Source organism: Antechinus flavipes, chromosome 1, assembly GCF_016432865.1.
Source record: "Antechinus flavipes isolate AdamAnt ecotype Samford, QLD, Australia chromosome 1, AdamAnt_v2, whole genome shotgun sequence".
Classification (NCBI taxonomy): Eukaryota; Metazoa; Chordata; class Mammalia; order Dasyuromorphia; family Dasyuridae; genus Antechinus; species Antechinus flavipes.
The window spans coordinates 600,456,553-600,600,731 of NC_067398.1; the positions used below are offsets into that span (position 1 = coordinate 600,456,553).

General features: G+C 34.1%; 1 protein-coding gene across 1 annotated transcript; it reads right to left on the minus strand.

Moving 5' to 3' along the window:
• Window positions 1-52,783: 52,783 nt before the first annotated feature.
• LOC127547611 (actin, cytoskeletal 4-like) lies at window positions 52,784-118,767 on the minus strand. Its single transcript, XM_051974528.1, has 2 exons — window positions 118,522-118,767; window positions 52,784-53,374 (listed from the first exon to the last, which is right to left on the minus strand). The coding sequence occupies exons 1-2, from the start codon at window positions 118,765-118,767 to the stop codon at window positions 52,784-52,786; spliced, it is 837 nt and encodes a 278-aa protein (XP_051830488.1).
• Between the last annotated feature and the right edge of the window lie 25,412 nt (window positions 118,768-144,179).

A 144,179-nucleotide genomic window follows, 5' to 3' on the forward strand; every position in this document is an offset into this window, starting at 1 on the left:
ACCTTTGTTCTTCTTTACATATACTTCCAGCTCACCTCATTTGTCATCTCTCCTTTTTTTTTTCCTCTTTAACACTTAGTCACAAAGATATCTCCTCACAATCCCCTTCTGTCTTGCCTTTACTTTATGTGTCACATAGAGAAAATCTGAGGCAGTCTTTCCCATTTCCTGTCAAACACATCCCTGTCAGTAGTTCTCATGTTTATTCTTGTGCCGGAGCCTATCATGAATAAACTATTCACCCACAGGAAAAAATCGATTTTTCCAGAGCATTAGGGCTTCTTTTGCTACTTAGTGAGTGAGGTATAGCTATTGTCTACCATTGTACTGAAAGACATTGTTCATCTCATATAAACTAGACATCTATTCAAGATAGTTTCAGCTTATTCAAATCTTCATTATTTGTCTACACTAAAATGTGATGTACTCAAGGAAATGAAGAGAAAGTAGTGACCTTTATCCAAGGGTTTCTCAAAGGACATTAAACAAAATAAGACAAGTTATCTCCCTCTCCTTCAAACATGACAAAATGGAAATTGTATTCTCAGCCCAGAATTTTTAGTTTTTTTCAAATAACATGGGCTTTAGATATTAGCATGCCCATCTTATATTACCACTAATATCTAAGGAGGTCTCATTACATGCAATGTGTCATCATAAACTGCACCCAGTTTAAAAAGGACTTGAAACTAACCCTTCCTATTGTACATAAATTCATTGTTTCAACATAGTCAAACATGACCTTGTTTAAACAACCTCTTGCTGAAATTTCTGAACAGTATTACTTTTCCTTCATAAGGGAAAAAGAAACTACTTGTGAAAAATGATTATAGTCAATGAAGAAGCCTGGGGCTAACTGCAGATGAAAATTGGGGAAAATGCCTTTCCCATTCTTTAGCCATTAAGATATTTTACCTGAAAATAGACAGTGAAATGGCAATGCTTTTCTCTGACCACTAACAGAAAAGACAATTGTGAGTAGCATATCTCAAAATCCCATTTTAAACTCAAACTTTAATCATTCACAGGTGGGAAGGTAAAAAGAAGAGTAAAAGAGGATATTGCTGGCTATTCACATTTTATTAAATAACATTTTTATAGGTTATCTATAGGTTATCCAAATATATACATTTATAATAAAAAATCTTAAAAAATTTACAGAACAGCAAGGTTTTTGTTAAATATAATATAGTGAAGATGAATGAAGAATAAACAACTACCTCTGTGAATATAGCTGCCCCGTTTGGAGCCCAGAATGCTCTGCCATAGATCAGACACAATTAGACTCTGAAAATTTGGGTTACTACTTTAACTGTGTATCTTGAATTTCTTCTAAGCTAATTCTACTTTGATCATAGAGCACAGTACCTTCTCTGATGAGGGCAGGTAATACTGGGCACTCCTGTGCCAGTGTCTCCCATGTCATACAATATATTTCAAAGTTCTTAAGAGGAACCTTGAGAGTGTCCTTGTATCACAATTTTTTTTTTTTTCCTGACCACCTTGTGAACATTTGCTCTGTGTGAGTTCTCTACAAAATAGTCTTTTTTTTTTTTTTTTTTTTTTTTTTGCAAGCATACTTGTGCTATTCGAATGATATGGCCAGTCCAATAGAGCTGTACTCTGTGCAGTAGAGTTTGAATGCTTGATAGTTTAGTTTAGGAAAGGACTTCATTGTCTAGTATTTTGTCCTGTCAGATGATCTTCAGAATCTTCCTAAGACTCAATGGAATTTTTTGTTTTTCAATTGCTTCCAAGATATCTTAAGGTTTACTAGCTAGATTTTTTCCCTTAAGAACTATGCCTTAAATCCAAATCATTCTGGCTGTCATTGATAGGCCAACAATCAATCTCAAGCCAATCCTGGTTTGGGCCCTGATCAAGTCACGGGATATGTAAACAGCAATTGTTTCTGTTTTGAGCAGAAACCTCGAATGTCTTCCTCTCCCAGACTGATTTCTTTTTAATTAGGTAAAAGAGGCCATTCTTTCCTTCAAGTACTACCTAGCCTTAATCACTGAGTAGATATTTCCTCTGTCAAAATGAGACCTCTTAAAGACCCTTAGCTTAAAAAGGTCAAGGTCTCCCACTGCATCAAGGCCTATCTCTAGTCATCCTGATCTATCTTGTCACTGAAATCAGAACCTCCAGAAGAGAAAGTGAGGCTGGTGACTTAGCTCAGCTCACCCTCATTTAAATCCAGTTCACTTGCATGTAATGGCATCATCTCCCTGATGTCATGTTCCCCATCAAGGAAAAAAAGAACAAATAATAATTATGTAAAAAGCAATGGGTCTGGCTTAGTCAGAACTCAGACTTTGATCCTATTTATTGATTTCATTAACTAGGAGAATTTTCTAAATTTCTTCATCTGAAAAAAAAAAAAAATGGAGCTGCCAAGGTAGTGGAATAATAAGAAATTGCTTTAAGTCTCTTATGATCACCTCTGCGCAACCTTAAAATAGAGCTCCAAGACAGATCCTGAAACAGCAGAAACAGCGTGAAGAAAGGACAAAACAATTTTTTTAGACTAGGAAACTTGGAATATTGTCAGGGATATGTGTGTAATAAATGAGACAGAACAGGAAATTTTCTAGGAAACCAGCAGGAGATCCTGAGTCCCAGGTAGTGGTAGTGCAGGAAACTAGAGTACTAATACTAGTACTCCTTGTGTTAGTTAGCATAGCTGGCAAACTTCACCTCTGCAAACCTCTACATGGTTGGTGTAGCACTGAGCAAACAAGCATCCACCAGTGATCAGCCATCCACAGACTTCAGCAAAGAAGTAGATAGCAAATCTATTGGTTTCTAAGCAAGCAGGCTGTTGCCACCACAAACTCCATCCTGCTTCAGTCTTTCCCTAAGCAAACAGGCAATCTCCAGAGGTCGGACTCTGATGTGTTTCAGTACAGCTTTAGAGAAACACCCCTCTGGATCTCAACACATGCCAGAAACCATCACTAGGACCGTCTCAGTATGGGTCAAATTAGTATCAGCCACCCCCCTATCTTAGCCCCTTATCATAATATCAGACACAAGGGTCCCCTGTGGCCTTTAGGAAACCACTAATGAAGCACCAGGTAAACAGCCAGGGGCCTCTACTCACTAGAACAAAAATCCTAAGACAATATTTCTCCTCAAAGAAAAAAAAAGGAAAAAAAGGCCAAAAAAATGACCAAAAAACAAGGACAACAAAATTCTGACCATAGAATGTTATTAAGGGAACAGGGAAAAAACCAAGAGACAAACTCAGAAGACAGCAACAATGCCAAAACATCTATTGACAAAACTCCAAAGAGAAATGGGAATAATCTCAAGTCCAAATATATGGAAGATCTCAAAAAAGGAGTGTAAAACAATATGAAAGGTAGAAAAAATTGGGGAAAGAAATGAGAGTGATAAAAGAGCACCATGGGAGAAAAAGAGTCAATAGTTTGGAGAATGCTTTAAAAATAGAATTGGCCAAAAGGAAAAAGAGATACAAAAATCTACTGAAAAAACCAACTCCTTAAAGAATATAGCCAAAAAGTACAATTAAGGAAAACACCTTAAAAGTTAAAATGTGACAAGTAGAAGCTAATGATTTTATGAGAAGTCAAAAATCAATCAAATTCAAGAGAATGAAAAAAAAATGAAAACTATATTATGGAAAAAATAACTGACTTGGAAAATAGAAGTAGGAAAGACAGGATTAGAAAGCCATAAGCTAAAGGAGGACTTGGGCAGCATTTTTAAAAGAAATTATCAAGGAAATGAGAAAGCAAGATAGGCATTGAAAAGACCAGCTGATCATTTCAGGAAAGAAATCCCAAGTAAAAACTTCAAGGAACATTATAGCCAAGTTTCAGAACTAATACATCAATGGAAGAGCACTAAAAGTAGCCACAAAGAAACAACTGAAATATTAGGGAGTCACAATGATGATTACACAGGACTTGACTGCTATAATAATAAATGATTGGAGATCATGAAATAAGATATTCTAGAAGGGAAAAAGACACAAGACTACAAACGAATTACTTACTCAGCAAAATTAGGCATAACACATCAAGGGAAAAATGGTCATTCAATGAAATGACTTCAAACTTTCATAAAGAGAAGACCAAAACTAAATTGAAATTTTGATCTCCACTATCAAGACCCAAAGAGAAACATAAACTTGAAAAAAGGGAAAAGAAAATAACAAGGATTCAATAGAGCTAAAATGTTTATAACCCAAAAAGAGAAAATGATATAACTTCTGGGAAAATAAGAAAATAAGCAGAGAAACCAGCACATTTCACATTGTAGACTAAGTTAAGGTCAAAATGAGTACATAATTTAAAAATAAATGATAATTTTATAAGCACATTAAGAGACCATAGGATGGTTTACCTGTCAGATCTATGGAGAAGGGAAAAATTTATGACCAAACGAGATAAAGAACACTATAAAATGCAAAAGAGATATTATATCCTATTATTATATTAATTATTTATATTACATATTATTTTTATTTATCAGATTCATTCATTCATTATATTTAACAAATTTATTGTTAAATGGCATTCATTATATTATATATGCATAATATATAATATAATAATATAGATATTATTAAATAAATTAGAGTTTGCATAAAAAAGCCAATGCAACTAAGATTTGAAGAAAAACAGAAAAATTTGAAGCAATTTTTACCATCAGTGCTTCTCATAAAGACCTCTTTTCTCAACTAACTAGAGAACTGAGTCAACATAAAAATACATACCATTGTGGTATTGATGTGGTCAATTTAAATGAACAAGCAATTTTCAGATGAAGAAATTAAAGCTCTCTCTTGTCAGATGAAAAAAAAAATGCTCTCATCACTATTGATTAGAGAAATGAAAATTAAAACAACTCTGAAATACGACCTCATATCTATCAGAGTGCCTAATATTATAGAAAAGGAAAATGATAAGTTTTGGAGAATGTCTGGGAAAACTGAAACAATACACCATTGTCCGTGGAGTTGTGAACTAATTCAACTATTCTAGATAGCAATTTGGAACTGGGCTCAAAGGACAACCAAACTGTGTATACCCTTTGATTCAGCAATATAACTATTAGGTCTGTGTACTAAAAAGATCACATATAAATAACTTATATGTGGAAATATATTTATAACAGCTCCTTATGTAGTGGCAAAGAATTGGTAACTGAAAGAATACTCATCAGTTGGGGAACAGCTGAACAAGATGTGATTTATAAATTTAATGGAATACTGTCTGATCATAAGAAATGATGAGCAAGCAGATTTCAGAAAAACCTGGAGAGACTTGCACCAACTGATGCTGAATAAATTGAATAGAACCAGGAGAACACTGTATACAGTAATAGCAAAATTATGTGGTGATCAAATATGACAGAGTTAGTTCTTAGCAATATAGTGTTCCAAAGCAATTCTAAAAGACTCATGATGGAAAATGCTGTCCACATGCAGAGAAAGAATTAAGGAGTATGAATACAAATTAAAACACTATTTTCACTTTTTTGGGGAGGTTGTTTTTTTATTTCTCCTGGGTTTTCCCTTTTATTCTGATTCTTCTTTCAAATATAACATGGAGAAATATGATTAATATAATTATATTTTTATAATTAAAAAAAACTGTCAAATAATACTCAAAAGGCTTTCTGCTGTGACTTCTTAACTTTTTCAATGTTACAGATCCCTTTGGTAGTCTGGTCAAGCCTGTGGAATTTTTCTAAGATTAGTATTTTTGAATAATTTAAGGAAATACTAAATTTTGGTTTGAGATTAGAGACGTTAAAGATGTTATTTTTCTCATACATCTGGGTGGGTGGGTGAGGACTATTTTATATGCTTTCAGAAAGCTCATTGTTAAACATTTACAAGCATACCCTTGCTTATGGATAATGGTGAGAGTCACTATGTGACCATACTTATTTGTGGTTAAACTGGAACAAAGAATTAGGCTATGGGAATGAAAGAGGGTGAGGAATTGTGTGGGTAGGGAATTAGAAGCGGCATCAGTGAGAATACTAAAATGTCTTAGTACAAAAGCAGAAGATGGAAAGAAAAGGAAAATGCCAATCCAGGCGATATATTTAAGAGAAAAAGGAGAATAATCTGGATAAGGGACTTGTCCCAAAATGCCTTCAGAAAGCTTAAAGAATATGAACTTCTATTCTAATATTATCCCTGATTACAAAATGTATTCATCTGCATGACAATTTTCCAAATATTAAATATAAATGAACAATAGGCAGTACTGTTTTGTCCTAGGATAATTTCTTTCTGAATTTGATCAAAAAGAAAATGAGAATAATAAAAATGATAATAACTGGCATTTAGTGGACTTTTAAGTTTTGCAAGGTGTTTTACATTTATAAAATAATTGTTATATCAATCCTATAGGTATTGCTTCCCCAATTTTGTGGATAAAGAAGGTGAGGCAAAAAGGAGTTGACAGTTTTCCACAATCACAAAAATAGTAAGCATTGGATGTTAGATTAAAATCCAAGGCCTTCCAGACTCCAAATATCACTCTTTCTATTTCTTTACTGAAGCTCATTGCAAGTCAGTACCAATATGACTAGAAGGTTAAGGGCTTTTCCAAATGAAATCTTATCAAGAATCCCTTTGACACTATAAGCTTTTACAATATCATTTTGATGTAGAAAATTTAGATGGAAAATTAAGGTCCTTCTTGGAGTGAAGGAAACCAGAATTATAATGTCAATACTGTACAGCTCCTTATTTTGAAATAACAGACAGATTAAAATCCTGCATCAAAACACAAAGAAAATAAAAAGAGAACTGTGTGACAGGTCACAAGAAAATGAGTGAAGAATTTCTTTGTTTCCTTGGTTGCTTCAAAAGTAAGGTTTCTAAATGACTTTGGGAAGGTAAATAATAGATATTTCATGTGCCTGAGAACCATTGATAAGATAAGAGGGGAGGTTCTCCTAATGTCCGTTCAATAAGCTTCAAAATAATCAGAATAGAGACTTCAGAGACCCAAGTGATCAACATATTAAATCCCTTAAATTTACAAATGAAAAAACAAAGGTCCCAAGATATTAATCAAATTGCCCAACATTTTATAGGGAATAAGTAGTAGAACTTTGAATTGAGCCTAAATCCTCTGACACCAGATTCAGAACACTGCTTTTTCTTCAAAGATGATTTATTCCAATCTTCAAAAAGGTCAATTTATCCCCTTAAAGAATTCAGCCTTGTGGTAAGGGCTAAGAGATTATCCTACTGAGATTTACAAGAAAAGAGGGCATGTAATACTTAGCTCTCTGTCTTGTTTCTTCCTTCAGATGGAGGAAATCTCTCAGAATTTCAAATACCTAAAAAAAAATTGTTTCAGAATCATCTCAGACATTGTCTATCACCAATTTTAAATCAATTTAATCAACTTTTACGTACTCCTATTTGCAAAGCACTCATAGCAAATGCTGGACTAAATAGAAAAAATAAAGAGGACTTGTCCTCTTAAGTTTAATTAATGACTACCACCCACATCTGGTGACTATCTTTATGTAGATTTAACCTGGCAATTATGTTTTTGGTGCATTAGCTCCTGGCTCCTTAGCAGTCCCATCTATTAAAAACTCAGGAAAGAAAGTTCTTTCTACCAAAGCATTTAGTATTGTCACATGGTTCAACCATAAAGAAAATTAGTTTATCAGTGGAAAAAGTATTAAGGTATATTAACATCTGCTTTACTGATGCACCCTAAGAACCCTGGGGCTATTCCATTTGTCCTGTAGTTAAAACTTCCTTCATGTATTGTCTCTCCCTATTACTGTCTACCTTTTCTATTTGTGTTCCTAGCACTTAGCACTATACTTTGACTATAGTGAACACTTAACAAAAATGTCATTCATTCACAATGCAAGTTGGGGTCCTTCCTGGAAATAAAAGGGGAAGCTTGTGAAGAAGCTCTCCAATTTATCAGAAGAAATGAAATATTCATTAAAAAAAAAGAAAAAGAAAAAAAAAAGTAAAATTCAAGTTAAGGCAGAGGAAAGAATTTGAAGACCAAAGGGAAATCTTGCCCTCAATCAGGAGGTTGGGAATTTGAATGAATGGAACATGAAGGAAAAGTAAAGAATGGCACTTGGAGCTAAGAAATCCATATGAGTCTTTTCCAGGAGAGGAGGAAGTTGAAGTTATTGAATTTGAAGCAATTGTTTGTCCTTCAAGAAATGAAGATGTAACTACATAGTTGCTGCTGAAGAGGGCACCCCCGAACTTGGAAAATCCTGGAAGGAGAAAAATCTTCAATTCTGCCTCAATAAGAAATTTTGCCCCATGTCTTCTTTCTTAAATGAATTTAAGTTCCAACTACTTGAGGGATGAATGATATGGGAAAGATTCCTATCTTTGAATCCCAACCCCACCTAGTTAATGTAATTACCCTTTAACTCACAAATCCTGGTCCCTTTGAATTTCAATAGAAGATCACAACCTGTCCCAGCCCCACCTGGATCTGAGCCAACTTTGAGGCTACACCCAAAAGCCCCACGAGCTAAATCTCCCCTTATAAAAGGGACATGCTGGGACTCCCTCTTTGCAGAGATTCCAAGCATGCTAGCCATGTGAGGACCCTCTGTCTACTGGACCCTCTGTCTGGTGCCCTCCTTATCTCTACCTTCACTTATACTTTAACCTTGCTTATCCAATAATAAATCTCTTTTATCAATCTAGCTCTCAGGCCAATAAATGCCTTTATTGGGGACTCCTGCCCCTACTAGACCTCATTTACCGCCATATCCTTGCACCGAATCCAAGGGGGGTTTGCAGGGGAGCTTTGCTTGACTCTCTGTACCCAAAACTCGCCACTAGACCTCAACTAAATCCTAATTTCATTTAAGTACCTCAAAGCTAGACCTCAACACTGCCAGGATGAGCTCTCTGAAAAATTGTGTGTTCAATGACGTCTTGCTAAGGAGGACTTAAGAAGACAGTAATAGCACAGTCTACAATTAGCCTTGAGCCAAGATCCAGGATGTGATGGAGAATCTCCCAAGACACATATAATGCCAGAAGAAATCTAGTATAACATGGTCATGGGAAGGTATATTTGTTGGAGGGGTGGTACCTGTTGGTTGATCAACAGAATCCCCCAATCCATTTACTGAAATTATATAGCATTTAGCCTTTGACTATCTCATTTGTATATGAAAAGATTCAGTCACTCAGCTGAGAATTGGCAGATATTGGACTTGTCCTCAATTAGAGATGGATTTGGTAAATGTTTAAAAGTGAGAAACCTAACTCTTACAGCATTCTGCAGAAAAAGCTAAGAAGACAGTCTGGAATCAATCTCTAGGATAAGAACTTTTCTTTATTCTGGAATATATATTCTGTTTGGGTTCCCTCCTCCCCAAAAGTACATTGATAATATACTTGTCTAGGATTTCATCTAAGAGTGATGGAGAAGACCACTGCTGATCATAAGAGCCATGTATTCTTGATCCCAAGGGATCAAGTGGGCTCACTGGAGCAACTCATATAGAAAATATGTGACATGATTCAACAAGCAACATGTGGATATCAGATGAAAACATTAAGGGACCTTATGTATCTGAATATATAAATTGCCTTGACAATACACATTCCTTATTCCTTATTCATACACTTCTCTAACCATAACATCTTTCTATGTCCACTCTTCCTGTTGATGCTGAGTACATTTATGGGAGAATAAGAATCAGCTTAGAATGTGTTCCATATCTATTTTATTTTTCATCCCATCAGTAAATAATTTTGCTTTAAACTAACTGAATTATGGCTAACTATATTGATAGAGACTAATAGGCCAGAATTTGTGGCATACATACTCACAGAATACCTTCACTATGAAACAGTCATCCTTCAGAGAACTTACCCTTGGAACATATGTATTAATTGATGAGGATATTCCAAAAGAACACTTTACTGGAATACATTATGAAAATAAGCAAAAAGCAGAAGATTTTGTGGGGATAGATGGAGTTTCTGTCACTACTGTTTATTGATCAGAAATGTTTAAGTTAAGAAAAGCCAACAACAAATACAGTTCTCATAGAGTTTACAATAATCCATACTACTAGTCTCTTACATTGCTATTAGAATATGGAAAGCACATTTTATCCCATCTCTTTTCGAATATTGTATATTTTAATTAAGAAAAAAAATCGGCCACCTGCTACTGTGTTTCCCCAATAATAAGACCTATCCTGAAAATAAGCCCTCCCCTTACTGTGTAAGATTCCTCTAAAATAAGCCCTCCCCCGAAAATAAGCCCTATTGAGATTGCTACTGTAGTGAAGGTGATCCCCTGCGCTACACGCTACATTATGGTACCCTCTGTATGCACCGTCGTCCTCCTCCCTCCCCCCACCCCCCACCCCGGGTGAAACGCATGCCGTGCTCTGAGCTGCATCCAATCAGAGCTGCAGCAGTGAGCACGTCATCCTGTTCTTCCCCAGTAATTTGCTTGCTGGCGCCATTGGAAGTGCCGCGGAGGAGAGCTGAGGCAGGATAACATAAAAAGCGGGTATGTAAGCAGGTTACCTGGACAAGACGTGTTCATTTAAAGAGAGCTATATTGTTGGACATGACAGATTGGGTCCACTTCTTCTGAAGGAAATAGAGGCGCAAGACATCCAGGACAGAATTCAGGGTATGGACACTTATGACGATGTTGTTGAAGAAGATGACATGATCATTATTGAATAAAGGTACTTTTTTTTGTTCACATTTACCTGTTTATTAAAATTGCTGTCAATGTTCATTAAAATAAGACCTCCCCTGAAAATAAGCCCTCTGGTGCTTTTCTTTTTTTTCTTTTTTTTTTTTTTTAATTTTTTTATTTAATAATTACATTATATTGACACTCGTTTCTGTTCCGATTTTTTCCCCCTCCCTCCCTCCACCCCCTCCCCTAGATGGCAAGCAGTCCTTTATATGTTGGATATGTTGCAGTATATCCTAGATACAATATATGTTTGCAGAACCGAACAGTTCTCTTGTTGCGTAGGGAGAATTGGATTCAGAAGGTATAAATAATCCGGGAAGAAAAACAAAAATGCAGATACTTCACATTTGTTTCCCAGTGTTCTTTCTTTGGGTGTAGCTGCTTTTGTCCGTCATTTATCAATTGAAACTCAGGTCTCTTTGTCAAAGAAATCCACTTCCATCAAAATATGTCCTCATACAATATCGTTGTCGAAGTGTATAATGATCTCCTGGTTCTGCTCATTTCACTTAGCATCAGTTCATGTAAGTCTCGCCAGTCCTCTCTGTATTCATCCTGCTGGTCATTTCTTACAGAACAATAATATTCCATAACATTCATATACCACAATTTACCCAGCCATTCTCCAATTGATGGGCATCCATTCATTTTCCAGTTTTTAGCCACTACAAACAGGGCTGCTACAAACATTTTGGCACATACAGGTCCCTTTCCCTTCTTTAGTATTTCTTTGGGATATAAGCCCAATAGAAACACTGCTGGATCAAAGGGTATGCACAATTTGATAATTTTTTGGGCATAATTCCAGATTGCTCTCCAGAATGGTTGGATTCGTTCACAACTCCACCAACAATGCATTAGTGTCCCAGTTTTCCCGCATCCCCTCCAACATTCATCATTATTTTTTCCTGTCATCTTAGCCAATCTGACAGGTGTGTAGTGGTATCTCAGAGTTGTCTTAATTTGCATTTCTCTGATCAATAATGATTTGGAACACTCTTTCATATGAGTGGTAATACTTTCAATCTCATCCTCTGAAAATTGTCTGTTCATATCCTTTGACCATTTATCAATTGGAGAATGGCTTGATTTCTTATAAATTTGAGTCAGTTCTCTATATATTTTGGAAATGAGGCCTTTATCAGAACCTTTAACTGTGAAAATGTTTTCCCAGTTTGTTGCTTCCCTTCTAATCTTGTTTGCATTAGTTTTATTTGTACACAGGCTTTTTAATTTGATGTAATCGAAATTTTCTATTCTGTGATCAGTAATGGTCTCTAGTTCATCTTTGGTCACAAATTTCTTTCTCCTCCACAAGTCTGAGAGATAAACTATTCTATGTTCCTCTAATTTATTTATAGTCTCGTTCTTTATGCCTAGGTCATAGACCCATTTTGATCTTATCTTGGTATATGGTGTTAAGTGTGGGTCCATGCCTAATTTCTGCCATACTAATTTCCAATTGTCCCAGCAGTTTTTATCAAATAATGAATTCTTTTCCCAGAAGTTAGGGGCTTTGGGTTTGTCAAACACTAGATTGCTATAATTGACTATTCTGTCTTGTGAGCCTAGCCTTTTCCACTGATCCACTAATCTATTTCTTAGCCAATACCAAATGGTTTTGGTGACTGCTGCTTTATAATATAATTTTAGATCAGGTACAGCTAGGCCACCTTCATTTGATTTTTTTTTCATTAATTCCCTTGAGATTCTCGACTTTTTATTGTTCCATATGAATTTTGTTGTTATTTTTTCTAGATCAATAAAATATTTTCTTGGAAGTCTGATTGGTATAGCACTAAATAAATAGATTATTTTAGGGAGTATTGTCATCTTTATTATGTTCGCTCGGCCGATCCAAGAGCACTTAATATTTTTCCAATTATTTAAGTCTGACTTTATTTGTGTGGAGACTTTTTTATAATTTTGCTCATATAATTCCTGACTTTCCTTTGGTAGATAGATTCCCAAATATTTTATGGTATCAACAGTTATTCTGAATGGAATTTCTCTTTGTATCTCTTGCTGTTGGGTTTTGTTGGTGATGTATAAAAATGCTGAGGATTTATGGGGATTTATTTTGTAGCCAGCTACTTTGCTAAAATTATGAATTATTTCCAATAGCTTTTTGGTAGAATCTCTGGGGTTCTCTAGGTATACCATCATATCATCTGCAAAGAGTGATAGTTTGGTTTCCTCATTGCCTACTCTAATTCCTTTTATATCTTTCTCGACTCTTATTGCCGAGGCTAGTGTTTCTAATACGATATTAAATAATAATGGTGATAGAGGGCAACCTTGCTTCACTCCAGATCTTACTGGGAAAGGTTCCAGTTTTTCCCCATTGCATATGATGCTTACTGATGGTTTTAAATATATGCTCCTGACTATTTTAAGGAAAAGTCCATTTATTCCTATGCTCTCAAGTGTTTTTATTAGGAATGGATGTTGGATTTTATCAAATGCTTTTTCTGCATCTATTGAGATGATCATGTGGTTTTTGTTTGTTTGGTTATTGATATAGTCAATTATGCTAATAGTTTTCCTAATATTGAACCAGCCCTGCATTCCTGGTATAAATCCTACTTGGTCATAGTGTATTATCCTGGTGACAATTTTCTGTAATCTTTTTGCTAATATTTTATTTAAGATTTTAGCATCAATATTCATTAGGGAGATTGGTCTATAATTTTCTTTCTCTGTTTTCAGCCTACCTGGTTTAGGTATCAGTACCATATCTGTGTCATAAAAGGAGTTTGGTAGGACTCCTTCAATCCCTATTTTTTCAAATAGTTTATATAACATTGGAGTTAATTGTTCTTTAAATGTTTGGTAGAATTCACATGTAAATCCATCTGGTCCTGGGGATTTTTTCTTAGGGAGTTGATTGATAGTTTGTTCTATTTCTTTTTCTGAGATGGGACTGTTTAGGATATTTACTTCTTCCTCTGTTAGTTTGGGCAAGCTGTATTTTTGGAGGTATTTTTCTATTTCATTTAAGTTGTCGAATTTATTGGCATAAAGTTGGGCAAAGTAACTCCTAATTATTGCTCTAATTTCCTCTTCGTTAGTGGTGAGTTCTCCCTTTTCATTTTTAAGACTAACAATTTGATTTTCCTCTTTCCTTTTTTTAATCAGATTTACTAAGGGTTTGTCTATTTTGTTGGTTTTTTCATAGAACCAACTCTTAGTTTTATTAATCAATGCAATAGTTTTTTTACTTTTAATTTTATTGATCTCACCTTTTACTTTTAGAATTTCAAGTTTAGTGTTTGACTGGGGGTTTTTAATTTGTTCCTTTTCTAGCATTTTTAATTGCAAACCCAATTCATTGACCTTCTCTTTCTCTATTTTATACAAATAGGCCTCTAGAGATATGAAATTTCCCCTTATTACCGCTTTGGCTGCATCCCATACATTTTGGTATGATGTCTCATTATTATCATTTTCTTGGGTGAAGTTATTAATTATGTCTATGATTTGCTGTTTCACCCAATCATTCTTTAGTATGAGATTATTTAGTTTCCAATTATTTTTTGGTCTACTTCCCCTGCTTTTTTGTTGAATGTAATTTTCATTGCATCGTGGTCTGAAAAGGATGCATTTACTATTTCTGCCTTACTACATTTGAGTTTGAGGTTTTTATGTCCTAATATATGGTCAATTTTGTATAGGTTCCATGAACTGCTGAAAAGAAGGTGTATTCCTTTCTGTCTCCATTACATTTTCTCCAGAGATCTATCATATCTAACTTTTCTAGTATTCTATTTACCTCTTTGACTTCTTTCTTATTTATTTTGTGGTTTGATTTATCTAATTCTGAGAGTGCAAGGTTAAGATCTCCCACTATTATAGTTTTACTGTCTATTTCTTCTTGCAGCTCTCTTAGTTTCTCTTTTAAGAATTTAGATGCTACCCCACTTGGTGCATATATGTTTAATATAGATAGTGCTTCATTATCCATGCTACCCTTTAGCAAGATATAGTGTCCTTCCTTATCTCTTTTAATTAGGTCAATTTTTGCTTTAGCTTGATCTGAGATCAGGATGGCTACCCCTGCTTTTTTGACTTCACCTGAAGCATAGTAGATTTTGCTCCAACCTTTTACCTTTAACCTGCATGTATCTCCCCGCTTCAGGTGTGTTTCCTGTAAACAACATATTGTAGGATTCTGGCTTTTAATCCATTCTGCTAACCGCTTCCTCTTTATGGGGGAGTTTACCCCGTTCACGTTTATGGTTAGAATGACCAATTCTGTATTACTTGCCATCTTGTTAACCCCGGTTTATGCTTTCCTCCCTTCTTTCCCCTTTCCCCCCCTTCCAAGTATTAAGCTTGTGAGCACCCCTTGCTTCTCACAGCCCTCCCTTTTTAGTGTCCCTCCCCCCGCCTTTGAGTTCCTCCCCCTATCTTACCCCTTTCCCTCCCAGTTCCCGTATTCCCTTCCGCTTAGCTTATTCCTTCCCTTTCCACTTTTCTCTTCTCACTTTTCAATGAGATGGGAGAAGTTTCACCATAGATTGAATATGTCTTAAGATTTTTCACTTAAAGCCAATTCTGAAGGCAGTAAGATACCCACTATATTCATCCCCCTCCATTCTTTCTCTCAGATATAATAGGTTTCCTATGCCTCTTCATGAGATGTACTACCCCCACTTTACCCTTTTTCTGGTACAATGTCCTTTCCACATCAATTTCTAGAACAAGGTATACATGTATTCTTTATACATCTATATAGTCAAAATATAGTTCCCAAGATTAATCTTTACCTTTTTAGATTTCTCTTGAGTTCTATATTTGTAGATCAAACTTTTTGTTAAGTTCTGGTTTTTTCATCAGAAATAGATGAAATTCGCTTACTTCGTTGAATGTCCATCTTCTTCCCTGGAAAAAGATGCTCATTCTCGCTGGGTAAGTTATTTTTGGTTGCATACCAAGTTCCTTAGCCTTTCGGAATATCATATTCCAGGCCCTTCGATCTTTTAATGTGGATGCTGCCAGATCCTGGGTGATCCTTATTGTGGCTCCTTGATACTTGAATTGGGTTTTTCTAGCCGCTTGCAATATTTTTTCTTTCATCTGAGGGTTCTGGCATTTGGCCACTATATTCCTTGGTGTTTTGATTTTAGGATCCCTTTCAGTGGGTGATCGATGAATCCTTTCAATGTTTATTTTTTCCTCTGTTCCTATGACTTCTGGGCAGTTCTCTTTGATAATTTCCTGGAAGACAGTGTCCAGGCTCTTTTTTTCATCATGTTTTTCTGGGAGTCCAATGATTCTCAGATTGTCTCTCCTGGATCTGTTTTCCAGGTCTGTTGTCTTCCCCAGAAGGTATTTCACATTTTTCTCCATTGTTTGATTTTTTTGGATTTGCTTGACTGATTCTTCTTGTCTCCTCGAGTCATTCAATTCCACTTGTTCAATTCTGATTTTCAGTGAAGTATTCTCTTCACTCACTTTTTTAAAATCTTTCTCTAATTGTCCAATTGAGTTCTTTTGTTCTGTGGAATTTTTTTCCATTTCGCCAATTTTGTTTTTTAGAGAGCTGTTTTCTGTTTCCAGTTCACTAATCCTATTTTTCAAGGATTTTACTTCTTTATCCACTCTCTCTTTAACTGACTTCTCCAGGCTCTTTTGCCAAGCCTCCCTCTCCTTTTCCCAAGCTTCTCTCTCCTTTTGCCAAGCCTCACTCTGCTTTCCCCATTTTTCTTCTAGCTCCCTTGTGAGAGCCTTTTTAATCACTTCTATGAGGTTCATCTGTGCTGAGGAACAGATGATCTCCTCCTTTGGGGATTCACCTGGGGACTGTCTGTTTTTAGTCTCCTCAGGATTTAGAGTCTGCTCTCTATCTGTATAGAAGCTGTCAAGGGTTAAAGTCCTCTTCAGCTTCTTGCTCATTCTGTCTAATAATCAGAGACAAACTACCAAATAAAAACAGAAAAACTGGAGTATTTCTTTGGGGGGGGGGGGGGGGACACTGGGTGTGTTATCGAGCTTCCTCTACAGACTGCAGGGGGCAGCAGTGAGGCACTAGCAGGACTGTGCTGTGCCTGCGCTCTGAGATCCCAGAGCGTGCTGAGTCACTGAGGGGGGGGAAGGGGGGGGCGGCCAGGTCCTGAGAGACTCCAGCTGTTTGGGGTTGTATTCTTCAGCCCTGGTGTTTTTAGCTTCTCTGCTGGGCTGCTGATTTGCTGCAGGTTCCAAACCTGTAGCGAAGCTCTCCCCGCAGAGACGGCTGTGATCACTCCCCACCCCCTCTCCAGTCTGCTCCCGTGCTCTCACTGCCACTGCCCTCAGCCTGTGCCCGATCTAAAACTGCCCCAGCCCTCCAGTAAAGACAGACCTTTCTTGGCGGATCTCAAGGATGGCTTCTCTTGGTAACTATTTGTGGGGGTTTTTTTCAGTCAAGCATTGATTCAGAGGCTTGTAATGAAATGGATAGTGAGAAAAAGCGTGGAGCTTATGCAGCTGTGAGCCTCCTCTCTGCCATCTTAACCGGAAGTCCCTCTGGTGCTTTTCTGTCCAAAAAAAATTAATAAGACAGTGTCTTATTATCAGGGAAACATGGTATGACAATTTTCTATTACATTATTGCATTTATTGCTTATCTTGTTCTTCTTAGATCTGCTTCAAATTATATGTCTCCCTATATTTCACTGGATTTGTTGTAGCACAATAAAATTCCATTGTAGTTATTTATCATTATCTGTTTATCTGTTTTTTTTTTTTTTTTTTTTTTTTTTTTTGTTAATACATACAAAAATATCGACTAGCATTGTGGATGTACATGTGAAAGGAAATACAGAAATAGATTGTTGGGGTGAAAATGAAAGCAAACAGAAATAATATACGATGTAGTCCTTGGATAATAGGCTTTGTGCTGAAAAAAAAATTAACAATTGGCTTCCCAAAGGGGAAAATGTACTCATTCAGTTTTATCTGCATTAGCATTTCCTCCATTCTTAAATCTAACATTCAAAAAACCAAAACAAAACAATGAATCAAATCCAGGTTTGTATCATTTGCCAATTTCTTAGATCAAAATTCTCACATAAAATTTAACCATCAATTCTCATGAGATTATTTGAGCTGGTTCCTTTATATATACCCTAGAGAATATACTATGGTCCATGCAGGTTGAAAAAAGAAATGGATAAGAAGTTCAAGAAACAATGAATCTCTAATGTAGAATAGTAAGAGAGGACATCAGTTATCTAGACAACTGTTGGAAATCTGTATTGCTTGGGGCAAAATACCTAGTAATTTATTGACTTTGCTTTAATGATAATTTCATTCTTTTAAACATGGCAGAACCAATACATAAAACTACTTTCTGTATCAAGTTTTCACTAACATGTAAAAACAGGCTGATGAAGTGGAAACAATGGAAAGCTTTCAATTAAATCTAATTCTGTAGGATACCTGCAAGGTACTGTGCTAGGAATTGAGAATAAAAAATGAAAAGAAAAAAATCAGACTTTATAATTTCCAGAGGGAGAAAATACAATTTTTACACAGGTAAGGGTGATGCCTATGAATGTTACATGGAAAAAGAAGTGAGCAGTAAACATGAGAGGTTCAGGAAAGCTATCTTGGAAGAAGCCTTTGATATGAACCTTGAAGAAAACTTAGGATTCTAAGAGGCAAAGATGAAGAAGGGGCACATTGGAGCTATATGAGTCAATATAGGCAAAAACAAAAAAAGGCAGAAGATAGCATACACAATTCTCAAAACAGCAAACAATACCATTCTATCGCCAAATTTTTTGATATATGAGGAGAGGAAATGTGGTAAAAGGAAGAGACCAAATACTTATTAAATGCCTACTATATGCTAAACACTTTCCAAATATAATCTAGATTGATTCTCACAACAGCCATAGGAGAAAGATGCTCTGCATTTTACAGAGGAGGAAACTGAGAGTATATAAGTGACTCCTTCAGTCATATAGCTAAGTAAGTGTTTGAGGCTGGACTTAAAGTCTGTTGTTCCTGATTTCAGACCTTGCTTTCTATTGACAGCATCATCTGTATTCACACTTTTATAATGGATAAGAAAGTGGATTTGGAGTATAGAAGACTGGGTTCAAATCCTGCTTCAGAATGATAATAAGCCATACAACCCCAAACACATCCCTCAGGCTTTCTGTGCTGCAATTTCCTCATCTATTAAAAACAAGGGTTAGACTTGATGGTCTTTTCATACCCTTCTTGCTTGGAATCCATAATCCTATGTAATTAGTTTCAAGCATATGGTTTAGGAAAAGCAGAATTTCAAGGTTCAGAGAAAAAAATTAGTAGGATTCTCTGGAATAAAAATCTAGAGGAGATGTCGATGCAGGGTGTGTGGAATGCTTACAAGAATGAAATGAGAAGAAATTGTGATGAAAGAGAGAAAAAAAGTGAGTTGTCTAAAGACCACAAAATGGATTCAGAGGGAACTCATTAATTAGCTTAAATTTTAGAGAAGACAGAAACAAGGTAAACAATATATATTAAGAAGAGAGAGACAGAGACAGAGAGAGGGAAGGAAGATGGATGGAGAGAGGGAGAGAAAAAAAGAGATAGAGAGTGAGACAGGGAAAAGGAGAGAGAAGAGAGACAAAGAGAAACAAATCCTCCCAGTTACAATTTTGTTTCTGTTTTTTTTTTTTTTTTTTTTCTTTTCTGGCAAGAAAAATCTTTGCACTGAAAAAGACAGACTAGAAATGATTAACAGACCTAAAACAAGTAAGGTGATGGTAAGAGAACATCCATTGCCCTTGGTGAATTTAAGCCTCCAGGCATAGATGAACTATACCCTTGAGTACTAAAATAAGTCAGATGTGATTACTGAGCCACTGCCAGGAATGTTTGAAAGATTGTGGAAAAAAGAGGTGTCACAACATCAGAAGACAAATGTTGTCCCAATTCCCCCCCCCCAAAAAAAAAAAAAAAAAACAAAGGATATGAGAAAGAACAAAACTTACAAGCTAGCTTACGCCAATTTCAGTGGCCTTTGGATGCTCATAGAGAATAAGACATACGCCATAGATTAAAAAAGGATAAATATCCCAATTTTCAAAAACAAAAAAATGGGGGGAGGGAGATAATTATGTCTGTATACTATAGACTTAAACATTTGACTTCAAATAGGTAAAGCAGAGAAATATGGGCTATTTCTGTTTTAAAAATGAAGTAGAGCTAGATTGTTAAGAGGATTAAACAAGGTAAGGATTTTTAATATTATTCTAGTAGCAAAAATAAGGAGGGAAGTAACTTGGTTAGATTGATACTCTAGGAGATTATTTTGGCACGTCTGCAGAATAGATTGGAAAGGGAGGGGAGAAACTTAAACTTAAAACAATTTGTATATTTAGCATATTATCGTGGTACCCTAGGAAAAGTGAAAAGAAAACTGAAGTAAGGAGTGTTGTAGAAGTAGGGAAGAAGAGATGTGAAAGATATCATGGAAGGTTACAGGCTATGTCAGGTGAGGTAGGGTTAAGAGAAAAACAAATGACTTTGAGGTAATAAACATGGTTGACTGGATGAATCTCCAACAACAATAGTAAAGTTTTAAGAAGGGTGAGATTTAGGAAATGATGAGTTCCGTATTGAACATAATGAGTTTGATATGCCTTAGAATGGATAGTCTGTTATTTTTGCAGAATTAAAGCTAATGGGTGTTTATGGGTATGTCTTTATAATGTGTCTTTCTATATATGTGTAAATTTTGCTATATGTCTATATGTATCTATATATGTATCTATCTATATATGTAGCTACATAGAGATAACCTAGGCCCCTCTTATCTTTCCAATCTTCTTATAGCTTACTACCTGACATGTATTTTTTTGATTCAGTTACCTTGGCCTCTTGGATTCTCCACAAAACACTGTCATCTCCAAACTTTTTTTTTTTTTTTTTTTTGTTATCCCCAATGCCTGTAATGTTTTCTCTCTTCCATTCCAACTACTGACCTCACTGATTTCTTTTAAATTTCTAACTGAAATCCTATCTTTTCCTGGAAGCCTTTTACAACTCTCCTTATTTCTGATGCCATCCCTCTTAATTGTTATTTATCTTGTCTATAACTTGCTTTGTATATGTTTGCTTTATTGTTGTCTCCTTCCTTAGATTATTAGCTCTTTGAAATCAGGAACAGTCTTTTGTGTCCTTTTGAATCCCTAGTGCTTAGCATATCACCTGACACAGTGGTGATTAATGTTTATTGATTGATGAATTGCTGAAAAGATATTTAAGCGAGAATGTAAAGAGGAAAAGGGAAGCAGCCTAGAGGAGAACCTTGGGAATGTTCATGGTTATATTTTCTTAACACTTATGATTTCTTATCATGATTTATATTCATGTGTCCCCATGTGTGTCAACACACACACATGATCAGGGCTGGGCCAATAATTTCAATGAGGTAGAGAACTCCTATATGAGGAAACTATCTACCAATATAAGTTTGCAGCTTCAAACTTAAAAGTCCTAGAGAATTTCCTGGGGGAACTAAGAGAGTAAGAGACTGGTTTATTGTCAAATTTATTTGTTGAATGTACAGATCTTGAACCCTAATTTTAATGATTCAGTGGGCATCTATCTCTTTGTCATTCTATCTAGAAACTTATAGATAAAAACATATAGATGAATATATACACATGTATATTCTGTTATTTATATTTACCATTTACAATTCATTGATTGTAATATCTATTGTGATTTGTTAACATGGACTTTAGTACATTACATTATCATTCTTTAATGGCTAATAGAGTGATGGCAGTGTGTAGAATTATGCCTTCTGTGAAATGCATGCTATTTTTATTTTTATGTGGTTTGAAATATTACAGGATGAAAGGGAATTAAACAAAACCTCTTGATGTATGCTTTTCTTCTCATAATTGTGGTAAGCTCAGGAACTTTAATATAAGATGAAATATAGCTATTTTGTATAGAAAATACTGAGAAAAAAAAGTAATAGTTTATGCCTTTGACCTCACTTTATCCCTGTATTCAATTCTCACAATGCTCTCTTTGCTAGTCACTAGATTAATGGAATTTTTCCTTATGTTGTTTATAATGTGAAATATTAATACATGTTTAATCTATGCTTTTACTCCATGCTTTTTATATTAAATCCAATTGAATAGTTAAAAAAAAAAAAAAAAGTGTGTATATTCTTAATGTTTTTATATGTATTACAAAAACCCAGGCTTCCAGTCTCTCCTGGGGTATTTTGTTTGATGCTGCTGGTTGTGTGGCAGGGAGGGAGAACTTTCTCTGTGACAGAAAGAATGCTGATGTGATGCTATTGTTGGGGTGTAGAAGCAGAACCCAGAAAATATTGGGGTTCTGGGATAGTGTTACAAGGTATCTCAAAACAATTTGTAGGTTTAGACCATCTCTAAATTAATAGACAGATTTTATTATTATGTTATTGACTAGTGGGCTAAGTTCCAAAAAGGGAGTTAGTGAAGAAGTAGGGAACAAATAGTGCTTTAATAGAAAAATGGATTGTTTAGATTAGGCATTTCACTACTCTTGCTCATAAACTACTTATTTGCTAAATTTTTGGCTTAGAAATTATTTGGATCTTCACTTCATTATTGTTCTGACCATTAAAATGTAAACTAAGATAAGATATCTACTAGCATCCTTTACAGAACCAGTACATAAACTAAATGAATACAATAGGCATGTTTGTTTGTTTGTTTTTAAGTCAATATTCCAGGCATTAAATATAAACTGGATTAGAATAATCTAAAGGCAAAAATAGAGCATTTCTAAGACAAAACAAGACAAAACATAAACTAGGGCAATTTACAGGTAAAAATATAGTATTCCTAAGACAAGACAGTTTAAAGATTATAAGCACATCACTATGAACTTAAGAAAGGGTCAGAACTTGTGCCAGAACTTTTGGAGAAATGTACCATCATTAATAATTTTTAAGAGAAGTGTGTAGAAAGATTTTGGAAATTGCACCCATAGAAAAATTTGGCTCCTTGATATATCTCATTTCCAGTTTGCCTCCCTAGAAACTTTAGAGATGTTTTTGGGCAAGATCACATTCTTTTCTACTTTGGACTGGGAAGTTATCTTTACTCCTTTCTACCATTTACTCTTATACATTTATATTCAAATTTATATAATTTCTCCAATTTCTGTTTAGCAAAATAATAATGTAATACACATAGACAATATCAATTTATAGTTTTCTAATTTAATATGTGAATGTTATGCCACAGTTCTCTTTAACTGTCCTGACTCAGTTTCCCTGTCTCAGTTTCCTTAACTGTTCTGTCTCTGACCCAGTAAAACTAAGGATTATTCGCTCTCGGGTTATGAATTAGCAAGATAAAAGAGTAGATCTCCTGACTCTTTTAGGGATTTACAATATCCCTTAAAATATTCCAAGATTAACCCATGATATCTTTACTTCTTTGTCTCTGGAATTTTTAGGTTTTATGGCTTCCCCTCCCTGATAAAAAAACTTTCCCTCCCTTTCTCTTCTTTGTCTCCAAAAAGGTATTTAAGAAGTTGGGGTTCTTCCATTCAGGGCTGGAGAATGGCATCTGGCAGCTGTATGCTGGACGCTGCATTTTTTGGGTCCTCCAGCCCTGGGACCAATATGGATTCCTTGGTCCCAGTATACTTATCTCTGTCTGACTGGATAATCTGAGACGAGAGTCCTGTCCAGTCAATCTTACTCTCCCATTAATAAAATATTAAAACTCTCTAATCTCTCTCCTGCCTCAGTTTCTCCGGCATTACATGGTCTGCAGAAATCCCTTTCTCTTTTAGCTTGATACTACTGGTTTAGGAATAAGAAACACCTTGGTTCAAGTTTTATATCAGGGATAACCACTTGTGATTTAAGAGCTCAGGGAAACAATATTGGACTCAGAAAGGGGTGAAATTAAAAGTCTGTTTTATTACACATCTGCAGAAATGGCATGTCTGTTATAGAATAGGCACACACCAGGAAAGAGAGGATCAATTATTATATCCCTATTCCTGGCCACAAAGTCCTTTCCCTGTTTCCTCATTTGCTGGGTACTCCAGGAGGTACAACTTCCCACTCTGTCTATGACATACTTATCCTAGATATGTTCCCCTTCCCACCACAGATATTGTATGACCATTAACATGAGCCTTAGCTCCTCCTGAGGAAAAGTTAACATTTATGAGATAATTGCACATGAACACTTCAAGCAAAGCTTAACTTCTACCAACTTTATTATCCCGTAGCCTTGAACAGGATAGAACCATTTACTTCTATTATCTTTCTGATCTTTCTACTAATTGCTACTTTGAATTTATGGAGACAAATACTTCATTATATTTCTTTTTGTAAGAGGAAAAAAGGAATAAAATTTAGCTCTCTGACTTCCCAATTTGCTATACAATGATCCATATTGCATTCTGCTTCTCTCCATTGTCCCATCTCCCATAACACACTGAAACTTTTATAAAAGTACCAATAAGAATAGAATTTATATAATTCATTAAAGTGCTTTTACAAATATTTCATTTGGTCCTTATAGCAACCCTAGGAGATAGGTATTCTTATACCCCTATTTTACAGATGAGTAAACTGAGGCAGACAGAGGCAGTGACTTGGCCATGGTAATATAACCAGTAAGGTAGAATTTGCACTCAGATCTTCCTGAATCCAGATCCAATATTCTGTACTGGAATCACCTTAGCTGCCTAATAATTAGCATTTACATAGCTCTTTTAAGATTTGCAAAGATCTTTACATATGCTAATTAATTTGACCTTCACCAGAGCTCTTGAAGGCAGTTGTTATGCTCTTTATTTTAAGGTGAGGAAGAAGCAAAGAATGAGATTAAATAGTCTTTTCAGGGTCTTTTAACTTTGGAGTGAGTGTCTGAGACAAGATTCAAACTCGAGATGTTGTGATTCTAAGTCCTGTATTCTATCTGAATGAGATGGGGTGAGATCTTTCAACACAGTTGTGAAAATAGAGTAAGGCTTCATCTACTTCAGAATTTGAGTAGGCCTGAAGGACTTTTGAGCATTGAGTCAAGGGCATACTTCCTGCTTTCTTCCCATGATATCATTTTCTCCCCATTTCAGTCAAATATGGGCAACTATGTATTTATTGATCAAATTCAATTTCTTGGGTAGGTCCTGCATTTAGAATGTAAGATCCTCAGCCAATGAGGATGAGTGTCAGTAGTGGGAGGGGGTATTTGCATTAGGGATTGAAAGTGTTGACCCTGCCCCCAATGGTGCTTACTCCCTTGATTGTCTGCTTGGAAGGGTGGGATGCACGATTCTCCCTAGAATGTATAATAAATTTTGCTTTGCTCCTAGAGATCTCTCCAGCTTTTTTTATTAAATGGTGACCCCTCACCATTTCTGAACCACACATATCCATTTTTCTAGCTAGTTGCTAATGAGTAAATATGTTAAATGCAATAATATTGCAAAAAAAAAAAAAAAAACCTAAAATTAATTTTTACAATATAAATTTTCAACTTCATAATTTTCAGAATTGGCATGTATTTTATTCTTAGCCAGTTTCTTCCAGTTAAAATTTCTTAGAAATTTTTCCTATTGATATAAACTCTTTTTATCTCCCCTTAATAATTTCTCTTCTATCTTATGTATATGCTACAGTTTAATTTTGGGTAATTTTCCTATTTATTAAAAAAGAAATGTTTTTAGGCACTATAAAAATTTTTGATTTTTATTTGTATTTTTTATTAAATCTTGGTGTGATGGGCAATGTGTCACAGAATAGGGGGAAAATTAAATTTTACTAAGGAAGCTTAACACTGAAATGGTACAGCAGACAATTATAATTCATTATATTTTTACTTACATTTTCTTTTATTTTGTACATTATACTTACATAATATTGTAGTGTGTATTGAGTACATAATAATAATGTACTATTAGTAGATTTCTTAAGGGCAAGGGTTTTGCCATTTTTCAATTTTGTATTTTTAATGCCCAGCCCAGTGCCTTACAATAGTTAAAACCTTGATAATTCTGAATTTGCTCATGAATTCTTTAGGTAAGGACATTACTTTTTTTGGCTTTTTGCCAAGAAGAATAATTATATACAGATTGCTTGAGGAGAAGATGTATGAAAATATACATCATCTTTACTAGTTGGAGAAAGCTTTGTTAAAAAAAAAAAAATGGAATTTGTAACAGTCTTTGAAAGAAATGTGGTTTGTTACACAAGGTAAAAATTCTATCTTATTTGGCCTACAGTGTTTTTCTGTCTGCTGCTCTTAATGCAAAGAAACACTGTTTAAAATGAAAGTAATTAAGATGATATCAAATGCCAGTCAAACCATGGATATTGGTACCTTATGATTAACATCCACATTGTCTTCATTTAGTACTCATGAGGAGGAAGGGAAGAAAACAAGCACTTGAGCTAGAACCCTATAAAATACCAATTTGAAATACACATCTTCATATCTTATAAAGGCAATGTGATATAACTGATAAAGAGCTGACCTACTATAGCAAGTCCTAGGCTCATATATTGTTTCTAATACAATCTGATTGTGTTACTCTGGCAAGTTATTTAACCTCTCAGAGCAACTCTCTAAGGCTAGAAGTTGATAAGCAGGTTCTAATCAAACTGGGTAAGTAAATTCTTAACCAGGAACTCCTTGCACCAGTGAAAACTCAAATCTAGTTTTAAAAAAATTCTAATTTTTTTTAGTATTAGGAAAATGTGAGGAAGTTATGAAATGTACAAAAGAGAATATGAGTTGATAATATGGTAAGAGAAGACACGGTGGTAGCCAAAGTGCTCCTCAGGCAATCTTTAGCAGGTTGAATTGATGACTATGATGAAAATGGCCTGCATAGGAAGAGTGGTAGTGTATTGTATCATGGGAAGGAAATACCAAGTTAATGAGACATAATTCTATTTGAACATATTAATGATGAGGTATGGATTGTGGCAGGAATATGGGTTGGTCTTCTAGTTCTCCACAACACCAAGTTAGGGCAGGTTCACAGCAAGAAATGCTACACAAAAGGCTGTGATAAGAAAAGGCACTTTATTAAAGAGAGAGACACCAAGATGTTCACTTGGTGGGCAAGGTCAAAGAATTGCCAAGAGACATTTTCTCAGGGCTTACTCTTATACAGAAACAAAACAATTTGGGTTTTGCATCCAAAAGGAACATACTTGAAATAGGATGTTGGAAAAGAGTCTTTCCCAGGGAATGTAAGTTTTGCATCCAAAAGGTGCATAATATGTGGGAAGAGAGTCTTTCCCAGGGAATGTAGATGCTCTTCTGGGCGAGGCTGTATTAAACTCATCATTAATATGCGAGTTAATATGTGTTGGAATCTTTACAAATTGTTAAGTCATTAGAGTTTATAGAGACAATAATTATATAATTTAGCATGGTTCAGTATCCTTGATCTAATCTTACAAGGAAATGTTTTGGGCCAAAACCTGAAACAGATATACATGGTATACATAAATCCATCAATATGGGAGTTATTACACATAATTTACATAAGCACATAACAATATAACACAGGCTAGTAGTAATGTGACAAATAATATGAATCAACATGAGAATTTATATATGTCTATGAATCCTAGAAATAGTCCAAAAGGAATCCATTGTCCATTAATTCATGTGCCAGGAATCCAATAGTTCCTGTAAACTCTGAAGTACTGCAATAATCTCATCAACAATTTTTCATCTCAAGGAATCCAATGAGTCTTGCTGGTTTTTCAAGCACTAAAACAGTCTCATCTAGTGTTAGGAAATCCAATGATTCCTGAAGATTTTAAAAGTTCTTTTAACAGTCTTATTGTCAGCCATGCTCTTTCAGTGTCAGATGTTTCTTAAATCTCCTTTGTTTTGAGGTTTTTCTCTTTTTCTGTTTCTCTTTGATGGACAAGGCAAATACGGCTCATTGGCACCCATCTGATTCCTTCTCCTCCTGTAGAGATACAAGCAAACTCTCTTCCCCAAGCAGTTAACCTCTCTAATTCCCTTCTATTTACCACTTTCTGGAACTCTCCACATCACCTGGCAATTATCTAAAGATAATGGAGCTGTTTGCCCTGGACACTGCCTTATTGTGTTAAAAGGCCTTTATTCTCCCCAACTGTAATCCTGATTGCTTTTCTGTTGGTTGATGACATCAGAGTCCTGAATTTCTAAAGTCTCTCTGGGTGTAACCTCAGCTGCTATCATGCCCCACCTATCTTATGATTAATACCTTGGAGCTGGGCCCTGCCTCTCATTTCTCTGGGTCACTCTACATAATATGGAATATCCAATTTTCCCCTAAAACCTTCTTGATGAATAAGAATTAGACACATAGACCACTAGGTCTATTAGTTAGATTACTGAATTGAAAACTTTATGTGTTTCAAGGGTTTCCTAGATACAGACTATAATCCCAAGGAGTTTAAATACTTTAGGAACATCTGAAATGGAACCTTAAGTAATTGTGAAAATTTAAGTGTATAAGTTCACTCTAGAATGTATGGTCCATTAAAAAAAAACAATTTTCTAGGACAAAAGCTTAAAACAGCAGAATTTTGCCAGGGTTATAGATATGGAACAAAATATTAAATATTAATAGAATAAAGACCAAAAAGAGACAAGCCAAGTTTAAAATAATCTTAAGAATGATTATTAATAGTTTATTTTATATACTAGGAATGTGCTTGATAATAATTCTTCAAGGAAAATGTGATGCCTTAATGTAAAGATCAATTGATTGGAATTCAGGAGTTAAAGACTAAGTTATAGGGACATATTTAGAAGTAAAAGGGCTTTTAGGAGTCATTTAATCCAACTCCTTCACTTTATAGATGAGAAAACATCACATGGGGAGGTTAATTGATTTGCCTATAGTCATGCAGCTTGCAGGTGTCTGAAATGGGATTAAAATCAGTATTACTGACTCTATCTAATGCTCTATTCATCCAATTCATTTTGTTGCCTCTCACTGTTCCTGTTCTTCTGGGGACTATCTCTACAATCATAGTGAAGTTGGTAACTTCAGTCTGGACATCAGTTTCATCATTTGTAAAGTAATATTTTCAACCTTTATCACACCATTGTGAAGAGCTACTAAGATAATGCATATAAGGAGCTATATGACTCTAAGTTATTTTTCAAGAACTTTAAAACATTAATAAGAATTTATTAATCATTTATGTCTGTTCTATTAATACCCTAAGTTACTTTAGCAAAATCTAAAGCACTAGATAGCAGCTAAGCCAAAAATAAATGAATCTTACTCCCACTACCTTGTTCTAATCACAAAAGAATTTTTTCATCTAAATCAAGATTTATCTTCTTTCTTAGGATAAAAATATTTTTGAAATTATGTGATATTCAGAATGTCTTCTTTCTTAATATTCATGCTTCGTGTTTCCATTAAAATGTTATTTTAGACTCTTTTAAAAAAAACTCTGCCTTGATAATTTAAAATTCATTGGTAGTTTCTCAATATCACCTTACCTAAAATGGTTCAATATATTGTAGTATATAGGAAGCAGGAAAAAAAAATGCTATTAAAATGTCTATATGAAGGTTTGTTTTCAATGTATTAATAGTATTTTTAAAAGAAAATTTCAAGATGATTCTACAATGTCCAATTTGCTTGTATAAACTGCAATAAAGCAATTTATTGTACAATGTTTCTAAAAGCTCAGATGAAAGTCAGACAGTTCCTCCAAATGGATTCAATTTAATTTAGCTAAACAGCAAATGCATATCTGGCAGCGTTGAAAAACACTGGATTTTAAGCAGTTTATGTTGATCAATCCAAAGAATTAATGAATACCAGCAACTTAAATTCCTGAATAGAAAGTAGGATATAAAGCATTATATAAAACTTTACTCCTGGGCATAGATCACCATCTTCAATATAACCCATAAATATGAGTTCTGCAAAGAAGTGATACAGGATATTTGGAAAATCCTGACAACTCAGATAAGCTTTCATGAAAGAAGAAAATAAGTTGACCGTTAAATGATTATTAAAATATAGTTAGTTATATATACTATTCAGAAGGAAAAGGTCTCTGATCAAAGTACTAATTGTATCAAACATCTATTAAAGAATCAAATTCAGAGAGATAACATAGAGCCTAGTTTTATATCATGTGCAAACAAGAACTCATAAGGTAAAATTTGTTGTTAAATGATAATGTAGATTATCTTACCCTCAATCTTCTTCTAAATTTATGATCTTGAGGTCATAGGTCTAGAACTGTGAAACATAACAAATCTCTTCATTTTACAGATTTGACAACGGAGGCCTTGAATGCTTAAGTTATTTATTCAAAATCCTTAGCTCGTAAATGGTAGAAATAAGATTTGATCCAGATTCTCTAACTTTAAAATGAACACTATTTCCACTGTATCAATCTAAAAAAGAATTGTTTTCTAATGTAAAAATGACAAGAATATTGGAGGGAAGTTATCACTCCATTTTTGAATTTATAATATAAAAGGAATCTCACAGGGATTTTAGATTTGGGGAGAATGGATTCCAAAGCTTTCAGAGATTAGAGGGAAAAATCAAATCAAAATATTCTATAGAGGAACCCAGTGTGATAGAAACTGAGAAAGTCTCAATCAATTTCTCTGGAGTGATATTTTACTTTCATTCTGCATGAACACTCACACACACACTTCCAATAAAGAGGAAAAAAAAAAGAAAACAGATGTGGATGATAAGGTAATCAGTTGATAAATTGATTTTAAAAAGAGGTAGTGTGACATGGTTAACAGAGCTGGTCTGGGAGCCAAGGAAATCTTAGTTCAAGTCCCAATTCTGACATAAACTGTTAAAGTGACTCTGTGTAAGTCATTTAAACTCTCAGTGCTCTAGGGAAAATCTCTAAATCTGTAAATTGCTGGGTAGGTGTAGACAAGCTTTAATAGAGGAAATTCCAGAACAGGAACTTATTATACTGATGAAATAACAGGTCCAATCAAAGTCTCTATATCTCAGTAGAAAATGTGGAAGTAGGAAGATGGGGCAGACAGATCATTTTATTAAAAAAAAGAGAGAGAGAGAGAAACAAGAGAGCTAAAGTTCAAATTGTGCCTTGTTTCTTTACTTTGGGAAGGAGGGATTAACTGTTTAAAAAATTTCCTTCTTTTTTGAGGGGTACAACTAAATTAGTTGGAAAATGTGTAGTTTGTGTTGAGAATCATCAGTAAAGCATACAAGAAGTTAAGCGATTTCTCACATGTAGGTTCTTTTTTTCCCTCCTTAGTAAACTGTCTCCAAATTCTATCCTAAAATTTCTATTTTATACAACCACAGGAATGCAAAAACAAAACAAAACAAAACAAAAACCAAAGGAATTTAACAGTAATATGTTCCCATACCCTTATCATATAAAGATTCACACACTTTTCCCTTTAGCTAATATAATCATTTAACCAGCAAGGGAGTAAGTGTTACAAGTCTACCTCTTGTTAAGGGGGAACAAAAAACATTCTACTAATGAAATAGAATAGCAAAGCAACAAACAAGATTTTATTCTGCAGTTGCAGGAGAGACTGAGGCCAGAATAAAGACAGCTTCTTCATCCAAGATTCACAGATGAGGTTTTATATATCTCAAAGAGAAAAAAAAAAAAAGTACCACAAATTAACAGCTTATAGGAAAAAAAAATGATCCAGAATATAACAAAACTAAAAGGACATCAAAGAAAATATCTTAATTTCATCTAGTATAGATCCATAAAATCGATTCTCCTTGACTCTAGAGGAGATATTTCTTATAGTTCTATTGGAGTCAAGCGACTTTGGAAGTAATGCTTTCACACTTCAACAATATGTTACTACCACACAATCCTCTCTATACTGTGAATCTTGTCTAGTGTTGACTCCTTGACCTTAGTTAAAATGGTAAAAACATGCCTTTGTTCCTGTTTTTTTTTTTTTTACCAAAGCCTAACTCTAAATGGAAAAACAAAAAACAAAAAACAAAAAACAAAAAACAAAAAACAAACAAACAAAAAAAACAATGAAACATAGATGCAGAAGAGTAACATCTAGGCTACATTTTTGTTTTCTTTGTAAATCCCTACCTAAAAACCTAGATAAGTATATTTGGGCAGGTCTTTAGACCCTATGAATAATTCAGCAAGACTGTCTCCTGCTGCTGAATATAATGACACATTGACTGATGAGAAACCTAGAAGTCTTATCTAATCAATCTTCTCCAACATTTCACTTTAAGGCATCCTTAGCGGTCTGATCCATCCTTACAGCTGACCATTTTTTTTTTTTTTTTTTGAGGGTGAGGAAAGAAAATGCTGACAGCTCTGATAATGTCCCTATCTGTGAATTTCTCAAAATCAGCTCATTAAAATGTAGACCCGACATGGTAAATACCAGTTTACCATGGGAAGCTGCATGTCCCACATAAATGGCATGTTAAATTTAAGAACAGCAAATGTTTTGATGAATCTACAAGTACTTCAAAACATTTTTAGAAGATGTCAAGTAGTAGCAAAGAGTTTTTCCCTAAAAAAATCAATCTGGAAGAGTCTAAGGCCATGTGGTAACTGTTCATGGGGAAAAATAATAATTCTCTTTGATAGAGTTTGAGGAGCAGAGGTAGGAACATAGCTTGTTGTATAGAGAATTGGTCTAAATTCAGGGAAATCTCAGTTTAAATCTGGCCTCATATACTTAGTAATTGCAGAATTCTGGGCAAATTATTTAAAACTCTCAGTATTCTCAACTGCAAAATGGCAATAATATTAATACCTTCCTTCCAGGGTTGGTGTTTGTTAAGTTCAAATGAGATTATATTTTTAACACAGTACAATTCCTGGCATATATTAGACCCTTGCTATATCTTTGTATCCTTCTTTCTATCCTTCCTTCTGGTAGACAGTAGCTGTTTATCTGAAAAAAAGTATAGCAGCTGTTAATATATTTTAGATTTGATTCTGGCCAACACATAACTATTTTTTGTTTGTTTTGTTATTTTTAATAATGATGAAATGGAGAGGAAAAAGAATTCTGTTTCTTACAAAGCAAGTGCAGTATCTAGGCCTTACTTAAAGGCATTGACTGAGGGAAAAATTTTTACCTTCTAAAGTAGCTTCCAAGCAGAATAGCTTTAATTGTTAAATGAGTAGTTTTATAGTTTTCTCTTATTGGTCCTACTCTTTGAATCAAAACAGAGAATCTCTAATCCTATTGCCAGGTGAAAGATGGTCAAATATTTGAAGAGAGGTATCATATACTCTCTTAGTCTTTTCTTTCCAGCCTAAAATACTTGACTTTCTTCAGCTGATTTTCACACACTCTGAAGCCAAAATGCTTCCCCATCCTGGTTGTCTTCATGTATATGCTATGTAGCTTTTGAATATCTTTAAAAATGTAAGGGTCTGTCCATTTTGGCAAATAGGTAAATAGTAAAGATCAAGGACAGAAATAATGAGAGACTTTGAATCACTGTTTTGAAAAAATCAGGAAAGCATTAGATACAATGGACTTGCCAGAAGGTTATAGATTGCCTTAGTGCTTCAATTCCTAGCCTCTTAAATTTATGAGAATGCAATGAACTGAACCATTTTTATGTATTTTTCTTCCAGTTGGTATGTGATATTTTTGCCAGTAGAAACTGTTTCACTTTTCTATTTGTATACTAACAGCTTATCATAGTGCTTAGCATATATTAAGTACTTAATATGTGCTTTTCCATTCTATTCCATAAGATTGCCACAACTTTCCCTCTGACACTATTTTGTATTTCACTACTTTGCCTTCATTCTATATATGCTTGTGTAATATATACATATACATATACATATACATATATATATATGTATATAGAGAACTGAATCTAAAGCCAAGAAGACAACATCAAATGTGGCCTCAGACACTGACTGTGTGACCCTGGACAGGGCACTTAACTCTATTTGCCTTAATATCTTTATTTGTAAAATGAATTTGAGAAGGACATGGTAAAACATTCCAGTATCTTTACCAAGAAAACTCCAAATACACAACTGAAATTACTGAACAACACTAAAATTTAATACTATTATGAGTAGTAATTGTTTAAATTTGTATTTTTATTGGTAATATGTATTCACCCTGGCCAAAACTGAATTCACTTTCATCTTGTTCATTTTGCTATCACTGTTGAGGATATTCACAATCATTCAGACTCAGAATCTTGATATCAGCCTTTAACACCTAACTTTTTCTCTCTGATCCCCCATATCCAATCTATTGCCAAGTCCTGTTGATTATGTTTTCATAGTATGTCATAGATAAACTTTTTACTCTTCCCTGACACTGCCATTACTTGGTATAGGCTCTCATCTCTTCACACCTAGCCTATGGCAATAGCATACTGATTAGTCTCCCTACCTTAAATCTTTCCCCTGGCAGTTCATCTTCCATTGAACAATCGAATAATCTTCCTAAAGCACAGGTCTAACCATGTTAGCCCCTATTCAGTAAATTCCAGTGACTCCCTATTAGCTCTAGGATTTCTGTAATCTTTTTGTTAATATTTTATTTAAGATTTTAGCATCAGTATTCATTAGGGAGATTGGTCTATGATTTTCTTTCTCTGTTTTCAACCTATGTGGTTTAGGTATTAGAACCATGTCTGTGTTGTAAAAGGAATTTGGTAGGGCTCCTTCATTCCCTATTTTTTCAAATAGTTTATATAGCATTGGAGTTAATTGTTCTTTAAATATTTGGTAGAATTCACATGTAAATCCATCTGGTCCTGGGGATTTTTTCTTAGGGAGTTAGTTAATAGTTTGTTCTATTTCTTTTTCTAAAATGGGACTGTTCAGAATATTAATTTCTTTCTCTGTTAATCTGGGCAAGCTATATTTTTGAGGGTATTCTTTCATTCTTTCATTTTGTTTGAGTTGTTGAATTTATGGGCATAAAGTTGGGCAAAGTAACTCCTAATTATTGCTCTAATTTCCTCTTTGTTAGTGGCAAATTCTCCCTTTTCATTTTTAAGACTAAGAATTTGATTTTCCTCTTTCCTTTTTTTAATCAGATTTACTAAGGGTTTGTCTATTTTGTTGGTTTTTTCATAGAACCAACTCTTAGTTTTTTAAATTAATTCAATAGTTTTTTTTTTTTTTTTTTTACTTTCAGTTTTATTGATCTCTCCTTTTATTTTTAGAATTTCAAGTTTAGTGTTTGACCGGGGGTTTTTAATTTGTTCCTTTTCTAGCATTTTTAGTTGCAAGCCCAATTCATTGACCTTCTCTTTCTCTATTTTATGCAAGTAGGCCTCTAGAGATATGAAATTTCTTCTTATTACCACTTTGGCTGCATCCTACGCATTTTGGTATGATGTCTCATTATTGTCATTTACTTGGGTGAAGTTATTAATTATATCTATGATTTGCTATTTCACCCAATCATTCTTTAGTATGAGATTATTTAGTTTCCAATTACTTTTTGGTCTACTTTCCCCTGGCTTTTTGTTGAATGTAATTTTCACTGCATTGTGGTCTGAAAAGGACGCGTTTACTATTTCTGCCTTGCTACATTTGAGTTTGAGGTTTTTATGTTCTAATATATGATCAATATTTGTATAGGTTCCATGAACTGCTGAGAAGAAAGTATATTCCTTTCAGTCTCTATTCAGTTTTCTCCAGAGATCTATCATATTTAACTTTTCTAGTAGTCTATTTACTTCTTTGACTTCTTCCTTATTTATTTTGTGGTTTGTTTTATCTAAGTCGGAGAGTGCAAGGCTGAGCTCTCCCACTATTACAGTTTTGCTGTCTATTTCTTCTTGAGCTCTCTTAATTTCTCTTTTAAGAATTTAGATGCTATACCACTTGGTGCATATATGTTTAATATTGATATTGCTTCATTATCTATGCTACCCTTTAGCAAGATAAAGTGCCCTTCTTTATCTTTTAATTAGATCAATTTTTGCTTTTGCTTGATCTGAGATCAGGATGGCTACCCCTGCTTTTTTGACTTCACCTGAAGCATAGTAGATTCTTCTCCACCCTTTTACCTTTACTCTGCATGTATCTCCCTTCTTCAGGTGTGTTTCCTGTAAAGAATATATTGTAAGGTTCTGGCTTTTAATCCATTCTGCTAACCACTTCCTCTTTATGGGGGAGTTTACCCCGTTCACATTTATGGTTAAAAATACCAATTCTGTATTTCTTGCCATCTTGTTAACCCCTGTTTATGCTTTTCTCCCTTCTTTCCCCCTTATCCCCTTCCCAGTATTAAACTTGTGAGCACCACTTGCTTCTCACAGCCCTCCCTTTTTAGTATCCCTCCCTCACCTTAGAGTTCCTCCCCATCTTACTCCTTTCCCTCACAGATTCTGTATTCCCTTCTGCTTAGCTTATTCCTTCCCTTTTTCACTTTTCCCTTCCTACTTTTCAATGAGGTGGGAGAAGTTTCACCATAAATTGAATATGTCTAAAATTTTTCTCTTTAAGCCAATTCTGATGGCAGTAAGATACCCACTATATTCATCCCCCTCCATTCTTTCTCTCAGATAAAATAGGGTTCCTTTGCTTCTTCATGAGATGTAACACCCCCACTTTACCCTTTTTCTGGTACAATGTCCTTTCCATCTCTAGTTTCTAGGACAAGATATACATGTATTCTTTATACATCTTTATAGCAGGAATATAGTTCCCAAGATTTCTTTTTACCTTTTTAGGTTTCTCTTGAGCTCTATATTTGTAGATCAAACTTTTTTAAACTTCTGGTTTTTTCATCAAAAATAGGTAAAATTTGCTTATTTCATTGAATGTCCATCTTCTTCCCTGAAAAAAGATGTTCATTCTGGCGGGGTAAGTTATTTTTGGTTGCATACCGAGTTCTTTAGCCTTTCAGAACACCATATTCCAGGCCCTTCGATCCTTTAATGTGGATGCTGCTAGATCCTGGGTGATCCTTATTGTGGCTCCTCGTTACTTGAATTGGGTTTTTCTAGCCTCTTGAAGTATTTTTTCCTTCATCTGAGGGTTCTGGCATTTGTCCCCTATATTTCTTGGTGTTTTGATTTTAGGATCCCTTTCAGTAGGTGATCGATGAATTCTTTAAATATCTATTTTACCCTCTGTTTCTATGACTTCTGGGCAGTTCTCCTTGATAATTTCCTGGAAAATAGTGTCCCGGCTCTTTTTTTCATCATGCTTTTCTGGGAGTCCAATGATTCTCAGATTGTCTCTTCTGGATCTATTTTCCAGGTCTGTTGTCTTCCCCAGAAGGTATTTCACATTCTTTTCCATTGTTTGATTTTTTTTTTGGATTTGCTTGACTGATTCTTGTTGTCTCCTCAAGTTATTCAATTCCATTTGTTCAATTCTGATTTTCAATGAAGTATTTTCTTCACTTACTTTTTAAAAATCTTTTTCTAATTGTCCAATTGAGTTCTTTTGTTCTATAGAAGTTTTTTCCATTTCGCCAATTTTATTTTTTAGAGAGCTATTTTCAGTTTCCAGTTCACTCATCCTATTTTTCAAGGATTTGATTTCTTTATCCACTCTCTCTTTAAATGAGTGGGATGACTTCTCCAGGCTCTTTTGCCAAGCCTCCCTCTCCTTTTCCCATTTTTCTTCTAGCTCTCTTGTGAGAGCCTTTTTAATTTCTTCTATGAGATTCATCTGTGCTGAGGAAGAGATGATTTCCTCCTTTGGGGATTCAGATGGAGACAGTCTGTTTTTAGTCTCCTCAGGGTTTAGAGTCTGCTCTCTATCTGTATAGAAGCTGTCAAGGGTTAAAGTTCTCTTCAATTTTTTGCTCATTTTGTCAAAGAATCAAAGACAAACTAGCAAAGAAAAAAAAGAAAAAAAAAACCCTAAATGGAGTCTGCTTTTTTGGGGGGTGGGGCTGGGTGGTGTTACTGAGCTTCTTCTACAGACTGTGGGGCAGCAGCGAGGCACTAGCAGGACTGTGCTGCGCCTGCGCTCTGAGACTCCAAGAGCCTGCTGAGACACTGTGGGGGAGGGGTGGCCAGGTCCCAAGAGACTCCAGCTGTTTGGGGTTGTATTCTTCACTCCCCCCCCCCGCCCCCCGGTGTTTTTAGCTTCTCTTCTGGGCTGCTGGCTTGCTGCCAGGGCAAAGTATCCAATCCTGTAGCGAAGCTCTCCCCGCTAAGACGGCTGAGATCACACCCCATCCTGCTCCTGTCTGCTAGGCTGTGAGCTGCTCCCATGCTCTCACTGCCGCTGCTGCCCTCAGCCTGCGCCCGATCTAAAACTGTCCCTGCCCTCGAGCAAAAACAGACCTTTCCTGGGGAATTTCAAGGATGTCTTCTCTTGGTAATTATTTGTGTTTTTTTTTTTTTCAGTCAAGCATTAATTCAGAAACTTGTAATGAAATGAATTCTGAGAGAAAACGTGGAGCCTACGCAGTTGTGTGCCTTCTCTCTGCCATCTTGTCCAGAAGTCCCAGCTCTAAGATTTACCATAAAATGATCTTTTTTTTTTAAAGCCCTTCACAATCTAGCCCCTTACTAATTTTTCATTCTTCTTATAACTTATCCTGTTTCTTGTACTTATGTGATCCTCATTGCTATTCATTACACAAGAACCTCCATCTCCAGACTCTTTACATTTTTATAGACTATGCCTTAAACCTGGAATTCTCTTCTTTATTACCTCCATGTCTTGGTTCCCTTTGACTTTATTCAACTTTTAGCTAAACTCTCATCTTTAGAAGAATATTTTCTGGTCTCCATTAATTCTACTCTTTTTGGTTTGTGATTATATCCAATTTAGCATGTAGAAATTTCAATTATATCTATATTTTCGCATATTGTCTCCCCATTAGGTTGTGAAATTCTTGGAAGCAGGGAATGTTTTTGCCTTTCTCTCCCCAGAACTTAGCACAATTCCTAGCACATAGTAGTTGCTTGATAAATACTTTTTGATTTTTGTTAGATTGAAAACAAAACAATGAAAAATATTTACCTTTGTTTTGTTTTGTTTTGAATGGTAAAATTGTGAATTCCAAAGATATTTATTGATTAGTAGGTCAAATGGTTATAGCCAGAAAAGATGAAAAATTGGCAAATGTAATGTGGTCATCATAAGTTAGATTCTTGTCCTTCCTTGAAGAAATTCAGCCCTAAACCAGGAAAAAGACAGGCTGTATCTCTCTGTACTGTCACTTACTGACTGAGAGTAAAGAAAATCTCAAAGTCCAGTTGAGTAAACAAATGAAGAAGGATCTGCCAAGTACATATTGAGTTTCTTCCTTTTCTGAGGAACTACACCACTATATCATAGCTAAGTGCTTTGTCTAACAATTGGAAACTATACCTTCACTGAGGAACAAGTCCAGTTGAATGACTAAACTAATCTTAAACACCATGCTGTATGGTGACCTAGCCAAAGGTCATAAAAATTACCTTACAACTGAAGTAGCAGACACTTTTCTGGTGAGCTGGAATTTGTAAGGCAAGCTAGGCAAGCTAGAGGGAAAGGAGTGATTACCAAATTTTTTTTTAAAGGAGCATATCTATGTATAAACCCATATGTATATATATATATATATATATATATATATATATATATATATATATATATATACACACACACACACACACATATATATATGTATACACACACACATATGTATACCCATATATGGGTACATATATGTATCCATATAACAAATTATATTTGTTATAACATAAAAGTTTGATTTTTTAAAATTTTAAACATGAAGACTAACTTTATCATAAATAATAAGCAAAAGAGTTCATTGGTGCATGTATTGATTGTTATTCTTTGTTTTTGAAACAAAATGATATCATTATGTTAAAGTCAAGTTACAATATGTCTGATTGGCTGATCAAATCAATAAGAGCTTGGAATGCTCTGTAAAAATAGTCCATATGAAAAATTGAAACGGATTCTGTAATTTTGTGAATCTTACTTTTCTTTTGAGCTTCTTCAATTATTTTGCTCATAGAGTATAGCATCTTCCCTGATAATTTCACTCCATGCTGGGCACAATGAAATGATTATGTATAATGAATTATCTTCAGGAGAAATACTTAATAAGCTTATAATCAATAAATATTTTAGGTACACCATCAACCAATAAGCATTATTTGGCCATTCTTCTATGTGCCGATCAGTATGATAAGTATTTAAGGCTATAAAGAAAGGCAAAAACATGATTCCCTGACCTGAAGAAGCTAATATTCTTATAGAGAAAAAAAAGTGTTTACATACAGACTAGATGTAGATGTTAATAGACGTGTGTGTGTGTGTGTGTGTGTGTGTGTGTGTGTGTGGATGGGTGTATGAGTTTGTGTAAGTGTAAAATGGGAGGTAATGTCAGAAGAAAGGCATTGGCAGAGGGGAAAAAGGAGATTTAGTAGTAAGGAAAGACCTCCTGCAGAAGATAGTATCTGAGCTAAATTTTGAAGGAATACAACAAAACTAGTAAAAGTGATAAGGGAGAAAGAACTTAGTTGGAATAAAGAAAATCCAATGAAAACTCAGAGATGAGAGATAATATCTTAAGTGAATAATAACAATACCAACAATAGCAAAAATAATATTGCTGAAACTGGAAAATGCTGGAGAGATTAAAGAATAAGTCTGGAAAGGTAATCTAGTAAAGGGCTTTAAAAGTCCAGCATGATTATATATTTTATCTAGGAAGTAATAGGGAGATGCTGGAGTAAAAAAATGACATGATCAGACATGCCTTTTAGGTACAAAATGCTGACACTTCAGTGAAGGATGGAGTATAATGCATAGAGACTTCAAACTGGAGGATCAATCAAAAATTTGTTACAATAGTACAAGCTTGAGATGTTCAGGGTCTGTACCAAGGTGACAGCTATAAAAGTGGAAATAAGATATACTGAAACAGTACTACATAAGAAGAAATGACTAGAGAGCAATGGGTTGAATATGAGAATTTAGTACAAGAGAAATATTGAAGAGGACATTGATATTGTAAACTTGACTGACTGAGAGGTCATGTCCTCAATAAAGACGTTTCAAAGAAGGAAAAAGTGGTGTGAGAAAGAAGATAACGAGTTCTACAAAACCAAATAAAATTTTACAACCAAATAAAATCAACAAGCATTTAGTCAATGCTTTTTTTTTAATAATAGTTTTTTTTTTAATTTTCAAAATATATGCAAAGACACTTTTAAAAATTAATCCTTGAAAAACTTTGTGTTTCAAATTTCTTTCTCTCTTCCTTCCCTCCAGCTCCTCCACTAGACAGCTAGTAATCCAATAAAGGTTAAACATGTGCATTTCTTCTATACATTTCCATGATTATCATGCTGCACAATTAAAATCATATTAAAAAGGGCAAAAAGGAGAAAGAAAACAAAGAGGAAACAACAAAAAAAGGTGAAAATACTATGTTGTGATGTACATTCAGTCCCCATTCTTTCTGGATACATGTGGTTCTCTCCATCACCAATAATCACCTGACTCACTTTGCTGTTGAAAAGAACCACATCCATGAGAAATGATCATCACATAATCTTACTGCTGTGTATAATGTTCTCTTGATTGTACTCACTTTAGTTAGCATCAGTTCATGTTAAGTCTTTCCAGGCCATCCTGCTGATCATTTCTTATAGAACAACAATATTCCATAACATTCATATACCATAACTTATTCAGCCACTCTCTGTTGGGCATCCATCCATTTTCTAGTTTTATGCTACTATAAAAAAGGCTGCTACAAACATTTTTGCAATATGGGTTCTTTTCCCTTTTTTATGATTTCTTTGGGATACCGGCTCAGTAGAGATACTGCTGAGTCAAAGGGTATGTACAGTTTGATAGCTCTTTGGGCATAGTTCCATGCTGCCCTCCAGAATGGTTAGATCAGTTCACAAATCTACCAGCAACATATTAACACCCCAGTTTCTCCACATCCCCTCCAACATTTATCATTATCTTTTCCTGTCATCTTATTCAATCTGAGAAGTATATAGTAATAATTCAGAGTTGTCTTAATTTGCCTTTTCTGATCACCAGTGATTTAGAGTATTTTTTCATGTGATTAAAATGTTTTTAATTTCTTTATCTGAAAATTATCTATTCATATTTTGTCCATTTATTAATTGAAAAATGGCTTGTGTTCTTATAAATTTGAAACAATTCTCTCTATGTTTTAGATATAAGCCCTTTATCAGAACCCTTGAATGTGAAAAATTTCCCCAGTTTTCTGCTTCCCTTCTAATCCTGTCTGCATTTATTTTGTTTTTACAAAATCTTTTTCACTTAATATATTCTAAATTATCCATTTCACATTTCATAAGGTACTCTTGTTCTTCTTTGGCCACAAATTCCTTCCTTCACCACAGATCTGAGAGGTAGACTATCCTTTGCTTTGCTAATTTGCTTATGGTATCAATTTTATGTCTAAATCACAAACTTATTTCAACATTAATTGCCTGTTTTAATGTAGGACATTGTATTGGTTGCTGAATAGATTTGAAATTTCAAAAATCTCCTATCAGATACAAACATAAATAGTTTGAATACACAGTATTTTATTAGAGTTCATTAGTGCTACCAAATTGTTATGTCAAGCCAAAGTTCATTTCCTGTTGAAAAAAATAATGGAACTTCTTTTAAGTCAGGATAATATTTGGGCTAGCTTTTTAAAAAGAAATATAGGAATTCATCGAGATAAAATGAGAACAGAAGACAAATAAGGTGGAATGACAGCAAAGCAAAGAACAGAAAATCTGACAACAAATAAAGGGATTTTATAATGAGCTATAGAACTTCATGGCTCCTGTTAGGATAGCAAGTTATCTTTATTAAATTGTGTATCACTTTACATTCTTTAAAAGTGTAAGCAAGTGGTGCCTCAGTGCCACCTGGCATTTTCTGCCTAGGCACAGCTGTAGTACTAGAAGATTAAGCACCAACAGTTTAAAAAATAGAGTTTTATGTTCATACTAATGTACTAACAGAGACTCAAAAGTCAATAACTGTTTGACATTCTAGAAAGTGTCCCCATAATTCCAGTAAGTTCAAGCTACAGAACAGATTTTATTGCTAGGCAATGAAGTGATTCAGCAGTATTAGCCTATTATGGAAGAAGAACATGGCAGAAATTGAGAGCCTTCAAAAGACTTTAAACCCTTGTTTTGTGTTTTTGGAATAGTCTGGGTTACAGAATAGAAATAATTCTTATCTGGAAAGAGGAAACGAGTTCAAACTTTTCTCCTTAGATACCAACTACCTGTGTGACCATGGACAAATCACTGGAGTACAGAGCCCAAACTCAGGAAGCTTGAGTTCATATCTGGCCTCAGACACATACTAGTTGTCTTGCTCAAGTCACTTAATCTCCGTTTGCCTTAAACCACTGGAAAAGAAAATCTCAAACCATTCTAATATTTTTGCCAAGAAAATTCTCTGGTCTATGGGATCACAAAGAGTTGGAAACAACTAAAAGACTCAATGACAACAAAGTATTGATTTAGATAGAGAAGAATAATATATGTATATATATATATATATATATATATATATATATATATATATTTATCCCATGTATGTATGTATGTATATGTATACGTATATAAATATATACGTATACATATACATACATACGTATACATATACATACATACATACATACATACATACATACATACATATAAAACTCAGGACTTCCTGACTTTGAGCCCCTCACTCCATTCAACTAGCTGCCTCACCTCTTTCTATTAGGGTCATAACAATGCTGTATATGCTGTACTGGATCTGCAGTTGATTAGTGGAGTCTCATTCAAAATTCAAGGTGTGTTAGGTTGCCCAATTCATTTTTACTTTTATACTTTATTTTTATATTTCACTGTTGCATGTTTTATTGGTGTAGGAAATCCTACTGAGGAAATTTCTTCTTCCGAAGTAGATCAATACCTGCTCTGAAAATTACAAACTTACAAAAGAGTTACTTAGGGGGACTACACAGTCAATATGTGTCAAATGTAGAATAAGCCCTAGATCTTTCTAACTCTGAGACTATGAAAAGTTTATGTTAGGCAGTCACACAGTTTCTGGGTTAAATATATTTTCTATGCAAACTTTTGCAGGAGCAAAATGACCACCCATAATGATGACTAACAACAATTGCATTAGTCATTCTGAAAAAAAAAAATTGAACTTATTTTTGAAGTGAATATTGTAATAATATAGTTGTCATTTATGCCTTTTTCAAAACATGAAAAAAAAAAACTCTTGATCTACTACTTATAGAAATCTGCCTTTTTTTAAAAAGTCAAGTAATGTTTCTGTCAGTTTTGAAAAACCTAGGGTACAATAGTTAGCAATTCAGAAAACATTCCAAAAAGCTTTCACCCCAGAGAGAATTTACAAGTTCCATATATTGTACATGTATTTGGGATCCATTTAAAGTTGATCTGATGACAAAAGAAATCCCTAAAATGTTAGATGCTAACAAGACTTGATGATGAAGACAACAACAATAACAATATATGCCTTTCTTCAATTTACAATGCAAGATGTGATATCAGAGCAGGATTTGATGGTTTAACAAAAAATCTAAGTAGGTTAGTGATTTTTCATCTTGAAGTATCAGTCTCTGCACAATCTTTTTTTTTTTTTTTTTTTTTTTTTTATCCATCCTCTAAGAATTGTTTCTCTTTGTGTCTTCAGGATTCTCTTCTTGAGAGCTTCCCATTTTTTCTAAGCTAACTTTTTTCAATATAATTTTATTTCATTTTAATCTTCTAAATTATAAGACAGGGGAAAGAGAACTGTCTCTAAAATCTCCAATTCTTAGGTTCAAATCTTATCTTTGTTGATTGCTGTCTGACTTTTAACAAGTAACTTAACTTACCTGGAACTCAGTTTCATCATTTGTTAAATGAGTGGACTGTACTAAATGTTTCTGAGATTCAGTCAAACTCAAGATCTATGTTACTATGACCTATTATTTTAAGTTATTGTAACTATTTAAATCTATTCTTCCAAACTATCGGAAGAATATTAGATTATGTCCAGCTTTCCTTGCTTTCTCTATCACAAACCAGAAAGTATACTTAATCTTTTTCTTCAAAGGTTCTCATCATATTTATCCCAGCCATTCTCTATTCATAGCTGTAAGCCTTCATTTATAATACAGCATCTTTCCTGAAGTGGGAAATGTCTGCTGATCTATAGGATACAGCCTCAGAATCTACTTTTAGCTATTTTGTGGTGCAAGTCCCATCCAGTTGTTACCAGCTGACTGGTATCTCTTAGGAATTTTGCCATTCATTTAAAGGCAAAACTCTCAGAGGTCCTCAAACTAGGGCCCGTGGGCCAGATGTGGCAGCTGAGGATGATTATCCCCCTCACTCAGGCTATGAAGTTTCTTTATTTAAAGGCCCACAAAACAAAGTTTTTGTTTTTACTATAGTCCAGCCCTCCAACAGTCTGAGGGACAGTGAACTGGGCCGCTATTTAAAAAATTTGAGGGGCCCTGGAATATTTTGTATTGTTTCTTATATATTTCTATTAAAATTGCCTAGGTCTCCTTTAAGTAATAAGGGATGAATTCCACTTAGTAAAAAAACTATGAAAAGGTGTTTATCAGGCCCTAAAATTTACAGGGCACATTAACTCAGCAATAAGACAACAAAGATTAGGATAGAGTTAATATACCTTGTGATATTCATTCTACTTGCTTTGAGCAAACCAAATTACTAAATTCAGGACAAAAATGTTAATTTCAAGATATTGACTTTCTTAAAGCTATTTTGCTGTCTAAAATATTTTTATATATGTCTAGGTACAAACTAGGGCAGGAAAACAATGTCAAATTTATAGCCAGAAGAATTGAAGTTCCAGTTCCAGTTTTACCTGTTTTCTATATTGACCTTGAGCAAATCACATTGCCTTATCCCTATATTGAGAAACATATAGACTAAATGGACGTTATTTTCTTTCTTTTTCTTGACTTCTGTTTCTTTTCCTTCTAAAGTTATCTTCTTGCTAAAAATATAAAATCTTATGCACAAAAGCTTTGGATTAAGTAGTATGACAATCTCTGCTTTCTTGAATATTATATTTCTTCTTCCTCACTATAAGAAGAATATTTCAAATAAAAGCCTGATCTCCCTTAATATAAAACTAAATATGGCATAGGTTAGTTGGGAGCCATTGCAATTATTTCCTGATATCTGCCTTTTCCTTTCTTAGTCATGAGTCTTAATACATAATATCAGGTTTGAATGGAAGAACCATGCCATTTCAAAAGCTCAGACAATAACTTACTGGGAATCCAGAACGTTTTCCTAGATATCAAAAACATTGAAGCAAAAAAGAGTTATGTTTTAAAGGTATAAAATAGCATATACTAATAGATATTTATCTTATCCAGATCATATTTTCCATATGTTGTACATTGATCTATCTTTTTCATCTGTGAAACTAAATTGCCAAGATCAGAGGTATAGGATTATTCAGATTAGAGTAAAGTTTTAAAGTTTTCAATATATATTTTTTCTGATTCCTGTATAGAAGACTTATTAAACTTTAGTGAATTAATTTTGTGGACCTTTTTGCCAATACTTTAAAAAAGTATTGGCAAAGTTAGATCACAAGCATAATATGAGATATGTTTGTGTGTGTGCATGTAATATACATTCAATGGAGATATATAGCTAGATCTATTGATTTAGATATGTACATAAATATAAACATATGTCTGTTAAAAATATTTGTTGAAATGAAGTGATTCAGGCCAATTCCAATAGACTTGTGATAGAGACAACCATCTGCGACTAGACAGAGGACTATGGGGACTGAATGTGGATTACAACATAGTATTTTCACCTTTGTTATTGTTTGCTTAGTTATTTTTTCCTTATTGACCTGATTTTTCTTGTGCAACATGATAAACATGGAAATGTATTTAGAAGAATTGCATATGTTCAACCTCTATTGGATTTCTTGCTGTCTAGAGAAGTTAGGGAAGGAAGCAGAAAAATTTGAAACACAAGGTTTTGCGAAGGTGAATATTGAAAACTATCTTGCATGTATTTTGAAAAATTAAAAAAGCTCATAAAAATATTTGTTGAATTGAATGAATTGCAAGTATCCTGTGAAGTTATATTGCCTTTATTTAAAACTGCAATAGACCAGGTCTCTAATTCCCAACTAAAATCCCATCTTCTACAGAAAGCATTAGCCAACCCCTCTTAATTTTAATGCCTCACCTCTTTTGATTATTTCATATATATATATATATATATCTTGCCTTGTATATATTTGCTTACATGTTGTCTTTCCTATTAACTTGTAAATTCCTTAAGAGTAAAGAAAGTCTTTGGCCTCTTTTTATTATCTCTTTATTTCTAGCACATAGCATAATGAATAGATCATAGTAAGCTCTTAATAAAAGTGTATTGATTAATTGTTTGTTCTGTGGTTCAGTTTCAGGAGTATAATGAAATGATAAAAAAAAAAGAAGCTAATTTAATCATATTGTGGAAAGGATATTCAGTAAGGATACAGCATAAATTTAATTGAACAGAGCCTCTCTGTCTCTGCTTTGGTCATGCTGGCCTATTGATCAAATGCTTGTTTAAATCCTAAGGGAGAAACTAGTCATTGCTTATGTATTAACTTTTATACTTGAATATTCAGGAAGTTACATCAATGGTTTGAGTCATATTCTGATAAATGAACTAAATCTCATTAAAATAAATAACTTTTAAAGAAAAACAAATCTAGCCAACATGGAGTAGATATTGCTCCCATGACAAAGCATTATGAATCCTCTTTTCATTTATTTATAAATAAGTATAACTTATGATCTTGGTTATTATATTTATTGTTAAATAAAATAAGGCATCATAAAGAAAAGTACCGAAGTAGGAGAGTTTACAGACTCTCTTTAGAGTCAAATAAAGTATGTGATGTATTTGGTTTCCTGAAGTCCCTCAAAATAGTAAGAAATATAATTTCATGGTATACTTGGTCATCAATTCAACAAAGATTTATAAGGCCTACTACATGTAAAGAACTGAATTTTTATCTCATCTTTTAGTGTTTGTACCATATAACCAAAAAGCCACTATCAAACCAATTATGACTTAGCTATACATCACATGATGGTGATGATGATGATGATAATTCTTATAGTCATGTAAGTCATGAAGACTTGCAAAGTATTTCAAATAAATTATTTTATTTGATCCTCATAATTCCATGAGATAGATATTTCAGTTATAATTATCCCCAGTATGATTCTGTCAGTTACAAGTTGGGTAATTAAACCTGAGAGAGATTAAGTGGCTTGCCCAAAGTCAAACAAGTAGAAAGTCAAACACCAAGAGCCAGATATGAAACTAGATTCTTCCTTCTATGACTAGTGGAGTTTCCAACCCATCAACTGCCTTCCACATAGATTAGATTTCATTCCTCTATCAACTACATGATTACTGAAAAAAAAATATTTAAAAAAGTCTAAAAATAAGACCCACAATTATTGAGACAGAAATCATAGTACTTAGAGAGATACAAAATTAAATAGATATTTACCATGTTATGTTCCTGTATTCTGTATAAACAAATACCTGCAAATTAAAGTATCATATTTAAGTGTACTTAGGTGAGCTTGGGAAAGGAACCCTATTTTTGTACAATGAGGAATCATTCCTTCGTTTATCTACTTTGAAAAGTGGGGGTTTAATATATTACATTTTCTTGCAGGAAGTTCTAATTGTAAGAATATTATTTATTTCATATCCATTTATTCCAAAAATTACTTAAGAAACTTCTCTAGTGCAGAGGAAGAGAAATTCAAATAATGACTATTAATTAAATACTGAGATATGTTCATAGTATTGATCAGCCTTCTGTGTGACTTGATATTTGTAATCTCTAAATAGAGTAAAAAACATCGTCTTCTTATACCCATCCCAATTTTCTTAAATTCAACTTAACATAACCTTCACTCATTCGAAGATGTCTGAAACAGAAATAGCAAATATTGGTTGCAAATAGTTATTTTGTTACAATGCTGGAGTGTATGTCCCACTTTCTTTAGGCATTAAAAGGAGAGGAACTCCATATGAGATCAAGCGGGTGTGATGAAATATTTATTCACATATTACATGCTATATGTTTCCATAGTTAGTCCCTCTTGATCATTTATTACATGTTCTCATCAGAGAGTATTGGATAGGCATGTAAGTATAGGAATGAAAAACTACTGGATTTAAACTCCACTTCTGATATTTATATTGATTCAGTGTCCCTGGAAAAACCACTTTTCCTCTAATTGTCCTAGATTGAGACCACAATTTGCAGAACAGAAACCATGCCATATTGGGAGAGAGACTTCCTCTCCAGGACTTTTCTACTGGTGAAAACACAGATCAATCTTGGAAAGATTAAAAAAAAATAAAGATATTATCCCAGTGTTTTAAAACTGTTAAAATTGATACATTTTGTTATATATTAATATAATGCTAGATAACATGGGAAATTAATATTCTACACTGCAAAAGCTATTCTTGGTTGAGATCATTTTAATACAGGAACAAAAGGAAAGAAAAACATGTTACAATATATCAGGAATCATGATAGCATTGGGAAAAAATTAAGTGACTTTCATTAAATTAAAAATAAATTGATAAGTTACTGCATTATTTGGGGCAAATTTTCCATAAGTCATTATTAAACAACTGCAGTATCCATACTTCACCACAAGATAGAGCTAGCATAATAGCATGAAGAAGAATAAAAGAAATTAATAAATGAATTCCAATCCTATTCTTTATATATATGCAGACTTAGGAAAAAAAAAATAATTGCACTCTATATGTCCTATGTAATTCCGTAGGAGTTATGTTTTTGGATGAAATGATTCACTTACACTTTTACAAGGTACATTCAACCACCAATTTGATTAATTTTCCATTAGAGATCTGCACCGAAATGCATACTAAAGCTTAGTAATGCTTATCATAGTTTTAAAATTAGAGCACATTAGAAAACCCTGCCTACATCAAAGTTTCCCAGGAGGAACAAAGTCATTGAAAAATAATACTGTGAATAACTCCTTGCATATCTTATGATGACTTTGATTGATGATAGGGATCAGGAAGCTTACATTAATGAGTCTATTATGCACATATGCATGTACTCTCTTCAGAAGCTTTTATTCCAAGATGACCACTAGATTTCATGAAAATGAATATCAAATATTCAAACACTGAAGGAATAGATACTATAAAGCTGAATCAACAAGCAAATAAGAGTTCTTGGGACTAGAAAGATATGTTTTGTTCCTCTTCTTGGCAAATAAGGCTTGATTGTGGTGTTCCTCATAAAGAGGAATCTAATTGATTAACCAGAGTGATGCAAGTTTGAAGAAAAGAGCCTGTCTCTTGTTGATCTAGCTTCTTTCATTATGATGAACAGTACTCTGATGATAACCAGGGATCTGTTATATAATCAGTGATGGTATTGTCTCCAACTAAAGTCTTCTCAATCTATCCAACTTTTGTCTATGAATTATTATTAATCTTGTATAGAGGATCTACCATGCTTGCTAAGACGCATACTTAAATATCTAGTAACAGCACAATAATGGTGGACACAGGCTGTTTGTAAGGACACTGCTTCTTTTGTTTGGTAAGATTTTAAAATCTGGGAAATTCTTCTTTGGAAATATATTGCACCCTACTTATGACAATCACACTCTTTCAGTGAATTCCAATTTTATTTCTTTACAAAATAAGGTATTTTGTATGTTATATTCACAAAGTATTATTAGCAGTATATTAGTATTAAAAAGATGGGCCTTTTTTCCAAGAGAAGCTTGAGACCATTAAAAGAATTGGACAGTGTCTTCAATGCAAGCTACTCTTGTTCCATTCTGAGCACAGTGAATTGGCTTGAGATTTTTATTTCAACATTAACTGTATCACTGTGGACAAGTCCCTTCATCTCCTATTCTCCGTTTTCTTTTTTGTAAAATAAGAAGGGATTGTACTCCATGGCCTCTAAGCATTTTTACAATTCTCATCATTATTCTACATTTCCATGTTTGTAATTCATTACTCCCCTTCCAATGTCCTACATTTTGGATCAATTGGGCTCCTCCAATGATACTTTATCTCCTTTCTCTAACTTTTACACAAACTGGTCACAGATAAGGCAAAACAACTACTATTTATTCCCTCAGAATCCTAGGGTTAATCTTGATGTGCAAAATATTATCACTTACTATTTGTCTTGATAGTTCATGAAGTTCAACTTGTGTGCTTTCCATTCACACAAAAATATTAATAGTACCATTGAAGCATTTACTACTCACTGACAAGGGAAGTGTAAAAATAATTGATATTTACTGCACAAAATGCAAAAGAAGCAATTGAAATAGCAGAGTTCCTATATAATCCTGGAAGTAGTGTAGCTAATGCCTATGGGTAGAGAGGGAAGAGTAATCACACACTCATAGACACCTAGCAGTGAGGTATATAAGTAGGGAAAAGTGTTATCAGGGGCAGCTCAACTCTGGACTGTTACATTGATGCCCTTTATTATTTTCTTTAAGGGAAGTTGATATCACATGTCATCTGCAAGACAAAATCACTTTTTTGCTAGTACTGTGCTGCTGAAACAGTGTTTAGATATTTTGGTCTACAAGCAAGCCTTTGGCAGGTTTCTGATATAAAGTTTCATTTTTTTCAAATAAACTATATCAATTTAGTTTCCTGTAAGAGAGCTCAAAGGTCTATTGTCTCATTTCCACTTCTTCCTCTCCTCTCCTAAGTTTTGAGTACTCTGAAGGGAAAACAAATCCTTGAGAGATTTCTTAAACTGTTTACGACACTAAGAAAAAAGTTCAGCTATTTTTTCCAAAAAGGGGACGATTCTGCTCTGCATGAAACACATTTTCCAGCTACAATACTTTTTTCCATTCACAGAGCTTTCTGCTTCAGTTGTAAAAACTACAAAGTTCACATTTTAATCCTATCTTCTATAAACAATTTTTCTAACCATCTTCTGTCTCATCTCTTCTTACTCTTCTAGCAGTCAGCTTTTTGCTGTCTCCTATATTCTGTCTTTATTTTTCATCTTTCATTTCATTTTCTGGCATTTAACACCTCAAATCAGGGTCTTCTTGTGTTCACTGATCGATTTATAAATTGTGACATGAAATTCCCCAAATCTATCTTTCTGTTACAAAAGATCCCATCAGTTTATATAAAATTATCTAATAGATTCCAGAGATATTCTCAGAATTTCTCAGTGATATCCTTCAAAATTCTCAAAATAATCATTTGTAAATTATATAAAATGAACACAATGACTAATGTCATCATTATCACAATACTTTTCTTTCAAATAAGTCTTCTAAAATACATTTTTTTTCCTTAAGAACAGTTTCCTCTTTCATTCTCAGAATAGTCTGCATCTTTCCTCAATTTTTTTTTATCTGAAGACTATGTTCCAAAGCTAATTTTACTAATGTCTCACACCAAAAAAAAAAAAAAAAAAGTCTGCCTATTTCAGCTACAAAAATAAAAATGTCCAATTATATTTTATGCACTTATGCTTTTTGCAAGAATGCAAGTTTCTTGAGGGCAAGAAATGTTTCACTTTTTGTCTTTATATTTTCAAGTTGTAGTCTAATGCTGGGTATAATAATTACTTATTGATTTATTATTTGCTATCAAATGCATAATACTAAATAAATATCACAATATTAATTAACAAGAGTGAAATAACAGCCTGTCCTCTCTCCTTTTCTCCTTGTTCTGCCAATAAATCTAATGTTATTTTATGATATAATAGTAGAAATATAATATTTAGAGCAAAGGTATTTTGCGATACATAATTCCTCCTCCCCAGACCATATCTTCAGTTAGGTGTTAGTTTCTGAGGAATACATGTAAGGAAGTCCACTTAAGAGCATATCTAGAAGGGGATGATCAAAATAATGAATATATTGGAATCCATTCAACATGTGGATGAATTAGATAAATTGAAGATATTTAATCTGGATAAGAGAAGGATGTGGGAAGATAATATTGCTATTTTTAAGTAACTAAAGAACAGTCATATGAAAAAAGAGAAATGGTAGAATGCAAGAAGAGAATGGTAATGGGCCAGATTCATCATATTCTTGCTCGCTGATCCACATCTGCTGGAAAGTGGAGAGAAATGACAGAATAGAGCCACCAATCCAGATGGAATACTTATGTTCAGCAGGGGCAACGATCTTAATTTTCATGGTGCTAGGGGCCAAGGCTATGATTTCTTTCTGCATTCTGTCAGTAATACCAGGGTACATGGTAATAGTAACACCAGACGATACTGTGTTGGCATATAAATCCTTTTGGATATCAACATCACACTTCATGATAGAATTGAAAGTGGTCTCATAAATGCCACAGGATTCCATACCCAGGATGGATGGCTGGAAGAGGGCCACTGGACACCTGAACCTCTCATTACCAATGGTGATCACCTGGCCATCAGGAAGCTCATAGTTCTTTTCTAGGAAAGAGGATGAAGCAGCAGTGGTCATCTCCTGTTCAAAGTCCAGGGCAACATAGCACAGTTTCTCCTTGATGTCACAAACCATTTCCCTTTCAGCTCTAGTAGTGAAGCTATACCCTCTTTCTGATATCCTGGGCTTCCAACAATGGAAGGAAACACAACTTGAGGAACATCATCCCCAGCAAAGCCAGCTTTGCACATACCAGAGCCATTGTCAATCACAAGAGCAGCTATTTCTTCCATTTTTGTTTAATCTGAGGTTGTGAACTGTTCTAGTCTCAGAATTTAGAGCCAGGGGAAAGGGAGGAGGGCAAATAAAGGGAGAACGTCTAAAGAAGCCTACAAGTGCTGCGGGCTAATGCCTTTTATACCCAGGCCATGATGCAGAACATGGGAAGACAAGGTCCCTTTTGGCAAACGACTTCCAGAGAGATTCATCAATGCTTTCAATGTGATAAAGGAGGGCATCTGAAAGTTCAATGTTGTCATAGAGACAGAGTGAAAAGACAGGGTGGGAGAACAAGACCCAAAATCCCATGTCCAAAATGTAACACAGGCTTCCATTGGGCATCAGGCTGTAGATTGACTCAGAGAAACAGAAAGTGAGCCTCAGCTCCAGGGACATCAGAATGTAGATTGACCCAGGGAAATGAGAAGCAGGGGCCAACTCCAGGACCCCAGGCAAAAAACACTTGGGGCATGATGGCAGCTGAGGTTACACCCAGAGAGTCTTTAGAAGTTCAGTATTCAGACATGACCAATTAGCCAAGAAGCAATCTGATGAGAGAAAGGGATTACATGATCAATCAGCCAAAAGGCAACCTAATGAGAAAAAGGAATTGTAATTAGGAAGAATACAGGTTTTATAACCGAACAGAAGGGCAATGTCCAGTGTGAGCATCTCTAATGTAATTGCCAGGTGATAAGGAGTGATCCCAAAAGTGGTGAATGGAAGGGACCAGATAGGTTAATTGCTTGGGGGAGAGGATTTTCTTGTATCTCTACAGATGGAGAAGGAATCAGATGTATATTCAACTTATCCATTGGAAAGAAACAGAAAACAAAGGAGAAAACTCAAGAAAAATCCGGTCGTTCCATCTATGACTACATTGTCACTTAAAAAGCATGACTGTTAGCCCAATGTGAATGGCAATAGCCTCATGAACATCAAAAATTGTTGATAAAACTGTTACAGAACTTCAAAAGCTGCAGGAATCTTTGGATTCTCTGAGACATAAGTTTTTTGCAGGACTTGAAAACTATCAAGAATCATTGGATTCCCTAACATATCGTAAGACTGTTGCAGGACTTAACAATCTGCAGGATTCATTGGATTCCCTAACACATGTAGTAATGGATAATAAATTGGTTTTGGACTATCTCTTGGCTGCTGAAGGTGCCATATGAGTGATTGTTATTTATATACCCTCCTTCTTGGACAAATGGAAATCGTTTACAATACCATGTTTCAATTTTAGCCCAGAGGAAACCCGCTAACAAAATCTGGTTTGGCTGTCCATTTCCCTTTGGTGTTTTCACCTCCCTTCCTGAAACATCAGGGTGGGTGTGATCACCTCCTTTTTTTGGTATTTTCACCCCCCTTTCTGAGAAATCAAGAAAGTGTGATCACTTCCTTTTTGGGGTTCTTACCTCCCTGAGAAGTCAGGGAGGGTGTTGACCACTTATGTTCTAAAACAAAAGGACGGAGGAGATGTAATGGCCCAGAACTCTGGAGAAATATACTTGAGGCAAGGATTCTTATAACAAGGTATTAATTAATTCAGTGGAATTGATAAGACAATGGTTTCTAGTTTAGCATGATGATTAATAGTTCTCTAGTTCAGTATGATTGATTTAATCTTACATCAAATAATGGTTCTCTAGTGATATAATGATTGGCTTATACTCAGTATGATGAATTGATTTAATTGTAATAGAGTATAAAAACTGAGGACAAACTCAGCCACAGAGAGAAGACTTAACCAGCCTCATGGTGGCTATCCTGCCTTCATCATCTCTCCACTAAGACCAAGGACTCGGGCTGGTCCCAAGATCCTCCAGAGAGCTACTGTGTTTCCCCGATAATAAGACCTATCCCGAAAATAAGCTCTCCCCTTACTGTGTAAGATTCCTCTAAAATAAGCCCTCCCCCGAAAATAAGCCCTATTGAGATTGCTACTGTAGTGAAGGTGATCCCCTGAGCTACATGCTACATTACGGTACCTTCTGTATGCACCGTCCCTTCCTTCCCTCCCCCCCATTGTGAAACCCACACCGCACTCCAAGCTGGATCCAATCAGAGCTGCAGCAGTGAGTGTATCATCCTGTTCTTCCCCAGTGATGCAAATGCATGCTGGTGCCATTGAGAGCAGTGTCGCAGAGGAGAGCTGAGGCAGGACAACATAAAAACCTGGTATGTAAGTGGGAGTGAGGGGGCATGATGGAGGATAAAAGGGGCATGATGAAGGATAAAAGAAGAACTCAGCCAGCACTCACTGTGCTAAAAAAATGAAGAACTTCCTTGCAGAGAGAAGAATAGATCAAGTAATAATTCCTGCAGGAATGACTGCCTATCTCCAGACCCTTGATATGGCAATAAACAAGCCATTCAAGGACCATTTGTGCATGGAAGTCAATGACTACAATGAAAATAGAATGGAAAGAAATCAGCGTGGAAACTTTGTGAAGCCCTGTCTGCAAGAAGTCGTGACTTGGGTGAAGAAGTTATGGGATAAAATTACTGACAGCTGTGTTGCCAAGGCACTGCGAGCAGGTTACCTGGACAAGACATGTTCATTTAAAGAGAGCTATATTGCTGGACATGACAGATTGGGTCCATTTCTTCTGAAGGAAATAGAGGCACAAGATATCCAGGACGGAATTCAGGATATGGACACTTATGACAATATTGTTGAAGAAGATGACATGATCATTATTGAATAAAGGAACTTTTTTTTTGTTCACATTTGCCTGTTTATTAAAATTGCTGTCAATGTTCATTAAAATAAGCCTTCCCCTGAAAATAAGCCCTCTGGAGTTTTTCTGTCCAAAAAAATTAATAAGACAGTGTCTTATTATTGGGGAAACATGGTAATCTGGACACTATATTTTAATCCACCCTGGTGTGCGGGCCCTAGAAAGCAATGGTACATTTTGTTATCCCAATTTGATGGCTTTAGAAAGCAGGACATTAATTTGGATGTGGAGACTGCTGAATGGCTGGCTGACTGAAACTGCTGGTGCAAACTGGGAGACTGAAGGAAACAATAAAGACTTTGGACTTTATCCCTGACTATTCTTGTAATTGTTCTGCTGATATCAAGGCTGGTCCCAAGACCTCCAGAAAGCTAACTGGAACCTTACAAACCTACAGATAGACAAAAGTTATTTCAATGTCAGGATGAACTTCCAAACCGTGAGAGCTTTCCAAATAGAATCTTAATATATAAGTTCCTCCATATGTTCCTACTCACTGGAAGCTTTCAAGTAGCAAGGAATCACTATTGATTGGGAAATCATGGAGTTAATTCCTGTAGAGACAGATATTGAATTAAATGACTCAAAAGGTCCCTTTCAATTTTCAATTTTCATGATTCAAATTAGTTTAAAATCAGTTATTTTAGTATCTGTTTGAGTAGATTTTATATGCAAATTAATATGATAATTATTTATTAATATTATCACTGTTTCATTTTCCAATTGCATGATATACCCGAAGAATTAGGAAACAGAGGTCAATGAAGCTGATATGCATTTTTCTTTATGCATTCATAACTTGATTTTTCCCCTAATCTTTAACACATTATATGAATTCTGTGGCTCAAGGGCCTGCATGAATGTCATTGTCAAGTTATCTATTGGTAATTATGTAAAATCTTGCACATGTTATTTTCCAGTGTTTTTGAGGATGGAACTACATTGGTACAAAGTATGCCACAAACTCTAGAAAACTGTATTTACTCTGATTATCATCTTTTTTATTTATTTATTTTTTTGATAAAAGCTAACATATGAAATGATATAACTAATGGGGAGGTCTAATGAGTTCTATAATTGATGGCACAAACAAAATAACATCTCCCCAAGAGAAAAAAACAAACTTGAATTCTTGGTTAGGTAAAGAGCTATAGTAGTCAGAAGCAACATGAATTAGATTTCAAGATAATATTATGAAAGATGATGTTGGAAAAATAGTAACCATTTATCTCCACAGAGCTAGGAATTCTACTAAAGTCAATGATTAGTAAATGATAAATATGTTGATAGTTACCTAGCTATCGTTCCCTTGAAGAATTCAAGGGAATCTAACTGACCAATAATCAATCAAGGATCATTAATTTTATTTTAAATTTTTTTATTATAGCTTTTTATTTACAAGATATATGCATAGGTAATTTTACAGCATTGACAATTTCCAAAGCTTTTGTCCCAACTTTTCCCCTCCTTCCCCTTACCCACTCCTCCAGATGGTAGGTAGACCAATACATGTTAAATATGTTAAAGTATATGTTAAATACAATATATGTATACATGTCCTTGCAGTTATTTTGCTGCACAAAAAGAATGAGACTTCGAAATAGTGTGCAATTAACCTGTGAAGTAAATCAAAAATGCAGGCAGACAAAAATAGAGGTATTGGGAATTCTATGTAGTGGTTCATATTGTTTTTCCAGAGTTCTTTCACTTTCACAGAGTGGTTCAATTCATTACTGCTCTATTGGAACTTGTTTGTTTCATCTCATTGTTGAAGAGGACCACGTACATCAGAATTGATCATCGTATAGTAGTGTTATTGAAGTATATAATAATGTTCTGGTCCTGCTCTTTTCACTCAGCATCAGTTCATGTAAGTCTCTATAGGCCTTTCTGAAATCATTCTGCTAGTCATTTTTTTTTTTTTTTTCATTTCCCAGTGTTCTTTCTTTGGATGTAGCTGCTTCGGTCCCTCATTGCTCAATTAAAACTGAGTTAGTTCTCTTTTTCAAAGAAATCCATTTCCATCAGAATACATCATCATACAGTATTGTTGTTGAAGTATATAATGATCTCTTGGTTCTGCTCATTTCATTTAGCATCAGTTCATGTAGGTCTCTCCAAGTGTCTCTGTATCCATCCTGCTGGCCATGTCTTACAGAACATTAATATTCCATAATATTCATATACCACAATTTACCCAACCATTCTCCAGTTGGTGGGCATGCATTCAATTTCCAGTGTCTAGCCACTAAAAATAGGTCTGCAACAAACATTTTGGCAAATACAGGTCCTTTTCCCTTCTTTAGTATCTCTTTGGGATATAAGCCCAGTAGTAGCACTGCTGGATCAAAGGGCATGCACAGTTTGATAACTTTCTAGGCATAATTCCAGATTGCTCTCCAGAATGGTTGGATTTGTTCACAACTCCACCAACAATGCATCAGTGTCCCAGTTTTCCTGCATCCCCTCCAACATTCATCATTATTTTTTCCTGTCATCTTAGCCAGTTTGACAGGTATGTAGTGGTATCTCAGAGTTGTCTTAATTTGCATTTCTCTGGTCAATAGTGATTTGGAACACTCTCTCATATGAGCGGAAATAGTTTCAATTTCATTATCTGAAAATTGCCTGTTCATACTTTTGACCATTTATCAGTTGGAGAATGGCTTGATTTCTTATAAATTAGAGTCAATTCTCTATATATTTTGGAAATAAGGCCTTTATCAGAACCTTTTAGTATGAAGATGTTTTCCCAGTTTGTTCCTTCCCTTCTAATCTTGTTTGCATTAGTTTTGTTTGTACAAAGGCTTTTTAATTTGATGTAATCAAAAATTTCTATTTTGTGATCAATAATGGTCTCTAGTTCATCTTTGGTCACAAGTCTGAGAGGTAAACTATCCTATGTTCCTCTAATTTATTTATAATCTCATTCTTTATGCCTAAATCATGGACCCATTTTGATCTTATCTTAGTATATGGTGTTAAGTGTAGGTCCATGCTTAATTTCTGCCATACTAATTTCCAGTTATCCCAGCAGTTTTTGTCAAATAATGAATTATTATCCTAAAAGTTAGGATCTTTGGGTTTGTCAAACACTAGATTGCTATAGTTGAGTATTTTGTCTTGGGAACCTCACCTGTTCCACTGATCAACTAATCTATTTCTTAGCCAATACCAAATGGTTTTAATGACTGCTGCTTTATAATATAATTTTAGATCAGGTCCAGCTAGGCCATCTTCATTTGATTTTTTTTTTTCATTAATTCCCTTGAGATTCTCGACCTTTGGTTCTTCCATATGAATTTTGCTGTTATTTATTCTAGATCATTAAAATATTTTCTTAGAAGTCTGATTGGTATAGCATTAAATAAATAGATTAGTTTAGAGAGTATTGCATTCTTTATTATATTCATTTGGCCTATCCAAAATCACTTAATATTTTTCCAATTATTTAAGTCTGACTTTATTTGTGTGGAAAGTTTTTTTGTAATTTTGCTCATATAATTCCTGGCTTTCCTTTGGTAGATAGATTCCCAAATATTTTATGCTGTCAACACTTATTTTGAATGGAATTTCTCTTTGTATCTCTTGCAGCTGGATTTTACTGATGATGTATAAAAATGCTGAGGATATATGGGGATTTATTTTGTATCCTGCAACTTTGCTAAAGTTATGAATTATTTCTAATAGCTTTTTGTAGAATCGCTGGAGTTGTCTAACTATACTATCATATCATCTGCAAAGAGTGATAGTTTGGTTTCCTCATTGCCTACTCTAATTCCTTTAATCTCTTTCTCAACTCTTATTGCAGAGGCTAGTATTTCTAATACAATATTGAATAATAATGGTGATAGTGGGCAACCTTGCTTCACTCCAGATCTTACTGGGAAAGGTTCCAGTTTTTCCCCATTGCATATGATGCTTACTGATGGTTTTAAATATATGCTCCTAACTATTTTAAGGAAAAGTCCATTTCTTCCTATTCTCTCAAGTGTTTTTATTAGGAATGTATGTTTGATTTTATCAAATGCTTTTCCTGCATCTATTGAGATGATCATATGGTTTTTGTTAGTTTGATTATTGATATAGTCAATTATGCTAATGGTTTTTCTAATATTGAACCAGCCCTGCATTCCTGGTATAAATTCTACTTGGACATAGTGTATTATCCTGGGGATGATTTTCTGTAATCTTTTTGCTAATATTTTATTTAAGATTTTAGTGTCAGTATTCATTAGGGAGATTGGTCTATGATTTTCTTTCTCTGTTTTCAACCTATCTGGTTTAGGTATCAAAACCATGTCTATGTTGTAAAAGGAATTTGGTAGGGCTCCTTCATTCCCTATTTTTTCAAATAGTTTATATAGCATTGGAGTTAATTGTTCTTTAAATGTTTGGTAAAATTCACATGTAACTCCATCTGGTCCAGGGGATTTTTTCTTAGGGAGTTGGTTAATAGTTTTTTCTATTTCTTTTTCTAAAATGGGACTGTTTAGGATATTTACTTCTTCCTCTGTTAGTTTAGACAAGCTATATTTTTGGAGGTATTCTTCTATTTCATTTAAGTCGTCGAATTTATTGGCGTAAAGTTGGGCAAAGTAACTCCTTTTTTTTTTTTTAATTTTTATTTAATAATTACTTTATATTGACAGAATCCATGCCAGGGTAATTTTTTTTTTACAACATTATCCCTTGCACTCATTTCTGTTCCAATTTTTTCCCCTCCCTCCCTCCACCCCCTCCCCTAGATGGCAAGCAGTCCTTTATATGTTGGATATGTTGCAGTATATCCTAGATACAATATATGTTTGCAGAACCGAACAGTTCTCTTGTTGCACAGGGAGAATTGGATTCAGAAGGTATAAATAACCCGGGAAGAAAAACAAAAATGCAGATAGTTCACATTCGTTTCCCAGTGTTCTTTCTTTGGGTGTAGCTGCTTTTGTCCGTCATTTATCAATTGAAACTCAGTTAGGTCTCTTTGTCAAAGAAATCCACTTCTATCAAAATATGTCCTCATACAATATCGTTGTCGAAGTGTATAATGATCTCCTGGTTCTGCTCATTTCACTTAGCATCAGTTCATGTAAGTCTCGCCAGTCCTCTCTGTATTCATCCTGCTGGTCATTTCTTACAGAACAATAATATTCCATAACATTCATATACCACAATTTACTCAGCCATTCTCCAATTGATGGGCATCCATTCATTTTCCAGTTTCTAGCCAGTACAAATAGGGCTGCTACAAACATTTTGGCACATACAGGTCCCTTTCCCTTCTTTAGTATTTCTTTGGGATATAAGCCCAATAGAAACACTGCTGGATCAAAGGGTATGCACAATTTGATAATTTTTGGGGGCATAATTCCAGATTGCTCTCCAGAATTGTTGGATTCGTTCACAACTCCAACAACAATGCATTAATGTCCCAGTTTTCCCGCATCCCCTCCAACATTCATCATTATTTTTTCCTGTCATCTTAGCCAATCTGACAGGTGTGTAGTGGTATCTCAGAGTTGTCTTAATTTGCATTTCTCTGATCAATAATGATTTGGAACACTCTTTCATATGAGTGGTAATAGTTTCAATTTCATCCTCTGAAAATTGTCTGTTCATATCCTTTGACCATTTATCAATTGGAGAATGGCTTGATTTCGTATAAATTTGAGTCAGTTCTCTATATATTTTGGAAATGAGGCCTTTATCAGAACCTTTAACCGTGAAGATGTTTTCCCAGTTTGTTGCCTCTCTTCTAATCTTGTTTGCATTAGTTTTGTTTGTACAAAGGCTTTTTAATTTGATGTAATCAAAATTTTCTATTTTGTGATCAGTAATGGTCTCTAGTTCATCTTTAGTCACAAATTTCTTTCTCCTCCACAAGTCTGAGAGATAAACTATTCTATGTTCCTCTAATTTATTTATAATCTCATTCTTTATGCCTAGGTCATGGACCCATTTTGATCTTATCTTGGTATATGGTGTTAAGTGTGGGTCCATGCCTAATTTCTGCCATACTAATTTCCAATTATCCCAGCAGTTTTTAACAAATAATGAATTCTTTTCCCAGAAGTTAGGGGCTTTGGGTTTGTCAAACACTAGATTGCTATAGTTGACTATTCTGTCTTGTGAACCTAACCTTTTCCACTGATCCACTAATCTATTTCTTAGCCAATACCAAATGGTTTTGGTGACTGCTGCTTTATAATATAATTTTAGATCAGGTACAGCTAGGCCACCTTCATTTGATTTTTTTTTTCATTAATTCCCTTGAGATTCTCGACTTTTTATTGTTCCATATGAATTTTGTTGTTATTTTTTCTAGATCATTAAAATATTTTCTCGGAAGTCTGATTGGTATAGCACTAAATAAATAGATTAGTTTAGGGAGTATTGTCATCTTTATTATGTTCGCTCGGCCGATCCAAGAGCACTTAATATTTTTCCAATTATTTAAGTCTGACTTTATTTGTGTGGAGACTTTTTTATAATTTTGCTCATATAAATCCTGACTTTCCTTTGGTAGATAGATTCCCAAATATTTTATGGTATCAACAGGTATTCTGAATGGAATTTCTCTTTGTATTTCTTGCTGTTGGGTTTTGTTGGTGATGTATAAAAATGCTGAGGATTTATGGGGATTTATTTTGTAGCCAGCTACTTTGCTAAAATTATGAATTATTTCTAATAGCCTTTTAGTAGAATCTCTGGGGTTCTCTAGGTATACCATCATATCATTTGCAAAGAGTGATAGTTTGGTTTCCTCATTGCCTACTCTAATTCCTTTAATATCTTTCTCGACTCTTATTGCCAAAGCTAGTGTTTCTAATACAATATTGAATAATAATGGTGATGGTGGGCAACCTTGCTTCACTCCAGGTCTTACTGGGAAAGGTTCCAGTTTTTCCCCATTGCATATGATGCTTACTGATGGTTTTAAATATATACTCCTGACTATATTAAGGAAAAGTCCATTTATTCCTATGCTCTCAAGTGTTTTTATTAGGAATGGATGTTGGATTTTATCAAATGCTTTTTCTGCATCTATTGAGATGATCATATGGTTTTTGTTTGTTTGGTTATTGATATAGTCAATTATGCTTATAGTTTTCCAAATATTGAACCAGCCCTGCATTCCTGGTATAAATCCTACTTGGTCATAGTGTATTATCCTGGTGACAATTTTCTGTAATCTTTTTGCTAATATTTTATTTAAGATTTTAGCATCAATATTCATTAGGGAGATTGGTCTGTAATTTTCTTTCTCTGTTTTCAGCCTACCTGGTTTAGGTATCAGTACCATGTCTGTGTCATAAAAGGAGTTTGGTAGGACTCCTTCAATCCCTATTTTTTCAAATAGTTTATTTAGCATTGGAGTTAATTGTTCTTTAAATGTTTGGTAGAATTCACATGTAAATCCATCTGGTCCTAGGGATTTTTTCTTAGGGAGTTGATTGATAGTTTGTTCTATTTCTTTTTCTGAGATGGGACTGTTTAGGATATTTACTTCTTCCTCTGTTAGTTTGGGCAGGCTATATTTTTGGAGGTATTTTTCTATTTCATTTAAGTTGTCGAATTTATTGGCATAAAGTTGGGCAAAGTAACTCCTAATTATTGCTCTAATTTCCTCTTCATTAGTGGCGAGCTCTCCCTTTTCATTTTTAAGACTAACAATTTGATTTTCCTCTTTCCTTTTTTTAATCAGATTTACTAAGGGTTTGTCTATTTTGTTGTTTTTTTAATAGAACCAACTCTCAGTTTTATTAATTAATTCAATAGTTTTTTGTTTTTTGTTTTTACTTTCAGTTTTATTGATCTCTCCTTTTATTTTTAGAATTTCAAGTTTAGTGTTTGACTGGGGTTTTAAATTTATTCCTTTTCTAGCATTTTTAGTTGCAAGCCCAATTCATTGACCTTCTCTTTCTCTATTTTATGCAAGTTAGGCCTCTAGAGATATGAAATTTCCCCTTATTACCACTTTGGCTGCATCCCACACATTTTGGTATGACATCTCATTATTGTCATTTACTTGGGTGAAGTTATTAATTATATCTATGATTTGCTATTTCACCCAATCATTCTTTAGTATGAGATTATTTAGTTTCCAATTACTTTTTGGTCTATTTTCCCCTGGCTTTTTGTTGAATGTAATTTTCATTGCATCGTGGTCTGAAAAGGATGCATTTACTATTTTTGCTTTACTGCATTTGAATTTGAGGTTTCTATGCCCCAATATGTGTTCAGTTTTTGTATAGGTTCCATGAACTGCTGAAAAGAAAGCCTCCTGTCTCCATTTAATTTTCTCCAGAGATCTATCATATCTAAATTTTCTAGTATTCTATTTACCTCTTTGACTTCTTCCTCATTTATTTTGTGGTTTGATTTATCTAATTCTGAGAGTGCAAGGTTAAGTTCTCCCACTATTATGATTTTGCTGTCTATTTCTTCTTTCAGGTCTTTTAATTTTTTTTTTTTTAAGAATTTAGATGCTATACCACTTGGTGCATATATGTTTAATATTGATATTGCTTCATTATCTATACTACCCTTTAGCAGGATATAGTGCCCTTCCTTATCTCTTTTAATTAGATCAATTTCTGTTTTTTCTTGATTTGAGATCAGGATGGCTACCTCTGTTTTTTTGATTTCACCTGAAGCATAGTAGATTCTGCTCCAACTTTTTACCTTTACTCTGTATGTATCTCCCTGTTCAGGTATGTTTCCTGTAAACAACATATTGTAGGATTCTGGCTTTTGATCCATTCTGCTAACTGCTTCCTCTTTATGGGGGAGTTTATCCCATTCACATTTATGGTTTAACCATAAAACCATTTAACCACTTCCAATTTTGTATTATTTGCCATCTTGTTAAGCCCTGTTTATGCTTTTCTCCCTTCTTTCCCCCTTCTGCCCCTTCCCAGTATTAAGCTTGTGAGCACCACTTGCTTCTCACAGCCCTCCCTTTTTAGTATCCCTCCCCCAGCCTTAGCATTCCTTCCCTATCTTACTCCTTTTTCCTCACATATTCTGTATTTCCTTCTGCTTAGTTTATTCCTTCCCTTTTCACTTTTCCCTTCCCACTTTTCAATGAGGTGGGACAAATTTCACCATAAATTGAACATGTCTAAAATTTTTCTCTTTAAGCCAATTCTGATGGCAGTAAGATACCCACTATATTCATTCCTCTCCATTCTTTTTTCTCAGATATAACAGGTTTCCTTTGCCTCTTCGTGAAATGTAGTACCCCCACTTTACCCTTTTTCTGTTACAATGTCCTTTCCACCTCCATTTTCTAGAACAAGGTATACATGTATTCTTTATACATCTTTATAGCAGAAATATAGTTCCCAAGATTTCTTTTTTCCTTTTTAGGTTTCTCTTGAATTCTATATTTGTAGATCAAACTTTTTGTTAAGTTCTGTTTTTCTTTTTTTTTTTTTTTTCATCAAAAATAGGTGAAATTTGCTTATTTCATTGAATGTCCATCTTCTTCCCTGGAAAAAGATGCTCATTCTGGCTGGGTAAGTTATTTATGGTTGCATACCGAGTTCCTTAGCCTTTTGGAACATCATATTCCAGGTCCTTTGATCTTTTAATGTGAAAGCTGCTAGATCCTGGGTAATCCTTATTGTGGTTCCTCTATATTTGAATTGGGTTTTTCTAGCCACTTGCAGAATTTTTTCCTTCATCTGAGGGTTCTGGCATTTGTCCCCTATATTTCTTTTTTTTTTTTAATATAAATTTTATTTTATTTAATAATAACTTCGCATTGACAGAATCCATGCCAGGATAATTTCTACACGACATTATCCCTTGCAATCACTTATGTTTCATTTTTTCCCCTCCCTCCCTCCTCCCCCCCCCTCCCAGGATGGCAAGCAGTCCTATATATGCTAAACATGTTGCAGTATATCCTAGATACAATACATATTTCCAGAACCGAACAGTTCTCTTGTTGCACAAGGAGAATTGGATTCGGAAGGTAAAAATAACTCGGGAAGAAAATCAAAAATGCAAATAGTTCACATTCATTTCCCAGTATTCCTTCTTTGGTTGTAGCTGTTTCTGTCCATCATTTCTCCAATGAAACTCAGTTAAGTCTCTTTGTCAGAGAAATCCACTTCCATCAGAATCCATCCTCATACAATATCGTTGTCAAAGTGTATAATGATCTCCTGGTTCTGCTCATCTCACTTAGCATCAGTCCATGTAGGTCTCTCCAAGCCTCTCTGTATTCATCCTGCTGGTTATTCCTTACAGAGCAATAATATTCCATAACATTCATATACCACAATTTACCCAGCCATTCTCCAATTGATGGGCATCCATTCATTTTCCAGTTTCTAGCCACTACAAACAGGGCTGCTACAAACATTTTGGCACATACAGGTCCCCTTCCCTTTTTTAGTATCTCTTTGGGGTATAAACCCAATAGAAACACTGCTGGATCAAAGGGTATGCACAGTTTGATAACTTTTTGGGCATAATTCCAGATCGCTCTCCAGAATGGCTGGATTCGTTCACAACTCCACCAACAATGCATCAGTGTCCTCGTTTTCCCGCATCCCCTCCAACATTCATCATTATTTTTTCCTGTCATCTTAGCCAATCTGACAGGTGTGTAGTGATATCTCAGAGTTGTCTTAATTTGCATTTCTCTGATTAATAGTGATTTGGAACACTCTTTCATGTGAGTGGTAATAGTTTCAATTTCTTCATCTGAAAATTGTCTGTTCATATCCTTTGACCATTTATCAATTGGAGAATGGCTTGATTTTTTATAAATTTGAGTCAGTTCTCTATATATTTTGGAAATGAGGCCTTTATCAGAACCTTTAATTGTAAAGATGTTTTCCCAGTTTGTTACTTCCCTACTAATCTTGTTTGCATTCGTTCTGTTTGTACAAAGGCTTTTTAATTTGATATAATCAAAATTTTCTATTTTGTGATTGGTAATGGTCTCTAGTTCATCTTTGGTCACAAATTTCTTTCTCCTCCACAAGTCTGAGTGTCCCCTATATTTCTTGATGTTTTGATTTTAGGATCCCTTTCAGTAGGTGATCAATGAATTCTTTCAATGTCAATTTTACACTCTATTTCAATGACTTTTGCATAGTTCTCTTTGATAATTTCCTGGAAAATAGTGTCCAGGCTCTTTTTTTCATCATATTTTTTCTGGGAGTCCAATAATTCTCCGATTGTCTCTCCTGGATCTATTTTCCAGATCTGTTGTTTTCCCAAGAAGGTATTTCACATTTTTTCCCATTGTTTGTTTTTTTGGTTTTGTTTTACTGATTCTTGTTGTTTCCTTGAGTCATTCAATTCCATTTGTTCGATTCAGATTTTCAATGAAGTATTTTCTTCACTCACTTTTAAAATATATTTTTCTAATTGTTCAAGTGAGTTTTTAAGTGAGTTGTTTTGTTCTAATTTTTTTTTCCTTTTTGCCAATTTTTTTTTTTTAAGAGAGCTATTTTCTGTTTCCAGTTCACTAATTCTATTTTTCAACAATTTGATTTCTTTATCCATTCTGTCTTTAAATGAGTGGGATGACTTCTCCAGACTCTCTTGCCAAGCCTCCTTCTCCTTTTCCCATTTTTCTTCTAGCTTTCTTATGAGAGCCTTTTTAATTTCTTCTATGAGATTCATTGTGCTGAGGAACAGATGATGTCCTCCTTTGGGGATTCAGATGGAGACTGTCTGTTTTTAGTGTCCTCAGGGTTTAGAGTTTCCTCTCTAGCCATATACAAACTGTCAATGGGTAAGGTTTGTTTCAATTTTTTGCTCATTTGTTCAGAGAAGAATCAAAGACAAAGTAGCAAAGAAAAAAAGAAAAAAAAAACCCAAAAGGAATCTGCTTTCTTTTTGGGGCTGGGTGGTGTTACAGAGCTTTCTCTACAGACTGCGGGGAGCAGCAGTGAGGCACTAAAAGGACAGCTGATGGCTGTGCTGCGCCTGCGCTCTGAGACTTTGTATCAGAGTGTGCTGAGACACCGTGGGGGAAGGTTGGCCAGGTTATGAGAGACTCCATAGGATCGGGGTTGTCTTCTTCACCCCCTGTGTTTTTAGCTTCTCTGCTTATCTGATGGCTTGCTGCCAGGGTAAATTATCCAATCTTGTAGCAAAAATCTCTCCACAGAGATGGCTTAGATCATAGCATACCCACCCCCCTCCCCCCCCGTCTCCCTAGCAGGGAAGATCAAGCAGGTCTGCTTGACTGTGAGCTGCCTGCTGAGTTCTCACTGCTGCTCCCTGCCCTCAGCATGCGCCAGATTTAAAACTGTCCCCACCCTCAAACAAAAACAGACCTTTCCTGGTGAATTTCAAGTATATCTTCTGTTGGTAACTATTTGTGTGTGTTTTTTTTTTTTTTCAATCAAGCATTAATTCAGAGGCTTATCATGAAATGAATTCTGAGAGAAAATATGGAGCTTACACAGTTGTGTGCCTCCTCTCCACCATCTTGCCAGAAATCCTGTTGGTCATTTCTTACAGAACAATAATATTCCATAACATTCATATACCACAATTTATTCAGCTATTCTCCAATTGATGGGCATCCACTCAGTTTCCAGTTTTGGACCACTACAAAGAGGGCTGTCACAAACATTCTTGTATGTCCAGGTCCCTTTCCCTTCCTTAAAATCTCTTTGGAACATAAACCCAGTAGTAACACTGCTGGATCAAAGGGTATGCACAGTTTGGTAACTTTTTGAGCATAGTTCCAAATCACTCTCCAGAAGATCACATTGTACACAACAATGTATCAGTGTCCCAGTTTTCCTACATCCCTTCCCACATTCCACGTTGCCTTTCCCTGTCATTCTAGCCAATCTGACAGGTGAGTAGTAATATCTCACTTTTGTCTTTATTTGCATTTCTCTGATTAATAATGACTTGGAGCATATTTTCATACGACTAGAAATAGTTTCAATTTCTTCGTCTGAGAATTGTCTGTTCATGTCCTTTGACTATTTATCATTGGAGAATGGCTGGATTTCTTATAAATTAGAGCCAATTCTCTGTATATTTTGGAAATGAGGCCTTTCAGAACCTTTGACTGTAAAAATGTTTTCCCAGTTTATTGCTTCCCTTCTAATCTTGTCTGCATTAATTTTGTTTGTACAAAAACTTTTCAATTTGATATAATCAAAATTTTCTATTTTGTGATCAATTATAATCTCTAGTTCTTCTTTGGTCATAAATTCCTTTTCTTTCATGAGTCTGAGAGGTAAACTATGCTGTGTTCCTCTAATTTATTTATAATCTCATTCTTTATGCCTAGGTCATGAACCCATTTTGACCTTATCATAGTGTACGATGTTAAGTGTGGGTCAACATCTAGTTTCTGCCATACTAATTTCCAAGTTTCCCAGCAGTGACTTCTTATCCCAAAAGCTGGGGTCTTTGATTTTCTCAAACACTAGATTATTAAAGTTATTGACTGTTTTGTCCTTTGAACCTTACCTATTCCACTGATCAACTAGTCTATTTCTTAGCCAATACCAAATGGTTTTAGTAACTGCTGCTTTATAATATAATTTTAGATCTGGTACAGCTAGGCCATCTTCAATTGATTTTTTTTTTTATTAGTTCCTTTGAAATTCTTGACATTTTGTTTTTCCATATGAACTTTGTTGTTATTTTTTCTAGGTCATTAAAATAGTTTTTTGGGAATCTGATTGGTATAACATTAAATAGATAATTAGTTTAGGTAGTATTGTCATCTTTATTATAATTGTTCACCCTATCCAAGAGCATTTAATATTTTTCCAATTGGTTAGATCTGACTTTATTTGTGTGGAAAGTGTTTTGTAGTTTTGTTTCTGGTTTCCCTTGGCAGATAGATTCATAAATATTTTATGCTATCAGTAGTTACTTTAAATGGAATTTCTCTTTGTAACTCTGTTGGATTTTGTTAGTGATATATAAGATATATAAGAATGCCGATGATTTATATGGGTTTATTTTGTATCCTGCAACTTTGTTTAAGTTATGAATTATCTCTAATAGCTTTTTAGTAGAATCTCTGGGGTTCTTTAAGTATACCACCATATCACCAGCAAAGAGTGATAATTTGATTTCCTTATTATCTACTCTGATTCCTTTAATCTCTTTCTCAACTCTTATTGCCAAAGCTAGCATTTCTAATACAATATTGAATAGTAATGGTGAGAGTGGGCAACCTTGTTTCACTCCTGATATTATTAGGAATGGTTCCAGTTTATCCCCATTACATATGATGCTTACTGATGATCCTGACTATTTTAAGGAAAAGTCCATTTATTCCTATATTCTCAAGTGTTTTTAATAGGAATGGATGTTGAATTTTATCAAATGCTGCTTCTGCATCTATTGAGATAATTATATGGTTTTTGTTAATTTGGTTATTGATATGGTCAATTATACTAATAGTTTTCCTAATATTGAAACATCCCTGCATTCCTGGTATAAATCCTACTTGATGACCATTACTTTTAAAAGGAGAGGTTTAAAATAAAAGGGGAACATCATTAACATATTATAATAATGTTTTTTCCATTGTTTTTTTCTTCTTTTCTATTTTTATTGTTGCCATACATCAAAAGCTTTTTTCTTACAAAAGCTTTTCTAATCTCTTTGGGATACAAACGCAGTTAGAGACACTGTTGGATTAAAGAGTATGCACAGTTCGATAACCCTTTGTGTATAGTTCTATCTTGGTCTCTAGAACAGTTGGATAAGCTCACAAATCCACCAGCATTATTTTAGTGAACCCCTTTTCATACATCCTCTCTGATATTTATCATTATCTTTTCCTGTTGTCTTAGCTAATCTTAGGGGTTTATTGTGATATATCAGAGTTGTTTTAATTTGTATTTCTATAATCAAAGTTATTTAAATAGGCTAATTTTATTTAAACATCATTTTAAGTATCATGTCTCTGACCAACAATCTGTTATCATTTATATTATCTACAGAATAAGTTACAAATCCCTGAATTTGTTAGCCAAGGACTGCCATAATACAACTCTAACCCACTTAATAGTCATAACCACCTTTTCACTTAACTAAATCATTTACTCCAAAACATGAGACTAACTTTTCACTTAACTGAACCATTTACTCCAAAATAAGTGGTCTAATTACTGTTTCCTCTATTCTGTAGAAAATTTACCAGACTTCCCCATTGCCCTCATCATCCTGAATTGTTTATACTTAGTTCTTTGAGGTTGATGCAAAAAGAAACAATAATTTCACAGAAACTACTCTATCAGATTATCTTTTTGGAGTATATATATATATTTATTAAGGTTTTTAATTTTCAAAAGATATGCATGGATAATTTTTCCAAAATTAACCCCCACAAAACCTCATGTTCCAATTTGCCCCCTTCTTCCCATCCCTCCCATAGATAACAAGTATTCAAATATATGTTAAACATGGCAAAGTATGTTAAATCCAATATGTGCATACAGATTTATACAATTATCTTGCTGCTTAAAAAAATCAAATCAAAAAGGAAAAAAAAAAGACAAAGAAAATAAAATGCAAACAAACAAGAAAAAGAGTGAAAATGCTATGTTGTGATATACAATCAATTCCCACAATCCTCTCTCTTCATTACAAGATCATTAGAACTAGTCTGAATCATCTCATTGTTGAGAAGTACCACATCCATCAGAATTGATCATTGTATAATATTGCTGTTGCCATGTACAATGATCTCCTGCTTTTGATCATTTCACTTAGCATCAGTTCATGTAAGTCTTTCCAAGTCTCTCTGAAATATCCTGCTGATCATTTCTTGTAGAACAATAATATTCCACAATATTCATATACCACAACTTATCCAACTTCTGTCCAACTTATGGGTATCCACTTAGTTTCCATTTCTTGCCACTATAAAAAGGGCTGCCACAAACATTTTTGCACATGTGGTGGACTATATCTTTTAAATAAAATTACCTTTGTAATACAAATTCACTTTCTGGCTTTCTCAATGGTACCACAAATGTTTACTCACCTAGAAGTTTAGTCATCTTCTAGACTTCTTATATTGGAAGTGCTTTTTAACTCTTTCTCTAACTGGCTGGTTGTTTCCAAAACTTTCATTTTGTAAAATATATCCTGATCAGCAATGTCTTCATTACTTTCCAGGCTCTACTCCTAACTTTCTGGAGTTTTTATAACATGTCATACCACCAAATGCCTTCTCTTTGACCTCTTATTGTTCTTTTATGTAATGAATTTCCTCCATTAGAACAAAAGCCCATTTAAGGCAGGGACTCACTTCATACTACTTTTTACATCCCCAGCTCTTAGCACAGTGCCTGGGCATAGTCATGAATATTTGTTGACTTGACTTCCTCTGGGGACCAATACTTCTTTTAATGTTTCTGAAATGGATTAGCTTTTATAAGATTCCTTCTCAGTCCTTTTCATTTATTATCAATGTTACTTTCCTTTACTCCTTTTTAAAAAATTGCTCTTTACATTTTTTTTTGCAATTTAAATTTTCATGTTTAAATTTGTATATCCAAGTAGTTTGCAATATTATTTAGAATTAGGATGATGTTTTATATGTCTTCCTATCCCAACTTTTATCTAGTACAATGACTTATCTATTAAAAATACTTAAAAGGTATTGTATTCCATTGATAGAAACACCTTACTATATATAATCCTATATATTTACCTTATATCTCTCTAAAGATAATTCAAATTCTATGAACGAAAGATTCTTTTATGTCATTTTTTTCTTCCTAAAATAAATTTTCAAAGTATAGGCATAATTTTGGTATCAAAAATAATTACGGAATCAAGATATTGGCTGTGGCAATGTTAAATGAATGAAGTATTTCAGGAGTATATATGATACAGGGTGCTTTAGGTTGTGAAATGATTTTTTCAGGCCAGTGAAAAACCATTAAACAAAGTAGAGTAGCTGGTTAATTCATAATACCCCAGTAACCTAAAAGAGTTAATGAACCTGCAACAGCATTTAATTTATACCCAGAAAATTACCTAGAAAGAACTGGTCCATTTATTCATAGAGCAGTTCAACCAAAATTCATTTACAACCTATCTTTTTTAAAAGCAAGATTTTCATGAAAGGATTCCCTTAATTTGTAGTTTTAACTTTAAACTCAGGAATAGAAAGTTGAACAAAAATCACTTTTTAAAATATTATTTTAGAATTAAAGAATCATAGGATTACAGACTTGAAAAGTAGCAACACCTACCCAAATCATGGTCAGTAATAAAGAATATGCCATTTCTCAAGGCAGCCCATTTTATCTTTGTATAGCTCTCATTGTTGGAAAGTTTTTCTTTCTTTCTTTCTTTCTTTCTTTTTTTTTTTTTTTTTGTATTAGTTAAGGCTTTTATTTTTTTATTTTATTTATTTATTTTTTTATAATAACTTTTTATTGACAGAATCCATGCCAGGGTAATTTTTTTTACAACATTATCCCTTGCACTCGCTTCTGTTCCGATTTTTCTCCTCCCTCCCTCCACCCTCTCGCCTAGATGGCAAACAGTCCTATATATTAAATATGTTGCAGTATATCCTAGATACAATATATGTTTGCAGAACCGAACAGTTCTCTTGTTGCATAGGGAGAATTGGATTCAGAAGATAAAAATAACCCGGGAAGAAAAACAAAAATGCAAATAGTTTACATTCATGTTGGAAAGTTTTTCTATGTAGTGATTTAAATGTGGCTCTTTGTAATGTGACCCCTAATTCTATACTCAAGAGATAATAAGAATAAATAAGTAACTTCCTACTCTTCAAATACATGAAAATATGCACCAATCTAAATCTTTCCTTATCTTGACTGGTTCCTTAAACAATTCTCTATTCTGGCTAGATTCTTTTGATTGCATAGTTCCTAAAATGTGACACACAGAATAGGAGAGAAAAAAACACACTAACTATTCTAGATTTGTTTTGACTATGTCAAACTATATATAGAACTATTAACACCCGTGTTCAGGACAATATGCCTCTATAAGTGAAACTTAATGTCCCTTTAGTTTCTGTTTTTTTTTTTTTTCTTTTTTCTTTTTCTGCTATGTCACTCTCTCGACTAATGTTCAATTTCCAATATATTAAGACTTTTAATGTATTTTAAAGCTATCAATGAATTTAACATATTTAACTTTTTTTCATTGGATTATTGTTTCACTATGCTCTCTTCATTTTTACTTTTCTTTTTTTAACTAAAAAATACTGTTCTTTACATACTCATGTTAAATTTTATCTCATTAGATTTAATATATATCTTAGCCTATTTTAGGTCTTTTCTGGAACCAGTCAGAACCATCATGGGGCAATAATTAAAGAAATCTCAAAGTAGGAGAAAGGTAGTGAACTAACTTTAACAAGCTTTTTACTAAACCCATAATTTTTGCTGAGTGCTGGTGATACAAGAATGAAGCACTTCTCCATACACATCTGCCCTCAAAATATTTACATTGAACTGAAAGATATATAGAAGCAAATAATTAAATACAAAGTAGATAAAGTGTGTTCAAATATTCAAATGGTATAATATAATTTCTCATTTATTAGGAAGAGTTATGTAGAAAGCACTTTCTAATTTCTCTGCCAATCCTCAGGAACTTCTTTACCCTGAAACGTTACAATGATCTCAGAATTCATAACTTAGTATAATCCTGGAGCCTTCCTTCTGATTGAATACCTGATGCCAGAAATTACAACAAAGGAGGGCACTCAGGTCAGCCATATTTTTTATTTCTCATGAGTTTGATCTCTGGATTTATTTGCCTTTCTCTGTCCTATTGATTTCTATAAGATGCTCAACTTTTGTGCTTTAGAGTGAATTTAGAGTGATTTCAATTCTTGCTGCCAAATGGAATCATTGACAGAATGTTTAGAAATGATAGACTTTTGCTCTTAGGGGAATGTAGAATCAGTAAAAGGACTTTGCATGAAAAAAAGGACTAAACATGAAAATTTAAATTGCAAAAAAAATGTAAAGAGCAATTTTTTAAAAAGGAGTAAAGGAAAGTAACATTGATAATAAATGAAAAGGACTGAGAAGGAATCTTATAAAAGCTAATCCATTTCAGAAACATTAAAAGAAGTATTGGTCCCCAGAGGAAGTCAAGTCAACAAATATTCATGACTATGCCCAGGCACTGTGCTAAGAGCTGGGGATGTAAAAAGTAGTATGAAGTGAGTCCCTGCCTTAAATAGATATCTATATCTATATAGATAGATATAATTATACTTAATAGACATTATTAATCTATTTTCCCTTGTGTGAGTGGACAGATCAAATTCTTTTGAGTGATTACAGATTTCTTTCATGAGGCTTTTCAATGATTTAAGGATTTATGTAATAAGCACAATATCATCCTAATATAGAAATAATTGGAGGACCACATCATTATCTACATGAAATTTCTTTTTAATCTGGTCTCTGAACAAAATTTATTGATCACATTGATGAATACTTTCAGTGAACAGATTTCTCTGTTTTATATGCAGGTGGTTATTGGAAGAGTCGTTTCTGTTCTCATATCTTCCAATCCTCGATGATCTTGGGAGTCATTGTGTTATAAAAGATCCTTAAGGCATCATTTTCTTCATGTTGAATGTTATTTCACAATAAATAAAAAAAGCACAAAATGAAATATCATATTATTTTTATATCATTTCTGATTTGATAAAAGATACCTCTAATTAATGACCCTCACAAAAAATTTGGATAGATGGAGAAGTAGACATATGTGTTGAAATATATACAAAGTAATGGAGGTAGATGCTAACGAAAGTTTCCTGAATAAAGTAGCACTTGAGTATAGTCTTATGGGACAAAGAAGTTCATATGGCGACAGGAGGGGAAATACATCATCTAAAAGCTAGGCAATTTCAGTAACAAAAGTTCTGTTGTATCTTTATTCTAGAAACTGAGTTGATAAATATGCTAGACAAATGGTCATGCAGTCTTTGCTTAAAAATCTTCAAGGAGAATGAACACAATCAATCTATTCCACTTTTGGACAGCTCTATTTGTTCGTAAATTTTCTATAGCATCAAGTCTAAATTTTACTCTTTGCAACTTTCAATTATGATTTCTAGTTGTGCTTTGTGAAACTAAGCAAAACAAACTTCTTTATAAGAACATTTCAAATAAATGAACATAATTTTCATGCCCCTGGGACAACTAGGTGGTACTATGGATAAAGTGTTGGGCTTGGAAAGCCTTCTCTTTCAAATTCAACCTCACACACTTACAAACTGTGTGAACCTGGGCAATCATATAACCCTCTTTGTCTCAGTTTTTTATCTGTAAAATAAGGTGAAGGAGGAAATGATAAACTATCCTAGTACCTTTGCCAAGAAAGCCCTAAATGGGATCGCAAAGAGTCAGATAGGATTGAAACAATTGATCAAACTACATAGTCCTATAATTAACAGACAATAATACCCACAAATCAGTCAACAAAAATGAATTGATAAGTAGATGGAATACTTTGTGTACAGATTTCATAACATTCTCCTCTGGGCCCTATCTCATACTGGAGTACTTATGATCCATTGTTGGAATCCTTACTAACTGCTAACTAATTAGAGTTGATCTAATCTTACAAGAAGATGTTTTGGGCAGAACCTGAAACAAGGTACTAAGTAGAACTAATTAATACAAGGCTTGTGTTCACACCTTTACTCATTGGAGTTCAATGAGTTCACACCTCCCTTGAAGCTCTTTGGGCCAGAGAGCACTATGGGAGAAAACCCACAATCCCTCTCTTGAGCATAAATAGAGCTTCAATGGGCCAGTCAAGGAAGTTCTTCAGAGTGAAGAAGCTACAAGTCGAGATTTCACCGGAATGACATGAAAAGTAGAGCTGGCTGGAAGTTGAAGAAAGCAGAGGCAGAGGCTGAAGGACCAGACCTTTGGATTTGGCGACATTTGGAGAGAGCTCTTGGAACCAAGCAGAGCGATAGGCCTCTAAGCTAACCGGGCTATATTGGAGATAATAAAAGATCTGAACTTTTATCACCTGGCTGCGTTTTGAGAAGAAAAAGCTCACCACATTTTGGCGCCCGAACAGGGACCGACAAAATCCTGATTCCAGGGAAGGCACCCAGAGAGAACTTTTATAATATTTTAAAGAAGAACAAGAACCCAACAATCCATAGCCATTATTGCAAAACCTCTGCCTAAGTTCTCAGCTCTCATCAGAAGATGCTGAATCTTCTTTTGTGCTTCTCAGTTTAATTTATTCTAGCTTCTTAAGAAAAATGTTTGTATTATCCTTGTACTATGTTCAGACATTGGTCTCATGCTCTAACTGCCCCATAAATAATGTTTTTCTTCAGAGTCTGTGTGAGGAGGTGAATACTAAGGATACTTTCAGCACTTTTTTTTTTCTGAACAAGATACTGACCTCTCCACATTAGTAAATTCAGCTCCTATACAGTGCCCAACAGGACTCATACTTTGAACTTCTATGGGCATTAATGTTCTTCAAACTTCTTATGTCATAAAAATGGAAAAGGTAGCTTTCCCCCTTTCCTCTTAGTAAGATCTTGAATTCCCATATCTCTCTTTAAGATGCCAGCTTCCACTTGTATCAAAGTGTTTCCTATATTCCTGTGATTTTTATAATTCTGTTATCCACTCTAAAGTGTCAAAGTCCTAAGCTAAACTATAGTGTTGCCAACAACTATCATTCAATCAATCAATCAACAAGCATTTAAGCCAAACATGTATTAGACTCCATGTACTCTACTAAATGCTAGGCTTAAAAAAAGTGAAGTTGATTTTTTTGCTCTATTCTAACTGGAAAAAATGGCAAGTATATCCTTATACCTAAATGAGTCTTATCAACTTGGAAATTTCCTTCAGTGATGCACAAACCTTCCACACTTTCCCATTCTGTGTGACTTATTCATGTTCTCTCAAAAGCGTGTTACAGGGTGGGGCACAGATCTTGCTCACTTGTATTTGATATTTTCAGGGTAATAGTGGCATATTTTGGCTTACCACATTCATCCTTAATCCATAAAATTTGACTAGCCATCTTTTCTTCCTATCATAAATTCATTAAATATGTCTTTCCCCTTTTTCAGAGTTCCTTGTTGGTCATATCTTCCAAACTACTCATACCCTTCATATCTCTCTCTAATCTTTTGTACATATATAAGTCACACATAAAATATAGTAGAAACAAAGTAAATGAAAAGTTATTGATAGTGCTTTAGATTTTAGGGAATTGAGAAAGGCACACTTTTTTTCCTTTTGTGAAACAAATAAAAATACTTAAGATATTGACAATTTTTGTTTATCCATCATCCCATTAATTGAGTGGTTAGTATTCTTATAGAAAAACTTCACCTGATAATTGTAGCAGGACGCAGAGAATCTTTTAATCGAGGTTCATCTGCATATACTCATGTGAAGAAGGTGAAGTTCTATTCCACATATATATATATATATATATATATATATATATATATATATATATATATATATATATATATCATCAATTAAGCAATCTATCTATTTATTATCTACACAGATATGGTTTCCTTCACACAAAATACCACCCAATATATTACCTGACCAAGAAAAGATAGTTTAATGAATATTGCTTGTCAATTCATTGATCCAGACACAAACTATATATGAATATGTATGCTTTAAAGGTACTGGTATGAAAATGTATGAATCATATATATGTGTGTGTGTGTGTATAAATCATATATGTACACATATGTATATATGAATTACTATATAATAAATGCTATTTAAAATTATTAGGTATATCTTTTTACAATGTAGGCATTTTATAAAAATATGTCTTTATAATACTAACTGCTTTTGAAAAGAATTCAATATGAGCTAGATCTGTTTCAAACTCCATTTAAGTAGGTTTAATTCCTGAAGGAACTGTTTTTAATGAGGTGGTTTCATTTCTAAGACATGCTCCCTCAAGACAACATAATAAAGAAGCTGCCGTGTAGCCTTACATTTTTAACAAGAACTGATTATAAACTTGCCCCTTCTAATATTAAAATAATCCTTAACTTTGCTCACAATACTGGTATTCTGCTGTGAGAATATCACAAATTCATGTGCCCTCATATCAAATGTCAACTTACACTTTTAATTTCTATCTTATTAATAATTATAACTCATTCCTATGTAGTATTTTGATGGTTACAAAACACTTTCATGTACATTACCTACAGAACCTCTTAAATATCCTTTTTATGTTACATAAGTATTAACATCCTCCTATTATAAATGATTAAATGTCAGTTCAGAGAGGTTAAGGTTATGTAGTAATAATTGAGGGTTCCAAGGTTGAAACTAAGACTTCTAATTCCCAATTCAATGCTCTTCAGTGGAGTAAAGCTCCTTGCTTCTTCTTAGAAAACAGGAACCTAAGATACTGGTTGCCATGGTGTATTCTTTGTGTCACAGTTAGTACTTCTAGAATATAAGATAAGGGTCTGGTTTAGATTCATGTAATTAGTCTAATGTTTTATCCAGGGCCTGAGTTTTTATAGCAAGGTGCTAAAAGTTACTTACAGAGCTAAAGATATTCACTCAAGGCTGTACAAGGTCATGTAGAAATAAGGGATCCAATAGCCCATGTCTACCAGCCCTGAAGTGGCATCCTCATTCAGAAAAAAACACACATAAACCTTCCTGTACCTTGATGTGCACTGTGAACTCCACTGATATAAAATATGCATGGCAGTTAAGTTGACACTATACCAATGCAGAGGAACACCAAACCTTTTCTTTCTTTCTTTTTTTTTTTTTTGCACTTCAAAAAAGGCCAAGTTTCAAAGGTACTGAAAGTGCCTTTATTACTCCTTTCTGTCAAGGTAAACCAGGAGGCTAGGAAAAACATGGGGCATGATTTTCTTACCAAGAACTTAAGAAAAGCTTTATTTTATTTATTTAGTTATTTTGAAATATATACAGAGGGCTGCAAAAGATCAATATTCAAGGGAATTGTTCAGAGGGTATAGTAATGTTATTCCCAATGTGCTCTCATCTTGTATGGATTCATCCCAGGAATGAGACATCAAGTCCTTCAAGCCCCATGTTTGAACTAGCCTCCTGACTTTCCCTGATAGAAAAGAGCAATAAGACTGCTTCCAGCACATTTCACAAAGCCTTCCTTTCCTATGGAACTTACAATGTATGACTGTTTCCAATGTTGAAAATCACAGCCTATCTACATTGTTTTATTTTATAAAGGAAATGGCAAACCCACTCCAATATCTCTACCAAAAAAAAAAGACTCAGATAAAACTGAAATGATTAAACACCAACACCAACACTCTACATGGTTGTTGTAAGGAAAATATACTGTGAAATATGTGTATATGTGTATATAAATATATAGATGTGTGTCTCTATACATATGTTTCCATATTTCACAAACCTAATTTTAACATTAGAGAGAATAATTCTTCATTAGTAAATCTTTTGGAGTATCTCTTCTTGTTGAACACTTCCCTATCTAGATTGAGTGCAAACATCATCAAGAACAATATATAGGCTAGTTTGATGGATAGTCTGAGAAAAAATTATACACAAGGCATAGTCAATCTTCCAAGGTTCACCATCAGATAAATTTGAGTAATTGGAGTATAATAAAAGAAATTAGGACAAATTCTGGAATGCCAGGGTAGCACCTCGACAGGCTGCAGTAAAAGAAGTAAAATCTATAGTTTAGTCCACATCATTAAAGTGCAAAGAAGATCAGCTGCTTCATTGAAGGAAATCATTTCTAGATATTTTAAAGTTTTTATATTGGTAAGCAAAGACATAGTCTGTCAACTCTAACCCAAAGGTTTCCTCAGCTGGAAAATTGTAGATGTGAAATAACCGAGTCAGATAAGGAAAAGGTCTCTTTCAATTGGGCAATAGGTTGGGGGTGGGGTGGAGGAAGCAGAATGGAGGCACACCCCAGGGACCCAGGGCTGCATAGTGTCCATCTTCTGGGGAATCTACAAGATTGGCAAGAGGCTCTTAGACAAAATACAGCAGCAGTGATACTCTGTCCTGGTTCCAAACCAGTAGACCAGCAGATTAGCTGTGACACATTCAAAGTAAATACAAAAGGCAAATAGTGAGTCTTTGAACCCTAGAATAACTCAGGTTTTGGACATGCCAACCATGCACAGGAAGGAAGCACAAGCAGGGCGGCATAAAGCCTCTAGCATCTGTAGAGGAAGCTTTGGGACAATCTCCCCATTTCCCTAAGAGCAGACCAAAACCTTTAAAAAATGAGCAAATAAAACAAAAAGAACTCTGACCATAGATAACTTTTATGGAGAAAGAGAAAAAAAACAGACTTCAAATGCTGAGGATGCTAAAGGCATATCATCTCCAGATGAAGCCCCAGTAGTATCCATCTCACAACACTCTGATGGAAAAATTCAAAGAGGATCTTAAAAGAGAGAAGAATAGTGGGGAAAAGAAATGAGAACTTTGCAAGAGAGTTTGGAAAAGAAAACACAGAAATTATCTGAAGAAAACTCCTTAAAAACATATTTAGTGAAATGGGAAAAAAAATATATATATATATATATATATATATATATATATATATATATAACTCCTAAAAATAGATTTGATGAAATGGGAAAGCAAATAACCCCTTACAATACAGATTTGATGAAATGGGAAAAAAGCATTCAACTCCTTACAAAATAGATTTGAAAAATAAACCAATTCGATGAAAAATAGAATTTGTGAAATGGAAAAAAAAATCCAATAAACAAAATTCTACATTTAAAAGTTTAGCTGGTGAAAATCAAAAGCAGATAAAAAAATTAACTTAAGAAAATAATTCAATAAAAATAAGAATTGAATAAATAGAAATGAATGACTCAATGAGACTTCAAGAATCAGTCAAACAAAACCAAAAAAAAAAAAAAAAAAAGAAAAATAGAAGAAAATGGAAAACACCTCATTGGAAAAACAACTGACCTTGAACATAGATTTAGGAGAGACAATATAAAACTTATATGTAAATATAATTGTAAATTATGCAGAAATGTAAATGTAAATGTAAAAATATAATGATGAAAAAAAAAGGAGCCTAGATGTCATCTTTCAGAAAATCATCAAAAGTACTGCCCTGATTTTCTAGAATCAGAGGTTAAAATAGCCTTTGAAAGAATTCACCTCCTGAAGACCTCCTGAAAGAGACCAAAAAGTGAAAAATCCAAGAAACATCTTACCTAAATTACTGAATTATCAAATCAAGGAGAAAGTATTGCAAGCAATTAGAAGAAAACAATTCAAATATTGAGAAGCTACAATGAGGATTAACCAGCACCTAGTAGCTTCCACTTTAAAAGATTGAAGGACCTGGAATCTGATGTTCTGAAAGGCAAAGGAACTTGGGTTGCAGCCAAGAATCAATATCTAGTACAACTGAGCGTTATCCTTCAGGGAAAAAGGACATTCAGTGAAAACAGGTGAATTTCATTTAATTCTTATGAAAAGACCAGAACTGAACAGAAAATTTGATCTTCAAATACAGAACTCAAGAAAAACATAAAAAGATAAAAAAGGAAAGAGAAAAATAACTTTCTTCTAAAAATTATATCTCTATATAGGAAGATTATATGGCTAACTCTTGAGATCTGTATCTCTGTTATGGGTTTACATAGAGGGTGAAGGTATAATTTGATTTTATTATGATAATATAAAAATAAACTAGCAGAGGAAAGAGGATTCTATTGGAAGAAGAGGAAAGTAAAGTTAAAATGGGATAAATTACATCTCATACAGAGGTTAAAAAAAAAGACTTATTACAATTGAGGAAAAGAAGTACGGGGTATGAACATTGTATGAATCTTATTGTCATCAGACTTGAATCCTATTATGCTTTCTGAAATAAAAACAAAACAAAACAAAACAAAAAAACGGGAAGCTTTGTGAAGTATGGGCTAGTTCCTTGGAGGGCCTCAAGGTCACCCAGAGTCAGGATAAATTTAAAATCCTTGGTCTTTAGGGGGAGAAGTGAAGGAGATAGACAAACTACCAGGAGGCTTGCCAAAGATGTATCCTGGATTCCCGAGTCCAGAGCCACCAGCTTCTCTCCTCCTCACCCTACTGCTAAAGTGATTCTCCGGCCCCTCTCTCTGTCTCTCCCCTCCAGTCCTTACCTATAATTAGAATTATACAGCAAAACTATACTAGTGGGGGATCTCAGTCTTGCTCTCTCAGAACTAGATAGATCAAGTTCTTGTAGTTAGATAAATCAAACCACAAAATAAATAAGAAGTTTAGGAGGTAAATAGAATTTTAGAAAAGTTAGGTATGATAAAACTTTGGAGAAAATTGAATGAAGACAGAAAAGAATGTACTTTTTTTTTGATAGTAAATGGAACCTATACAAAAATTGACCATATATTAGGGCAAAAATCTCAAAATAAAATATAGAAAGGCAGAAATAGTAAATGCATTTTTCAAGATCAAGATGCAATAAAAATTACATGCATTAAAAGGCCAGGGGAAAATACACCAAAAATTAATTGAAAACTAAATAATCTATTCCTAAAGAATGAGTGGGTGGAAACTTCCAGGGGCAAAGCCAAGATGGCAGAGATGACATTTCTCTCTGACCTTATCTGCAACCCTCAGATGAATTAGCAAATCCATCCTCTGAATTAGCTCTGGACCAGCAGAACCCACCCACAAATATTGGGAATGCAGCAAATTATCAGCAGAAGATAATTTTAAAGATTGCTAGAAAAAGTCTGCTTCAACTGGAAACTGGAGGGAGGCAGTAAAGCACAAGGATGAGCACAAACACCAGTGCAAACAGCACAGAATCCCAGGAGGTGCGGGCTCCCTGGGATGGTGTTGACTACACATGGTGGAGAATCTACAGGAATCTACAGCAGTGTTGGCCACTCTGCCCTGGTTGCAAATCAGTAGATCATCAGAGAAGTTATAAAACATCCAACACAAACACAAAAGATCAATAGTGAACCTGAAATGCCAGAATTTTGCAGGACCTGGCCACATCCAGTAAGCACCAGGAGTGAATCAACACTGAACCAAAGCTTACAAAACCTCCCATGCCCTAAAATCAGACCTTAACCATTTAAAAAAATGAGTAAAAAAGTAAAGGAGCCTCTGACAATAGACAGCTTCTATGGTGAAAGAGAAGACCAGATTTCAAACCCTGAGGAGACTAAAGGCAGAATGTCTCCAAATGAGGCCCCAAAAGTTGATATAACCTAGTCCCCATCACACAAGGCTCTCCTAAAAGAAATTAAGAAGGATGTTAAAAGAGAGCTAGAAGAAAAATGGAGCAAGGAAATGACAACTTTGCAAGAGGTTTGGAAAAGGCATATAACTCATTAAAAGATAGATTTGATAAAATGGTAAAAGAAAGCAACTCCCAAAAAAATAGAATTTGTAAAAAAAAAGCAAAAAAAGAACACAAAAGACTCCTTAAAAACAGAATGTGTGAAATGGAAAAAGAAAATTACTCCTTAAAATAGAATTTGTGAAATGGAAATAAAATACTCCATTGGACAAAACAACTTACTTAAAAATTCAAAATTCAATAAAATTTTAAAAAAGTAAATGAAAATAATTCACTAAAATTCAGAACTGAGCAAATGGAAATGAATGACTCAGTGAGACAACAAGAAGCAGTTAATCAAAAATGAAAAAGAAAAAAAGGAAAAAAAATAGAAAAAAATGTAAACTACCTGATTGGGAAAACAATCAACCTGAAATATAGATCTAGGAGAGATAATCTAAGGATTATTGGACTCTCTGAAATATATGATGAAAAAAAAGAGCCTGGACACTATCTTTCAGGAAATCTTCATAGAGAACTGCCTGGATATCATTGAATCATTAGGTAAAAATGACCATTGAAAGAATTCACTGGATCCCTTCTGAAAGAGACCCCAAAATTAAAACCCCAAGGAATATTGTGGCTAAATTACAGAACTATCAGACCAAGAAAGAAATATTACAAGCAGCCAGAAAGAAGCAATTTAAATACTGAGGATACACAATAAAGGTTACTTAGGACTTAGCAAATTCCACATTAAAAGATCTAAGGGATTGGAATCTGATATTCTGAAAAGCATAGGAACTTGGAATGCAGCCAAGAATAAATTACCTTGCTAAACTGAACATTTTCTTTCAGGGAAGAAGATGGACATTCAATGAAACTGGAGAATTCCATTAATTTTTGATGAAAAGATCAGAGGTAAACAAATAATTTGTCCTACAAATAAAGGACTGAAAAGAAGCATAAAAAGATAAAAAGAAAAAAAAAAACCTCTTGAGAATTGGATTTCTATTATGGGTATACATAGAGAATACATGTATAATCTGATTTTACTGTTATAATATAAAAAAAGAAACTAGAAGTCAAAAGGGGATTGTAACAGAAAAAAAAGGGGGGGGGTAAAATGAGGGAAATTACATCTCAAAAAGAAGCAAAGAAAACATATAATTGAGGGAAAGAAGGGATGGTGATGGATATTGTGTGAATCTTACTCTCATCAGATTTTGCCCAAAGAAAGAATATTAGATATATTTGGTTTTACTGAGAAATAGCTTTCATCTTATAGAAAAAATGGGAGGGGAAATGGAAAAAGGGAAGGGGTAGGCTAAATAGAAGGGAAAAGAGAAATAGTAGGGGAAAGGTATAAGAAAGGGAGATGATCTCTAAAGGGGAAGGACTACTTGAGGCAAGTAGTGCTCATAAGTATAATATTGGGAATGAGGGAAAGGGGAAAAGGAAAGAGAAGAGTATAATTTGAGTTTAATAAGATGGGAGGAAATACAGAATTAGTAGTGTTAATTATAAATGTGAATGGGGTAAACAGAACGAAATAGCTAATGACTATAAAAATCTAGTATTTGACAAACCCAAAGGCCCCACCTTTTGTGATAAGAATTCACTATTTGACAAAAACTGCTGGGAAAATTGGAAACTAGTGTGGCAGAAAGTAGACATAGACCCATATCTAACACCATATACCAAGATAAGGTCGAAATGGGTTCATGATCTAGACAGAAAGAATGATATTACATACAAATTAGAAGAACATAGAATAGTTTACCTCTCAGATTTATGGAGAAGGGAGTTGTGACCAAATAAGAACTGGAGATCATTATTGATCACAAAATAGATAATTTTGATTATATTAAGTTAAAGTTTTTGCACCAAAAACAAAAAACAAAAAACACAATGCATACAAGCTTAGAATAGGAAGCAGTAAACTAGGAAAATATGTTTATATTCACAGGTTCTGATAAAGGTCTCATTTCTACAACATATAGAAAATTGTGTCCAAGTATAAGAATCCAAGCCATTCTCCAATTGATAAATGGTCAAAGGATAAGAACAAAGAATTTTCAGATGAAAAAATTAAAAGCATTTCTAATAACATGAAAATGTACTCTAAGTCACTATTGATAAGTGAAATGCAAATTAAGACAACTCCTACTAAAAATAATGACAAATATTGGAGGGGATATGGGAAAACTGAGACACTAATACATTGTTGCTGGAATTGTGAACTGATCCAACCATTCTAGAGAACAGTTTGGAACTATGCCTAAAGAACAATCAAAATGTACATACCCTTTCAGTGTTTCTACTGAGCTTCTAGCCCAAGGGAGTGACAGGAACCCATATATGCAAAAATGTTTGTGGCAGACCTTCTTATAGTGGCAAAAACTGAAAACTAAATGGATGAGCATCAATTGAAGAATGGTTGAATAAGTTATGGTTTATGAGAATTAATGGTTAAGGAGCATTATTGTTGTGTAAGAAAAGACCAGCAGTAAGATTTCAGAGAGATAATCATATAAATATATATTCTTATTTTGGATTTACATATATTTTTACCTTGTTTATCATATATTGTATTACTTGCTATCTAGGGAAGGAGGGGAAAATTGGAGCACAAAGTTTTGCAAGGATCAATATTGAAAAATTTTCCTTGCATATGTTTTGAAAATAAAAAGCTTTAAAAATAGTAAGGTTTGAACAAAATAAATTAAAGGCCCCCCCAAAAAAGTTATGTAAAATTTATTTTAATTCCCCTTGTTGAGTTGTATTCATGACACTATTTAATTAAGGGGTCCACAATAGGAATCTAGCAAACAAGAATGTTAATATTGTTCTCTTCATACTTATGCCAGACAAGGATGATTGTATTTGACTATCAGTGCTATAAGTAATCTATCACAATATATCAAGTACAGTAATATTACATGTAATTTGCATATATTAGATAGAAATAGACTATGTAGTCAATCATGGAGAGATATAATCAAACCACTAATCAACAATATTTATTATGTATATACTATACTTGCTTCTTATGAAAGCTAATAGGGGCACAGAAAATAGTGCCTATTTTTGTAGAAATTTCAGCATATTGTGGTAGCAAAGACTGGCATAAGTATAACCTAGATAATTTTCAAGATTACAAACTGTTCATTTCAAAAATTCATTTTAAGTTGGTTGTATGATACTAAGAATAAATCTTCACATAGAATCCAAATTATATTTTATAAGTTCCCCATTTAGCTAACATAGGCTATTACATAAATGAAAGCATACTGAAAATATTTTATTTACATTTGGGATTCCAAGAAGACAATATCATAAACCTTTCATCTCAATATTAGTGGTATTTGCTGGACAACCAGTCAAAAGGCTCTTGTAATTGTTTCAAGGATATTTTATAATCTTTCAAACTTTTTGTTGGAGGGAACTCCCTGCCCTCACTACTGCCTCAAGTAAAGTATAAACCAAATTTCTTACTGTAAATCTTGGTCATAAGGCAATTGGTCCTAAGTTAGGAACAATTATAAAGAAAGATACAAGAGGCATAAGTACATATAAAAACCAAAGCTATAATGCATACAGATGACAAAAACGTCCAGATAGATAAAGGAATAAATGATGGTAGGATTAAAAGAAAAGTTTTTTTTTTTTTTTTTTTTTTTTTTTTGAGTGATTGACCTGCCAACGCTAATGGAAAGAGTTGTCAATTGAGCTAAATAAAAAGGTAAAATTCTTTAAAAAGGAGGAGGAAGGGCATTTCACATTACAATAAAAATATACAATGCCAAGGAAGGAGAAAAAATAAAAATATCAAACAGATTTCCTGAAAATGTAGTGTATTTAAACCTGCAACTTGCTGGAGTTCAGGGTGAAGTATGTACTCGATTTGCCAAGGTACTGAAATTTAAAGGGGGAAAACCTTCTCCAACTATCAGTCACATATAAAGTTGTGAATGGCAATAGATTTTTTTTTTAAATCAGCTGAGATGTCCTTTTGTTCCTCATATTCTATAGAACAGTTTGTGATTCAATGGGTCAGGTTCCTTCTTTTATGAATGTCCTAAGAATATTGTCTCTACTTCTCTGTATAAACAGCATATTTCAAAATAAAAACAGAATGGAAACATTCTTTTAAGCACAAATCTCATAGTGAAGCTTTTTGGACACAAAGTCTCAACAAATTAGATTCCAATAAGTATTCACATCTACATTAGTGGTAGAAAGACTGCTCCGAAACTCATAGACTTCATCACTTAAGACTTTTACTAGAGTACTGCAGGGGACCCTTCCAAAATATAAAAAGTTCTTTTTGTTATAAAACATTATTTATCTTAGCTCTCTAAAAATCCTAGGCAAATCTTAGGAATTTGTTATTAAAAAGAAAGAAATTCCTTATAATCATTCAACTGCTTATATCCAAGTTTCATAGAAAGCTTTCTACATTAAAAGCTTATATATAACCTATCTGTCATTAAAAGCTTAAGTATAACTTATCTGTCATGAGTGGAGGATGTGAAGGACAAAGAGAAGAAACAAAAGAATCACAGACTTAGCTTGGAAGGGATTTTAGAGATTTAGCAAATCCTCTAATTTTGTAACAAAAAAGGAAGGTTAGGGAAATTGTCAACTGTATACATTGTTTCAAAAGCAATATTTGAATCCCTATCTCCTGAATTCCAATCCATTACTCTTTCCAAGGCTTTCCAGTCCAAGACTAACTATAATCCATCAGGTTTCTGTATACATATCTACTATGACAGTTGTTAATAGTTACTATATTTATCAGAGGTAGAGGGAAATGTAAGGAAAGAACCAATGTTTCTTAATATTTTGTATGTATCTCACGTTGAAGGATAGCATAGTCATTCCTTCTCCTCCAAATTCTACCCTGTTTATTTGTAAATATGTAGGTGTCTAAATTCTGGCAGGATTAGTACATGGCAGATTCCCCAAGGGATAGCTTATGTAATGTTCAATCTCATAACAAGAGATTTGTGCCATAATAATGAAGTCTATGAGTCTGAGAAATGTTCATTCTGGGCTCTAGCTCAATTCAGTTCCCTTTCCTGTTTACAATAGTATATATTCACAGTTTCCTATAGAATTACAAGTTGATATAGTGGTAAGAATATTGGTATGATCTATTAGAAATCTCAACCTAGAGAAAACTGCTTGTTATATACATATAGAGAGAGTAACCATTTACACTTTAGGAAAAAAGGCTAATGTTACAAATCAAGGCTTCATTTATTATTTTGATTTTCTACAATCAGAATCCAATAAAGAAATTATTGATATTATATACTAAACTAAAAGTTATGTCGTATATTTTTTTCAGAAATCCAGTTGTGGAAACATTGATTAGCACACTACCATGGAGTTCAAATTCAGACATAGTCATGTGTGAATTTGGTCCATTCACATAAAGTGACCCTAATTTACTCATTTGTCAAATGGAGGTAATTGTACTTGTGAGGCTAAAAAGAATTAATGCCTATAGAATGACCAGCAGGATGAATACAGAGAGGCTTGGAGAGACCTACATGGACTGATGCTAAGTGAGATGAGCAGAACCAGGAGATCATTATACACTTCGACAACGATATTGTATGAGGATGTATTCTGATGGAAGTGGATTTCTCTGACAAAGAGACCTAACTGAGTTTCAATGGATAAATAATGGACAGAAACAGCTACACCCAAAGAAGGAACACTGGGAAATGAATGTGAACTATTTGCATTTTTGATTTTCTTCCCAATTTATTTTTACCTTCTGAATCCAATTCTCCCTGTGCAGCGGGAGAACTGTTCGGTTCTGCAAATATGTATTGTATCTAGGATATACTGCAACATATTTAACATATATAGGACTGCTTGCCATTTTGGGGTGGGGAGGGTGGAGGGAGGGGAAAAAACAAAACATAAGCGAGTGCAAGGGATAATGTTGTAAAAAAATTATCCTGGCATGGATTCTGTCAATACAAAGTTATTATTAAATAAAATAAAATTTAAAATTAAAAAAAATTAATGCCTATAAAAGCCTACTTTGATACTGGTTCATATAGCACATGGTCTTTGTGGATTTTTAAAAATTGAAATGGAAATAAAAAGCACAATATCACAGTAAAGTATTAAATTAATAGTTTAAACTTCTAATGAAGTTATGAGATAAATATTGAAAAGGAAATGGGACAATTGGAAAAGTGCATTGAATGTTTATACACCATTTAAGATTTATAAAGGACTTTCTTCCTGATACCTTATGACAATAGCACTATAGGTTCTGTTATCTTCCTTGAGGGATATAACACAATCCTCTTTGAGTGTGTGCATGAATTTGTGTGTGTGTGTGTGGGGGGAAGGCAGCTGCTTTTCATTTTCCTATAACATAATAGCATAATTATTGTTTTTAAAAAAGACATTGATTGGATGTCACTTTGACCATTATAAATATCCAAATTAACTATAAAAGACATATAAAAAAGACACTGGCTATATCCAAAGAAAGAACTGACAATTGAAGCATATATAGAATAAATTTAACTATTTATTTATTCATGCAATAAATATTTGGGAAAGGAGAGGAAGAGAATGCCCAGATAAAAGTTTAATACAAGAGATTTGTAAATAAACTAAATTGTAAAAACGAAAGTCTATTATATTCACTTAGTTGACCAATGATCTCGTTAGCATATACATAAACACAGACATATATATATATATATATATATATATATATATATATATACATATATATATGCACATATATGCATATATATGTATACATGTGTATGTGTTTGCAAGTACTCTCATAACTCTCTCTGGTAGTAGATCAACAATGAGCTATGAATGCTCATTTGCTTTTTATTTCAATATGCCTGAGTTGTTGACTCATATTTTTAGTGAATTTACCTTGTTCATTTTGGAAAACTCCTATAACAATGTAAGTTTTAAGAGTAATAATTATAATAATATTTATAACAATATTCCTTTTAAGAAACCAACTTTCTAAAAAGAAAATTAGTAAATTAGTATTCTTAGTATCTGATGCTTTATTTTTTGCCTAACAATTTGATTTAGTTCTTCACATTTGTCCTGCATTCCCCAAATTTTCTTATAAAGAGTCTCTATTGCACTCATATTTATTCCTCTTTATTTTGTTTATTTCCAAGAAACACAACTTTGAAGAGTAAGCTATAAGAAATTAGATATAAAACTTTTGTGACTTTTTTGGGAGGTATGAGGGGATTTATCTGCCAACCTAAACTTCTGGAGAATGACAAGTTTTTTCAATTCTTCCAAAGGTATTCTCATGGACTAGTGCAATTAGAGAGGAAGAATTCACTCATTTACTAATACCTTTCCTCTAAAGTGTGTGTGTTTTGAACCAATAATAAATTCTATGGATTATCTACAACTATTCTTGTGAAAGAAAAAAAATTACACGCCCAACAAAACATTACCTTTTTCTCAATGATACATCTTTCAAATAAGTTACAGAGGAAATTTGATCTGCTATTTCACTCACTTTGAATCCAAACAGAATTTTTAAAATGTCAAAAGTTAAAGGATAACAAAACCAAACAAATCTATTTATGAAAAAACTTATTTTTGGTTTTAGATATATGCCATATCATTTCCTGGAAAAATCAGATTTATGTGTTTACTGGCAGTTTTCAGTGGCAAGAATGGCCATTTTTTATTACGAACCCTAGATTTTATATAAAAAGCTTCTGACACTTATTTATGAGTGTGACAGCTGGGTCTACTTAAAAGTATGGTAAGAGGAATGAAATTCTACAGAGGGTAGTAGAGATGTGTCTGGAAAGGTCACAAACAAACTAACTCTGATCTTAACTATTACTCTAAGCACCACAGGGTTTTATGGTCTATGTAAATTGAACAGAAACAATATATAAAGTGAATTTATGTCCATAATATTGTTAGTTAGGGGAGAATTTGGATAATGAACTTTGTCTTTATTCTACAGAGAGTTAATTTCTTTTCCCTTTCTTAGCAGTCCATTTTTGTGCATGCTGATTTTCAGACAATATTAAGTGAATTACTCTATGTGAAATTTATGCTGTGGTTAGCAATCTGCTGACTGTGGGATCATTTTTTAAAATTTGCGCCACTCTGAGTTCATTATAAATGATGACAATTTATTCCAGCTCTCATAACTCTCTATGTTAGCAGATCAACAATGAGCTATGAATGCACATTTGCTTTTTATTTCAATATGTCTGAGTTGTTGACTCATATTTTAAATGAATTTACCTTGTTCATTTTTGGAAACTCCTATAACCATAAATTTGAAGAAGAGATTGCACTGATCATTGTTTTTAGATACAGCAAATAAAATGAGATTAAATATGATAGAAAATGCAATTTTAGAAGATCTATTACACTAACTCAGTTGATCAATGATTTCATTAACATACACATATACACACACGTGTGTGTGTACAGGTACATATATATAATTTTTGCATCTTTACTAACTCCTCTTATATCAGGCTGTTAAAGTGCTGTTCATCTGTGTCATTTTGGTAACAAATGACCATCCCTGAGTTCACAAAGCTAGGCCAATGGATCACTGTAACCTCTAATAAATACTACCAAGCTTAAGCTTTGTTTATAGTTATAAAGATACTTAGTGTTTCTGGTCTCTAAGAAAATGCCTGTCTTAATTTGGAAAAATTCAAACCAAAAAGCTAAAAAATTGGAAAATTACAACATATTAATAGTTTTGGTTTATTATTTTCAATAAACTGAAAACAAAACAAAATCCTCTTGAAAAACATTTATATAGTCCAGCAAAACAAATTCTCATATTACTCATGCCTAAAATTATGTTTCTTTCTTCATGTTAAGTCCATCATCTCACTATCAAGAAGGGAGTGGTATATCCCATCTTCATTCTTTTGCACTCATGGTTTATCATTGCACTGATCAATTCTAATGTCTTTCTAGATTATTTTACTCTGTGATGCTGTTGTTGAATAAGTTACTCTCTTAGTCCTCCCTTAATTCAGAATAAGTTCACAAAGATATCCCTAGTTTCCTCTGAAATTGTTCACTGAATAATTTCTTAGAACACAATATTATCATAATATGTTTATGTATCTCAATTTGTTTAGCTATTCCCTAACAGGAAAATATTTTATTAGTTTCTAATTCTTGGCTAACAGGAAAAGAACTGCTTTTGACTATAAAGGTTTTTTTTTTTTTTTCCCTTTGTTTTCAGTAGCAGATGCAGCATAGTGATATGCATGGATCATAGTTTAGTAACTTTCTGGTCTTAGTTCTGAACAGCTTTCCAGATTGACTATTAAAGACTAGCTTCAATTATGGTGTATTAGTGCACCATTTTTCCTATAGCCTCTCCATTTGTTGTCTTCCTTCTTTGCCATCTACTCCAGTCTTATAGGTGGAAGATGATGGTAGATGGTGACCTGTTTTGGCCATAGAAATTTATGAAGATTATTGAATAAGGTACAGAGAAGTCTTGATCATCTTCCATGGTGGTAATACCTAAACTAGTGAAACATGGGATTATTGAATATCAGTTAATATTCCTATATGGTAATTTAAAAAATACACTGAGTATGAAAGGGTAGTATAGGATGTAGACAAAATGGGGTTACTGGAAGAAAGAAATTCATAAAACAAGCACACAGATCAAAACATGTATAAAACTAAATGTCAAATATTTCTTAATTTAGACAGTGGACATAATCTTACAACCATGTTAAGTATAGTTGGAAAACGTATTTGAGTTGGAGTCAGGAGGTCTGGATTTAAATTGTATTAAAAACACTTATTCAAAGTTATGGTATATGAATGTTATGGAATATTACTGTTCCATAAGAAACGGCCACCAGGATGATTTCAGAGAGGCCTGAAGAGACTTACATGAAATGATGCCAAGTGAAATAATCAGAACTAGGAGATCATTATACACAGCAACATAAATATTCTACAATGATCATTTCTGAGAGATGTTACTCTTTCCAACAATGAGAAGATTGATGCCAGTTCCAATGATCTTGTGATGAAGACAGCCATCTACACCGAGAAAGAGGACTGTGTGAACTGAATGTGGATTACAATATAACATTCTCACTTAAAAAAACAAAAAAACACTTATTCATTATGTGACTATGAGCAAAACTCTGAGTTTGGTTTCTTTAGCTGTGACTTGGGGATAATATTTATCTTGATTACCTCATAGGGTTCTTGTGAAGATAGTGCTTTGTAAATGTTAAAGGGGTGATATCAAATGCACATAGAAATAGGACAGCTGATCTGCAAATAAAATTCCCTATGGACTGCATATATATTTTATGCAAAACATATCTATAAAGTAATGTTGTGAAAGAAACATATATCCCCTCCCCCTGAAAAAATGCTTTAATCTATATTCAGAAACAATCAGTTCTTTCTCTGGATATAGAGATGGGTTTTTCATCCTAAGTCCTTCAGAGGTATCTTATTGTATTGCTGAGAATAGCGAAGTTGTTTACAGCTGATCATCTTACAATATTGCTGTTACTTTGTGCACAGCACATTTCACTTAGCATGAGCTCATGGAAGTCTTGCCAGGTTTTTCTGAGAACATCCTGCTCATCATTTCTTAGAGCACAATAGTATTTTATCATAATCACATACAATTTATTCAGGCATTACCTAATTTAATAGCCATCCGCTAAATTTTAATTTTTTGTCCAGAGAGATTTGCTTAAAGTATTTTTTAATATTTTATTAATATTTAATATCCTTTCCCTGTACCTTTAAAAAAAATCTCTTTTTGGGATACATATCTACCAGTGGTATTGTGCAGTCAAAGAGTATGCATGGTTTTATAGCTTTTGGCCATAGTTCCAAATTGCTCTACAGAATGCTTGAATCAATTCACAATTCCACCAACAATTAATTAATGTCTCATTTACAGCATATTTACTGCAGCATTTGTCATTTTTGTTTTCTGGACTATTAGTCAATCTAATTGGTATGGGTTATACCTTAGAAATATATATTTCTATAGGTAGAGAGATAGAAAGATATATATGTAATATATATACTAAAAATAAAATTATAAAAAATAAAAATTGCTTAGGTCATCTGAAAACTGTTCACATCTTTTGATGAGTTATCAATTGGTGAATGGTTCTCATATTTTATAAATCTGACTTGGTTCCTTATGTTTGAGAAATGAGAATTTTTATTAGAGAATGAGAATTGAACTTACTTCAAAATTATTTTCAGAATTACTGTTCTGTTACTTCCCCATTTCTCTCTCTCTCTCTCTCTCTCTCTCTCTCTCTCGCTCTTTCTCTCTCTCTCTCTCTGTCTTTGTCTCCATCTCTCTCTTTGTCTCTGTCTGTCTCTCTTTTCTCCTTATCCATTCTCAAAAGGTTTTTTGCTTCTGATTATCCTTGCCCATTATGCCTTCCTTTTTATCACTCTCCTTCCTTTTCATATCCTCTTCCCCTACTACTCTCCATAGGCAAGAAACATTATATATCCAATTGAGTGTGTATACTATTGCCTCTTTGAGTGAATTCTGATGAGAGTAAAGTTTATTAACTTTCCATCTCTCCATTCTCTCTTCTTCTTTTCCTCTTCTATAAGAGTTTTTTCTTGTCTATTTTATGTCAGATAATTTATACCATTCTACCCCTCCCTTTCTCTTTCTCCTAGTATATTCCTCTCACCTCTTAAATTTATTTTTAAAACATATTTCACCTCTTAATTTAATGTGTTTTTGCTGAGGCAATTGGGGTTAAGTGACTTGCCCAGGATCACACAGGTAGGAAGTGGTAAGTGTCTGAAACCAGATTTGAACTCCGGTCCTCCTGACTTCAGGGCTGATGTTCTATCCACTGCACCATCTAGCTGCCCTTAATTTTACTTTAAAAAATTGTTATTTCGACAGAAGCAGCTACACCCAGAGAAAGAACACTGGGAAATGAATATAAACTGCTTGCATTTTTGTTTTTCTTCCCGGGTTATTTATACCTTCTGAATTCAATTCTCCCTGTGCAACAAGAAAACTGTTCGGTTCTGCACACATATATTGTATCTAGGATATACTGCAACCCATTCAACATGTAAAGGACTGCTTGCCATCTGGGGGAAGGGGTGGAGGGAGGGAGGGGAAAAATCGGAACAGAAGTGAATGCAAGGAATAATGCTGTAAAAAATTACCCTGGCATGCATTCTATCAATAAAAAATTATTTAAAAAAAAGGAAAAAAAATTGTTATTTCTTCATATTCAACGTTTACTTTTGTCTTCTGTCAATATATCTCTATCTCTATCTATCTTTCTATCTGTCTGTCTATCAATCTATCAATTTTTACATGTTCTTTCTAACTGCCATAATGAGAATGTTCCTTTGAGTGACAAGTATCATCTTCCTATACAGGAATGTAAAGATATTTTTAGTAAGTCCCTTGTGATTTCCTTTCCTTATTACTTTTTAAGGCTTCTCCCAAGTCCTGTATTTGAAAGACAAGTTTTCTATGTAACTCTGGTCTTTCACGCCAAATGATTGTGAGTGCTCTATTTTATTGAATATCCAACTTTTCCCCTGAAAGATTAAACTCAGTTTTGCTGGATAGATGATCCTTGCTTTTAATACTAATTCTATTGCTGGAATTTCATATTCTAATCTCTCTAGTACTTTAATGGAGAAACTGGTAAATCTTATATTACTCTGACGGTAGCTCCATAGTTGTTGAATTGTTTCTTTCTGGATGCTTGTATTATTTTCTCCTTGACCTGAAAGTTCTAGAATTTATCTAAAACATTTCTGGGAATTTGCATCTTGGAGTTTATTTCAGGAGGTGATTGGTGGATTATTTCTGTTAATATTTTATCTTGAGGTTCTGGAATATCAGGATAGTTTTCCTAGATAATTTCTAGAAAGATGATGTCGCTTCTTTTTTATTATTATTTTTATCAGGTAGGTAATTTTTTAAATTTGATTTTTTATTATAGCTTTTTATATACAAAAATATGTATGGGTAATTTTTCAACATTGACCTTTGCAAAAACTTCTGTTCCAACTTTTCCCCTCCTTTCTCCCAACCCCTCCCCTAGATGAAAGGTAATCCCATACGTGTTAAATAGGTTAAAGCATATGTTAAATACAAAATATGTATACAAATTTATACAGTTATCTTGTTGCACAGGAAAGATCAGATTTAGAAAGAAGGTAAAAATAACCCGAGAAGAAAAAATAAAAAATGCAAGCAAACAGTAACAGAAAGAGTGGAAATGTTATGTTGTGGTCCATACAATTTCCCAGTGTTCTTTCTCTGGGTGTATCTGGTTCTGTTCATTACAGATCAATCGGAACTGATTTAGATCCTCTCATTCTTGAAGAGAGTCATGTCCATCAGAATTGATCCTCATATAGCATTGTTGTTTCCTGATCTCAGTGGAAAAGTCTCTGATCCTGATCTCAGTGGAAAAACCTGTGATACTGTTCCAGTGGAAAAGACTCTTCAACCCAGAAATTAAGTTGAGTGCAACAAAGAAATTTTGTTAAAAGAGTTAAAGTAGAATTTCAGCTAAGATGGGACAGATGTTTAGAAAACAGCCTCTGCCTCTGCTTTCTTCAGCCTCCAGCCAGCACAAAGATGGAATGAATCTCTTGTCTCCTTCACTTGGGGCTCGGCTAACTTTCTGGAGAGTCTTTCGGACTAGCTTGGTCTCAGTGGGGGAAGTGCAGGAGCCCAGCCATCACAGTGGTGTGAGATGAAGATGAATCTGGTTGTGCCTCTGAGAGAGCCTTCTCAGTCTTCAGCTCAACTCTGACTGGTGGCTTCTTCTAACTTGACGCTCTTCTCTTCATGTAATTTGGCTGAATTCCCCCCACTGGGCCTCTGCTTTCTTCTTATATACCAAGAGAGAGGGATTATGGGTTTTCTCCCATAGTGCTCTCTGGCCCTAAGAGTTTCAAGGGAAGTGTGAATTCACAAAGTTACAAAGTTTACTTTGTGAATCTCCCATACTTGTGAATTCTACTGAGTAAAGGTGTAAACACAAGCATTGTATTAATTAGTTCTACTTACTACTTTGTTTCAGGTTCTGGCCCAAAACATCAACGCTAAAGAGTTAGCAGTTTGAAAAGATTCCAACAGTTGTTGAAGTGTATAATGATATCCTCATTTCACTTAGCATCAATTCATGGAAGTCTCTCCAAGCCTCTCTGTATTCATCCTGCTGGCCATTTCTTTTTTTTTTTTTTTTTTAATAACTTTTTATTGACAGAACCCATGCCAGGGTAATTTTTACAACATTATCCCTTGCATTCACTTCTGTTCCGATTTTTCCCCTCCCTCTCTTCACCCCCTCCCCCAGATGGCAAGCAATCCTTTACATGTTGAATAGGTTACAGTATATCCTGGATACAATATATGTGTGCAGAACCGAACAGTTCTCTTGTTGCACAGAGAGAATTGAATTCAGAAGATATAAATAATCTGGGAAGAAAAACAAAAATGCAAGCAGTTTATATTCATCTCCCAGTGTTCTTTCTTTGGGTGTAGCTGCTTCTGCCCATCTTTGATCAATTGAAACTGAATTAGCTCTCTTTATCGAAGAGATCCACTTCCATCAGAATACATCCTCAAACAGTATCATTGTTGAGGTATATAATGATCTCCTGGTTCTGCTCATTTCACTTAGCATCAGTTCATGTAAGTCTCGCCTGCTGGCCATTTCTTACAGAACAATAATATTCCATAACATTCATATAACACAATTTATTCAGCCATTCTCCAGTTGGTGGGCATCCATTCAATTTCCAGTTTTTAGCCACTATGAAAAGGCCTGCCACAAATATCTTTGCATATCCAGGTCCCTTTCCCTTCTTTAATATCTCTTTGGCATATAAGCCCAGGAGTAAGATTGCTGGATCAAAGGGTATTAGGCCAATAATTTTAAAATTATTTCTCCTGAACCTATTTTCTAGGTCAGTTGTTTTTCCAATGAGATATTTCATATTGTTTTTGATTTTTTTTCATTCTTTCACTTTGTTTTACTGTCTTTGTTAATTTTTCATAAAGTCATTGGCTTCTATTTGTTTAATTCTGATTTTCAGTTATCTTTTGTAGCTCCTTTTCCATTTGGTTGATTTTTTAAGTCAGTCTTCTCATCAGCATTTTGTACATTCTTTTGCATCACTCTCATTTCTCTTCCCAATTTTTACCCTAGCTTTCTTGATTTCCAAATCTCTTTTGAACTCTTCCATGGTCTGAGATCAATTCATATTTTCCTTGGAGATTTTGGATCTAGAAGTTTTGACTTTGTTATCTTCTTCTGCGTGTGTGTTTTGATCTTTTTCACAAAGCCAACTTTCTATGTTCAAAATCCTTTTCTGGTATTTGCTCATTTTCCTAGTTTATTACTTTACTTTTAACTGTTTCTTAAAGCAGGGCTCTGTTTCCAGTGTGAAGGTGCAATGTTCAAGTTTCTGGAATTTTGTGAAGCTGCTTTCAGGGATCCTTCTGGGGACAATGTGGGTTTTCAGTTCTCCAAGGTGCTATGATTCAAGAAGTGTATTTGCTACTTTGCTAGAGAGTAGTCTGATCTGTGAATAACCACTATCACTCTTATCTGTCCCAGAAAAAGTGTCTTCCAAGTCCTGCTGCTGGTTTTCTGGGTCTAGCTTTGTGATGGTGTGGCCTCCCCTGGGTTTTGCTTCTCTTTCATCCTGAAGTAACAGACTTTTCCTGCTAATTTTCTAAGTTGACTTTGGTGTCTGTGAGCTGAGAGTTCTGAAAACTATCACTGATTCAGTAATTCTGAAACTTGTTCCTGGTTTGCTGGGACTAGGGATGCCCTAGTATGGGCTGAGTCAGACTGTACTCACTCTCACCTTAGTATGACAGATTTTCCTGCCAAACTTCTAAATTTTTCTTGGACTGCAATTTTTTCCCTCTACCCTTTTGTGGAATATGAGGTTTTAAAATTTGTTTACAATCATTATTTTAAAATAGTTGGAGGCACTTTGGGTAGACCTAGGCAAGTCCCTGCCTTTACAATATCATCTTGTCTCTGTCTCCCTGGCAGAGACAAATAAAAATATAACAAAGTATAGATAATATCACATTTTAAATTAAATCACACCATGGTTCCTTATATGTTGAAACTGTATCTTATTATGGTGCTTCCCACTTTAGTAGTTAACATAGTAAACCTAAAAGTAATCAATGTAAGTTAATAGATAGGAAATAGGAAAGACGTTTAAACAGGAACATAGCAACCACTGTCCCAAAACTTCTTTCTAAATTAATTAAGGTCACATCCATAGACTATGTTCTAAATGAGGAGAAGCCATCTAGGACTCAATAAATAAACTTGGTCCCTCAAATACTCTAGTGGTCTGTAGGCTAAAGATGAGTTCCAGATATGCTCAGTGACAATGTCGTGCAAAGTAAAGAAACAAACTGTCACAGATAACTTTAAGAAAATATTGATATGGTAATGACCAAAATTTCAGTGTGGTACAGGCAAATATTAGCTTATCCCTCCTCCTGAACATGAATGCACAAGAACACTATAAAAATGGAACCCAAAACTCTGTTATTTGAATATACTTTCACCAGCCAAAGGACCATGTTGCTTAAAGGCTTATAATTCCCATCCATAGTTGTGTAACTCTATATACCCCTTTCCTCCCATTGTTTCTTCTCCATGAGATCTGCCTCCCTTTCTTCTCTCAACCACCCCATGCTTTCTGTATCTGTATTTATTGTACCTTATTAAAGTATGACAGATGAATTATTTCCTTCTTACTGCCAGAATGATATTTTCCTGAAAATATCCAAAGAACTACTCTTGTTCATCCTAACAATCCCCATTTGTGAATTTCTTTCTTAGGAATGTTGGAATGACATGCTCATAACTGCACCTACTGTAGATGACTGTGGTTCTGTGAATCACTGGTAGAAATCATAAGTGGACAAAGGAACTCTGTGGCCCATCTCACCCTCAGGCATTTCTCTTCTTGGTCTATGAATATAGACCAAGGCTATGCCCATGGAATATGGCTTCTAAAAGGTCTTTACAATTTGGGAAAGTTTTGGCTATGGGTTCATGACAGACTGCTGTAGTGGATGGCTAAGAGGCTTCCCTATGGTAATTGACCCTATCCCACGGTTGTAAATACAACAATTATTAATTCATTCCTAAACAATGTCTATTAGAAGAATAACACAGCAAAAAAGTCAACTTCTCAATTTAAAAATTGAAGAGAATGGAAACCCTGAAATCAATGTTACATTAATTTCACATAGTTTTATCATGTAAAAAAAAATTAAAAAATCCAAATGGCTTTCAAAGCAATATATAAATAACAAGGTTATAGATTCACTAGGAGAATAACTTAATATTCCTTCTAGTAATCATGCTTTTTATTGTTCTCTCAGAGATTTATATTACTTTAAAAGTATGAGTTTCAGTGAGCCAGGCATTTCAGACATTTCTAATTCATGCTATTTTCTTTACCTAAGCTTTTTTCCTGATAAGACTCACAGACATTCCTATCAGATAAAATATTCAGGATTACTAACTTGAGTGATTCCATTACTTAGTTTCTCTGGTTTCCCCAAATACACTACAATAACTACTTTACACAATTTGTTGGAAAGTATTTTCTCTTAGCACCTCTAGATACAACTAAAACTAAATGAAAATATTATTTTTTCTGCTCTTCTGGCTCTTCTGTTGTCTCTTGTTTACTTTATAGTTTAGACCAGAGAATATAATGATTTCTAAAAATCAAATCTATTTCTGTAGCCTTGCCAAAAATGTATTTTCTTCTTCTACTCAAAAAATCTGATTAAAGGACAATAACCTCATCTGCATTTAGAGCTGACGGGCATATGGGTTGACTTAAATTCTACTTATCTTTTTATGATCATGTTTAACTAACCATGACTGCCACATATGAATCTTAATAATCTAAGATGAATACAGCATACTAAGCTTTGTGCCACTCCCCAATGCATTCCATATGCACATATACTTTATCCTGACAGGAGCATTTCTTAATTTAAAAAAATAAATCAATTATAGAATTAAAAGTAATGTTATAAGAAAGATATAGGAAGTGAAAAAAGGTTCTCCAAATTCCCTTTTGTCTGTTATCTAGACTCCCCTAAATAAAAAGTATTTTCCCCATCATCATGCAGAATATTCAGTAGAATTTATTTTCACCAAGTCAAATAACTTTTAAAAGTTCATAAACATATAAAGCTCATATGGGTACTTGTTATTATTTCTGGTTTACTTGAATTGTCTTGACTGAATATTTGTGTATAGATACTTAGACAGACAGACACACACTCATACACACACACACACACACACACACACACACCCCTATATTCCTACACATGAACACAGACAAGGACCTATTTTGTGTCAACCTCTGTGAATCTTTTTGGATTTAAAATTATGTCATATTTTTAAACTGTGCACAAGTCAGATCCCAAATATATGTAGGTATATATTAAAAGAAATTAGAAAGATTAACAAGTACTCATGTGGGTATTATGTGTTTATGAATTTTAAAAATCATTTGATATGGTAAAAACAAGAGTACTATCATCCTGCATGACAAGGGGACAAATATAACATATATTAACCTTCTTAGAGGACTAATCATCACACTATACTATTGCCATGATGGCCCAGGCCTTAGATTACTATACTTGATCCCACAACAGCAACCTATCTTCTAAAAAGGAAATAGAGACATTAGTATTTTCTTCTTGCCATTATGATCAACTGCAGTTTCTTCAGCTTAAGCACAATGCTTTCACTCTGTCTGTCTAGCCTTTTACTTTATTTTTGTTTACATACTCTATGTTCTAGCCAATTCAAATTCTTTGAAATCATAATAAATCTTTCTGTTTGTTTGGACAAACATTTCTCATGTTTGGAATAATTTCCAGTCCTGATTTTCCTTCCAGGCTGAGCTCATGAGTCACTTCTTTGAATCTTTTTTTTTTTTTTATTTTTTATTTTTTATTAAAGCTTTTTTATTTCCAAAACATCATTGCAAAATCTTGTGTTTCAAATTTTTCTCTCCCTTCCCCCTTACGCCTCCTCTAGACAACAAGTAATCCAATATTTATTAAATATGTGCAATTCTTATACACATTTTTCCACAATTGTCATGCTGCACAAGAAAAATCATATCAAAAAAGGAAAAAAAATGAGAAAGAAAACAAAATGCAAGCAAACAACAACAAAAAAAGTGAAAATACTATGCAATAATCTATACTCAGTTCCCACAGTTCTGGATGAAGATAGTTTTTTTCATTACAAGAGCATTTGAACTGGCCTGAATCACCTTGCTGTTGAAAAGAATCAATCAGAATTGATCATAGTACAATCTTGCTTTTTTGTATTCTTTTTTGATATAAAATTACCTTCTATTTTTTTCAGCAGCGCTGATACATCCTACTAGAAGAATATGAATTCTTTGAGAATAGTAACTATTTCATTTTTTCTCTTTGCAATCTCAATTCTAAATACAGTGTATTGTCCATATTTAATCATTGTGAATCAGAAGGAATTCAAGCTCATGATTCTGATTTGTTTGGAGATATTCTGTTTCAAAACAGCTCATGTGAAGGGTATTGGGGAGAAGAGGTTAGACTAAGTGATTTCTCAAATCCTTTTTATCTCCAAATCTATAATATAGTACATATTTGTTAGTTGTAATAATAAGCATAATAACTTTCATCCTTTACAAATATCTAAATTTTTATTATGACAAGCTCAGGAAGGTAAGGGCTATCATTGTCCCCATTTTACAGAAACAATGTTTCTGACAATATATTCAGTTATGAAGCAATTTTAAAAACTTTATATGATAAGCATTCACAGAGGAAATGAAATGCTACCTCTCCAAAACTATTAATTATTATAATAAATTAATGGTTTATTTCTCTTGATTAGAAAAATGGAATCAAGATTCATAGAAAACATATATGTCAACTTTTATGTTTACCGTTTTATATTTTGTTTGCTAATTCTGCCTCAGATCTCCAAGAACCATTTGAACAAGTGTGTTCAACAAGAAAAATGTTGCTGATTAATTTAAGATGAACTTCAGTATGATTCAGCATGATTGTGTTAGAATATTACTATGCCATAAAAAATGATGAATTCAGGGATCTTAGGAGAAAGTGGGTAGACTTGCACAAAATAAGGAAGAATGAAATGAGGAGAACCAAGAGGACTTTGCTTTGTGGTAATAATAATATATTTAAAACAACTTGGAGTGCTTGTGTGATAAATGCTTAAGTAAACTACATGGCACATATGAAGGAAGATACTATCAACATCCAAAGAAAGAAGTGTTAACTAGAAGTGTATATAAAATAATTATAGACTACATATATGTGTATGTACATACATATATATTATATATGCACACATATTTGTGTTTAATGGTAACCATCTCTAGGAAAAGGGGAAAGGGAAGAAAAACATTATGTAGTAACATACATATAAAAGGAAAAACAAGTTGGATATAATAAATTTGCATTCTCTTATGAAATCATTTTTTATTATACTGTGTTATGGAAATGTTTGTTTTAATCCATAAATTAAACATAAAATAAACAGTTTTAAATGAACTTGAATACATCAAAGTGGATGTACATAAAATGAACATAGAGGGATTTAAGAGTCAAAACCCTGGAATAAAATCACCTTAATGAACAAGCTTTATTGTAAAACATCATTTTACATCATCCTCACTCCTCTTCAGTCCCATTAAAAACTCTACCCTTTCCTTGAATGATGTGACTCTATACAAGTTGGAGAGTCATTTTTGTTGTTAAACTCAATAAAACTTGCTTTGATTTACAAATTTTGGTCTAGTTACCTAGTTATTCCAGTACAACTCTCCTCCTCCTCCAGTAATTGTATGTTTAGTATATGTATATTTGTCTGTGGACATGCATAGATATACATACATACACATAGTACTTAGGAAATAACCGATTTGACAAAAATTGCTGAGAATCTGCAAAGTATCCCAGCAGAAGTTAAATTTTGATAAATAGCTTACTCTATATTCTATAATATGTTCTAAATAGATACTGTTGGAATACATGGGAGAGCTGTTGGAATATATGGGAGCCACCTGAGAGTGGATGCTGGAGATCTAACTCAGAATGAATCTCCTCTTGTGAGAGAGAGGATGATGCAAGGAGACTGAGAGGCAGTTGTGTTCTCTGACTGAGAGGCCATTGCTTTGTCTGACCTCTCTCCTCTTCCCTCTGCCTCCAATGTATCTTATTCCTGGTCTGTATCACTTGTGTCAGCAAAGGCTGCCTTGCAACTCCTTCAGATGCTATGATTAACAGCTGTGATGGCTCTCGGAGAATTGACCTGTTCCTCAACAAAGTACATAAGCTTAATATTAAAAATAATACTCTGAAAAAGCAGAAGCAGATTATATGCTTCTCATAGCTATGAGTATATGTGTTATTAGCTGAACAAGAAATTAAAGACAATCTAAAAAAAGCCAAAGTGAAAATGTTGTTTACATGAACTAAAAAGCTCAGATAAATTTAATGCATTTAAGAGCAGAAGTTAAATGTGATAAAAAACAACTGTACATCAAATTTCTCTATTACATATTTATTATTCAATCTATAGATATAAATATGTTAGTATGCATATGCATATATATATATATATAATATACACATACACCTAATTGTATGCTCAATATTTAATCGTCTATAGACAAATGGTCAAAGAATTTGAAAACATAGTTCTCAAAAAAGTTTCTATTAACGACTACATGAAAGAATGCTCTAAAGCAGGTCTTCATAAACTTTTTCTACTTGCAACCTCTTTTCCCCCAAGAAATTTTTATGGGACCCTGGATATATAGGTATGTCAAATAGATATATAATTAAACAGTTACTAATAACAAATCTTAACTCATGACCTCTACATTCAGTTATGAAACCCCATGTGTGGTAATGAACCAGTTTTACAAACTGGACCTTAAAGCACTTAATGATAGGAGAAATGCAAATCAAAACTATCTTGATGTTTCCTCTCACACCCTTCAAATTTAAAACATGAAAACAATGGCAATAGTCAGTAGTGGAGATAATAAAAGAACGAGGACATATCTAAGGATTGGATGTGGTACTGTAAATTGGTGCAACCATTTTGCAAAACAATTTGAAATTATTCAAATAAAATTACTAAAATGTCAATAATGTTGGCCTCAAAGACTCCATAGATGGGCTTAACTCCATAAACATACCACTAATACCATTTATACCAAAACAAGTATAGCTACATTTTTAATAACAAAGAATTGGGAATAAAATTGATGCCATCATTTAGGGAATGGCTAAGCAAAATGTGGCTTTTGAGTGTAACTGAACATTATACTATGCTTTAAGAATTGATGAATGGAATGGACACATAGCTATGTAGAAATATCTATATAAATTGATGTAGAGTAGTTAGGAAAGCTAGGAAAACATATACATAATTTTTACAACGTAAATGGAAAGAACAAGTCTATGTAAAAATAAAAAGTGAATGTTTCAAAATTATAGGTCAACCATAAATCAGAAGAAGAAATAGAAGACATTCCCAATTTTTCTCTTTATAGATGTAAGAGTTTGACAGTTGTTGCATATTAAAAGATTTCAGATTTTTTTTTTGTATGAATTGATTGGTTGTGTTGATTTTTTTCTTTTCTCTTTCTTTTTTTGTTTTTGAAAAACATTTCTATGTATGATGGTTTTCTGGGAGAAGGGGAAAGAATACTGGGGAAACATTGATTATATCCAAACTTATTAATAAAATTAAAACAACCACCACCACCACCACCACAGATATAAAGTAGCCTGGGTTAGCAATCTCACTGGACAATGATTAATTTTTCCTGAAGAACAGCTCAGAAAAGATCAGCTCCATAGTGTTGCCTATAGTCATCTGTATATAAGACTTTATAGTAATAATTCTGCCAACCTAACCACCTGAACAAGAAGTAGATCATGCAGTTCCTATGTAACTGTTTCAACAAAATTTCAAAGTTCTCATGAGACTATATAAAAATAATAAAAAAAACAATGATAATGTATAATAAGTTAATTTTTCTACCTTAGAACTGCACTGTATATTCTAGTCAGATGGTATCTCTAGTAGGAAAGCCAGCACCAACACAAAGCAGACGCGTAATTTGATTAGTCACAGAAAACTATAGTTTATATACCTCTGTGTACAGAGACAGAAAGATCTAAGGACTCCCCTGAGAAAATCAAAGGTTAGTCAAGGAAAGACTGCAGTTGGCATACTTACACATACACACACACACACACACACACACACACACACAGAGCTAATATTTGAATATGATTGCTAACCATTTTTTCCCTTCATCATTCTCTGCTAATAGTAGAGGGAATGAGCTGAGAATCAGCAATAATGACACCAAAAATGGGCTTCTATAACATTTTGAAATGCATAGAAGAGAACAGAAGTTTCAGAGGAAAACAGACAAGCTGAATATTGTTGAAAATAATATATAGAACTTTTACACCAAAGTAGCTATTAATAATTGTGTTCTTTTACTTTTGTTTAACCATTTTTACTTTTAAATTGTCTTTTTAAAAATCTTTAGCTATTTAATATTATCATAATCAAGTTTTAATGCCAAGCTTTGGATAATATTGCCCTAGGCCTCAGGTTCTCATTTTTTTTCTTTAATTCTTCTCTTCTAATTCACAGTCCTCCACCATACTGTCCCTAAAATATTCTTATTCCTTGTGGAACCACACTCATCTGGCTTATCCTCACTCCTCTTCCCCACAGGTACTGCCTAGAACTTAGCTTCCAGCAGCAGTAGGCTTCCTTCAATCTTCTCTCACTCAACCATCTGCTGAAGTTCATATGAAGTTCCTGAGTTGAATTTTGTGAATGATGTGAAAATTAAGGTGAAATTTCCTCAGTCCTAGTTATCTTCCCTAAGGGCCCATTGGTCATTGATTTAGCAAAACTGTTATAGAAGTGTTTGTACTTCACTCAGATCAGTCCTCAGCCCCTGCAATCTTTTTGGGTGTGTGACCATTTGATGTTAGTCTTTTCTTTTTCTTTCTTTTTTTCTTTTTTCTTTTTTTTGCTAAGGCAATTAGACTTAAGCGACTTGCCTAAAATCGCACAGCTAGCAAGTGTTAAGTGTTTGAAACCAGATTTGAACTCAGGTCCTCCTAACTTCAGGGCTGGTGCTCTATCCACTGTAACGCCTAGCTGTTTTAGGGTAGGAGTGGCCTTTTTTTTTTTTTTTTAAATTCACTATTTTCCTCTGAATATGAAATCTCTGAAGAATTTAAAAAAGGAATTCAAAAATCAAATAAGAGGGAATGAGCAAAAATTATCAGGAAAAAAAATCAAGAAAAATAAAAAAAGAAAATTAATGACAAAAGAAGATACAAAATCTTAAAGAAGAAAATAACTCCTTGAAAATTAGTTGATTGGAATAGAAAGATACAATAAAACTAAAAAAATACAAGAGAATCTGAAATATCTCATTGGAAAGACAACTGAGCCGAAAACAGATCAAAGACAGATGATATGAGAATTGTCAGCCAACCTGAAAGTTATAATCCAGAAAAGAATTCAGATACATCACAAGAAATTGTTAAAGAAAATTGCCCTGAAGTTCCAGAACGAGAAGGCAAAATAGAAATAGAAAGAATTCACTGATCATCACCTTAAAGAGATCCTAGAAAGAAAACTTACAGAATGTCATAACTGAGTTTTATAATTCCCAGATTAGAGAAGCAACAAGAAAAAAAATTAAAATGAGAAAAAACAATCAAGATTTCATAAAATCTAGGAAATTCTACACTAAAAGATTATAGGCTTTGAAACATATTTCAAAGATCAAAGAATATGAGGTAGCATCCATGAACAACTTATTCAGCAAAGTTGAATATTATCCTAAATGAAAAAAAAAATAGAGGGTATTTGATGAAATTTTTAAAAAATCAGTTTTTAAGTATTTGTAACAAAAAGACCAGAAGTTAATGGAAATTTTGATATAAAAGATCCAGAGCCAATATAAGGAAATCATTAGATAATAATCGTAAAGCAATGATTAAGGTCAATTTATTTACTTAATATATATGAAAATGATATTAACATTAATATTTATTCATTATTAATGGTATTCTTAAAACTGTTTCTATTACTAACATAGTTTGAAAAAAAGGTTTGGATTAGTTGTATATAATGAAGTGATTTTAAAAAACAAAATTAAATAGGAAAGAATTAAAAGGAAAAGTTATCTCTTCAAAATGGGTTTTGTAAGGAAGAACTAATATAGAAGAAATAGGAAGGAGTAGAAGGCTGGTTATCTTGGAACCTAACTCTTGTATGGGTTGACAAGGAAACAGCATATACATCTGAAGAGATTCAGAAGTCTTTTAAACGTCTAGAGAGGTGAGAAAACTAGAGGGTTGAGTTGGGGATGGGGTTTTGAGAAGGGTATATCAATTAAGATTTGGAAGGGTGGGTGAACAGATAAGAAAAAAACTTTTAGACAAATGACTAAAATAAGGAATAAGAGGATAAGAAAAAGTGAAAAGAGAGGCTAAGAAGCAAACTAGTGAGTAAAAAATGAGATGGGGAAAATTCACAAATAATAATAAAGATTTTGAATATAAATAAGAAAAAAATAAAATTATATTAGAAAAAGGAAAAAAATCATAGATGCCAAAGAAAATGAAAATAAGTATAAAGGAAAGCAATTTAGCAGTACTTGCTTTTAAACTGTATTACAAAGTAATATTTATAAAATTATCTAAAACTGGCTAAGAAATACAAAGGTACATGATTGAAATAGAGTAGACATACAATTTACCACAGCGAATAAGCATAACAATATTGCATTTAATTACAGACTTAATATTTTTAAGATAAGAATGTGTTATTTGGCAAAATTTGTTGTGAAAACTGGAGAGTAGTATTAATTAGAGACTAATCATAAGCCAATATCTTATACTATTTATCAAAATAAGGTTAAAATGAACATATGGCCCAGATAGAGATTTTACAAGAAAATTAGAAAAATACAGAATACTTAACAAACTTGTGGATAGATGAATAGTAAGAACCAAAGATAAAGAGCAAAGTTAGATAAATGGATAATTTCCACTACATTAAATTTAAAAGGTTTTGTATAAATAAAACAAATGTAGCCAACATTAAAAAGAAAACAGAAATCTGGGGAAAATTTCCATAGACAGTTTATCAAATAAACTATTATATATATATATATATATATATATATATATATATATATATATATATATATACATACACATATGTGTATATTTCCAAAATATAAAATATATTTTAAAAACTTCATTAAATCTATAAGATCAAGTCATTCTCTAATTAATAAATGGTCCAAGGATATGATCAGGCAATTTTCTGATAAAGAAATCAAAATATTTTATAATCATATAAAAATGTTCTTAATCATTATTGAATAGAGAAATGCAGATTAATACAACTTTGGGATATCATTTTATACCTGCTAGATTGGTTAAAATAAAAGAAGGGGCAAATGAGATATGTTGGAGGGAATGTGGAAAAATTGACACACTAAATTCATTGTTGGTGGAACTGTGAACTGATCCAACCATTTTTGAGAGCAATCTGGAATTGTGCCTGAAGAGAGAGAGAAAGAGAGAGGGAGAGAGACAGAGAGAGAGAGAGAGAGAGAGAGAGAGAGAGTGAGAGAGAGAGAGAGAGAGTGAGAGAGAGAGAGAGAGAGAGAGAGAGAATGAGAGAGAGAGAGAGAGAGAGAGAGAGAGAGAATGCTCCAATCTGTATTTGGATACAATAAGTTTCTTCTCTGGGTATGATTAGAATTTCCCATCTGAAGTCCTTCACAGTAATCATGGATGGTTGTAATACTGAGAACACAGAAATCATTCACAGTTGGTCATTCCAGAACATTGCTATTGCTTTGTATATACTACATTTCACATTGCATGGAAGATATTCCAGGTTTGCTTTTTTTTAATGAGAGCATTTACTGAGAGCTTATCATTTTTTCCATAGAACAATAATATTCCATTATAAACACACAGCACAGTTTATTGAACCATTCCGCAACTGATTGGCATTCCCTCAATTTCCAAATATTTTGACAAGAGAAGAGAGTTGCTAGGGATATTTTTTGTACATATAAACAATTTTCCTTTTTAAATTTTTTTTCCCAAATTTCTTTTGGTTTTCATGTCAAATAGTGTTGTTGTTGTTGTTGTTGTTTTTTTGGCCAAAGGATATACATTACAGTCCTTAGGGCATAGATCATATTTTTTAATCATTTATTAATTAAAGCATGGCTCACACTTTTTATAAAGGACATTTAAAGAAAGACACCACCTTCATCCAGAGAAAGAACTAAAATATGGAATAATTTAACACATATATGTATACACATACACATACACCTATTTGTGGCTCATGGTAGTCCTCTCTATGACAAGGGAAAGGAAAAAAGAAATTTACACAAAAATCTTGTACTTTTGAAAGGAATAGCAAATTGTGCATAGAAAATTTGTAGTTTCCTATGGAATCATTTATTTTAATATGCTATAGAAATGCTTTTGATTCCATAAGTTGACAATATAATTAAAAAATAGATGATTATACAAAAAAGACAATATTAAGAATGTATTGCATATATACATATATTCACACAAATATACATATATTGATGCAAGCAGTATGAAATGAAGAGCATAGTTTTATATAGAAGCTTCTTTTTATGTTCTTCCATGTTTGTAAATATTCTTTTTTGATGTTTGGTTAAATTCAGAATTAAAAAAAAATGAAACAAAGATTATATAGAACAAAGACAAATGAATCTTGTAACAAAAAAATAATAACAATTTTAGAGAAAGGAGATTATGTTCCATTTGTCTTGTATATATCTTGTTTGTACATAGTTGTGTGCATATTTTCTTTCCCATTAGATCATTTATTCCTTAAAAGTAGGGTTTTATTCAGCTTTTCTTTGTATATTTTATACTTAGCACAATGATGTCACATAGAGGAACTTGATAGCTATTGATTTAATTTGACTTGATGCAAGAGACTACAAGGATTATGTGTGTAAACAATTTTCAATATACATACAAGAATTGTAGCTATGCCTGCCAATGATCCTAAACATTGTTGGCTTTATCATAAGAAAGCATCCTACTCCAAATATTCATTCAAGGTTATATCTTAGAAACAAATAACCAATCAGTTGTAAAGTTATGAAAAAGCAAAAACAAAGACAATAGTGTACCTATGAAAAATTAAAAAAAAATAAATGTGCAAGAGAGGACTATCTGGAATTTTTTCTTGATTTTTTTCCTTTTATTTTATGTTTGAAAGATAATGATTAAAGAAAAAAGTAAATCAATAGTTGAGTTTATGGTTCATAGGAAGATGAAATTTGAAAAGGAAACTTACTTTTATTAAGCTATTTTAGGGTTCTTGAATAAAAGGTTTTGTATTTGTATATTATATATATTTCTATGCGTGTGTAGTGCATATAAATATATATATATGTACTTCATTTCTTTTAGAAAAAAACTATCACAATTCTATAGAGCTTTAAAAATGTCAAGGTAGTTCACATATGCTAACTTTTTCCATCCATTACAAAATTTTAATATAGCTACTATTATTAATTTCATTTTATAGATAAGGGAACTGAGGTTCAGCGCAGTTAAGGGACCTCCCATTTTGCCACTGAAAGTAATTGTGTAAGGGAGGATTCAGAGCCAAGTTTTCATAACTCCTAAGTCTAGAACTCTGTCTTAGATGCAGCTGAGCAGATTTTATGTAATCTAAACCTACTGAGATTTAATTTTTAAATCTTTAATTATTTAATTGATCTGAGGGAGATTTACACATTTTTCTTTGAACATAATAATTATCTTCTACTTTATTACATTTTATAACTATGCTATATGACCTTAACAATTGTTTTATAAGCTCAGTCAGTTTCATTGCAATTTTAAAGAACTTCTGAGAAAATGATTCATCTAGCCTTAGAATTTCAAAAAGAAGTCTAAAACTGTTTCTTTTGGAGCAATGTCATGAAATTAAGAATTTAAAAAAGAGACAAGGTCTTATATGTTTATTATTTGAATTGTTCAAAATCAGGGATTTTTTGTATTCTATAAATGTATTGAGGGCCTATATTATAATAAAGTAGTTTACATATTGGAGTAAATGAATCAGTGATACACAAATCTAAATAAAACAAAATAAATGGAAGAACAAAAGATGCATTAAACCATGTAGACTTGAAAAATAAATCACATGGCAAATACATAAATTTTGCATGGTTAATAGGGTGTTTTTTCTATAGCACAATCAGATAGAAGTACTATGGGTGAATCATTCTAGATACAACAGATGCTCTCTTGAAAAGCTGGGCAAATTGGTACTTTTATAAAGCAAATAATGTTTTCACTGCACTATTGGAGCTAGTTATGTAAAAGAATCCCATTCTGAATTCTTTCCTAAGAAAGGAATTCTTTTCTAAGTGAATAACTATCCCCTAATTTGCTGCAATGTGGTATATCTGGATTCTCATACACTGGCAATCACGATTCAAGGCAATTTGACTTCTGGCAACTCATATTTCTGGTTCTTAGCTAATTACACCCAGGTCATCAGCCTAGTTCACAAATACTTGCAGCAGAGGGATCCTACATAAATGAATGAATTCATCCCAAGGTGCCCATATGAGACTCCCTAATGTTTTCAATCTCATTCTGATTCCCTAGTTCCTCCCTACAGTAGCTCTCCCTTGGAAGTCCTTCAATTTCCCATAGTTCCAACTCAGACCCTTTCAGTTTCTTGGCCTAAGAGATTCAAGCATCAGGGAAGAGAGGATGAGGTAAAGTTAAACTGATTGAAAGAGGAAAGGGGAGGAAGATCAGATGATTTGGAAAAAAATAGGAGGATAAACCCAAGAGATGACTATAAATTATTGACTGATTTTTTAAATGAATGATAGATTTTGTCTGAATGCAATTCTAAAAGAACAGTTTCAAAAATGTCTGAAGCACTACCATTTTTCCAATAATTTGCCTATCTTCCTGAAGAGACTAGAATCACAAAGTCTCAGACTTTTGAAGGACTTCAAAGACCATGAAATCTAACTTGCATGTGAAGAAAAAATCCCTTTCACAGAGATTAGAAATGGTTTGCTTGAAGACTGTAATGAAGTAGAGTGAGGTAGAGTCAATCAATAATCAAAATCACAATCATCAATTTTTACTTAAATTTTAGAAAGCACTTTATTTGTATTATTTAATCTAAGTTATCTCTTAAGGCAGTCTATTCCACTTGAGGCTATATCTTATGGTAGGAAACTTTATGTTATTATATTATATTATATATGACTTTCGTCAGTGTTCTCCCATTGAACACAACAAGAATTGTCTTTATTTTGTAATATATTTGTATTTTAAGAATTTGATACAGTGTCTGATACAAAGTAAGAATGTGATAAATGCTTGTTAGTCTAACTCCTTGCACATTATAATCATTGTTCCTAATTGTCACTTGCCAAGTCAAAATGAATAGGTAAAAACTTTCTTCTATTTTTTTCCTTTCAAAGATTTAAAGACAACTGTTATACTCCACTTCCTAAGTTACCTCTTCTCCAAGTAAACATCTCAATTTCCTTGATTTGATATCCATGTACCATGAATCTGAGCTTTGTTCATTATCATGATCCCCCTTGGATATACTCTACTTTGTCAATTTCCCCCTTAAATTTAGTACCTAAAACTGAATAAAATAAGCTATTTTTGGTCTGAATGGCACAGAGTTTACCAAGTTTATTTCCAGAACACATTTTTTTCATTTAACATATCAATCCTCTATAGTCTCTTTTTACTCTTTAACTTTAACATTCTGTGATTCTGCTAAAGCATTACAGTCTGCAATTTTATTTGTGAAATTCTTTACATTTAGATTGCCTCTTTTCAGGTAATTCAAACCTACTCCATTTTTTAAAGACTTTTCTCAGTTCATTTCTGAACTTTCTAGTCTAGTGTGATCTCTCTTCTGTAGCGTATCATATATGCTACACATTTAGATCCACAATTATATACTTATTTTCTTTTATCAGGAATGATTCATTTTTAGTCAGTACTGATCAAGGGTCTACTAAATACAAACTCTATTCAAGGCATTAAAATTTGCCTCATCCTTCTCATTTATACTTAGCGTGATTTTCAGCACTTACTAGTCATCTAAGAACTACTTACTAAATTGATCAGTGATTGATATACAGAATAATTTTGCATTAAACAGAATAACTTATTAATTTTGTGTTTTATGACTTTGGTAGATAAAAAGAGTTTACCATGTGTAAAAGGCATACAAATATTTGACCTTTGAACTTTTAAAAAGATAATTTTCAATGAAGGTAAAGCATAGTAACTTTATTATTTGTCCACAAATAGGACTAAATCCTGACAGATTTGATTATATTTTCTTATCTTTAATACTCATCATAGCATTTACTCTAACTGAATGATTTTTTGAATTGCTAGAAGCAAAAGTGCCACAGGACAATTAAATTGACCCGCAACAAATTACTAAGGAATACTTTCCTGATTCTCAAATTTCTCCTTAATTGTGATGCTATGGCAGTTCCACCAATAAATGTGTCACTTAACAGACTTTGGTATAATAACATGAAAGACTCTAATTACCTATTTTTTTTTTTTTTACAACATCTCCATTACCTCTTGGGGTGCAAAAAAGATACATGGATAAAGGCAAGAGAAGAAGCCTTATATTTTGAAAATGACTAACATATTTTTATACCAATGTGCAATCATTACATGAATTTTGAATCAAAATAGAGAACAGGTGAAAACAACATTGTAATATTCTCTAAAATTTAATGTTCTCTGGGAGCAGGTTTCTTGGGGGGCTTCTGAAAGCAACCTAAATTTCAGTTCAATAATCCTCCCAAATGCAGCCAGGCATTAAAGTCCAAATACTTTATTGTCTCCTTCAAAGTCTTGTCTCTTTTCACTTGGGATCCAGTTAGCTTTAATAGAGACCTATCTCTCTCCTTGGTTCCAAGAGCTCCTGCCAATAGTCCTTTGCCTTTGCCAGCTTCTGCCTCTAGGTCCCTCCGAATGTCTCCAAATCCAAAGGTTTGTACTTTAGACTCCAGCCAGCATAAAGGTGGAAGATGGAATTAATCTGTCTCAGCCTCAGAAAGCTTTTGTGTGCTTGCTCTTTCTGGCCCTCTTAGCTCCTCCTTATATGTTCCATACTAAGTATACACCAATCATTATATCACTAGGAAACTATTATTTGTAGTAGGATTAGATCAATGCTAAACTAGATTTAGCCACTGTCTCCTCAATTCCACTTAGCACCTTGTAAGAATCCTAATACAACATGATACAGACAGCACCATAAATATCTAGTTCAACTCATTCATTTTACATATGAGGAAACTGAGCTCCAGTAAGTGACTTGTCAAAGTTCACATTGTTATAAGGGTGAGTGACAGGATTTGTACTCAGGTTTTCCGACTTCAGAGCCAGAGTTTTTTCTATTACATCATACACCTAGAATTTATTGTGATCTTCAAGGTGTTTTTACACACAGGATCAAAACCTAATGAAAAGTCCATGACATGAACATGATAGATGTTCTTCAGTACAGTTCATAGAAAGAAGAAAACATAACATATTCCCTCTTTTTTCTGCCTTATAGAATTTCTGAATTTCTTCAAAGCACAGGTTAGTAGCCATCTTTCTTATCCTTTCAATTGCTAGTATCATTCCCTCTTAAATTTATTTTCTATCACATTGTGCAATTTTAAAAATGTATTTACTTGTCTATGTGTTATGGCTCCCAAAAGAACTGAAGGTAAAATGGAGGACTTATTTTTTGGCTTCATATTACTAACACCTAGGACAATGCCTTATGTATTTTAAATGCTTCACAAATGTTTGTAGAATCTAATTGAGAGAATAATTTTTTTTTTCCAAAATCAACCAATTCACAGGTGATCTCTGAATCTCCAGTAGAGTCTTCTGTTTCATCTTACTATAACATCTCTTCAATGATGTAGGTCTAGTTGATTCTGTATTGTTCATATTGATTGTGGAGAGTCTTGCTAAAGGTCGAAAACAGTGTATTATCACTACCAACCTTTCAATTGGTTCAATGATGCTCTGGTTCTAAAGAGAAACATTATTCAGAGAACTGAAAAGAAACATTCAACCTGATCCTATTGAGGAGCAATTTTCAATTGGCAATAAGGAGCTCTACAGAAAAAACAAAACAAAACAATAAAAGAAAACACAGCTTCATTTTCCACCTAAGAAGAAAGTAGGGAAGGAGCATTTATTTTGTCTAATTAGATATCAGGTAAACACTTTGTATCAGAATTAGCTCATTTGATTCTCATTTCTTTTCTTTTCTTTTTTTTTCCTCTGAGGCAATTGGGGTTAAGTGATTAGCCCAGGGCCACACAGCTAGGAAGAGCTCATTTGATTCTCACAAAAATTCTATGAAGCAAGTGCTATTATCTTCCTTATTTTATAGTTTGGGAAACTGAAGCAAACAATAACTTGCCTAGAGTCCCGCATATATTAAATATCTAAGACTTGATTTAAATTATGGTTTTCCTGACTCTAAGTCCAGAGTTTCACCTACTCTGGTGCCAGTTATCTCCTTCTGATTGCTCTAATATTGAAGTGCTGATGATCAGTATAGTGGAGGGAATTAAGTAGTTGAAAGGGATAGTATAACACAGGGGTCCTCAAACTACCTCGGGAGAGATGCAGCTCCCTGAGGACGTTTATGCGGCCTGCTGGTTATGGCAAAATCAGACCGGAAGTAACCTTCGACCTAAACTCACATTAACAATGCACACTTCCAGCACTGGGCTGTGGTGGCGGAGACAAGAGTATGAGGCGATACCAAGGTGAGGTGAGTTCCCAGGCTGGGGTGTGTAGTGTGGGGAAGGGAGAGAGATGCAGAAGATGGAGAACTGATGGTCCACAGCGTTGTACAGTAATGGCACTACCATAACAGACAGGCACGGGGAATGTACAGTAGAACATGCTGCACATGTCATGGCTGCTGCAGGGGGAATTCACTGCAGCAGTGAAGGTCAGAAGCGGGAGCATTAAGAGCCGGAGAGAGAATGCAGGAAAAAAAGGCATCAAAGTGCAGAGGCAGCTTGGAGGAAGTTGGGCATTGCAGTCTGTATGTCTCCTTGGCACTCAACAAAAGCAATGATGTTTGTGATTCTGCACAAGTTCTAATTTTTATTCGTGGGACAAATGATTATTTTGAAGTCATAGAAGAGTTTGCTGCACTGCAAAGCATCAAAGGAACAACTACAGGAGAGGATATCTATGAAAAGGTTTGCCAAACTATGAATGGTTTGGAGCTGGACTGGGCTAAACTAGCCAGAGTGACAACTGATGGTGCTCCTAGCACGGTGGGGTCTAAGAAAGGAATAATTGCTCGCATTAACCAAGAGATGGACAAACATAACCATTTTCATCCAATAGCCATACACTATTGTGTGTCCACCAACAAGCACTGTGTAGTAAATCACTGAAGTGGGACTCTGTTATGAAAATTGGGGTATCTTGTCTTAACTTCATTAGAGCTAATGCACTAAATCACAGACAATTTCAGGAATTTCTGTCTGAGCTAAATGTTGAGTATGAAGATGTTCTATATCACATAGAAGTCCATTGGCTGAGTCGAGGGAGAGTTTTGAAACATTTTTATGACTTACTTCCACATATTACAACTTTTCTGCTTTCAAAAAACAAAGAAGTACAAGAGCTCAACGATGCAGAATGGAAATGGCACCTTGCCTTTCTGACAGATGTAACAGAGCTACTCAACAATTTCAATATGCAACTTCAAAAGAAGGGAAAACTCATCTGTGATATGAAATCACATGTCAAAGCATTTGAAGTAAAATTAGGCCTCCTCATCAAACAAGTGAAGGAGGAAAACTTCTTCCATCTCCCCACAACTTAAAATCTATTAGAGGAAAAAACGCTGATTTCATTCCCAAACAAAACATGTAGATTCACTGGAAAAATTGCAAAAGGAGTTCCAATTTAGATTTAAAGAGCTTCATCTCCATGAACAGGACATACAGCTTTTCTGTAACCCATTTTCAATTGACATTGAAAATGTGGATACAATTTACCAAATGGAACTGGCTGAACTGCAGAATTGTGACTCTCTGAAAGACTCATTCAAGTCAAGCAGCCTTCATAATTTCTATGCATCTCTCCCCTCTTAGACATATCCTCATCTCAGGAACCATGCACTCAAAATGGTAACCATCTTTGGCAGCACTTATGTCTGTGAATACTTTTTCTAGAATGAAACATTTGAAATCTCCAACCAGATCAAGACTAATGGATGCACACTTACATCACTTGTTACCACTAGCAGTGACAAATATGGAACCAGACACTGACCATCTCATTAGCTAAAAGCAAGCCCATAGTTCCCATTGAAATACTGGTAAGTTTGTTGATTTAACTTTACTTCATTTTAAATATTGTAATTTTTCCCGTTTTGTTTCTTCACTTCAAAATAAGATATATGCAGCATGCATAGGAATTTGTTCATAGTTTTTGTTTTTACTATAGTCTAGACCTCCAACAGTCTGAGGGACAGTGAACTGGCACCCTATTTAAAAAGTTTGAGGACCCCTGGTATAACATAATCTGGATTTTTTTATAGAGAAGTTAAGAACATAACTACTGTCAAACTCCTATGTCTAGTACTAGGCCCAAACTGGATTGTTTAGTAAGTGCATTTTGGGCAAAGTCCTTTAGTATTATTCTACCTGATCACTGGCCAACACTTTTTTTTTCTAGACTGTAGTCAGTTACAATGTCTATTTCTGTTCCTATCCACTCTTTTGATTCCTTCCCTTCCCTCACCACCTCCCAGGGATATTTGCTCCTACTAATGACATTCTTCTCTTCTTTTTATATAGGGCTACATTTTAGTACCTTCTATAAGTGATATGTGCCAGCTAGGATCATCACTAAGGTTCTTAGATAACCAGGTATAAAGAATTTATCTTTGAATATTGTCTTCACTCCCCTGCCAAGTATTCAATTACTAGAGGAAAATGTATTTTAACTGATTAATATAGCATGAATTATTTAGATAATTTTTAATCATCCAATTGGTAAAACTATATATTTTGAATCTAGAAAAGACTATATGGATAGGCTTTTTTTTCTTAGCTGTTGGAATCCTTACTAACTGCTAAGTAATTAGAGTTGATCTAATCTTACAAGAAGTTGTTTTGGCCAGAACCTGAAACAAGGTACTAAGTAGAACTAATCAAGACAAGGCTTGTGTTCCCACCTTTACTCAAAGTCCACACCTTAAAGCTCTTTGGGCCAGAGAGCACTATGGGAGAAAACCCATAATCCCATTCTCTCAGAAGGTTCACATATAAGGCGAGACAGCCATTCCAGGACACATTTTTTCCTCTTGGCTGGCTGATCGCGCTAGACTCCAGAGAAACGACTCTGCTGCAGAGAACACTTTTGGGATTTCAGTGGAGCTACGCCAGAAGCCCTCTCTCCGCGGCAAGTTGGTGCTGGGCTCCCCAGAAGGAGATAAGAGAGATCTTCCATCTCTGTTGGAGGCAGAAGAAGGCAGAGGCAGAGGCTGAAGGACAGAACCTTTGGATTTGGAGACATCCGAAGGGCTCTAAGCCTCTAAACCGGCTGTCCTCTGAGAACAAACTCCAACATTTTGAACTCTTAACATTTGGCGCCCAAGCGTGGGAACCAAGGACCCTACTTTCACTGAAGAAGTCTCCAGTGACCAGGAACTGAGTGAGTACAACCTTTTTTGGCTGAAATGGGACAGATCCTAGGTAAAGATTCTCCATCCCCCACCCCAACCCCAGACCCACCCAAGAGTGGTGCTATAGAAAGCCTGCTTAAGCTGATAGAAGATCAAGGGCTACTTGTTACTTGGGGACAGACAGCTAGACTTCTGGCTACATTAAAACGCACCTCCCCTTGGTTCTTAGAGGAAAAGCAAATCTCTCTAAAAAACTGGGCATTGGTTGGTCAACAGATGTCTGCATATAACAATGAAAACGGTCCTCGTTCAGTTTCCATTGCAGTGTTCTATTTATACAATACAATACAGATGGCCTTAAAATACCAGGATATCCAAAGGGGGAAGCCTGAGATAAAGGAGGAAGACAAAGAACAGATTAATGGCCATATCCCCACAGGGCAGGGAGACTTAAGTGAGGCTCAAGGGTGGGGTGAATCTGAGGCAGCCTCAGCCCCACCTGAGGAGCAGGTAATTGACTCTCCTTCATCAACTCCACGCTCCGGGATGGAGGGAGGAGGGGTAGTGGGGGGGGCAGTGACAGCACCAGCACCTCCCCCCCAGCATCTAGCACCTTCCCCCCAGCATCCAGCACCTCCCCCCCAGTATCCAGCACCTCCTCCCCAGCATCCAGCACCTCCCCCCCGCGTCCAGCACCTCTCCCCCAGCATCCAGCTGCTCCTTTGAGTAGATTGCAAAAGGGACTAATTAAGGCCAGAGAAGAAGGGAAAAATGTATTAGAATTTCAACACCACATTTTTCCTGTAATTCAACAGTTTAATTCTTCAGGTCAAGAAAGTAGAAGATACTCACCTTTTGATATAGAAATCCTCAAAGACCTGAAAAAAGCTTGCACTTTTTATGGGGCTACATCAGCTTATGTTAAGATGCTATTGCAAAATTTGTCTTTTGAAATCTTGACCCCTAATGACTGGAAATCGATAGCAAAAATATGCCTAGAACCTGGACAGAACTACTTGTGGCTTTCTGAATATAGTGAGCTCTGTAGGATACAAGCCCAACAAAATATTCAAAGTGGAGTTCATACTGCAATCACCTGTGACCTACTAACAGGTACAGGTCCTTATGCAGATGTCGCAGCACAAATTGGTTATTCTGTAGCAGCATATCAGCAAATTGCTGATAATGCTATCAAAGCGTGGGCTTCTCTTCACAATAAAGACGACAAAGGGGGGGCCTTCACAAAAATAACACAAGGGCCAAATGAACCCTTCGCTGACTTTGTGGGACGCTTGCAGACAGCTATCATAAGAACAAATGGAGAAAATGCAATAACAGACATCTTGATAAGGCAACTTGCTAAGGAAAATGCTAATGAGGTTTGCAGAAGAATTATACTAGGACTGCGCAAGGATGCTCCTTTAGAGGAACTCATAAGACGCTGTGCCACAGTGGACACAGGTGCCTTTTATAGCCAGGCTATGATGCAGACTTCCCAAAATCCAAACATGAGAAGACAGAATCCCTCTTGGCAAGGGACTTCCAGAGAGACTCGTAGATGCTTTCAGTGTGGAAAAGTAGGACATCTGAAAGCTCAATGTTGGTATAGAGATAGAATGGGAAGACAAGGTGGGAGAACAAGACCCCAAACCCCATGTCCAAAATGCAACAGAGGCTTCCATTGGGCCTCAGAATGCAGACAGATTCAGGGAAACGGGATGAGGGGCCCAGCCCCAGGGCCCAAGGCAAAAAACACTTGGGGCATGATGGCAGCCAATGGTGCACCCAGAGAGTGCCTAGAAGTCCAGTACCCAGACATGACCAATCAACCAGAAAGCCATATGATGGGAGAAGGGGATTACACAGTCAACCAGCCAGGAAGCAACCTGATGGCAGAAGGGAATTACAATTGGGGAGAATAGAGCTGTATGCAGCTGGGACAACTGAGATACCCCCTGGAGAGGTGAAATCTGTTCCTCTCCAGCCTATGGATCCCTTACCTCCAGGCACAGTAGGCTTGACCATTTCACCTTCTTGTATGTACAAAACAGTGTCCATCCACACACTGATATGGGAAACTGGGGAATGTGTAGATAATATCCCAGTCACTAATACAGGTAGTCAATGTGTGACTTATCACCCAGGAGACATAGTAGCATCAGGGTTACTCATACAGAATCCTAATAAGCAGCCTCGTGATAGTCACTCAGGTTCTGACTCCAGACCACAAAAACCAGAAATATACTGGACAGCAGCAGTAACGGCTGACCGACCTATGCTCACTATCTATATAAATGGCCTACCATTGGAAGGATTGGTAGACACAGGTGCGGATCGTACAGTTATTAGAGGTGCCAGTTGGCCCAGTCACTGGCCAAAGATTAAAGCAGATACCTATATGTCTGGAGTAGGAGGATCAATAGCAGCTGAAGTTAGTGCTGCCCCTATGAGATGGACTTTTGAAGGCAAAACAGGAGTTTTTACTCCTTTTATAGTTGAAAAAATCCCCATCAATCTGTGGGGAAGAGACGTTTTACAACAATTGGGGTTAAAAATGAGTACTTCGGTTTTTTAAGCAGGGCTGCTGTTGAAGGCCTGCCAACACTTTCACCTATTCCTATCCAATGGAAAACTGATACACCAGTGTGGATAGAACAGTGGCCCTTAAGTAGCGATAAAATTCAGGCCTTATTAGATATAGTACAGGAGCAGCTTGAACAAGGGCATTTACAACCTTCTCTAAGTCCTTGGAATTCACCAGTGTTCGTTGTAAAAAAGAAATCAGGAAAATGGAGGATGCTCACTGATTTAAGAAAAGTGAACGAACAGATGGAAACTATGGGAACTCTTCAGCCTGGACTTCCATCTCCTACTCAGCTTCCTAGAGAATGGCCTCTTTGGGTTATAGACATCAAGGATTGTTTCTATTCCATTCCTCTGGATAAGGAGGATATGAAGAGATTTGCCTTTTCGGTGCCCAGTGTCAATTTAGCTGAGCCTTATAAAAGATATGAATGGACGGTTTTGCCACAGGGTATGAAGAACAGCCCCACTATGTGTCAAATGTATGTTGCTGCTGCTCTTGCTCCAATAAGAAAAGCATTTCCAAAAGTTATGCTATTACATTATATGGATGATATATTGGGTTGTGCACCTGAGGAACAAATTCTAGAAGCATGTCTACAAAAAACCATAGAAACACTAAGATACTACAAACTTCATATCGCTACAGAAAAAATTCAAAGGCATGCTCCTTTTCAATATTTAGGATATGAAATATATCCTAAGGCACTTACACTACAAAAACTGTCTTTAAGAACAGAGAGGTTGAACACCTTAAATGATTTCCAAAAATTAATAGGAGATATCCAATGGATGCGTCCAGTATTAGGTTTAACTACCAATCAATTGCAACCCCTATATGACATTTTAAGGGGAGACACTGCTTTAAATTCACCACGCCGGCTTACAAAAGAAGCTCAAGAGACCTTGAGAGAAGTTGAACTGGCTTTATCCAATGTAGTTGAGAGAGTAACTCAAAAACCCTTGGAAATATCAGTTTTTGCTACGAAAGAAGCACCCACTCTATCACACTGTCTCCTTGATGAAGGACATTCTATTAAAGGCCATTAAGCGAGCAGTACAATTATCTGGGACAAGACCTGACAAGATATATACCTTCTATACAAATGCACAAATTAATGTATGCTGTGAAACCATCCCAGAGTGGCAGATTTTATTGGCCATGGCTCCAAATTTTGCACATGGATCTCCATTAAAGATAACCAGACTACTGCATAATTGGCAATGGATTTTTGAAGAGAAGGTTTCTAAGGTTCCTCTTGAAGGACCAACCATCTTTACAGACGCAGCCAAACAAAATATTTGTGCTGTATACTCTCATGATCTAACAGTAAAAAGAGTAGTCAGAACTCCTTTTCAGTCCACTCAGCAGAACGAATTATATGCGATCATGCTAGCTCTCACTTATTACCCAGGCGACATAAATATAATATCTGATTCAGCCTATTCAGTAGGTGTGGTACAAAGAATTGCCACAGCCCAAATAAAATTTGCAGCTTCTAATATATATCAGCTCTTTAAGGAACTTCAAGAGCAAGTGAGAAAGCATCCAGGAAAGATTTATATCCTGCATGTCCATTCACATAGTGGACTTCCAGGTCCTATTTTTGATGGAAATTCAAAGGCAGATAGCCTTTTAACTATGTTGGCCAGTACGCCTTTATTTCAGGAGGCCCAGGAATCCCATTCTAAATACCATCAGGCTGCTCGAGCTTTGCGTTTACAGTTTGGGATTACAAAAGAAGAAGCTAGGAGCATGGTGAAAAGCTGTACAGCTTGCCTTCCCTTCCACACTCCTACACTGCCTCCAGGGAAGAACCCTCGTGGTTTGAGACCCAATGAAATCTGGCAAATGGATGTGACTCATTATAAATCTTTTGGTCGTCTGTCTTTTATCCACGTTGTGGTAGACACCTTTTCAGGATTCACTTTTGCCATACCAGCAGCAAAAGAGACAGCCCGAGTGGTCACTGAATTCCTCATTCAAGCATTCGCAATTATGGGTGTGCCACAAGAAATAAAAACAGATAATGGACCGGCATATACCTCCAAGCATTTTGAACACTTTTGTGCACAGTATAAGATTCTACACACTACTGGCATACCCTTTAATCCTCAAGGTCAAGCAATAGTAGAAAGAAGAAACAGAGACATTAAGACACTCCTCCAAAAACAAAAGAAAGGAGGAGCCACGGGTAACCCTAGAGAACTTCTAAATTTAGTTCTCTATACCATTAATTTTTTAATCTTTGATAAAGATGCACTGGCTCCAGCAGACAGGTTTTATAACCCACCAGAAGATCAGTGTCCAGCGCAAGCAGCTCCACTATCTTTAGATAATCACCAGGTGATGTGGAGAGACCCAGAAAGTGGTGAATGGAAGGGACCAGATAGACTAACTGCTTGGGGGAGAGGATTTGCTTGCATCTCTACAGGTGGAGAAGGAATCAGATGGGTGCCTACGAGCCGCATTCGCCTTGTCCATCGCAGAAAGATGGAGCAGACCCTTGAAACAAAGGAGAAGACCCAAGAAATATCGGGTGGTTCTGTTGCTGATTGTGCTCACAAGAATTATTAGATTCCTGGCACATGAACTAATGGACAATGGAATCCTATTGGACTGTTTCTAGGACTTATGGACATGTGTAAATTTTCAGATTGAGTCTTGTTATTTGTTACATTACTACTAGCCTGTGTTATATTGCTATGTGCTCATGTAAATTATGTATAATGCCTCCCATATTGATGGATTTATGTATACCATGTATATCTGTTACAAAGTTCTGGCCCATATTGATGGATTTATGTGTACCCCCTCAGAAACCCCCTATGTTTTAAAACAAAAGAAAGGGGGAGATGTTGGAATCCTTACTAACTGCTAAGTAATTAGAGTTGATCTAATCTTACAAGAAGTTGTTTTGGCCAGAACCTGAAACAAGGTACTAAGTAGAACTAATCAAGACAAGGCTTGTGTTCCCACCTTTACTCAAAGTCCACACCTTAAAGCTCTTTGGGCCAGAGAGCACTATGGGAGAAAACCCATAATCCCATTCTCTCAGAAGGTTCACATATAAGGCGAGACAGCCATTCCAGGACACATTTTTTCCTCTTGGCTGGCTGATCGCGCTAGACTCCAGAGAAACGACTCTGCTGCAGAGAACACTTTTGGGATTTCAGTGGAGCTACGCCAGAAGCCCTCTCTCCGCGGCAAGTTGGTGCTGGGCTCCCCAGAAGGAGATAAGAGAGATCTTCCATCTCTGTTGGAGGCAGAAGAAGGCAGAGGCAGAGGCTGAAGGACAGAACCTTTGGATTTGGAGACATCCGAAGGGCTCTAAGCCTCTAAACCGGCTGTCCTCTGAGAACAAACTCCAACATTTTGAACTCTTAACACTTAGCTTTTTGGGATATAATATATTAAGGTTAAATTTAGGTAATAGTTTTATTTTTAATTTGGCCTTGATTTTTATGCTTTTTTAGATTATGTAATTAGATAATGTAAAAACCATTCTTAAAACATCAGTAAAAAAGGGTTGACTCACTTGCTTTGACCACTGCTGACATAGATCCACTGCCCAATTTGATGAAATCTATGGGCCTGTTCTCAAAATAATGTTTTTAAATACATAGGTTTAGAAAGGAAACAAATAATGTCCCCTCTGGCGGGACTTCAGTTACTCATGGGGGTTCAAGGAGGATCCAGCCTGAGGAGAAATGGGAGAGAAAGAGGAGGGAGACCAAGCTGATTGTTGCCAAGGTCTCAGTTTATTGCTCTCAGGATACAACTTATATAGCAAAAGCATGGGAAAGAGAAGTAGGGTAGGGTCTGGGAAAAGAACATGGGCTATAGCTGGTCCAGTGAGCAGGAACATAGTGTGGTGACAACTCAAGATTGATTCTCAAGACCATTTTGCCTGGTTGCAGTTCTCAGAATTGTTTGACCACCTGCGCTATTCTGTTGCAGCAAGGGGTGGGGAAAGGCACCTGGGCTGGAGTCATGAGAAAGGCACCTGGGTGGGGGCCTTCGGCTTCTAACAAAATAACACAATGATAAACTTAAAAACATTTCATGGATACTAGGTTAGGAACTCCTGCCCTAGAGCATCTATTTTAACTTCTAGCTCAATCTGAACTAGATTCAAATAAAAAAAAAAAATGAACTGAGTGTCTCTGACACTAAAATCTTTCCATAGCAATATGCTGCCTTTTAATCAATCCCTTTTTCTCAGAAGTCATAATAGCTGAGTGTCAACTACTAGCTGAGATCACAGATATCAATTAGATTTAGATTTGAAGGTAACTAAAATAAGGAAAATGAATTTTTCACAGCCCTATTTCTAAGGCATCTTAATAATTGAATTGGGCAAATTACTTCTTGATCTGAGCAATTGCTTTACAATAAATCTGCAGCCAACCCAGTGGGTCATAGAGTTGTAGTCAAATTAGATGTGATTAGAAGCTTTCTTTGTCCTGATTCACTATTCTGTGAATAGCAGTGTCAGTCCAAGAAAGATTTTTTTGGTCATCAATATAGAGGTGACATGTTTGCCCCATATAAGAAAGGTTTTTGAAGGGCAGAAGCCATATGTAATGGTGTTTTACTTCTGCTGTTAACAGAACATGGTAGTTTAGTGAAATAATAGTAGTCTCAAAGTCAGTCAGCTAAGTAGCATTAATTAAGTATTTGTTAAGTACCAAACACTGTGGTATATAATTGGGGATACAAGGAAGAAAAAAAAAAAAAAAGAAAGAGCATCTGCTCTCAAGGAATGCACAGACTAATAGATAAGACAACATGCAAACAACAATGTACAGACAAGATGCATACAAATAAATTTTGGGGGAGATAATCTCAGAGGGAAGGCACTAAGAATAAAGAAAACTAAGAAAGTCTTCTTCCAGAAAGTAGGAGTTTAATTGAACTTGAATGAAGCCAGGAAGAGGCAATGAGGAGTATAGAAGACAGCCAATAGAAATGGAGAAAATTGAGGAATAAGAAGACTACAATGAGATGCTGCTGCCTTTGATGTGTTGTAGGCAAGTCATTTCATGTATATGTGTCTCTGTTTCTCTCATAAAATGGGAGTAGTAAAACCTAAAAAGATTTTGAGGATCATTTAAAATGTCTATGGAGTATTTTGCAAGACTAAAAATACTACAAAAGGATTAGATATAAACTTTATGCTGCTAACTTCAACACTATATTTTGTACAATATATATTGTAGGGAGGTAAAAAGAATATTTTCCTTATATGTGTCTACCATGAAAGAAACTTCTATTTTTTGTTTATCTCTAGTTCTAGGATAGGATAATATCCCATAAAGTACAGTGAAGTATATACTAAATGAGAACAGATTAAGGCTAGAAAAGGTATAGGGAATTGCTGATTTTAGCTTCCGTGATGGAACAAGCATCACATATAGTTGTTGGGGGTACTTGCCAACTCTTCACTTTTTTATTTCTTCTGTCTTCTACTTTTTCTTTTGTTGTTCATTTTCTGGCCTTCCTAACTATCCTCTTTATGCTTTTTTTTTCTTTCTTCTCTCTTGAGTCTTGTTTTCCTATATCCCTATTTTTGTTTGTATTGTCATATCAGAGAATCCCAGTTTTTGAGAGTGAGATGAGTCTTCATCAGAAATCTTGTCCAATCCATATAACAAAGGATTTTTACTACTTTCTAAGGTATTTAACAAGTGGTTTGTAGCCTTCTTTGAAGATATCCAAGAAGGAGGAACTTCCTACACCTTGAGGCTCTTTGTTTAATTTCAGGACAACTCTAATAGTAATGAAAACTTTTCTTGAAAAGGATTTCAAATTTGTTTCTTTTCAATTTCTATTGCTCTTACTTGTACCCTCTGGGAACAAATTGCACAATACTGATTCTTCTTTCGTTACATGAGATCCCTTCAACATCTGAAGACTGCTGTCATGTCTCTTCCTTTCCCTAAATCATCTCTTCTCTAACTTCCTTTGATCCTGAAATGTAATAAACTCCATGTTCTTCATTATCCTAACATTCTTTAAATTTAATACTGAACAAAATATTCCAGATAATGTTTACAATTAATCATTTAAAAGATCCTGAGAGAATATCTATTATTTTCCTTTTTTAAATTCATTTCCCCCTCTATTTGCATCTATATTAGACTTATAAATGACATCCATCTATCAATATTACCTTTTCTGTGCTGTTTTGTGCATTGGTGACATTGATGACATCTGAGTTAAAGTATTTGAAAAATAATCCTATAGGAAAGTAGTAAGATTTGCATATGTACATGGGTGTATTATTTATTGTCCCATGTTCTTGAAAAGGACCAAAATGATATCATGTTACAATCAAGCCACAGAATATCCAACTGAGAATGATCAAAACAATACAACCTGAGAAGGTTCTATCGCATCAGGCACAAATTGTCCTTTGAGAGGAGATGTCTCAAAATTTGCATGTCATATTTTTCTTTGAGCTACTACAATTCTGCTTTTCTTAGAACACAGGGTGGTTCTGTGTCTCCCATGTCTCACAATCAAATCCAAAGTTCTTCAGAGAGCTGAGGATTTTCTTGCATTGCTTCTAAACTCCATGGGAGTATTTGTCTTATAAGAATTCTCCATAAAATATTCTTTTAGGCAGACATATAGCTGACATTCAAACAATATAATCTGTCCATCAGAGTGCAACTCTGATGGAGGAGTTTGCATATTTGATAATTCACCTCAAGAAAGGACTTCATTGTCTGGTACCTTCTCTTCCTGGTGATCTTTAGAATATTCCTAAGGCAATTCTGATGGAAGCAATTTAGTTTCTTAGAATGATATTGATATACTGTCTAGATTTCATAGGCACACTACAATGAGGTCAGCCCACTAACTTGTTCATGTTGGTAATCAGTATAATAATCTTTTCTCTTTTACACTTTCCTTTCCAGTCTCCCCAAAACTGAGGTATTCTGGCAATGTGGTCAGCAATCTTATTATCTATGTGTATATTCCTGAAAAAAAATATATACTACCAAGGAAACTGAATTAATCCACAGCAATTATAATAAATCCATTTGCTGTTAAGTAATGATTCTATGTATGAATGATACAGTGCTGCCTGGTGGAGAACTTTGGTTATATTGGTATTAATTTTCACTTTTCACTTATTTACAATTAGCACAAACAAAAGAGAATTGATCCATACTCTTCTAGAGACAGCACTGAGTTCAAAATCTTTTATAAACAAAAAGTTGTTCATCAACTATTCCTCCACATTAGCCTTGGCTTGTAACCTTTTAAAGTAAAATAATTTATTATCATTGAAGTAATTGACCTTGATGCCATTTTTGTCCTTGTTAAAGAATCTGACAACATTGCTGAAAATATCATGCTAGAAAGCATGGATACAGACACATAGCTTTGATTCACTCTATTGGTGTTTGGAAAAATGTGAGAGAAACATTGAGAATCCATGCTAGCATGCTGTCATAAAACTACTTTAAAATGTTGTTGAACTTCTCCAGAAAATTTAATTTTGCCATAATTTCCCAAAGTGTGTGTACATACAACATATGCATGTGTGTATACACACATATATATGTAAACACATACACATATACATATACAATACATTTTGAATGCTTTTTGATGTATAATTCCAATATTTTCCTCAAATATTAGTGATAACATATCAGTATTATAGAAAAAATGGTTTTCATATTTATAACAAGCTAATCCAAAGACCCAAAGTACAATAGTTGCTTTTGATCATGCTAATCAATAGGTATATTGATAATATTTTAAAAATTTAGTCTTAGTATTTTACAAGAGTAGTGATTGTGGTTTGCACACTTAGCATAGTACTTAATGAATGTTTATTGATTGACTATGGTATTTATAATTTAAATAAATGTGTCACCTCTGCATTTACCCAAGTCATAAACAGTTGAATAGGTCAGGAATATTGCATTATACCCCTAGGGACCTCTCTCTAGGGAGTCATCACTTCACTAAATTGTCCCTCTGCTGCTTATGGTGGTTCCACCAAACAACTGAGAACACACTTAAATTTCCTATAATCTATGCCACATTTCTCAATTAAGCTCCACAGTTACTCCTTTAGAAAAGAATAATCAGAATAGCTTTGAAAATCACTTACTACACAGAAATTAGAAAAAAGGCATCAGTTATAATGATTCTGGATAGCTTCTTATTAAACTTGAGCTATTCAAATCAACCTCAAAGTCCTTTTAAACTTGAAGAAAGCACACAAAATGGATGTTAATTAAATGTTCATTGTTTGTTATAACATATTAGTTTTCTTCCAATTTCTTATATGTTAAATTTGCATTATTTATATGATATCTGTATAATGCACTAGGGGTCCTTAGCATATAGTACATTTATGTCTAGTTTGTAGAATACTTTATAACAGAGTTATGTTATATTCAATATGAAGGGAAAGCATTCTCTTCTGTTGTATTGCAAGTCTGTCTCTCTCTGTCTCTCTCTCTCTTTCCCCCTCTCCCTCTCTCTTTTTCTTTCCCCTCTCTCTATCTCTCTGTTACACACACACATACACACACACAGTATGTATATATATGTATAATTTATATATGACAAATATGTTACATATAGATATCACTCACATATACAAATATGAGATATGTATATTTACAAATATATGCATATGTATATACATATTATATTTGTATATGTGCATACATAGTTACTATTATACAAATGTTATGTGCATACATGATATATTAATGACTCAAATGAACAAAGAAAATATATTGGTTTGGCATATTGGAAGAAAAATTAATATGTTGGGTGGTAGAATTATATATTCTAATAATTTGCAACAAGCTGGAACAATAACTTGTTTTCAATATGTGTAAAATGAAGAAGTTTGACAATTTTCTAACCAGCTCTAAAATCTCTAAAATTACTTTGAGCACAATTTTAAACAATAGCTCATACCTGCATGGCAAGTTAAAATATCAGAATTATTTGCTTTATCATACCCTTTTTACAGATTAACTGCAGTTTCAAAAAAATTAAGTGAATTGCAAAGGTCATACAACAAGTTTGAGTCAAAACTTGTAATGATAGTGATTCACAGTTGTACTTGTGTGTTAACTCCCTTGATCTTGGTGAACTGAGCACAATTCCTTCCTAGATGTTGTGTTAAGCTTTAGCTTACTAGTTAGAGATCCTCATTGTCATACTTTCCACTCTGATGACCTTTCCACAAAACAAAAAACAAAACAACTTGTGATACCATCTGTTCTGGAAGACTACAAATGTTTTCTGATTACAAAAAAAAAAAACAAAAAAAAAAAAAAACAAAAAAAAAAACAGTTTGATCACTTAATTCACAGTATCTTAACTGATCATCCAGCTCTTGCAATATCCCTTCTCAATTACCTTTTGACTGAAGCCTTCACTTTCCTTTGTGGTTTAATCATATATAAAACCCCATATAAATTCACTTTAAGGAATCTCTCCCCTTGTGGAAGGAGCTCACTTACTGATGAACTCAACATTGAGACCTCTTTATCCCTATGAACCCACACATTTGATATGCTTTTATATATCAAAAGTTGTTCTTTTGTTATTGTTATATTATTGATAGCTACTTAGTTCAGTGGATAGAGTACCAGGCTTGGAGACAGGAAGATGCAACTTCCTGAGTTTAAAATCTGATCCCAGATATTTATTAATAGTGTAACTTTAGAGCACATCACTTTATTCTATTTGCTTCAGTTCTTTTATCTAAAAAATTAACTAGAGAAAGAATTTGCAAACCACTCCACTATCTTTACCAATAAACCAAAATAGGGTTATGAATAATTAGACATGAGTGGAATGAATGACAATACATATTCAATTGATGCCTAGATCATGTTCAGAATTATAATAGCCCATTATCTTATTGGAGTTATGAAAATATAATTTGCCAAAATATGATATACTTTATAATGTCTTCTAGTAATATGCTATAGTGAAAACTGGAACCTAGTTATATTGTCTAGAACAGTTATTTTAAATTTATTTATTTACTTAGTATTTTCCCCCAATTACATTCAAAATACATGTTAACATCTGTTTTTAAGATTTTTTTGAGTTCTAGAGTCTCTCCCTTATCCCCATTCATGATTAAAAAATAACATATGAAGTTATGCAAAACATTTCCATAAAAGTTGAGTTGTGAAAGACAACATAAATATCCTACCCTAACGAAAATAAAAACCCTTAAGAAAAATTAAGTTAAAATAAAGTGAGATAGAAAAATAAAAAAAAAAAATGCTTCCACCTGTATTCAGACTTGATTAATTCCTTCTGTAGATATGGATAAGATTTTTCTTTTTCTTTCTTTCTTTTTTTTTTAATTCTTTAAAAACTTTTTATTGACAGAACCCATGCCAGGGTAATTTTTTACAGCATTATCCCTTGCACTCACTTCTGTTCTGATTTTTCCCCTCCCTCTCTTCACCTCTTCCCTCAGATGGCAAGCAGTCCTTTACATGTTGAATAGGTTACAGTATATCCTAGATATAATATATGTGTGCAGAACCAAACAGTTTTCTTGTTGCACAGGGAGAATTGGATTCAAAAGGTATAAATAACCCGGGAAGAAAAGCAAAAATGCAAACAGTTTATATTCATTTCCCAGTGTTCTTTCTTTGGGTGTAGCTGCTTCTGTCCATCCTTGATCAATTGAAACTGAATTAGCTCTCTTTATCGAAGAGATCCACTTCCATCAGAATACATCCTCAAACAATATCGTTGTTGAGGTATATAATGATCTCCTGGTTCTGCTCATTTTACTTAGCATCAGTTCATGTAAGTCTTGCCAGTCCTCTCTGTATTCATCCTGCTGGTCATTCCTTACAGAACAATAATATTCCATAACGTTCATATACCACAATTTACTCAACCATTCTCCAATTGATGGACATCCATTCATTTTCCAGCTTCTAGCCACTACAAACAGGGCTGCCACAAACATTTTGGCACATACAGGTCCCTTTCCCTTCTTTAGTAATGGATAGGATTTTTTATCATACATCCTCCAAAGTAGTTGTGGGTGATTCGAATATTGCGAATAACAAAGTCATTTACAGCTGGTCCCCCAGAACATCACTATTACTTTGCATTCAATATATTTCACTTTGTTCATGGAGGACTTTCCAGGTTTTATTTTTGCCCTGACACCATTTAGTTTATTAATTCTCAGAGAATGATAGTTTTCCATGAATGAAACTTGCTTTGAAAACTTTTTTACAATAACTATTGCTATTTGTATTTCCTCCCCATTTATTCTCTCTCTTTTTACCCTCTTCCCTCTCAAAAGTGTTTTGCTACTGATTACTCCCTCCCTTTATATGTCCTCTCTTTTATCATCCTTTCTGCCATATTCCATTCTCTTCCCTCCCCTACATTTCCAAAGATTAATTAGAACAAAAAATTTAAGTCATTTTTGCCATATTAATAATTACTCGCTGGGTTCAAAACCTGACATTGCCTCTCTCTCCTTATATGAAAAGTTGTTTCATCTTTTTGGATCTACCATTTTTCATATATGAAATGAAGGGATTAAACTAGAGATATTTCAGTTATTATGAGGAAACAATGCACTAATATCTGCAAATGACTTTGATAACTTTAAAACATGATATAGAAGCTAGCTATTATTACTATTATTATCTATTACAAAATAATGTATGAGTAATCTCTTTAAGCTTTAAAGCTATATTATGATAAAGTATACTTAGACATGTGATCTTATCAATGTAGATCATTTCTCTAAAATAATCTATGTTACAACCCTTCTTTATCTAGATCTAGAAAGGATCTTAGAAATCAGCTAGTTCAATTAAATCATTTCACAGAGAAAGAAACTGAGGCCTTAGATTAAATGACTTTCTAAGGTTCTCACAAATAATAAATGCCAAATACGGGAACTTGAACCCAGGCCATCTGATTTTAGAACTGCTTCTCTTTCCACTGTACCACAACCCATTAATTCAAATAGAGGAAAGAAAACCTAAATCTGCAACATACTAAAAATAATAACAATTGGATCTCTAGACAAATTTAGCCAAAACTTCTACAAGCATTAAAGAAATGAAATTAACTTTGGAACTATGCCCAAAAGGCTATCAAACTGTGCATACTCTTTGGCACAGCAGTGTCTGTACTGGATCTGTATCCCAAAGAAATCATTAAAAAGGGAAAAGGACCCACATATGCAAGTGAGTAGAACCAAGAGAACATTTTAAACTGCAGGAATGGGATTATGTGATGATCAACTGATGAACCTTTCTCTTTTCAAAAATGAGATGATTCAGACCAATTCCAGTAGGCTTGTTATAAGGAGAGACATTTGCACCACAGAAAGGCTGTGGAGACTGAATGTGGATCATAACATAATATTTTTACCTTTTTTGCTATTGTTTCCTTGCTTTTTTTTTCTTTTTGTCTCATTTTTCTTTCCCTTTTTGATATGATTTTCCTATGCACCATGATAAATGTGGAGATATAAATAGAAGAATTGCACATGTTTAACATATATTAGATTACTTGCTGTCTAGGAAAGTAAGAAAAGTAAAAGTGAGAGAAAAGGGAGAGGAAAAATTTGGAATACAAGGTTTTACAAGAGAGAATGTTGAAAACTATAGTTGCATGTATTTTGAAAATAAAAGACTATTATTTAAAAAAATGAAATGAAATTAGCCCCAAATATTATTTTGCATTTTGCTGTTAAACAATGTAAACGTGCTTATGTGTCTTTTAATAACTATACGAATTATATGTAAGAAAGCTGCCTTTTCAAATATTTTTAAATATGATTCCAGGTTGCAATTGTTCATATACAATGAGTTTTTTGGAATGACATACTGTCTCTGGAATCAAGATAATATTTGGAATTATGAAATATTTTAATTTCTTATAAAAAGCCCTATTAATGTGAAAATTATTGCCTGAAAAATAATTTGTAGTACTTCATACTTATGGTATACTTGTCTCAGATATTTCCACTAGCAATATTTTTAATTAGCCAGATTTGTTGACCATCTCATCAGCTTTATTGGAGTTCATTTTCTGAGCCTTTGATCATAGTTACTGGCAATTTTATTATGCTTGCATTCTTTTGCCCAATGATGAAAGTTTCTTAATTGCTACTATTATTTTTTGAATGTGGTTTGCCCTTCTTTGTATACTATTTTTATAAGAGATTTAAAAACTGCTCCCTACTCCCTGGACAATCACTACATAGTGGTCACAGTAATTGGATTTTTATATTCAGTTCTTAGCTGACAGTCACTTTCAGTCATTTCTCTCTTATTAACTTGCTTTCTTTCATCATTTACATTTAATCTGCTTAAGTAACATGAACATTTGTGGAATTCAGAGCTGTTTTGAATTTCAACCCAGCATTTTCCATTTTGCTTTTGCTTAAATTGGCTGTCAGTGCAGCTACATTAATAATCAAAACAATAGCACTATGGCTTTGTTTCTAGCAAACTTAAATAGTTATTCTTAAAGGATAATATGAACTCAGATTTTCATTATTAAAACAAGGGTAGAAATGTATTAGGTGTAAAGTAGTTTTCTTAATAAAGAATTATATAAGATGCTTTTTGGAATAAAAATTTCTAAGTATTAACAGCATGCCTTCCTGCTTCCTTCCCTCACTGTCCTCCCTCTCCCCCCCAAAAAAGATAAAAAACCTGTACTTGGTGCCACTGAGAGACAGAATATTGGGCTGGGTGAATCAGTAGGGTATATGAGATAGTGAAGAAATTATGTGATCCTTGAAATTGTCTGTTCTAATTCCCTTAATCATATTGATGAGAGACTTAAAGGTTCTTGATCATGGGAATGTCATTGTCACATTCAAACTTTAGGAAAATGATTGACAACTAAGTGGAGGTTGGATTAGAGAAAAAAAAAGACTAGAAACAGAAAATTCAAATAGTGGGACATTTCAAAAGGGTAGATAAGAACTAAGGATATAGAAAAGCTTGAAGAGAGCAGCACATAAAAAGAAAGGAGATAGCTAACAGATATGTTCTATGGTTAGAATCAATAGCATCCAAATGGATTTGGTATAAGGGTTCAGGAAATGTGTTAAAATAAGAACCTATATGTTTACTACAAGAAAGAAAAAAAAACAAACAAGAAAACAACAACAAAAGTGAAAATACTGTGCTTTGATCTACATTCAGTCTCCATAGTTCTCTCTCTGGATGCAGATGACTCTTTCCATATTTAGTCTGTTGGCATTGTCTTGAATAAAGTCATTGTTAAAAAGGTCCAAAAAGTTATCAAACTGTGCATACCCTTTGATCCAACAGTGTTACTTCTGGGCTTATATCCCATAGAAATACTAAAGAAGGGAAAGGGACCTGTATGTGCCAAAATGTTTGTGGCTGCCCTGTTTGTAGTGGCTAAAAACTGGAAAATGAGTGGATGCCCATCAATTGGAGAATGGTTGGGTAAGTTGTGGTATATGAATATTATGGAATATTATTGTTCTGTAAATGACTAGTAGGATGAATACAGAGGCTTGGAGAGACCTACATGAACTGATGCTAAGTGAAATGAGCAGAACCAGGAGATCATTATATACCTCAACAATGATACTGTTTGAGGATGTATTCTGATGGAATTGGATCTCTTCGATAAAGAGAGCTAATTCAGTTTCAATTCATCAAGGATGGACAGAAGCAGCTACACCCAAAGAAAGAACACTGGGAAATGAATATAAACTGCTTGCATTTTTGTATTTCTTCCCGGGTTATTTATATCTTCTGAATCCAATTCTCCCTGTGCAACAAGAAAACTGTTTGGTTCTGCACACGTATATTATATCTAGGATGTACTGTAACCTATTTAACATGTAAAGGACTGCTTGTCATCTGAGGGAGGGGGTGGAGGGAGGATGGAGAAAAAATTGGAACAGAAGTGAGTGCAAGGAATAATGTTGTAAAAAATTACCCTGGCTTGGGTTCTGTCAATAAAAAGTTATTTAAAAAAAAGATTTATATTTTCTGGGTTAATTGGAATTTTTCAATTTGAAGGTTTTCTTGTGTTTTATTTTCTGTTTCATGTTCAATTTCTTGACCTATTCTTTCTGTCTTTTGTTTTTAGACACATAAATTTTTTTTCTGTTTCTATTTTTGCTGCATCATCAAAATGTTTTTATTTCCCTGTTGTCATTCTTTTTAATGAAATTATCCATCATGTCTATGTTTTTTGTCTTTGCCTCTCCAGTTCTTTTTCATTAATATATTTCATAAATAGTTAATATTTTTTGTACATAATTTTATATATATTGTGTTCACTATTAGACTATGAACTACATGAAAGGAGGGATTATTTTCTTTTAAACTTTCTTTAAATCTGTAACACTTGACATAGTACCTAGCCCTGAAATTGGGACTTAATGAGAGATAATTACCTAAAAGTTTTTAATCATGCTTAATTGAATATTTTATTATATCATTATTATATATCTTTAATATTTATGTATTTCAGCATTAAATTTAAGAATGCAATGCCATAATATATGGTCAAGTCTTTTGCTTTTTGTTTTTGTTTCGAGTAAAAATCTTTAATTAGTAATTTGATCATAAGTAATTCCACATAAAATATTTTGCAGAATTATAAAGAGTGTTTCTTATGTGTACTCTATTTTTAATCTACATTAATATCATTTTAAAATTGGGACAAAATGATCTCATGAAACATGTAACAATGTAATACATTTTTAGCAATTCATATTGTATATTATGACATTTGTTTACAAATATAACATTTATATACACTATTTATTTTATTTCTACAGTTCATTCATTGAAATTCCATGTCTTCAGAGGGATCATGGTAAACTGTATGGCCAGTTTTGTAGAACAATTCTAAACATATGTGACAAATATGCATATGCCATTTTTTCTCATTCAGTAAGCAATAGATAGCTATATTTTCTAACTTTTCTAAAATTCTATTCAGTCTTTAATTTATTTGTTGCTATTTTTTATAGTTCTGCAAGGAATAGAATGAGTTTAACTATTTGAATTGATTATTAATTTATGAAATTACAAAATGAGGGCTTGCATGCCTGATTCTTTGTGTACATTCCAAGAAACACCATGCTGGTAGCAGAAAATTAAGCTCTAATTACACTTTGATAACCACAGAAAGTGGGGGGAGTACCAAAAAATGAGACCCAAACAAGTAGAGAATGGAATACAAAGGCAGACAACATAGGCATAAGGGATAAGAAGATGAAGGAGGAAAGGCAGCTTGAGGAAGAGAAAGGAGAGGAAGAGGCAGAGAATATTTCTCTAATAAACCTGGATTGGAGTTGGAAAAACTAGGAAACATGGACCCACTATGGATGGAAGAGTTCTGTGGGAATAGGAATCTGAAATTTATTTTTTGCAAAGTTTTGGGGAGAACAAATTACTTTTTTAAATCTTTACCACCTTGGGGTTGGTTCATTAATATATTCAAGTTAATTTAAAGTTTACTATGAAATTTAAAGTTAACATATCTATTTCATCTCAAAATTATCAGCACCTTTTGGCATTCTGAAGATGTCTAGAACTCATCTGATATTTGCAATTCATAATAACAAAAACCTTGACATTAGAGTCAAGATTATCTTCCTTTGATTACATCCTTATTAATAGGATGTATTTTTTGTTAATATAAAATTTGTAAATCATGCTCCATTGATTTTTGTGACAACTTATATGTAACTTTCAGGTTCTCCTTTGAAATCTTATTTCATGGTATTGATCTTATATGCAGACCACTTAAGAACTTACTACACTGACTAGATGGTGGTGGTGCTAAAGAGGAAGTGAACAAGAAAAAAAAAATTAACATGCCATTATAATACACTTAATTTAATCTATTTAGATACTGTCAGTTAGCACTTATAAATGTGTTGAAATTGTTTTGGGGGTATTTAAGTAGAATTGAGTTACTCTATGTGTTTTTCTAAAACTTTTTTCTTGCCACTGCATTGTCTTAGATCATTATTTCTATCCCTGATTTTTTGTTTATTTTTTTTTTATTTTTTACTTAAATAGTCCGATTTTTCCTAATTAGCAATGGGCTGAGGCTTGAGTTGATGCACTGAGGTCCCAAAGAGAGACGCGAGCCGAGCCGACCGTGACAATGGCAATCCCAAAAGTCTCTCCTCCCCTTCCTTTTCCACTCCCCTGCCTCCACTCACCAAAATCGTCATTTCCTATACAACACATCAGGACTTGCACAGAGAGTAGGTGGGGGCCATTCTTTCTCCAAGCTTATATATTAATAGAGTATGGTCCAATTACTATTTAGCCTCATGTACTTGGGACCTCAGTGCATCAACTCAAGCCTCAGCCCATTACATCAATTAATGCTTTTTAAAAAAATATATGCATGGATAATTTTTTTACATTCACCTTACAAAACTCTGTGTTTGAAATTTTTTCCCTCACTTTCCCTCCACCACCTGCCCCAGTCAGATACCGATCCAATAAATGTTGAACATGTGCACTTCCTCTATATACCTTTCCACAAATATCATGATGCACAAGAAAAATCAAATTAAATAGCAAAAAAAGTGAGAAAGAAAACAAAATGCAAGTAAACAACAACAAAATGAGTGAAAATATTAAATTGTGGTTCACATTCCATTGCCACTGTCATCTCTCTGGGTGTGGATGACTTTCTTCATTACAAGACCATTGGAATTGGTCTGAATCACCTCATTGTTGATGAGAGCCATGTCCATCAGAAATGATCATTGTATAATCTTGCTGTTGCCATATATGATGATCTCCTGGTCCTGCTCATTTCATTTTTCATCATTTCATATATGTCTCTCAAGGACTCTCTGAAATCAGCCTGCTGATTATTTCTTATAGAAAATAATATTCCATAACATTTATATACCAAAACTTGTTCAGCCATTCTCCAAATGTTGGGCATCCATACAGTTCCTGGTTTTTGCCAATACAGAAAGGGCTGCCACATATGGGTCCCTTTCCCTCCTTTAAGATCTCTTTGGGATATAAACCCATTAGAGACAGTGCTGGATCAAAGGATACGCAATTTGATAACTCTTTGGGCATAGTTTTAAATTGCTCTCCAGAATGGTTGAATCAGTTCACAACTCCACCAACAATATATTAGTGTCCCCGTTTTCCCATACATCCTCCAAGATTTGTCATTAGGTTTTGTGTCACTTAACCAATCTGAGAGGTATGTAGTGGCACCACAGAGTTGTCTTAATTTGTATTTTTCTGATCAATAATGATTTGGAGCACCTTTTCATCTGACTAGAAAGGGTGTTAATTTTCTCATCTGATAATGGTTTATTCATATCCATTGACCATATATCAGTTAGAAGATGGCTTGAATTTTTAAAATTTTGAGTGAATTTACTGTATTGTTTAGGAATTTTAGAATTTAGAAATTCTATATATTATATATAAATTCTACATACTATAAATTCTATATATATAAATTATATATTCTATATATAAATATTAAAGAAATGACTTTGTCAGAACCCTTGAATATAATTTTTTCCCTAGTTTATTGATTTCCTTCTAATTTTGTCTGCATTGGTTTTGTTTGTATAAAAAGTTTTTAACTTAATATAATAAAATTACCCATTTTGCATTCAATAATGTACTCAAATTCTTTGGCCACAAATTTCTTCCTTCTCCAGAGATTTGAGAGGTAAACTATCTTATGTTCTTCTAATTTGCATGTAATATCATTCTTTATGTCTAAATAATGAACCCATTTCTATCTTATCTTGGTATACAGTGTTAGATGTAGGTCAGTGCTTAGTTTCTGCCATTGTAATTTCCAAATTTCCCTGCAGTTTTTGTCAAATAGTGAATTCTTATCCCAAAAGCTGGGGTCTTTGCATTTGTCAAACATTAGATTATTATAATCATTGACTATTTCGTCCTGTGAACCTAAACTATTCCACTGATCTACTACTCTATTTCTTAGCCAGTACCCAATGGTTTTGATGACCACTGCTTTATAATATAGTTTTAGGTCTGGCATAGCTAAGCCATCTTCATTTGCCTTTTGTTTTATCTATTACCTTGAAGTTCTTGACATTTTGTTCTTACAAATGAATTTTCTTACTATTTTTCTAATTCTATGAAGTAATTTCTTGGGAGATTAATTGGTATGGCACTGAATAAGTAGAATAATTTAAGTCTTACTGTCATTTTTATTATATTTTCTCAGCCTATCCATAAGCACTTGATATTTTTCCAATTGATTAAATCTGACTTCCTTTGTGTGGAAAGTGTTTTGTATAGTTCATATAGTTCTGGACTTTGCCTTGGCAGGTAGACTCCCAAATATTTTGTATTATCTACAGTAATTAAAATGAAATCTCTCTTTATAGCATGTGCTATTAGACTTTGTTGGTAATATATAAAGGAAAAAAAACTGATAATTTACATAGATTTATTTATTTTGTATCCTGCAAATTTACCAACATTGTGAATTATTTCTAGTACTTTTTTAGTTGATTCTCTAGGATTCTTTAAGCATACCATCATATCATCTGCAAAGAGTGATAATTTGGTTTTCTACATATCTATTCTATTTCCTTTAATCTCTTTTTATTCTCTTATTGCTAAAGCTAACATTTGTAGTACAATATTGAATTGTAATTCAATGGTGATATTGGACAACCTTGTTTCTCCCTGATCTTATTGGGAATGGTTATAGTTTATCCCCATTACATCTGATACTTGCTGATGGTTTTATATAGATACAATTAATCATTTTCAAGAAAACTCCATTCATTCTCATACTCTCTAGTGTTTTCAATAGGAATGGTGTTTCATTTTGTCAAATTCATTTTTATGCATCTATTGAGATAATCATATGATTTTCTTTTAGTTTGGTTATTAATATAATCAATTATGCTAATAGTTTTCCTTATAATCAACCAGCCCAGCACTGCTGTTATAAATCTTACTTCTTCATTATCCTTGGGATAACTTGCTGTAATCTTTTTTTCTAATATTTGATTTAAGATTTTTGCATTAATATTCATTAGGGAA

Coding starts and splice junctions, on each gene's coding strand:
- LOC127547611 (XM_051974528.1), bottom strand. CDS start 118,767: ATGACATGTGCAGCATGTTCTACTGTACATTCCCCGTGCCTGTCTGTT. Junction 53,375..118,521: donor TAGGTCGAAGGTTACTTCCG/GTCTGATTTTGC, acceptor CATTGTTGGAAG/CCCAGGATATCAGAAAGAGG.